Source organism: Alosa pseudoharengus, unplaced genomic scaffold (genome assembly GCF_046254945.1).
Source record: "Alosa pseudoharengus isolate Yale_2024_CS ecotype anadromous, Long Island Sound unplaced genomic scaffold, YU_APseudo_1.1 YU_APseudo_1.1_scf_2, whole genome shotgun sequence".
NCBI classification, from domain to species: domain Eukaryota; kingdom Metazoa; phylum Chordata; class Actinopteri; order Clupeiformes; family Clupeidae; genus Alosa; species Alosa pseudoharengus.
The window spans coordinates 48,098,816-48,212,694 of record NW_027468663.1 but is presented as its reverse complement, the minus strand read 5'-3'; the positions used below and the strand labels follow the sequence as shown (position 1 = coordinate 48,212,694).

Sequence of the window (113,879 nt, the reverse complement as noted above, 5' to 3'; positions counted from 1 at the left end):
GTTAACAAATAGTTTATTTAGTTCTAACGTTATTGTGAACGTCAGTAGGTTAGCGTTAACGACGTTACAATGATTAACGAACGCTAAGTTAGTCTTTTAATGACTCTCAGAGCACACTATTAACCAAATAACTTATGTTAACTAATAGGATTAACTTTTGGGTAATGTTAAATTAACGTTTAGCTGTGAGCTGCTTTCATAAATTGTTTTAACCTAGCAAAGAGTTGGTTAAAGTTAGCAGTCATTTGAAAGAGCAAAACGTACTTACACGTTCCTAAGAGCATCTTTCATTTTGAGCTGAAATGTCGACGTTCATTATTTCACAGCAAGGTACAATTTAAATGGTGAACATGGCCTAGCAGACATTCAAACAAAGTTTTCCGTTGTTTCCTGCAAGTTCTTGTGCTGGTGCAGCCCAGTGCAGTCACATTATCGTCCCTCTAACATGGTAACTAAGCAACAAGCTGTGCAGTGTACAATGACAAGATATTTTGTAACTCTTCTTCAGAATGTTAACGTTTCCCTTTTTTGGAGAAGATTAGAATATAGGCTAATCTATAACAATAACTTGCCGTTGGCATACACAGTTTTCTGAAACCCTGTTATAATCAGCATAGCCTATAATCGGAGGTGCATGAGCAAAGAAGTGGCTCAGCGCTACTTCTTTGGCTACACAAAATCTTTCCCAGTAACCTATGTGATATGGATGTATTGTGTTTTGCGGTGCTTTGTGTCATAGGTGAAATGCAGTTGTGTGATGGGTGAAATTATCTCAAAGCAATGACATCTGCATTCTCACACTCGCAGCGTGAGTTGAGGCAACTAGCGCAGGAGATCCGCATTACGTCATTGATGGAGGCCACACATTCGAGGCAAATGAGAGACTCGCGCTAGCTGAATTACCTTCCAACGACACAGCCACCAACACACATGCATTGTATCTCTGGAAAATGACATGGAACAGTTGAATTGTAGAACTAATGCTTAATGGCATACATGGATGCTGACACCACGATTTCTGGGTGTAAACAAATTTCCCTGACATGCTTCGAAAGCTTGGTGAGTAACGCACAAGTGCACTGCATCCTTTGTGGTGGCGCGACCTTAGAATCATTACATTACGCGTCTCTAGTTTGTAAATAAAAGCAAAGTCCAAACGGATATCCTACCGATTAAGGGGAATATAGTTTACGTCCACTGCAGATACAATTTTGTGTGATCAGTCAAGACGTGAAGAACTCGTAAGGTAGGTGGCAAAAGCTATTACATTGTCATTTCTTAGCTATCATCGTTAGAAGATTCTCTGTCGTGACAGAAGATGGACATTGCGGTCGAGCGATTAAATAGCCATCGTAGGCTTAGCCTATGTTTTATGTTTTTGAACACATGTAATTAGCCTACGTTATTTGTGATGTGAACCTAAAAGTCAAGTCAAGAATCTCGCAGCCTTATGTAGGCTATAATGTGATTGTTAATTAGTCTTACAGCGTAGCTTAACTCGGTAGCCTACCTCAAAGGGGGGCGATCTAAGGCGGTAATAACGTTATGCTTCACGTTGAGACTATTTGATTATCACAAGTTGATCTTTCCTCGGGAATATATCACCTTGGTTGTTTTTTGTCTAGATACATACGTTCGCAGAAATGAGCTCGACATATCAGGTCAACTTTTAGAGGATGGTGCCAGTCATGTTTTGCTAACAGTCAGCTGGCACAATCATTTGTTTGGACTGGTTCAGAATTCTACCAGGAGTTTGTCACTTTGGACAACTTACTCGGAAAATGTTAATGAGATAATTAACTACAACTTCACAGAACGTCTTAGATGGCTCAGTATCTGTCTTTGTTGTAGCCTAGGCTATTCCATTTCGAACTGTTCCACCTTGTCTGAACTTGTCTTCGAGGGAAACCAGTCAGCAGCCAACACTGATGTTGTATTGACTGTGCTTGCATATCATTATAATAATTGAGCTTTTCTCGCTATTATGACCTTGTATTTAGGCTAGGCTATATAGATATAATTACAAGGTAAAATGTTTACTCTGAAAGCATAGTTAATTTGAATTACGGAATGGGAGTATGCATCTGGGTGAAATTAATTTACACTGTTCTCAGACTTTTTGCACTTCAGGCAGTTGCAACCTACTAAGCATTGGAAGAATTACAAGGCCTTGCCTAGAAACCATAAAGATGCCAAAATAAATGGTTCTCTGCATGCCTGTGAAGGTCTTGTTTATAGTAGTAAAAGTAAGAGAGAGATGGTCAAGAAGTAAGAGATCAGTTTGCAAAACAGAAAAAAACTATATGTAAAAGGTGAATCTCCTTTCTCTCTCTCTTATGATGTCTTTAGTCATGCATCCTTGTTTATCTCATATTTTTGTAGATGGTTAATAAATGTTGATGTTCAGACTGAATCTGACAGTTCAAACCATTCATAAAAGCAAGACAACACAGCTTAGTCTCTTGTTGTTTGAATTATTGCATTGTACTACAATATTTAGGCTGTAAATATGCCCAGCAGCTGCAATACTTGCTGCATTAGTCTGCCAGGTCATGTCATACATAACTCTTGCAACTGTTCCTGCCTGTAAATACTGCCTGACAGCCTGCTCCACATACTTTGGCCATATCAATCAAAAAAGTGTAATTTTAAAGCAGTCAACAGAAAAGATTCATAATGTAAACACGACAAGGGAGTCATGGATCAGCATTGTCTGTCATTGTGTGGCCCAGGGGATATTTATTGCAGCAAATATGTTTTTCTTATGCCCAGAGCATCATTCAACATCCTGGGACATTACATGAGATAAGGCATGTTGTTTTTGACAACAAGGAGAAGAGTGGAGGCATCTGCATGGGCCCACTGAATGTCCCAAACAGGGCAGTAATTTCTTCTTGAGGGGCGCCTATGCATGTAGGGGGGCAAGGCGCCAACTGAAAGGTATGAGGGGCTGCAACTGGAGCTTGGGGGTGCCAGTAAAGTGGAGAAGAATGCAGCCCCTGTGTTCATTTCAGTCGGGCTAAAGATAGAGGCTGAGCAAGTGTCATCTTGACGCTTTCCATTTCTAGACAGTGACAGGCTTTTGCAAAACTGGCATTTGTTGTTATAATCACACTGATTGGAGGGTTTTATGTAGTCAGCGTTTGTCACGTTAAGAGTGAGACTTTTGGCAGAGACTTACACTGTAACTGGCTTCAGATCAGTTGAAAAGGAAGACCATGGTGTTGTCTGAAGGGTATGTTTGCCATCCTGTTATGATTGTGTTCTTTCTGGTCTCCACTTAGAGTCATTATGCACTTAGAGTCATTATGTCACTCATATTGTGCTGTCATTGCACGTATGATGAATGTGTGCTCACAAAAATATGTTCCTCACTGCGAGCAAAATGTGTGTGCACTTAAAAATAATTTATTTTATGATTTGTAATATGTAATATTGTAAGTGGGATACTACATATATTAATCACCCGTCAAAGACTAGCTTGGCACTAAAGTAATCTTGCAATCGGACACATATTATTCATGATAAAAAAGACACATGCAATACATGGTAGTGCATTTGTTCCTTCCGTTAACCAAATGTGGGGCAAAGATCGAAAGGATATTTCCATGCTAACCGGATCCCTGATATTTATATTGATTTTGAATCATTTCATGTGACTGTTTAAGACCTGCCACCAATGGGGTTTTCTGTGCGTTTAGGATGGATGACTTTCTACTGATAGCATGAAAATACATATTTTTACATTTGTACATCTTTTTACAGAAGATACACAGAGTTCTGTTTGGAGTTCAAAAGGTCACAGAGTAAATGTCTGTGTTCACAATGTCTGTGAATCCACTTGCAAGTGCCCCTGACATGTGTACAGTGAATTGTCTTTGGCCATATTTCTGTACGGTACTGACTGTAAAAATGGGGTCTGCTAAGGCTGGCAAAATCAACCAAACACAGAATTTACACTACATAAACAAAATAGTAATAACACTGCAGTGAATTCCACCATTATTTAATAAAACACCTTGTAGTTATGCATTACTACATTGAGGTCCTTCTCAGTTAAACTGTCTTTGTATGCTGTTGATGTATTTTGCATTTGGTCGCTCCCCCAACTGGAGGGCTTAATCTTGTATAATGATAGGGAACAGTGTCAGTAGTTTGTTCTTCTCCCAGCATCTGAAGCTGCTAAAGTAGTATCAATTAGTGGAGATGTCAGTGGAGGCCTCTGATGTCAGAAAGACTGTGTAATACCTTGCTAACTAATGAATTGATTACAGAGGTAAATAGCAAAAGTTCAACTCTACTCACTAATAACAAACTCCAGTGTAGAAGCTCCTGAACTCCCATGCCCAATACTGCAAAAATGTTAGTTAATGTTAGTATCTTTTGAAAGTCAGTCCTTTACTACCAAATGAAAATGGCCACTGCTCACATTCATTTGGTCACCAGTTCACAATTTACAAAAAAAGCAGTAAGTCAGTGGAAACAAAAAGCATTGTCAACTTATTGAAAGAAAGACCAAAGAAACGTGCACCCTCTAGTTGGGAATGGAGCGGCTGGGTTCTCTGCTGCCATGGTAACACACCACATGATGAGGTGTATTAGATTGCCTTGGACAGAATGCAGTGAGGCATAGTTGGCCATTCTGCCATGTGAAAACTCAGCTCCACTCTCACTCCAGTGTTTCAGTCACCTAACAGGGGAAAGTCCTTTTGACTTCTGTTTGTGTGTCCCACACTGTCAGGCTCTTTTCAGGTAAGGCAGGATGCCATGTGGTGTCGTCACTATGAATGTGAGAGACACAAACTCTGGAGTCATGTGCCAGAGCCCCTCGGTGCACTTAGCCTGCTTGGTTTACACTCATCCAATTGCAGTTTTGTAGGGTTGATTTCTAAATGACAGTACAATGACAGGCCATGTTTGTTAGGTCTGTGAGCTTTGACTGACATCAGTGTGAATGACAATTAGCAAAGACACTGTCTGGAACACAATAGTTTAGTAGTGAACATAGAATATTTTAAGTCTGTGGTTAGGGACAATGAACCATTGTGTCCCCAGTACTCAGAAATTACTTTGTTGATATTTCTTTGAGGCTCAAAGTTTTAACACTGAAGCCGTTTTCATTTGCACTCTCTCTTTGTATATACCCAATCCTTTGCAAGCCTTTTCCAGCTTCAAGTCTGTTTTATCACCGTCATGCCTGTATTATTACTTGTATTATATTATATGGTAGGATTTAATCAATTTTTAATGCCATCTAATTTGATACAACTATGACTGCAAATGCTTTTGTTGTGTGTGCAGAATGACTGAGGAGTGTGGAGTGAGGAGTGAGACCATGGCAGACAGAAGACACCTGTTTGCAGAGATGCGTAAGTAACAACAACAGATTAGTACTTGAAAAGGGCAGACCCTGTACAACTGAGTAAGCACATAGTTGGACCACTCCAGTCTTTTATGGGAAGGGCCATGCTGGAGTTAAATGAGAATGCATACAGGCACTGAAGGTGCATTTCAACTTATTGGTTGTACCTAATTGTGTTATGTGCCATGGCTAATTGAAGTAACCCTTGCCCTCACCTTAATGTGTGGCATTTTTTGACATCAAGAAGAGTGATGATGATCAGTGGGTGTGTAACCTTTTGCTCCTGTGTTGCATTCTGTTAGTTCTTGACATTAATTATGACATTATGACAAGTATGTGCCTTTATCATTGCAACATTGTGTCATTTTGAATGCTGTCATTTTTGCAGAACAATAGGCTTAAAAAGGTGGAAATGACCTTGTTTGCATTGTGCAGACAAGGTAGAACACTCAATTGTATAGGTTTTGATTATCTTCTACATATATCCCAAGCTCATACTAATTACCTGAAGTGTTCCTTGTCTTATTCTGTTGTTTTGTGCTGTACTTAATTTAAAGTATTACAATGGAAAGAATGAGCTGAATCATATGCTACATTGTTTTAATCCTGGATTTTTCTTTTCTCAGGTGCACAAGAGTTCGACTCCATTAGGTTATCAACCTACAGAACAGCTTGTAAACTCAGATTCATCCAGAAAAAATGCAATCGTAAGCAGTTCTCCATCCCTAAAGAAGAACATTTCCTTTGAACCTAATGAATGCTATAACATCTTAAATAGCAGTTTGTGAACTTGATAAATACTTAAAGGGACACCAGGCAACGTTTTCGTGTTAATTAATCATCTTCGTAAGTCGGTATATGGTTAAATGACTTATTACGGGGCGAATGAAGGCTCTCTCGCCCGTCCCTACTGCCTGTAGGAAGAATATCCCACTTGCAAGTTCGGTGTATCCTACCCGCCGACCGAAGCAGGAACAGTTTACAGCACAGAGGCAGGCTAACGAAACGCTAGAGATTGTTGCAAACGTGTGTATAATGGCAGAGCCGGCGAAGAAGCAGCGAAAACCCTTGACGGAAGACGCAAAGAAAAGGAAAAGAGCTTCAGACCGAGCGAGGGGGAGTTTCGTAGAGAAAAAGCATCAGGCTTGCCTGGTGTCCCTTTAATATGTAGCTATATTTAGGCAACATATGTATAAACATCTCATATTCATCATGCAAATTGAGTTGTTGAGTTGGCTCACTGCACTCTTGTTTTGTCTCCCTCTATGTAGTACACTTGGTTGACATATGGAATGTCATTGAGGCTTTCAGGGAGAACAGTCTCAACACCATGGACCTCAACACAGAGTTCACTGTGGCTCGTTTAGAAGCAATACTCTCCACCATCTTCTACCAGCTGAACAAGCGAATGCCCTCCACCCACCAGATCAATGTGGAACAGTCCATTAACCTGCTGCTTAACTTCCTGTTGGCTGCTTATGACCCGTAAGTTAGTGTGGTGTGATCACCATCACTACTGCTTGCAGAAGCAGTGTAATCTAGTGTTTAAGTCCCAGGTGTGATGCGTAAGTAAATAAAGTCACTTGAGACTCAGAATTTTCATTGCAAAGTGTTACGAAATTATAAAATGAAGCTAGACCTGTCCAGTTTTTCTACCACTCTGGACCTGTCCTATTAGCCACATATCACATGTCAAGGATATACAGTATGAGCCTTTACAGGGTTATTTAAATATGACCCCATGCTCAAAACATGTATTCCTGATATGAGTCAACTCTTGCTGAATACTGAAAAATTATTATGTTGGAGGAAGGTTTGTAATATGCCTTGGCTTACATTAATGTTCTCTTTCAGGGAAGGCCTTGGAAAGATCTCTGTCTTTGTTGTGAAGATGGCTCTTTCAACAATTTGTGGGGGAAAGATTATGGACAAATTGAGATGTAAGTGTTGGGCCTTTCCTCTGTTGTTGAAACTATTTAAGAGAGGCAGCCTATATTTCCCCTTAATACTACCCGATGTCACGGTTAAGACAAGCTATTTATGCTAATACTTTTGAAGTTGCTTGCTACTCAAGGACACATTATGAAAATATAATACACTATATACCAAAAATGCATATACTTGCCTTAGAATTCATTTTGTATGTAACTTTGTAAGTAATTCACTGACTTGTAGTCAAGTCACTGCATTATTACACAGTGTATTGCAATACAGAGATGTTCAGCCCAAACATGGTTTTGAATCAGCTGGCCTCCCATCCCTATACTATCTCATCAATCAGTTTTATTTTCATTTGAACTGTCAAGTTGGTACGCAAATGGGAATTAGCTATCGCAACACCAGGATTAACAAGTCTCCTTTTCTTGTGTAGATATTTTTTCACAGATCTCGGACTCTGCTGGGATAATGGTCTACTCCCAGTTCGACCAGTTCTTGAGGGAGGTGCTCAAATTACCCGTCACTGTTTTCGAAGGACCCTCCTTTGGCTACACAGAGCAAACCACACGAACCTGCTTTCCACAACAGGTGTTGTCAGCAGCACGCTTTGCATGCCAAAGTATCACCTCTACTTGATATAAGAGCAGGAACCTGTAACTACTGCGTGACAGCATGATGGGAAATATACAATTATCACAGTAGTCTCAGGAGTTGCGCACTCTCGCTGCCTCAAACAATGTGTCTTGTGTGTTCAACACAAATAGAGAAACATGGCATCAATTTAGCAATTTCCTGGAAGTCATGAAGTTATCCAGAGGTTGTTTAGACTCTGATCAAGCCTGTCACAGAACTTGTGTTGCAGGATCAATCACAGATGAGACAAGACAAGAAAGTAAATATGTGGCTTAGCGGCACATCCAGTTTAAGAGAAAGACATGTAATGCAAAGATGCTTATTCTGCTTATTCTGCCGTTAAACTAAGATAACAAAGCCTCATTCTTCTTTCCCACATTGGTGGTCTACAGAAGCAGGTGTCTCTGAACACATTCCTGGACACGCTCATGTCAGACCCACCTCCTCAGTGTCTAGTGTGGCTGCCACTAATGCATCGCCTGGCAAATGTGGAAAATGGTGAGTCACTTAAGATGCTAAATATTTTATTTTGAATATTTGGTTCAAGTGGGTAGTACAGTTTTGGGTATTACATAAATAGTTTGCACTGACTCATTCTATATTGGGAAACTAGACACAAACACAAACTAGACACAATGTCATCAGAGAACACCATCAACTAACAAATATGCTGGTGTCATTACGTATTAAGCATATTAATGGAATGGAAAACCACCGTCACGAGGATCTAGTCCTCATCTTCCCTGCATGTGTTTCAACCCTCTTGCCCCAGGAAGATAAAATCACTGGCATTGTACTGTGTCGCTCATTATTAACTGTATGAGACGTAATAGAACACAAACAAAGCCAGAGTGCTGTGCATCACCAAAGCCAGCAGACAAGCCCAATGATTTCCTCAGCAAGGAGCAGGCAGCAGGGTAGCAGCGAGTGAATGGCCATCTGCCTTTCCACACACTACACTCAATGATTGGGAATGGTGGAGGGAAATGCAGGAGAGCCCACTTCCAGATTTCCTCTTTCCTTCTCTTGGCATCTTTAAAGCAGTGTGTTGTTATCTGTTCCCTGTGCACCCTGCCCCCTCCCTCTCTCTCTCTCTCTCTCTCTCTCTCTCTCTCTCTCTCTCTCTCTCTGCAGTCTTTCACCCGGTCGAGTGCTCCTACTGCCACAGCGAGAGCATGATGGGCTTTCGCTATCGCTGCCAGCGATGTCATAATTACCAGCTCTGTCAGGACTGCTTCTGGAGGGGGCATGCTAGTGGTTCCCATAGCAACCAGCACCAAATGAAGGAATACACGTCATGGGTGAGAGGGGGGTGGTGGCCTTGTGCATGTGTTGCACATGCATGTATGCGTGTCACATTTCAGGAAATGCTCTTATACTTTTTTTTAAATGACAAATAGTCAATTAAAATTTGATTAATCATGTCTGCTCATACCTTTTAGCGGTGTTGCCTTGACCTCTAGACAGAGTAATGTGATCATGATTATCTGCTCGTATTGTAGTGTCATGATGAGCTCAAATTACACAAATGTGTTAGACTTTGTGATAGTTTGAATTATTTATAATCTTTGATGATTATAAATATGTGTTATAAAGTGTTTGAGTAAAATGGGTAATGGGAAGACTTGTGCAAATCGTTTTTGACATAAGAGTAGAAGACCCTATTATTTTTCATGTTTGATTGAATAATATATGTGCTCCCTTACAGAAATCTCCTGCCAAGAAGTTTTCAAGTGCTCTCAGTAAGTCTCTGAGCTGCGCCTCTACCCGTGAGCCACTGCATCCCATGTTCCCGGACATGCCTGAGAAACCGCTCGGCCTCGCCCGTATCGTGTGAGTGAAGCCTACTCGGGCCCAGTCCATCTCTTCCAGTGGGCACCTGACCAATTTCAGAGTGTTTACAGTTTCAGTGATTATTGAATGACTTTGGGAGGGCTGATTGTATTAGTTTGCAATGCCATGGAAATTCGAAGTATGTGGTGAAATGTGAACTTTTAAGAAATTTTATGTGAAATTAGAGAGTATTGTTAGTTGTATGTCTGCAGCGGTACAGAATCTGATAGCAGTGAGGTGAGTTAGATTGTATTCCTGTGCTCCTGATGAAGGCCATGTGACTGCAGACATCGCAAAATAGCAGTCACTCAAAATGCTCTGTTAAAAAAAACAAGCTGAATATTCAGTCAAGTGCCAAATTGATGAATGCAAATATTACCAGCTGTAGTTTCTTTTCAGCTGTACTGTCTTTTCTTGTCAGTGTCTATCAGCTGTAGACACTTCACAATTCTGTGTGCATTTAATATCCATATCATTGTTTTTTTCTGCTGCCAATAGTGACACCTGGTAAGTGAATTATTGATTATTTGACCCTGACGCATAGGCTAATGCCATGACACAGTGTACAGTATCCCTTGCACATAGCAGTTTGACTGAGATGAGTCATTAGAGATGTGTCAAAGCTGTGTTGTGTTTTGGTTCATATGTTCTCCATGGCCTCTCCACAGGCCTCCGAGACCAATGAACAGCATGACAGACATTATGTTGTCTCATTCGATGCCCTCTACAGGACTACCTTTCTCCAATAAAATGTGAGTATTCACAAATAAGGATGATTTTATTGCCAGACTATGTAAAATAAGTGTATTACTCAACTGAAATTTACATAAATCTACCATGTAAAGGGCATTTATTTGATTCTTTCTTTTTTTGGGGGGTGGGGGGGTGGGGTTGCTCTATGTTAGTTTTCATGTTCTTTGTTGTATTATTATTTCTATGTGATATAAATAGAGATTCTTATTCCAAGAATGATGGCGTTGAACATGTTAACATTCTGGCTCCAAATATTTTGCATGAGAAAGGGTGAGTGATCTAGGCCAAGAATCATTTGGTGATTTGTTGGAAGTAGTTGAATTGCATGATTCAGCATTGATTATGGTCATTCATTTGAGCATGTTTGAGATGAGTAATAGGCATGGCAGCGCTGGTCATCATATTATTAACAAGAAATATGCACATTGAAAATGATCAAGTTACAAAGTATGTCTGGAGGCAATATGTTACTGATAGAGTCATGTTTTAAAGGGATTACAAAATTAAGGCTAATTAATGTATTTGTTTTTTCCCCACTTTCATTAAATGAAGCACAACATGCAATACAATGCAGCATATAGGTCTTTCTTTGCAGTAAGTGCACGTCTTGCCAACATGTCACATGACATTTTGTAAATGTTTGTTTTATCTAAACTATGTTAAGGTATAGATTAAAGGTGGTCAAGACCAGCCAATGTATGATTTACAGGAGATAAAGGAATGTTTCAGGGAACACGTCAAAACCTTAAGGAAGAGCTAAAGTGTAACTTACAAACGTAGCATTAAGAAGGTATTGGGAAATGAGGCCTTGTTTATTTCCTCATGATTTCACTCACATGTGTCATCTCTATCTCTCTGAAACCTACGCTGTTTCAGGTTAAACTACAGCCCTGATTTTGCAGATAAACTTACAGATGAGCACATACACATTGGGCTGTATGTCAGTCTACTGAAAAACAACCCAGCATGGTTAGTGGCGTTCAGTAGTGACAGTTCTTCATTCAGCTTATCCTCTTATCCCCTGCTTTTTAACTTGGCATAAAACACCAAAAACATATAAGGCGTGCATTTTTGAGGAGCAAATGCAACGGTTGTGTAATCAATCAGTCCAATCAGTCTTTGGACTCTTACTTACACTCTGGCCATAAGTGGTCTGTAGTTTCTGAACTACTTTAACTAATTTCTCAGTTCTATGAACTTGTAGATTACATTGGTGTTTACCGGCATTGATAGTGCATCCTGCTTTTGCACCAAACCAACCAGTACTGTAACAGTCAATACACATGACGCGTCTAAGCCAGGCATCTGAGATCTGAAATGACTCACTGCAGCTTTGTTTTGACAATCTTAACAATCTGCAGGGATTGTCATATTAGTCTCAGCTGTCATATGAGTATGTGAGACTACTAATGTGATATCAGCCACTTATTTTGGCTATACCATGAGAGACCACTCTGCATGCATTAGTTCTTCATGTAATCATTCTTGTATGACATTCATTAGCCATATTGTCTAAAGCTCTCATTTTCAAACATCTCTCTGCAGTGGTAGCAAAAGTAACTGCTTTTCCAATTTCTCTGTTTTACATAACTGTATGTGTGAGTGTGTGTATGTGTGTGTGAGAGAGAGAGAAAGAGAGAAGCAAAGGGAGAGAGAGAGAGAGAGAGAGAGATAGAAGCTATTAGAAACATGTTAATGTTGCAGAAATGTGGTATGAGACATGCGGCATCCGTAGTGTCTGGAATGGCTAAGCACTAATATGTTCATGTCTCCATCCAGTCTTTAATTTGCAGGACTTGTATTCATCCCCGATATCAGCAACCAAGGCTCCAAATACCCCTATTTATTCCACTGTCTGCCCAGGCGCTCTATGCATCTGCAATGAGGACAGCTTTTGGATTTGCGGTGCGAGTTGCACTGCGAGTCACTTCCTGTTGTGTGGTGTGGCCTGAGAAGGGGTATTTAGAGCGCTGTTGTGTGGTGTGGCCTGAGAAGGGGTATTTAGAGCGTTGGCTGGCAGCTCTCTCCCATCTCTGATTTCTAGAAGCCTTGTAATTGCATTATGAGATTGTGTCTGTCACAGAGCTTCCTCATGTGATTGTGTTTGTGCTGATGGTCTTTCTCTCTCTCTCTCTCTCTCTCTCTCATCTTCTCTTTCATGCGCACACACACTATCTCTGCCGCCCTGTGCTGACTCGCAGTCTACTGGAGAACAGCAGCAATAATCAGGATGACGAGCACAGTCTCATTGCACGCTATGCATCCCGACTGGCCACCGACGGAACGCCAGTGGTATGGACATCACCCCCTATGTAGCCACAGAAACATGTCCACCATCAAGTGCTTATCTTACACACACATGATAGAAAGATACTGTATATGTATGACCCTGATTTAAATGACGGGCAGAGCTGGGAAATAAGGGAAGCGTGTCTTGTGCAGGACTTTATATGTGGTGTGTGGAAGCGTTGTGCAGACCCACCCTTGTTTGCACGTATGATCTTTCCCATGGTATTAAATCAGGAAATTGATTTCGTCAAGTTATTAAATTAGCTTTAGTGGATTTTTGCTCGTTGCCTGACTTTGCATTTTGCTGGTCATTTAAATAGGACCCATGATGTAATAACACTGATATGAACAGAGTGAGAACAAATTAAACACAAAGATATTTTCAAAGAAGTTGTAAACATTAGGAGTAGTTGTGTTGGAGATAATTGTTTTTATTTTCACTTGGAAACTTGTTTATGACAACACAACACAAACAACAAAGCAAAATGCTGAACTTTCCTTGAAATGACCAGTGCAAACCTCCCCTGAACACTTGATTGTTTTCATATGGAAATCAGCCACAGTCTAGGATTCCCTCAGACATCTCCTTCTCTTTGGATGCCGCTAAGCAGCAGAGGCAGCTCATTGCTGAGCTGGAGATCAAAAACAGGTGAGCGTGCCGCTTGGCTCATCACACTGTCACCCCACTAACACAGATTTAGGGCAGGCACACTGACGCCTGTGCCATGCTTGAGTGTGTCTGTATATGTGCATGTGAGTATGTAGGCATGCCTTCATGTCTGTCTATGTGTGTGTGTGTGTGTGTGTGTGCGTGCGTGCGCATGTGTGTGTGTGTGTGTGTGTGTGTGTATGCATACAGTAAAGAAGGCGTCTGTGTAGTTAAAAGTCATGGCTAGTGTGACTTGAGGTGTGGTCAAATTTGACAAACAGAGGCGAACGTTCATGGCGAACATGTTTTCTCTGAACAGTTACATTTGAACGATTTGGTGTAAACATTTCATTGTAACGGTAACACTTTGTCCAGCTCACGTCCCAAAACCAACCAACAACCTTTGGTGTGATGTGTGCATGCTCATCATATCCATCCATCCATCTATGCCCCTGTCCCCACAGGGAGATCCTCCAGGAGATCCAGAGGCTCAGGCAGCAGCATGAGCAGGCCTCCATGCTGCCCCCAGATAAAGCCCAGCAGAACCCCACACTCCTGGCTGAGCTGCGGCTGCTCAGGTACAGACTGTCAATATACAATGCAATATAGGGGAGCCTTGGCTTCTGAGATTGTGGATGAGTACGAGTCCTACTACGGTGACAAAACCATGCAAGTGTTTCGCCACTCCTGACGCCACTACAGGATGTCTGGATACCACATGAATATGCTACTAATGGCATGATATAATATCTAATAACGCACATGCTTACAGATTTAGGAACAGACTGCTGATCCTAGTAGTCCATAGCTGACTTGACTTGCAGGAGGCCATGAAAGTGCTTTGTATTTGAATGAAATAATACAAATGAAATACATGAAACTGTAAGACACATATCATTAAAGGTCAAGTCAGCAATTCTGATGTAATGCACTTTTCAGTGAATTGCTCCTCTAGCTGTCTGTTTGGGCTTAAAAACCTCTGGTGTTTGTACAGTCCTTGCACTGTAAGAATAAAACAAACATTCTATCTTATACCCAGCCATAAATACATTTGTTAGTTAGAAATGCATTGTATACAGTAGGATAGCTAGATGCATTTTTTTGTGCACTTAACACAGGTATTTTCACTACTTAGCTCTTCTATGTGTCTTCTAATCAGCTAGTTTAGAGAATGGTTGTGAATGGTTGTGACAGTTGAGATGGGCGTGGCTTCAGCTTAGTTCAGCACGGTGGACCTGTCCACAGCATTTGAGAGCAAAGTATACCGGTCATTTTTTCACGATTTTGAAGCCTAATTTGATATACTCAACAATGTTTTTATTATATACTCAGATTTGTCTGGGTGGTTAATTACACCTTAATCTGTGGTGCGACAAAGTCTGAACATTTTTTATGAATTTACAGGCCTAGAATCCTGTTTACCCCTATCCCTCCGCAACACCTTATCTCTATTTGTTTGGACACTGTCTCTGATAATAACACCGTCACCTGTAAGATGGAGCTGAAAGCAGTGCGACATCTGTATTGTGTGACCTCTCACTATGCCTGAGGCTCCATTGATTGATTCACATGGGTTCTTGCCTGGATCTGACTCTCTCTGTCTCTCTCTCTCTCTCTCTCCCTCTAACTCTCTCTCGACTGATCTCCCTTGCTAGGCAGCGGAAAGACGAGCTGGAGCAGAGGATGTCCGCCCTGCAGGAGAGTCGCAGGGAGCTCATGGTGCAGCTGGAACAGCTCATGATGCTGCTGAAGGTGACAACACACACAGAGAAAGAGAGAGACAGAGAAAGAGAGAGAGACAGAGAGAGAGAGAGAGAGAGATGGACAGACTGACACACACATTATCCTTTGACACATAATCCTGCTCACATTATATGTGCAGAATTGGCTGTTAATAGCTGTGAGCTGGTTGGTCTGAACTGGCTAAGCTGATTGCAGTGTGTCTTCCTATCCTTTCCCTTTGTTTAAGAATGGCAGGACTCCTGTACTAACTGCTCTGACGTTGTCAGCACACCTTTGTGTAGTATATCATAGCAGAATATTAGTGATTAGTGAGATACCTTACATGACTTTTCACTGGGGGTGATGCTTATACTGCCTTTCATTATTTCATGTTTTTAAAGCCTTTAAAGGCCTCTCTGCCTGTACAATTATATAAGAATCATCAGGGGAAAACACAAGTTGTACGTAATTACATATTAGTATAGTATAGTATATATACTGTTTTGATCCCGTGAGGAAAATTTGGTCTCTGCATTTAACCCAATCCGTGAATTAGTGAAACACACACAGCGAACACACAGTGAGGTGAAGCACACACTAATCCCGGCGCAGTGAGCTGCCTGCCAGCGGCGCTCGGGGAGCAGTGAGGGGTTAGGTGCCTTGCTCAAGGGCACTTCAGCCGTGGCCCACTGGTCGGGGCTCGAACCAGTGGGCCACGGCTGCCCCATGCTGCATATTAGATGTGAGCTTCATCTAATCTCATACCAAACTGCAGCACTCTGCACATTAAAGTCCTATTATCCAATAACTAAAATCAGAGCCGACAGTACCCGTCCTTTTCCAATGCACCTGCAGAATCTGTGACTGAGTAGACATCTGTTGTATCCACTTATCTTAATATGAATGATTCCAGGTTATTTTTGGATACAGGTGTCAGGCTGTTTTCCTGTCACCAGTGTTTGTGCCACAGCCCATTTTGCATCTGGGTTTTTCAAAGTACCCCCCCCCCCCCCTCCCCAGGAGAATCCAGACTCTTTTTTTATAATCTTGGGATTTTCTAGCATTTCTTGGACAAGTCAATGAAAATGTGACATGAAATGAGAGAGATGGGGAGTGAAACCAGGAATACCTCTCTAGCGAGAGCTTGAGGCTGAGAACATGAGCACTCAAGATTCACGCTCTAGAATCTTTGATCAGCACTACTGCTGCCCTGCTACTCCAGCAGATTCTCTTATTGATACTGATACTAATGCTGCTGTTAGAATATTACTATTTTGAAAATAATCATGAGTGAATGAATCACGAGTTTGTGTGGCTATGCATTATACAACATCAGCAATAGCATGTTATCAGCTATTGGCTGAGCATGTAGTTTGTTAGCTGATGAAGTAACATTTGTTTCCATTAGTTTGTTGCTATTTGTTTCATTGAAGTCTCGTGAGAGCTAAAGATGCATTCAACTATGAAACTAACTGCATGTTAAAGTGTTTTGCTGGAGAATTTTTTTTATATAATGACGCCAAAAATGAATTTAGGCTTATGTGGAATTTCCCAATGCATGACACTATTGGATAAACAATATCTGAAATTACCTTCCAATTTTGTCATGGTGTTCTCATTATAATGTATTGTAAGAATAATGTTATTGTTTCACAATATCCATTGAAAATCCCAATACAGTGACAATGTTGTGAATGAGGCAATAACTGGCAAATTCATAACGATAGAACACAGGCACTGAAGGAAGGACTGAATGTCTGAACTATCACACTCTGTTTTAGTGCAGTATCATAACACTTGGTCACACAACAGACTAACTGCCTTGAATACTCAACCTGGTTGACAACTGGACCTTCCCCAAACCTCACTCATTCAGCAGGCGTGTTATTATTAGTTTGTTTCTCTTTTCTTTCTTTCTTTGGACAGCATGACAGTATCACAGTTGGACAGTATCACGTCTTCCCACACAGCTCAGTCTTTTGTTGTCAGGAGGATTTTGACAGTATTATGATTCCTGATAAACCACAGAGACTTCATAATAAGCATCCCAGACCCTTATGATCTTTTATCTCCATTAACAGAGCTTGCCTACATCTATTTTGTATTATTGCATGTTACACATATAGGCCCAATTTCCTGTACATGGATTAAGCCTGATGCTAGACTTAAATTCTAAATGGAGATCTCCATCAAAATTGCCTTTTTGTCCAGGACTAGGCTTAATCCATGTACGGGAAACTGGCTTGCATAAAGCTTAATAGATTGCTCTTGTTATGGGCTCTCGACACAAACAAAACAAGACTGAGGCACAGATTTCCTCTTTGTTTGTCTGCAAATCATTAAGCTAGCAGGCACCAGGACCCTGGGGATCAAGCATCCTCACTCTGAAAGCGTTCCCCCTCAGTGGTCTGTGAAGCTGTGGTGGCGGTCTGTGAGTCGCCCAGGCGTTACCCTCTAACCTCAAACACACACACACACACACACACACACTCACCCCCTCCGTCTTAATCCTTTGTTTCAGACACAGGGCCCGGGCCCCTCCCCTCGCTCCTCCCCCAGTCACACGGCGAGCCGGCCCATCCCCATGCCAACGCAGGCCAGCTCGGCAGGCACCACACCCACCCAGACCCCTCAGGACTCGCTGATGGGGGTGGGAGGGGATGTGCAGGAGGCCTTTGCTCAGGGTAAGCTTGCCATTTGTCCTGTGGTTAGATCTGTGCAGGCCGGAGCAGTGTTCTGGATGGAGAGAGAGAGAGAGAGAGAAAGGGAAAGAGAGAGAGAGAGAGAAAGGGAAAGAGAGAGAGAGAGAGAGAAAGGGAAAAGGCCCAGAAACAAAAGGGCCGCTTTCACTTTCATGTCACATGCAGCAGATGTCCCCAGAATGCCACACCAAGTGTTGTCAGTAGACAGCGTTCCACTGGAATGGAATGGAGCGGAATGGAATTTAATTGATTTGGAAAACAAAAGAGCAAACAGAGGGGGATGGGGTTGGGGGGTCTGTGCCAGGCTGGTTAGGACGTGAATCACACCCATGATTCATGTAATTATCCACAGCCGTTCATTATCAATATGGAAATGATGGCACGGGGTGAGGAAGAATTCCAAAGTGTTTTGTTGACAGGTGCCTCACTCAGAGAATTGGGATCTGTTAAACCACATTGTTCATGATAATTGATGTTTATTCAAACCACCAGGAGGCCGTTGTGACTAACAATAGAGGCTGAGGCAGAATACTTCACTTGCAGATACAGTAGATAATACTTAATGACTATGACATTCACATGGACCATGTGACATATAACATACTCATGACAGATATACAGGCACTGGTAATAACAGATACAGTTGATATCTGATATATGTAGTTTTAAATATCCCTAGAAATGAATAAGTGTAAGTCTTCTCTTTGTTTGGTATAATGAAATGTGGTTTTGTATTCTGTATACTCAGTTTACACATTTAACTTCAGTGACCACTGCATTTTGGGCACACAGTATTGCATGGAGTGGAATGTGAGAAAATTAGTGTACCAGTACTGCTGGTTGGCCAATCAATGTATGAAATTGATTATATTACAACAGAAGCTATGTGTCAGCTTTAGTCTAGAGAATAAGACAGTAATCTGAGTAAGCCTGCCTGCAGTGGGAATGTGTTATTAACATGTTTGCTTTGTTTTTTACCACTTTTCGGTCCCTAGGCTCTAGAAGGAATTTGAGAAATGATCTCCTCATTGCTGCTGATTCCATCACCAATACCATGTCATCACTGGTCAAAGAACTGAACTCAGGTTTGCACTTTGGATATGTTGGATAGAGGCATAACCACAGATACTGATTTATAGAGAATGAGAAGCAGTAGTTGTATCAGGAGCCTGGTCATCTTTTGTATTTACTCTGTATTTTTCTTAGAAAATGTTATCTTGCAAGCTGCAGCTATGGGGATTAAATGTCATATGCGCTACATTGTTGTTGTAGAGCATGGCCTTCGTGAGTGACCTTGAATGAGAAAGGTTACTATTAGGCCAAAATATTGGTTGTGTCACATTTAGTATTTTGTCTGTTTGGGTAGGAGAGATTATAGTGGATGGTCTCAAAGGATTGTAGTGTATTCATTCTGATTATTACTGTTTTAGAATATTGCACAAGTTAAGCATGTATGCTGTTGTAGGTAATATTTAGAAGTTTAACAAAAAGTTATTGTGTGCACATTCCACCTTCTGGCAGGTGCAGGACAAAAAAAAACTAGTGAAAAGTGAAAAAAGATAAAATCCGCAACACTGCTTTAGACTCCCATGTATTTAATGTACAAAAGGCAACGTTTCGACCCTGCTGGGTCTTCTTCAGGCAAATGGTGGACACATTTTATGAAGGGATATATGTAGCCTTACAATCAGCTGACCTACCATGTGATGTAAACTGGTATGATTAGGTCTAAGAGCCTAGCTCAGCTAGTTTAAAATGAGCAGCAACAGGACTGCGCTCATCCCCTGTTCTAATAGTGCTCCTGTGCTCACTGATCCTGGTCTGAAGCGCTCGCGTTGTTTTGCCCACATATGCTAGGCCACATAGGCAGCGAACCAAATAAATAACATGTGTGGTGCATCATGTAATGACACCGCGAATGGATAGTGCAAGTGTGCAAGTGTGTGGATGATTAAAAGTTTTACATTTATGTGTGTACGAGCATTGGGCGCAACTGCCACATTTAAAGTTATCATCAGGCATACTCAGAAAGGAGGTCGTGGGTTGCAGACGTATGTCATTTTTGACTAGGCGGTCTCTTAAGTTAGGAGCACGCTTAAAAACCAGCTTAGGTTTTTCTGGAACAACTCTCATAAATTTAGCGTCCGAATCAATAATGTGCCAATGTTTGTAGACAGTTTTTCTGAATTCTGAAACAAGCGGAAAATATTTTATGCAACGTAAAGGGGACTTGCTTGGATCTTTAGTGCGCTTTTTAATATTTAAAAGTTTAGAAGGTGTGACCACTTTTTATTCCAAAATGCAATTGCGGTGATCAATATTCATATTGTAGACACTTGTTTCATCTGATAATGAACATACAGAGAGGTACTTAGACCTTTGTACAGTTCAGTAGAATTGAATGTTTAACACAATCTGTACACTGTCTTTCTATTGTCTGAGCTACAATTACATATTAGCATATTATTAAATGTGAATGGACTGTATTTATGATCTTATGATCCTTGATGATACTTAATGTATGGTGCTGCCACAGTAGGGTGGACTAACTGTTTGTCTTTATGTCCACAGAGGCTGGGAGTGAAACAGAGAGTAACATAGACTCAGAGGGGCGCCTACAGTTTGAGGACCCTGTCACCTCTCCATCGTCAGAGGTCTACCTCGCACATCTCAGCACCAGAAAACCAGGGTATCCTCTTACACTGACATTCTGTGAATGTGCACTAAGTGTTGCGTCTATCTAGACCAGGGGTGTCCAAACTTTTTGACTCAAGGGCCACATTGGGTTTTGAAAATTGGCCGGCGGGCCACACAACAAAAAAATAATATATATATATATATATATATATATATGTGTGTGTTTTGTATAATTTAAATGACAAAGTAATTCTGTTGTAGAAAATTAATTTCTTAAGAAATACTGTTCATTTGATGTTGTTTAATTCATTTATAAATGGTGCACTGTCACTTTAAGCCAGCTCCACTAGCCTATGGCTAGTGCTGTGCCTATGGCTCACAGTTTATAAATGGTCAGTAGTGGAAACTACTGTTGCCATCGCGATTTCCTTTTAAAATTTTCTTATAAAAAGGAGATATCAATTAACAATAACAAGCCAGCTGGAACCTGTCGCAGTATCTCCCTCTTGTGCACGCTCAAATGCGTTCCCAATTAAATGGAGTAGCATAACGTAGTTAGATCTGCTGCAATGGAGATACTATGTATCTCGATGTAACAAGCTGTTTTGACATTGACATGGTAAACGCTCTCTAAGAAGAGTGTAAAGCAGTTTGCAGTAGCCTAAAGTTAATCACAACGTTGTCTATGCTGGAATAGCGAGCGGCCTATGATAACCTAATTAATTAAATGCACGGCAGGCCTGATTAAAGTGCGTGGCGGGCCGGATCAATGATAAACTAATAAATGCTCGGCGGGCCGGATTAAAGTGCGTGGCGGGCCGCAGTTGGCCCGCGGGCCGTACTTTGGACACCCCTGATCTAGACAGAGACTGAATGAGTTAAGAAGAAAAACATTCTGAAATTCTGCACTTGTTGTAGTAATGTGTGGCTAACCTGCAAACATTGATGAGAGCAAAGAAAGAGAATATTATATACTGGCTAGCACAGGTTCTTGTGCAGATCAGCAAATTCTGAGCTGCACTTGATAGCTGCATGTGGTACAGTGTGAGGGACCAGGCAGTAAGGCAATATATAGCACATGAGCAAATCCTCACCATCACCATGTCACAAGTATAAGGCCCACTCTATGGAAACAGTCACAAGTATAAGGCCCACTCTATGGAAACAGTCACAAGTATAAAGCCCACTCTATGGAAACAGTCGCCCCAATAGACAGGAGGGCATGATTAGAACGCTCCTGGAAAAAGGTCAATTGTCAGTTTAGGCAAACCGTTTATGTTAGGCTACTTAGGAACGAGATAAAACGTATTATGGTCTGAGCGTTGCGTTACACATGCCCCTGGCCAATGTGATCCCCACCTTACAATCACTACCACTCTCTACCCTCTTGGACGTAGTATCCATTCTTTGTTTTTAATGGATCATGTAAGGATTTCTGGATTCAGTCATGAAACTCAATATCAGAACAAATACTAGGTTCACTCTGTTCAGGTTTTTTGACACTGCTATTGCCAGTCTGTTTTCTCTCTTTTCACATTGTTTTCTCATTGTAACAGAACCTGTCTACTGCCTGATGACATGAATGATCCAATATGAAATACTGTATAATGATGAACATATTTGTATTGTGCTGAAGTTACATAGAAAGAATGAGTCTGTATGCAGTCCATGTTGACGGTAACTGTTCCAAAAAAGTGACAACAGCGACTTCTTTGTTGGTGTAGACACATGAATGCTGAGACATATGAGAATGATTTGGTCCAGGAGCTGGAGACCGAGTTAAAGATGGAGGAGTACCTGAAACAGAGGCCCGATCCAGAGAAGGCCTACATGGTAAATTGTGTCTGTAAAATGCATGACAAGTACAAGTCAAAAAGTTCATCCACGTTGTTAAATGATGACCAAACTGCGCCCCCTACTGACCAAAAAAAGAAAGAAGATATTATGGTGATGTCCAGCATTAGTTGTTTATAGCAGTTAACAAGCATACTACAAATCCGGTGATTTTTAAAAGGTAGAATGTGATATTTTATACCATATCTTCGCTCAGTTTCGTGCTATGGGCTCTGTAATCTGAGTCTACAGTTGATATCAACATAGTCCAATATAGGCATATCATATGTCCATATTTATTTTATGCTGGTCTCTAAGTAGTATAAGTATAAGAATATATACTCTTTTGATCCCGTGAGGGAAATTTGGTCTCTAGCCTGGGTGTTCCCATGCTGCCTTGCGCGCGATTTGATTCACGCTGCTAAGGCAGCCTGGAGACCATGGAGCAAATTTTCGCCTGAGATAGGAGACCAATCACAGAACAAGGGGGAAAGCAAGACGATGATGAGCTATGCACAGACACATTTGATAGACATCCGTGGCACCCAATAAACGGATCTGGGCATTTTTTTAAAATACGAGAAAATGAGAAGTGGTGGCGCTAGCCAGGCTATTTGGTCTCTGTATTTATCCCAATCCGTGAATTAGTGAAACACACACAGCACACAGTGTACACACAGTGAGGTGAAGCACACTTCAGCCGTGCCTACTGGTCGGGGTTCGAACCGGCAACCCTCCGGTTACAGGTCCGAAGTGCTAACCAGTAGGCTACGGCTGCCCGCTAGACTTTATTCTTGCACTGTTGCACTGTTGCACTTATTTATTTGCACTATCACCATGACACTCACTCTCGTAGAGCACCGTGCATACAGAATCACAGGCTCAGTCCCTGCCCTGTCACTGCAAGAGCCTCATGCTTGATCATCCTTAAGCACACTATGTGGATATTTGATTTTGTTTTATTTAGTATATTTAGTATTTTTTTTATCTTCTACTGTCTTTACTGTTCAGTGGTGTTGTTTTTATATTTATATACTTATATTACTTTCTCTGCTGTAAGTGCATGTTGTGTGTGATGTCTGTATGCTACTGAGACCTTGAATTTCCCCTTGGGGATCAATAAAGTATCTATCTATCTAGTTGGATGAACAAATCTTCAAAAAAGATGCGTCCTTCTGATCAGTGTTTTGTATACTGCATACTACATGTAACAAGAGGTGGGCTTCTACAGTAGCCCTGTGTCTGGTGGGAGATATACCACTGTCATTTACATCACAGTTTAAAATGTGTTCTCTAAATGCCTGTGGTTATACAGCATTTATAATGGGTAATGTTTTATTGTTCCAGGTTACATCACAGGAGTGAACACGCTGGACCAACAGTGAGTTAGGCTGCTTTACTCACACTGCTTATTTATAATCAACAACACAGGGTCAATGTTCACTGCATATGTTGTCAGTGTATTTCTACATAGTTAAGTATGTATAAGTATATATACTCTTTTGATCCTGTGAGGGTCAATTTGGTCTCTGCATTTATCCCAATCCATGAATTAGTGAAACACACTCAGCACACAGTGACGACACAGTGAAGTGAAGCACACACTAATCCCGGCGCACTGAGCTGCCTGCAACAACAGCGGCGCTCGGGGAGCAGTGAGGGGTTAGGTGCCTTGCTCAAGGGCACTTCAGCCGCGGCCCACTGGTCGGGGCTCGAACCGGTTACCCTCTGGTTACAAGTCCGAAGCGCTAACCAGTAGGCCACGGCTGCCCCAAGTTTATTGTGTTGTCATAGATTAAAAAAAAAAAATGTTATACATTATATGTGCTGTTTTTTGTCCTTGTAGGCACAACTGGTAGAAAAGACACATGAAGATGACCAGGGTTGCTACCAAGGAGGAGTGGCACAGAGAAGGGAGTTCTAACACTACTGAGTACAACCATAGAGTCATAAATAGATATCTGTGTGTGAGAATATATATGTATCTGATATATCAATATATATTTTTAAAAAACAGACTAAATATTTAAGTATACTGAACTGAACAGGAGATTTTAATAATGGAGCTGACTACAACACCGCTGGTGCCATACAATCAAATGACATGGAGATTATTTGTTGTTGATGTTCTTGTCACTGTTTCTGTATGTTTCTGTATGACTGCTATGTTTTTTCCCACACTTCAGAGATGTTGTAAGAAGAATTGAACTGTGGGCAAACAGAGTTCAGATCATTGGGTGTAGCTGCTCCCTGTCTGTAATCATGTTTTAGTCAAATTATCAACAACCCAATGATCTGGTATATGTTTGCTCCCCAGTTAGTACTTCTGACACAAGGAATTCATTTCATCGCTCATTTTTTTCCTCAATAGGAAAATGAGATGTTGCTTTGTTTGATACATATCTTTGAACCGAGTGCACTGCCTTAGCCAGTCAGGCAATCTCTCAAAGCCTGGCATAGATACTGAAATATACAAAAGAGCACTGGATGAAAATGAATTTACATTAAATCTGATGCTGGAAGATCAAACTGTCCAGTGGAAGGATGTTTACTGTGTGTTGTGTGACACAATTTAAAGAGTGGAACTGTGGAATTTTTTTATGATTGGGTGTAAGAGATGATAATTAAGAGCATGCGTTAATTCAATATTTCAATAATTCAATATTTGTTCACTGAGATTGTCTACTTCTAAACAGCTATAAACATTGTCAGTGTTTGTCATTTGATGGTATGACCAAATGGGTTTGTCTGCTTTAGTTTTTCACTCACTCACTCATCCTTACTCTGTCTTATTTCTGTCTTACTGTCTTCATAGCTGAGTCACTGTTCAGACAACATCTTCAGACAAAGCTGCTTCTTTTCTTCTTCCATAAACTATCTCACTGCACAATTCACTGAATAATGTTATTGATATCCACTGGCATTACAAAACGTTATCCATACAGTCATTTTGTGACCTTTACATAGCCTAGGCTTAAATGTTTTTTTGTTTATTTCAGAGATTTTTGCATGTTGGTAAAACAATAATAAAAGTGAAGATCTGGGCTATATTTGCACATCTATTTTTTTCCAACTGAAACAAAAAGGCCTATTAGTTAATTTACAGCCTTGAATTGACAAAAAAAAGAATCAAAATGTATAGTCAATAAGTGGCATATGGTCTAATTCCCTTTTTAACAACATGCATCTTTGAGATGCCATTTCGGTTAGAGATAGGCCTATCAGGCTACTTGCCACCTGTTATCATGGTAGCCTGTGCACGTAGGCAACTGAAATTAATTACTTTATGCCTGTAGTTGATTTCTTCAGAAATAACCTATGAAATGTAGCCAAAGCATTTAGTTTTACATGAGTATCCTGAAAGACAAATGTTTGCATCGTCTTTGCAGCACCCACCTCTGATCCGTGTCAAATCACGTTTGCAGCTTAGGTCAAGGCATTAAGGGAGGCTTGATGTGATGAATGACCATGCCTGGGGAAGAAACAACGACATAAAAGAAGGCTAAGCCTAGGTCTTAGGCCTATTTCAATTGAAGTTTAATTACTAAAGTCTCAAATGGCATAGTATAGCATAGGCCTAAGGCTAGTAAAGATATGCTGGCTAGTAATCAATAAAGATATGCAGATAGCTAAAACATCCAACAGCTTCGCCATCGAGATATCTGCCCTCCCTGCCGACGCTCAGCCAACACAGAGAAACAATAAGTAATTTTACTGTGTGGGCCATGAGAAACTATAAGTTATACTTACTGTGTGTGGGCCACACCTGGGCCAAGAGAAACAAAATAAGAGTCATTTTACTGTGTGTGGGCCACACCTCGGCCAGAGCAAATTTTTTGTGTCAGTTATCAGTGACTGGGACATTTTTGGGCCGGGGGCCAAGCCAGAAGTGGGCCAACTCTGAGGCAAGGTAGTGGCCGTTGTGGGCCAGATAAAATTTGCTATGTGGGCTGTGCTGTAAAAATCAAAACACACTGACTGACATACCACGTGCCTTCAAACTGCACACAATACAAAGTAGGCCAAGTGTAAAAAGTCAAGATTCATATCATCTGTAACCCAAGACACTGCGGTTACGTTAACAGTAGAGGGCTGAAGCATGAATGCATAAGAAGCAGTAGAATAAAGAGAATATCAATATCAAAACCGTAACAAAATAGATCCATCATCCAACAGCCATCGAAAAAACCTTATAGCTGCATAATGTAGTAGGCCTAGGCTAACGTTATATTGGTCTCTTGTCAATGAATTAGAATGCGAGTGAAATGATCAGAACCGCTGGAATTCGTTGAAAAGCGCTCTCATCTCTAATTGGCGGGATAAAACATACGGTGCATATGGACCAATTGGCTTACACAATGTTGACTACTTGTCAAATAAGAAACGTGTGTTTTTTGCCGTCACCAGCTCCTACAATGAGCAGAAGAGGGTGGGGTGACTAACCGAACAAATTGGCAGAGATCATCTGGATGCAGTCAGAGTTCAACGGTGAGTTGCAGGCTTTCACAACACCGTGTGTGTAAGAATGTACTATGTTTGATAGATCTATTTTGTAAACGTCATCGTGTTTCAGTTCAGCATATTTGTTTCGTAGCTTGCAATATCAGTCACTTTGTTGTGACAGTTGAGCTATTACTAGCTTGCTAGCTTAGCTAGCAACCATAACCAGCTGTTTGTCAACTCGACTTCTTTGCTCTGATTAGCAAACCAGTTAGCCTTGGTAATTCTAACGTCAGTAAATGTCAACTTTGTTGTTTTGGCTAAACGCACTGTGGAGCTTAACGTTAATTAAAATATTACAACACTACTCTATGCTGTCTGTACTTCATTGCAGTGATATAAATAGAAGTTTACCAATTCTAGAGGCAGCTAACATGAGTAGCTCTAGCTAATAAGCTCTATCCAATTGTACATTTATTTGACGGAGATTTAGGTTACTGGGTCGGCTCAAAGTTCACTGCAGATCTAATGCCAATGAAAAGCATGCATTCAATGGAATGCCTCACGTTCATGTTGAGTGTAACCTTATGTTTGGAATTAGCCTATTGGCACACATAGTGCATAGTAATCCTTGCAGAAAAAAAAATATTCAGGGAAGGATGATCCTCTTTTCCGTTATGCATTGTGGCCGTGTTATTATACTAACATGATACTTGATGTTGCTCATAATCAAACAGAGGGAAGGGCTGCCCAGAATGAAGGACGTAATGACATTAAATGGCATTTGTTAAAGAGTAAAATCTGCCCCATTTGCCAGTTGTAAAATGATTTTTTCAGCGGCTTAATTCGTGCACATATCGAAGCCTTTGCGGAAACATTGTCTTTGACATCAATCAAACGTGAAGAAAATAAAGTGGTCTTATGAGCAATTAAGTTTTAATTATATCACTGACACTGGACAAAAGGCCTATCAACGGCATTCATCCTCCGTGGGGTGTGTCTGGAAGTAGCGGTGTCGCGGTCCTGGCTTCAAAGCAAATTTTATAGCTTTGACACAATAAGGTATTCAGAGTGAGAGTTGTGACAATTGTTTTGTCGTAATCACCATACTTACATATTATTGTCACTCATCTCATTTCTGAAATGCATCATGTAGGCTATATAAAAGCATTACAACAGCTGAGAATAGACTTTTAAATCATGTTTTGAATGGTTAAAACTGTTATAGCATGGTAGTGAGTGAGTCATAACTGCTATTTTTTTGGTCAAAACTTTAACACGTAGGCCACTATGTAGAAAGCTACATGCTATAATACATTACACTGACATTGTTAAATTGAACTCTGTGTGGAAGTAGTTATAACGTTACTGATTACGTAACATATGGTTTGATTTTACTATAGCTTATTTTTAAGGACTCCAAGCAGAAGTTAAGAACGTTTAAACATCTTAGTGGTAAATTGAACAAGTCAGCCAGTCAAAATGGACTTGCATTATGCATTCAAATGCATTTATTTTGCAAAATGAATTTCAGTAGGCTATTTCTGGAAGACTGGCTAGCTAGACATTCAAATTGGAGAGGATAGTCCACGAAGGGGTCCCTGAGCAATACTTGTACGACTTGTATATCTACATTAGTTTGCAACTGTATTATAATACCTGCTATAGATTATGGGCTCAATATTGCACCGGTTTATGAAGCACCCTGATGCTGTCTGTTCAAGAGGCTCGGTAACCCCTTTGTATGTTTTGACGTGTCAATTCGAGGGGGGCAATAATACCTTATATGTTGCCATAAGGGAAAATTGGATGGTCCCTGTGGTGGAACCCTCCCATGGTCACATGACCCTGCTGTTTCAGACAGCTTTTCAGTGACGTCGCTGTAGAGCCAGAGATTTGCTGAGAATAATCGGGGCGAGCTGAGGTGCGGCAGTTGGAGTTATACACACCGTCTATTCCTTCTCCACCGCGAACAGAAAACTGTTCAATATTTTAGTGACCTAATGCCAGGTCCCACCCAAGCACTGTCCCCAAATGGAGAAAATAATAACGACATCATTCCGGACAACGGAACGCACATCATTCCTTACAGAAAAAATACTGTTCGAGGAGAGCGCGCCTACAGGTAAACTAGTGCAATGCCTCGTTTTGCGTGGCTATTCGGGTAACTTGGCTAACATTACACAGCTAGCTAGGTCTGCAGAGGGGATGATACTAACGCAGTCTACGTTTATCTAATGTTGAAAAGCAAACTAGCCCAGACATTCTGTCTCTTTCAGCATGTGACAGTCTTCATTATGGCAACGTTAGTTCACTGCTGCAGGGAGACTGAAATTAAATGCTTTGCTGCTCTTAGTTCTGTGTTAACCTGATGTGGCTTGCAAATTGTAAAATTCCGTTATCTTTCAGTGAATTGGTAAGGTAACGGGTTAATCAGTGGTATATGATTGTCTTCGTAAACAGTAACCAGCTGGTTATCCTGCGACCAAAGGCATTAGGCTAACTTAGCGGGTAAGAATGTTCGTCGTTTTCTCTGACAGAGCAGACATCAGATAGCGTTAGCTACTGGCTAACATCCATTAGCAATCACAAATAAGATCAAGGGGTATTAGCCTACGCAGTGAAACCTTGTCTGTCAGACAGAGTAGAACTGATGGGTCTGATGAAAATCTACATGAGTTGTACATATTCATGGATATTTTTTTTACTGAACATACACACCCAGTTTGTTTGCTACAGATCATGTTAATGTTACCGTTAACAAATTGTCATGGTCTACAGCTGCCTGTTGGAGATATGGAACATCCGCTTTTGTTGACACGAAAATGGCAATCCCGGGTTTTCTGAATCCTGAACTATTATCGTTAACGTTATTGTAATAGTTGTTTGTTTGACACCCAGTATTCGCGATTGAGATGAATGTGTCTTTTCTCAGGGCAAGGTAATTAATTGGTAACCCAATTTCATTCTCTGTCATCCTCGCCTTCAAAGTAGCATTGTACATAGACTGATATTTTCTAGAGATTCTGACGCTAATCGAATATATTTTTGGCGTCGGGAAATTGGGAGATATACCGTATTTGTCTCCTATAGTTTGAGGGAGTTTTAAGAATCTTTCTTAAGCCATGTTATTGGTAGAGACTCCCTGACAATAGAAATATGTCCTGTCTCTCTATGCCATCTCTCCCAGCTGATTAACAACTGGTTTATTTGTGTACATTCCTTGAATTAACCTGGGGCCTGTCAACTGTCGTGACCTCGTCCTGAGGAGGACATAAGGCCCATTAGACAAGAGGGCACTAAGGAAACCGTGTGTGTCAGAGGGACCCCCGAATTGTGAAGTTAATGGAATATGTCTCTCCAGATACCAGACACTCATCTGATATGTTCTCAGAAAGTTTATACCGTAGGGATTCACACAGTGACAGGACATAGTCCTACTAGTGTTGAATTTGACCTAGTTATAATGGACTTAATGTCCATGCATTGTCTATCTTAGACATGCCAAAGGCAGCCACAGTAGTCAGAGGTTCATAACCTGGTGGTCAGGACCATCATAGGGGTTGCAAGATTGTGTTAAACAAATAACATTATTTATTTATACATTATATACCATCACTTTTTGTCTGTTTTGTTTAATTTCCTTTACTATTTCCTCACACATGTATACAAACAGTGTTGTTATTCACACCAGAGTCATTGCGTTGGCAGTATGGCCTTAGCTAGCCTAAAAGTGGCAGTAAATTGGCAATTGTTAAATTGTAGAGTAATAATGTTTATGTAATGATTATGTAGTCCTCTGTGGCTTTGTTGTTCCATTTGCTGTGCATTGTTGTTTATGTATAAACTTGTCATAACACTGTCCTTCATGTTCGTAACCCCTGTGATGCATTCACAGCCACATTATGACAACTCAAGACTCCAATCTAAATCTAAGAGCACATCAGTAAAGCTGAATTGGAATTTATTTTTCTGTCTGTGGGTAAGAAAGTTCAGGGTGTATGCAAGTGGAGGTTAGGTGGGGTAGGTCGCAAACACCATCCCGAGTTGGGTCGTGACTCAAAAAAAGGATAAGAACCACTCCACTACGAATATGACCTCTAATTAAGCAGAAACAAAGAACTTTAATATACACCCCTAGCCTAAGTGATTTGTACCAAAATCCTGTCCATGAACTGGAATGTACATCATTTCCTGAAGTAGAAATTGAGTGGTATTTCCTTTGAAACTCATACAGTACTGTGGATGCAGTTTACCCTCTGAATGGGGCTTTCCTACCCTGAAACACTTTTTTGTATGAAAAAGAGTAGGCCTATAGTAAGAAGTAGGTGGTGTCTATTTTTACACCGTATCCACATTGAGGACAGATGGTTACACTGGGCAGTGATTTTCATGCAAGAGAAATATGGAATATAAAATTAAAGTTACCCTCACATCTAGGCCTATTTTCCACATTAATTATACATTTGTTTTCATGTGATTTTGATGTACCATTGTCTTTTGTCTCAATGTCAAAGTGACTATATCCTGATGTGTCACATGGAATTTATCAGTGTTACAAGCACCAAACAACCACAACATCCTTCACTACTGAAACCACTGTAGAGAGGCTCAGTATATTGTAGAAGAGGAAGAGTGGAAGACTAATGGTTGTGTTTTTTTATGTTATCTTTACAGTTGGGGGATGGCGGTCAATGTGTATTCTACCTCAATAACCCAGGAGACGATGAGCAGGCATGACATCACTGCCTGGGTTAACGATCTTCTGTCTCTAAACTATTCTAAAGTTGAGCAGCTGTCCTCAGGTAAGTTCAGACATGACCTCTAAAACATGACCGCTTAAACCTGTCCTTCCCAATCCCAAAGTGATGGAGGAAGATGGTTGGCCTGCTGCCCTAATTAGAGATTAATGGAATGAGAATGAGATAACAAGGATGCTACACGTCTAAGATTCATCCACATTTGTTAACTATGAATAGTACTTAATTTTTATAGTGGCATTATGCTGTTTTTTTTTTATTGTTAGAACCAGTTACATTTGATCTCAGAGAGAGTGAATTGTTTAACTCTGATAGTACCCTGTCATCGGTTCATATTATATAGGCCTATTTCATAACCTTGGATCAATTTAACCTTGGAACATTAAAATAATGAGGCTCTTGCTGTACTACTGTCCTCAAGGAGTATAGGGTAACTGAACAGTTTGAAGATTTACATCATGCTGGGCATTGTATTGTGTGTGTGTACCGTGTTTGTTTCTGAAAGATGTTTTGATTATTGGTTTATATAGCGTTTCATAACAGGGCATGTGGTAACAGTTGGCCTAATGGAGGGTATTCTGAGTTCAATAAAAGATAGGGCTCTATCTTTGTGAGGCCTAATGGCATGCAACTATATGGAAAGCTCATCTGTACCCCCCACCCCACCCCACGCACACATTCAGTAGCTTTTGCTTTGTCTTTGTAGGGGCAGCCTACTGCCAGTTTATGGATCTGCTGTTTCCCGGCTGCATCAGTCTTAAGAAGGTCAAGTTCCAAGCTAAGTTGGAGCATGAGTACATTCACAACTTCAAGCTGCTGCAGGCCTCTTTCAAAAGGATGAATGTGGACAAGGTGAGTGGATGAAGGCCATATATTTTTCAGCTCCGTGCCAGTCTGTCTCAGCATCTGCTTAAATTAACTTAGCAGATGAGCATGAAGTGAAGTGAAGAGCTCTGACTGTGATCAGAATCACCCTGAAGAAGTGAAAATGAAAATGATGGGGTTGGCAGCATTAAGCTGAAGGCCTTGGAAGAGTTTCATAACAGATGAAATGTGGAAGTGTTTTGTTTTTGAAAGTTTGTGAATTTAAGAAACAATTAGTCAAGGCTTTTGAACAAGGATGCAAACTCCTCACCTTAGGTGAGACTCACCTTTTTCATATCAAAATAGGTCACCTACAAGATTTCTGTTGGTCCTTGGAGAAATTATTAAATTATTATTAATGGGGTGGGGGCTGATTGGATCTGACCCCGACATTCTAACCCTAACCATCTTGCTCCAGACCAACCATCCAGCAAAAGCAATGAGAAGGCCGATTAGCCAGTCAGAGGTAGAATAGAACAGCTGTGGAGAAAACCTCAGAAAAAAGAGTTGGCCAAAGAAGCAGGTGAAGAGACCAGAGACTTAACACCATAGAACTGACATGGGGATATATTTTTGAGGCGAAAATGATGCTGCAAATATACTTGTAATAACTAGGAATGAGTATGCCCCTACGTTTGGCAGTTTTTTTTTTATCTTTCCACGCAGTGTTCTCACCTTTAGCTCTCACTGTAGCTCTGTGTTGTAACAGTAATTGATCTTGATTTGTGTCAACTTTGCCCTCGCATTTGAGTGAATAGTGCTCTAGAAGGTCCCTAATGGTCTCAAATTCAAACTTTCTGAAGAGCGGGGTAATGTATTCTGGGAATACATGCAAGTTATTTATGTTGGTGAGGTGTTCAGTCAGACAGTTTTTTTTTTCGTTTTTTCTCAAAGATCATTCCTGTTGAGAAGCTTGTGAAAGGACGGTTTCAGGACAATCTCGACTTCATCCAGTGGTTCAAGAAGTTTTTTGATGCCAACTATGATGGCAAGGATTATGATCCTGTTGAGGCCAGACAGGGGCAAGATGCTCTTCCCCCACCCGACCCTGGCGAGCAGATCTTCAACCTGCCAAAGAAGTCTCTCCACGCAGCGAGCTCTCCCACTGCAGGTAAAGCTCCTGTTCTATCTGGACATGTGGTGTAAAGCATTGATGTCTACATACATGAAGTCCACACATCTGTCCATAACACTTAAGTAGAGCATTAATACCTCTTACCAACTCTACTGACACCTTAGTCCTTAAATCATGTTGTGTTAAAGTAACCCCTCCCCCCCTCCCCCCATAACCAACTTGTCATTCATTTGTGTCCAGGGGCTACCAGGTCAACTAGTTCAACCCCCAAATCGTCAACACCAACATCTCGGCCATCCTCAGCTAAAAGAGCTCCTGCAACCTCAGCAACTCCCGCAAAGGGAGAGAAGGAACTAGAGGCCCAGGTGGCACAGCTCAGTGACCAGGTCTGCAGTACCTGCTGCTACTACTAAATGCACCTCTAACTTTAGCTTAATACAACCTTATTCAAATGCAAACCTTTTGCACTAATGTACGGTATACTAAATAGCACATGTATTACATTGTCATACACTTGTATGCCTTGTGATCATGTATAACCCTACGGTGATGACTAAATTACTGACAATGTTTGTAACCTTCCTTTTATTTGTGCTATACTCAGCAAGTGATAATTGTGAACATATCCAACATATTACTGCTTTTGAATAATGAGACCTGCCAGTTTGACCAGGATCTTTGACAAAGGGTTTGCTGTGATATTTGTGGACAGAAGTGTGGAATTGTGGAATATGCTGCATGGATTAGCAAACATTGTGCTCAAAATTACAAATATAATAATAAGAGGAAATGTAAGCTGCATTTGCAGGAAATACTTGGTTGTGAAGTTGTATAATCTCAAGATCACAAAACCCTGTAGGAACTAACCAGCTCTACCAGTTTTGGCATGTCAAGAAAGAGTTGACCAAGTAGGTGAAGGATTCGGCTCCATGTTAAAGAAGTAACATTCAACCATATGTTCCCATGCTCTGTGATTTGCAGTTAAATACAATGAAGCTGGCACTGGAGGGCGTTGAGAAGGAAAGGGACTTCTATTTCGGGAAGCTGCGGGAGGTAGAGCTCCTCTGTCAGGACCAGGGTCCAGAGAACACACCTTTCATTGAGCGACTTATGGAAGTCCTGTATTCAGCAGATGAAGTAAGTACCAATTATGTCTCTGTTTCACAGATAAGGTCAGGTGTAGATGATACATATTGGGCTCTATTTTGACAATCAATGCGGCACAAAGCTTATTCTTATCCCGACGCAAAGCCTTATTCCTATCTTACACTTGATTTTTTCACCATGCACTTCACTTTTATTAAGCCTTGTGCCCAGGGGTGTGGCAGAAGGTGTGATCTGGCGCATGATCCAAAAATCGCTATCTTACACCCTCTAAAAATCATTACGCCACTGACCAAGAAAAACCTGGTCTATAGCATAGGTAAAAAGCTACCATATCTAAAGCATAGCTGAAGACGCACTGTCATGAGATGTAAGCAGCCCTTAGCAAGCAGTCCCAAACAACTTCTCTACAGGATAAATAGATTTTTATTGGGGAAAGTGTTGCTTTTTTCAGGCTAGGTTTTCAATGGTAACCCCTTGTCAGTCAACAGTGAAAGTAATTAACTGTGTAGAACTGTTTTGTCGTTGACTATGAGACCACAGTGAAGTTAGTTTCACTTTGCCAATGAGTTCAAATAATAGACGAGTGCAGATGTGTGTAGGCTATACTCTGCTAGGTTTTAGTAAAGCATGGTTTAGTGGAATACCTGTTCCATAGGGTCTCGCGTGCAAGCAGATTCCTTCAAATGCGCTGCTGACTATCAAAATACCGATGCGCTGTTTGAAGTTGCGCTGCTTGCTGTTAAAGGGAATGACAGATATCATTTTCATTGGTTTAAAGGATGTTACGCCCAGAACACACCCATGAAACATAAGAACCCTCTTTTTGCACCAAGTGCCCGACGATTGATAACAAAACCACCCCGATGTGGACTGGAAACACCCCTAAATGCACTTTAGATCGCCAAGATAGAGCCCCTAATATGTAAACTAGATCCCAGTTGGATATGACTTCAATGAATTGGCCTACTAACTTAATTGGAAGTTCTAAATGTAAGGTTTTGGGCTAGTATCACAGAAAATTCTGTTATTTATCTTTCTAGTAGGTTTTATTGCATGTACTATATTTGAGATGCTCTTGAGACCTTGCAGTATTTTAATAGGTGTTTTCTTTTATTTTCAAATAGATCATGATTGCATTTTGTTTGGCTAGTAGAACTTTCTGCATTGATTAATGTGTTGTTGCGCAACATGTCTCCCTTGGCAGTTGAACTTGGTGTGCGTGTGGGGCAGGTCCGGGTGAAATCCCAGATAAAAAGAATGCAGGCCCGTGTTGAGTTTGTCCTCATGTTCTCCCTGCAGGAGGCGGCGGCCGAGCTCGCGGAGGAGGCAGAGGCCCACGGCAGAGAGGAGTTAGCTCAAGAGCCAGAGGAGGAGCAAGATGAGTACTGAGCGCTAAGAGGAGCTCTCTGAAGGAGCGCTCCCTTTTGTTTCATGAGAACTGTTTTTAAAATCCCAGTTTTTTTCGGTTCATTTTTTCATCACTTTTGTTTGTTGTTGTCCTGAGGATTGAGCACATAAATCATCCCAGAAGCACCCCAGTCCCTCCTTTTTTATCCACTCCGTCGAAGCATACTGTTCTTTTTTCCCTTTTGGTGACTATCATTGGTTTGAGACGCTGCATCTTGTCTGTGTCATGTCCCTCCTGTCCTGAAGGGTCCACATGCTCCGACCATCCTGATTGTCTTTTTTTAAATCAAGGACTGTTTGCCTGAAGCAGGAAGTTGCCCTAACTTCTTTTGTGAGGCAGTGTTTGTGAAGGATGGATAGCTTTTATCCGTTGGCAGTATCCTCTTCATGCATTTTTTAATTTGTCTTTTCCATGTTTTTACATATCAAGTGTAGTAATCAGGACATAAAAACAATGCAATAAGCATAGTCCGGAAAGGCTTGTAGATGGGCCTATGGAACTCCCTAATGCTCTGAATTTTGCTTCTCTGTTAGAAATATGCTTCTAGAACACTCTGCTCGCTCCTGGATCCGAGACTATATCCTTGTCCATAAGCTAGGTTTATAAAGCCAGTTTGTGAGCATGACCCATTTTCTGATAGTCACGGCAGATACCTTGTCATACTGCAGTCAGTGCATTCATGAGCAAAGAAAAGCTAGACTCGCACCAAACATGGTGCTGCAATTTGAAATGAAATATATGTATTGTAATGTCTTAAATGGGCAGCATTGCAATTTGTTGTCTTGATGCGCATTCAATCATGTTAAGCGTGTCATTGCAGTGTCCACTCAAAACACTAAAGCATACCCCGCACCGTCCAGCTCTTTGAAACAAACCATGTATATTAAAGATGTTTTAATATAATTTTGAACCACAGGTCTTAGGAAAATTACCAGTCGGAACACCAAGTTATATATGGCATAAGAGTATCCCAGTGCATAGTATACTTTTTCATGATATTGCATTTATTTCCATGACAACTAAACTCTGCAGCGCACCGCTTTAGTCATATATTGTGTACAATGAAAAGGAATGTAAACATGTATTGTTAATAATTATAGACAATGTTTTTTTTTCTTCTCAATAGCCTACTCATTATGCATTCCCCAAAATGTGTTGCATGTTTGCATTTTATTTGTGAATAACTTGACCTGCTTTTTACATATTTAATAAAAAAAAAAAAAATGTTAAGTGAGCTGTGTTTTTGTATGTTTTCCCTGCTGTTGGAGATCTGTCGATTTGGATGGATTTGCTGTAATAAACCCTCCACTTTCAAGGACAATATTGTATTTGTATTGCATTCCTTTATTAAATTAATTTAACATTGTATTTATTTGAACTTGGAAAAGATGTTTGTTTGTTACATTTACATTGTATCCTGCTGGTTTTGGTTTGAAGAGCAATTCTGATAAGCAAGTGGACTTTGCTAGGGAGTCTGTTCTAGATATAAAAAATAATGTAAGAAGTGAAATATTGATCAACACTGATATAGATGATCAACACTGATATAGATATGAGAGAAGCCTACTATTTTGAAATGCACCATCATGAGAAGTATATTGATCAGTTGTTACTCTTGCTTTGTTCATTCCTCGCCACACATTGCTGTATAATGAAGAGTGCTGAGCAAAAAATAAATCACTAAAAAGATTTTATGTTCTGCATGGACCACAGCTATTAATGTAAAACAGTCTGACAGTAAGATTATAATAAAGTGATTACATTTTGTGATCAACGTAAATTACATCGAAGTACCTAATACATTCCCAAGATTCATCAGTGTTTCAAAGCATAAATTTGACCATAGGCTACACATCAGGGACATCTAAAGTTGGTTACTGGTGCTAACACTGAGTTTGAGGGAACACATACACTGATTAAAATATCAGTGTAAAAGGCGTTTACAATAAAAATGTATGTTCTTTCCTTAACTAGAGAAATTCAATTTTCAAACCCAATTTTCACTTTCAATTCATCACTGCCATCCCCAAGCCAAAGAGGCCTACCCCAAAGTTCTTAATTGACTGGCCACTTGCCTGTTATGGGCGCGAGGTGGCAATAGCGCGCCAAATTTTCGAGAGGGTAGTCCTGAGGAGAAGAAGTAGAGAACCAGGCGCGCTAAACAAAAAAAACATTTGCTAACTTACAGTACAGCGGTCCAGCCTGCCTTCCATTCATTCCATATAGTCATGACAAGTACTGTATATCGTCAGCAAACTTCTCAAATGACCACGTAGAGTGAACTACTGAAATACATTTATGTTAATTTCATTATGTCAGTGAGGGTAAGTTCAAGCATTGTGCAATGCAATGAGCACTCGCGGGGCAGTCAGCTTTACTGAAGTTATAGCTAACGTTAGTTAGCTCGCTACGTTGTTGATTTCTGTAATGTTAGCTTTAGTTAACGTTGTATTATACATAGTGTTTGGTTTCACGTGATACTGATGTGATAAATGTAGTCTAATTTATTTAACAGTGCTGTCACAATAACAAATTATAAAGATAATATTTCACATTGTGAAATTGGGAAATAACAAGCAAGTTACATTAGATAACGTTAGCGTTTACTTACTACTGATCTCTTCCATCAGCGAAAAAGAAATTCAAGAGACTTGAGATGTGTCCTGTTCTCAGAGGATGTAAAGGACACGCTCAGAAATGCCTCCGCTGTAACAAAAAATCCGAACTCTTCATCACTTAAGTCGTGGGAACGATGTGGAGACGGTTTCCTCGACACGCCAACCCAGAAGGTAAGTCACTAATATAAACGTTATATAACGTTAGATGTTTATCCTTGTCAGCAATTACTAGCCTATTGTGGAATCTATCTGATCCGGAGATACTTCCCCAACTCCACATAAACTGACCTGTGTAACATCACCTTCCATTATTGTGACAGAAACCCAGGTCAGTGTGTCCAAAACATGCAACTGCGAGACAGTATCTCACTACAGGTAACTAACTAAGTTGGTGATAGGTAATGTTTCTGACTGCTTCTATTTAATAAAAGAAAAACAGATTTGCTATTGGATGCTGTTGTTATCACCCTGTTAGAAAAGTACAGGGTGGAGATGGAGGAGCCTGTCCACATCGCTTGGAGCTCAAGTGAAAGTGAACTGTCAGACTGTGAGGAAAGCAGTCCTCCATCCAAGAGAGTGGCAACTCCAAAACCAAGCCAATCTCGGCTGAAACCCAAGCTCAATGTCAGCAGTTATCTGCAGCTATTAAACCGTGAAGCAGGTAGGCATAGTTGGTTGTACCCTTTAGATAGAGATAGATAGATACTTTATTGATCCCCAGGGGAAATTCAAGGATTTACTCATAATTTAACAGAATTGACTTTTTGAAGAGAATCTTTTGTTGAAGATACCATGAGAACAGACCTAAAAATCTGCAGAATTCTGAAATCTCCTTGTACTGTATCTTTGCATGGTAGTATGGATGTATTGTCAAGTCAAGTCAACTTTATTTATATAGCACATTTCATACACAGAGGTCATTCAATGCGCGTTACATAAACAAAAGCAAACAAGAATAGCTAATAAAAGCATAGAAGGGCAATAGTAAAAGAATAGTTTAAAAGTAAAGAACCAAAAAAATAATAATAAGAGAACATAAAACACACAAGGTATAAAAGCATAAAAGGGCAATAGTTTGAAAGTGTTTAAAAAGTAATAATTAACACATAAAAAACAACATGGAATGATTATACTAGTCAATCACCAATGTACAGCAGCACTCTATGAAGATTCTTGAAGTAGTTCCAAACTGCACGCACACATATATTTCCTTTCAGGGCCAAAATGGCCGACCACAGGGCTCGATAGTCCCTTTCATGGAGTATTAACACCCAAATAGTTAACACTCAGTTTTGAGACTTTAAAGCAACACCAAAGAACTTTTCCTGCACACACTATTTGTTTATCCAGCACTGGCTTTGGAAATAATGATGTCCACAGACAAGGTAGAATATGTTGCATGATTTTATGAAAGTACGATGTATTGCGACATCAGATGCAAGTCAAATTTGTAGTTTCTTATGTGTCATTCCATCGAACTACAGATCCGCTACCCGATCTGGCAAACTTACATAGTGCGGTTATAGCCGATAGAGGGCCGCGAAGCGAATGCAGAAGTGCCGTTCAACCTGTTACGAGTTGATGAACCACTGAAACGATTTTGGAAACATTATTTTAAGGTACAAAAAACTCTTTGGTGTTGCTTTAAAGGTGCTCTAAGCGATGCTGGGTAACGTCACTTCTGTTGACTTTCAAACAAAACAGAGAGCTAGCTCGCTACTTCCTCCCCCTCCCTCCCGTGCTGCTCCTGTGCAATTGAAACTCCTAAACGCGCATCTCGTCTGTGATTTGCTGGAACAGTTTGTTATGTTTTTATGGGCCCAGGTTGCAGTTTTTGGAGCCTGGGCTGTCCACAGAGATCGTGTTTTTTTTAAAAGTATTCAGGACACAGACAGCTAGCGGTTAGTTAGGTGACATAAAATGTTTTAGCCTAAAAAATGTGTGGCATTGCTTAGAGCAACTTTAAGATAGGCACAGAAAGAGCAAAGGTTTTGGTCTTTAAAAAAACAATAATGCATACATTTCTGGTCAAATAATAGTATTCATAATTTTGGTTAGATTTACCCATCACCTGCCAAGTAGCCACACAATTATAGGCTCTTGTGGCAGCATGACATTTCAAAACGTTTAATCTCAAATCTGCAGCTCTCAGCTTTAACCAGTTAGTATATGTATATACACGGGGGAAAATAAATATTGAACACGTCAAAATTTTTTTCAGTAAGGATGAATCCAATGAGGCTATTTGCATGAAATTTTCATCAGACATTAGTATTAACTCAGATAATCCACCCATATAAAAAAATCCAAACATTAAAGTCCATAAATTGAGTTATGTGTAATAAAGTGGAATGACACAGGAAAAAAGTATTGAACATGCTTGCTGAAATTTCTTAAATACTTTGGGGAAGAGCCTTTATTTGAAATGACAGCTTCAAGGCATTTCCTGTATGACGAAACTAATCAGTCGCAGTATTCCGGTGTGATTTTGGCCCATTTTTTTAAACAGATAGTCTTTTAATATTGAAGATTCTAGGGGTCCCTCTAGTGAATCCTGATCTTTAGTTAACTTCCTAAACTATTTAATTGGATTGAAGTCAGGGCCTTGATTTCCTTTCTCTGAGTTTCCTTTGCTGAATGCTTTGGATCATTGTCTTGCTGGAAGGTCTAGCCATGTCTCATCCTCATCATCCTGGTGAATGGCAAGATTCTCCCGGAATAAAAGGGCTCCATTCATCATTCCTTAAACTGTAAGAAGTCCGCCAGTACCATGAGATGAAAAACAGCCCCACACCATGATACCACCACCTCCAAACCTCACTGTTGGTATGGTATTTTTAGGGTGATGCACAGTGCCATTTCTCCTCCAAATATGGTGTGTAGTATGACATCCAAAAAGTTCAATTTTGCTCTCGCCTGACCAGAATACATTCTATCAGTATTTCATAGGCTTGTCCAAATGTTGTGTAGCAAACTTTCAACGAGCTTCGACATGTTTTTCTTCAGTAATAGAGTCATGCGGGGTGAGCGTGCATAGAGGCCATGGTGGTGGAGTGCATTACCTATGATTTTCTCTGTAATAATTGTACCTGCTGCATCCAAGTCTTTCTGGAGCTTTCTCCAATTGGTCCTTAGCTCTTGGCCTACTCTTCTGACAATCCTTCTGACTTCCTGGTTCGAAATCTTGCAAGGAGATCCTGTGCATGGCCGGTTAATGATGCAGTGATGTTCCTTCCACTTGCAGATAATGGCTCCAATACTGCTTATTGAATGATTCTGAAGTTTTGAAATGCATCTGTAACTAGTTCCATTGATATGTTTTGCAACAATAAGGTTGCAAAGGTCTTCCGAGAGCTCTTTGCTTTAACCCATCATGAAATGTTTCTTGTGTGACACCTTGGTAACGAAAAACCTTTTTATAGCCCATCAGTATGTACTAAGCCAGCTTATGTTAATTTGCACAGATAGGAGGGATAATTACTCTCTAACTACTTATAGATTCCAGCTTGTTCCTTGCCATTCCTTGCCTTTGTGTACTGCTTTTTCTTAGCGTGTTCAATACTTTTTTCCTGTGCCATTCCACTTTTTTACTCATAACTCTACTTATGGATATTAATGTTTGGATTTTTTAATATGTGTGGATTACCTAAGTTAATACTAATGTCTGGTGAAAATTTCATGCGAATAGCCTCACTGGAAGTATACTTACTGAAAAAAATGTTGACGTGTTCAATACTTATTTTCCCCGCTGTATACTCTTTTGATCCCGTGAGGGAAATTTGGTCTCTGCATTTATCCCAATCCGTGAATTAGTGAAACACACACAGCACACAGTAAACACACAGTGAGGTGAAGCACACACTAATACCGGCGCAGTGAGCTGCCCTCTTCAACAGCGGCGCTCGGGGAGCAGTGAGGGGTTAGGTGCCTTGCTCAAGGGCACTTCAGCCGTGGGGGCTCGAACCGGCAACCCTCCGGTTACAAGTCCAGAGTGCTAACCAGTGGGCCACGGCTGCCCCTTGCATCACAGGTGAGCTGAACCGACTCTTGATGGTGACTGGCAGAAAAACTGACACAAGCCCAAAATAGGCCTGTGACTGACCAACCAACTCTTTTACTTCCTCTGGGCCAGTGGGCGATTGCTTATGTTGAACCCTGTATGGGTTTTGTAAACATAACCAAAATGGAACAAGTTGCTAAAAAATGTCCACCCCTTTTAACAGATGAGCTCCCTGCTATTGAGTCCGACAGTGATTTGAGTGATGATGAGGATGATAAAGTCATGACCCACAAGGAGACGGAACCTGACAAAACTGCAGCAATTTCAGATTGCGTCTCAACAGAGAAGGACAAATGGGAGGAAAAACAACCCCAAGAGGTACAAAAGGTCAGTTTCCAGAGTACTGTTTGTGACCGCTCTACTTGAACAGTCATGCACACATACTTCTGAACTCTTATGGTATGTTGCTATCAGTATACAGTAGGTGGCAGTATATTTCTTTTATAGAGAACTGCACCAGTTGAGAGGCCAAAAACTCAACTGTCTATTAGCTGTGAGTCTTAATACTTTAATACCAAAGTTATTTGGCTATCACACTGGTATTTCAATGGAGTGCTTGGAGGTAACCCAAATATCTGTTTAGAAAACTCCCTAACTCCCTATTGACTGACATTTTTTTTGTTAGCTGTTTAAAAAAAAAAAAGCTGTGGCAGAAAACTTCACCAGTTACTAATCTAAGCATTAATACACAGAAGATTATTTTTGGCACGATTTCTGACATGTGTGATCATCTCTTTTTTTCTTTTTGCTGGCTGCCCTCTTCACCCCTTGTTGTAAAAATGCCTGAGAGGTGAACAACTTCTCTCTCCTGATTGCAATTATTGAAGAGATTTCTCTCTCCTGTAGTGAATAGTGATATGAATCTTGACCTCAATGTCACAGTGGCAAAGCCTGGAAGATGTACATGCTTTCATTGTAGTATTTGTAAGACCTCTTTGACGTGCATGAAGTTCACTGTTCAGATGCACACTGTGAGCTGCATGTAGCTGAAGTAATTTTCTGGAATTACTTTTTGACACACAGGGTACTCAGTATCCATTATGTAGAAAATTCAACATATGCTGCGTGTATTGTGCCACATTTATTTGTCAAAGTACCAAAGCTTTTCTCGATGAAGGACAATAAACATGATGGACATCCATCTGGTTCCATGTTGTCCGTTGGCAGACTGGAGATTTCAGGGACTACTGAATCAGGTTCGGGCAAAACCATGCAATTATTTATTTCCCAACAAGATGCTGAGTGAAAATGTGATGTGATGTCAAGCTTTAAATTGTTGTGACTTTGTTGATCCAGTAATCAAGAAGTATTTTGAGTTTGAATCACAGAATTCTAAGAAACCCAGCCAAGCATGGAAGGTTATCTTAGCAAATACATGTTGTATTTTATCCAGTAAAGATATAGGTTCAACTTCAAAACAAGATTTTACAGATAGTCTGACTTTGGATAGTTTAACTAAGTTTGACTGTTATGTTATAGGCATTACCATCCAGTACTCATTCCTTTGATCACTACATTTAGAGCCTGTCGATTAACAAGCTTTGGTCCTGCAGTGCATGATCAAAGACCTAATCAAGTTGTTTGGCCAGAACAATGCAATTGTCCCTAATGGACCTTGCCAAAGATAAACAACTGCCATAATATATTACCAGTAAAGTCTGTTTGGTGCTTTATATTTGGACAATTGTTCCTGAGTGAAATGAAGTGGTTAACCAGAAGATGAAAGATTGTACACACATTGTAGTTTCTACTCCCAAGAACATATTCATTAGAGCGAGCAGACCTTCAACCCTTTTACCAATTCACCTTTGCCCTGTGGCTAGCACTGGGTTCAAACTTGGGATGTCAATGCAGACATATTGTAGTTTTCCAAATCAAGTGGACATTCTTCAGTCACAAGGGTGCTGGTCTGCAGTGTGACGCATCAGTCTTCCCATCAGTCCATGCTTTTGCGGATGTGAAAGTCCGCTTTCCTATTTAGAATCGCTGACAGGGTCAGAACGTTGAACAGCTTCAGAGGCACCTTCTCTTTTTCTCCAGGCTTTTGGGGAATGTGTCCAAAAATTGAACTACCATACCACCGTTTGAAGTCTCAAGTGCCTTCATGAAGTTATTGTCTCCCTTTGTTGTTGATTTGACGTCATAGGTTACCACTGACCATGTCCAAGATGCTTATTGAGCTGTTATGGTTGATGACATAGGCCTTCAGGTCTCCTATATGAACCCATCATTTCCTGGGGAAACCCAGCACAGAAAAGATAGTTCACTATGCCACATTATTGGCCGAGTGTGATAAAGTTTTGGGGAAAGTATTGCCTTTCTGAATGCTCAGAGCTGGTTTCGGGTGGATACAATAAAATATATATTTTATTTTTTGATCAAGTCTGAGGTGGTTATTCACAGCTCTTTACATTTTCAGTTCTACGCCCGTTTATAGTTTGATATCATATTTTAGCCATGGAGTAATTTCTGCTAGTGTTCATTAGAGGTGTTTTTCATTTTGAATAGTCAGCAGAGCACAGTTAACCTTTGAGAGCATGTGCACACCCTCCTGCACTCGCTAGAAGTAGAAACTCTCTTGTGCGTGGTTGCTACTCTGTGAGTTTACAGCATAGTTCTATTCGTGCAGGTGTGATTTTTTGCCAGTCCCTAAGTTTTGTCTCTTGTGCACAGCTGCTTGTTCTATTCTCGGTCGTTGAATTTTCTTGTACAAGTGTCAACTAATATCTCTATGTGTGAAGTAAGTACTGGTAAGCATGTTTTATCATGCTTGTGACATCTGACATGATACTGATGCCATATCTCATTATACCAGGCATGACTGATCTAGCCTCGGCTGAAATACTGCATGCCTCAAAGACTTTCATCTTTTGATTAGTGAATGGCATGATTACGGCTGCAATTAATCAATTGAAATTATGACTTAAAACGATTATGAGAACAACATATTCAATACATAACGCTTTTTCTGCATTCAGTTTTGCAACAATGCTGTCATTTTATCTTGAGTTATGAATCAAGAGCTCCCCTTTGCTTTATAGTGGATACAGTTTTAGGAATTATTTTTTTTGCATGTGTATTTCTTCTGTGTTTTTCAATGGATGATGTTTCCAAAATCATTAGGCAGGATAATGGCATATTTAATTAGCCAGAGGGACATCTCCAGTAATCTACTTTTTTGGTCTGGTTTTACAGGCCTTGTTTTATTTTAAAGGGCTTTTTTGGTAGATACAGTCCAAAGAGGCTATTATGACATTATCTCCAGATCACCAAATACCACTATAGTCTAACTGAGAATCAATTCAGGAAATAGTTTGTATAGAATATGATGATTGTTTTTATGTTTTGCCATTTTTTTTTTTTTCCGCCCATTTACAAATATTTTTGATAAATTGAAATTGTCAGCATGGAAGAAAACAGCACACTTGAAAGAGGAAGCTGTCAGCTGACTGAAGCGGAAGGTGAGCAGCTGCAGGCCCCTGAGTGCTGAGCCGTTCACCTCCGCAGACCTCGTGCCAGACTGAAAGCCTTTCCTCCGTAGGACTCGTTACTTGCAGAGAGGCGAGGCAAACAGACTCGCCAGAAACTGTTTCAGCTGTGTGCTATTACTCTCTGATTTCTATACTGCAAGATTTGTTATTGCATCAAGTTTTTGGCTCCACCTTTCGAGTTTCAAGCTGAAAAAAAAAAAAATAGAAGATCCAACATGTACTCTATCCTTGCAGGGAAAATTGCTGAAGTAAGCAAAGATGAAAAACAGCAAGCTGCTGATGTATGTGAGTTTAGAGGCACTGCATAGCTCCAATGACTGTAGACAAACAGCATAGTGCACAAAGGTTTTCCACAACACTTTGGGCAGACTTAGGATAGTCAAATATCATTATGTCTAAATAATGATATTTTAATCCATTTACCAGTACATAGCACTTTACTGCTCCTCTGAGCTATAGAGCTGAGGCTGGCTTGCAAGGTGCCAACCTTCACATTGGGAGCATACTGGGGTTCAGTTTGAGTCTGGAGGAGCTGGCCCGAACCAGCAACCTTCTGGTTTCCAAATGACAGACGGGAATAAAAATACTATAGCTGAACTGCGTAGGTACAAACTTTTGTGGTTACGAGTATCACTAAAAACCTTAATTGTAGGCTGAAATGATGCCTCCAGTGTATACATTTTGAAGGATAACTGCTGCCGAAGTGATTGCATATAATTATGTATGACATAAAAACTTTGCTCAACAGCAACAACATACATCACTCCATAACTAACACTGTGTTAACACTTGGCTGTGGCAATGTCATCACGATGGAGAGAAAGAGAGAGAGAGCAATTGCGATATGAACTAGACATGACCGATGCATTTGTAGGTCATTTGGAATGGAATGACCTAAGGATAGAAGCAGGATGCAAATTGTGGTTATACTACTAGTTTAAGAAATGTTTTCCCTTGTAATGAAAAATTTGCAAAGTAAAATCAGATTATTTTTGCAACTGAAGATATCAACCAAAGAACCAAAGGTGATTACTGCACTTTAGTCTTCCTGAGTGGGTTATACTTAACTCCAACAGCTCATGTGAAGTGCTCCTCGTTTGAGCCTCCATCCTAAGGGAGTATAAACCTCTTCTCTGGTAATCAGATACCCCCTCGGGCATCACACACAACCCAATCACCATTAGACAGTTTCCTTGAAGCAGTGTCAAGCGATCCTCACAGCAACACTTTCTAAGAATCTGTTGTAAAAGGATATTGTCACTGTTTACACTGACCAATCTTTCAGGTGTTCAAAATAGAAACATGCCCTTTTTAAAATGGTCTGTCACAAAACATTGCTGTGTGACCATCTTGGTTAAACCAAAAAGATATGACACTTGTGTTTTTAGCACCCACATTTGTTTGTGGTAGAATTATATGTCATTGTATCACTGATTTATGTGATTTTCTGTGTATTTGTCTTTCTGTCCTATGAGTAAATGATTATTTGCCAGATACAGTGACATAAATGGCTAAAGCAATGAAATATCTGATGAAACATGAAAAGAAATTAAATTCAAAACAAATCCATCATTTGTATTTCTCTCAGTAACAAGGAATGTTCTCTGCTACAAAACATCAGTGATAGGAAACTAATAGCATTAAGGCCAGATGACTGCCTCTGGTTCTTGGCCTCAGCGAGCAAACCCAGGGTGAGCGATTATTACCACCACATCTGCAGCGGCCTGTGCCAGCGAGATTGTAAACCCATGTTTACTACCCACTTTTCTGCCCAAAACATGGCAGAGATGGATTTGACAGAGGTTTAAGTCTGTGTGTGCTTCCAGTTCCTCTGCACTCTTTGCAGGGCGAGCACATTTTTGAACTGGAGCCAGGAACATAGTGTTCCACAGAGCTAGTTAGAAGAGTGTGACGTTTGCTGGAAGCCATCCTAGCAGGGTCAAGTTGATTCAAATAAAAAGAGCGCGTAGGCCGACAAGCAATTGGAATGTTGGAACTTGCCTGCACACGACTAGAAGGTTCTGCCAGTGGCTTTTTCCATGGGAACTGGTTCTACAGTCAGGTGTGTTGGTTCATTGGTTGTTTAGTTGATGATGCAGCACCATTGTGTGTGACTGTGTATATGCACAGGTACTCTGTCCCCTCTACCTTCCAGGCAGCTTGTGTCACTTCCGCTGTGACTCATCCTGACTTGATTTATCTTTGTCATCAAGCACTCGTTGCATTTATCTGCCTCGTATGTCAGTTTTTATGGCTGCTGTTATCTTTACCATCTCTACTTTTTGCTCAAAGGAGATCTTCTCTTGCTTATCATTTTTTTACTGCAGTGTGTAGAGCAGTGTTTCCCAAACTTTTTTTCTGGGGGACCCACTTTTTAAAAATGACAGACCATCGCAACCCATTCACTTCAGAGCAAACAATCATCCACCAATATTGTTTTATTGTTTTAGGCCACAGGTTCTCAAACTTTTCTATGCCCCCCCCCCCCCCCCTTACTAGGCGTCTACTAGGTTTGGCCTACTACCACTACTATTACAGGGATTGGTGATATGCACTGCAAAGTAGGAAATAACATTAGGAATCCCTGAACAAAGATGCTAGAGTTGGAAACATTTCCCAATGGCAAGTAGCCTACACAGACAATGAAATGAAGTGAGTGAGTCTGGTGAAACCAGGCTACCCAGCAGGGGGATGAGGGCATTGTAACTGGCTCTGTCTGTCTGTCTGTGGGTCTGCCTGTCCACTAACAACTTAAAGCGTGCCGGTTGGATATACTTCATATTTTATACAAAGCAGAGTACAGAGCACTAGGCCTACTGTATACCTCATAATCTGAATCAGGTTCTTAATGTTGATGCCGAAATTTGGATTCACTTTGTTTCATATTGCGTGACAGGCAAGGGTCTACAGTCGCATGACTGGTCTTGTTCAATATGTAACACAAAGGGATCATTTTCAGCTTAAATTCAGAACCTACCGCTACTAATACAAACAAGATACTGGATTTTCCATTTGTTATTAGATTATTCACAGTGTGAACATCCTAAGTGTGTATTTCATTGTTGTTGGCTTTAGATGTCATTTTTGATCTCATTGTCAGTGTGCACCTGTTACCTGTTGTTGAATAGAATATTCTCTATGTCAGCCCCCATAGGCCTCACCTCACATATTATATGGGATGGTGCGGTCAGCTGCTTCATTTTGTCTTGCATTTAATGATGTTGACATAGCTTAGAGGGATTTGTGGTTGAGTTTGGAAGGAACTGGATTGCATAGAACTGGTCTCATTGGGTCAGATAATAAAATACATTACCAGCAAGTACAGGGAAGGCAACTGACCCATCTTACCTTTAATGGCTAATAGAATACTTGGTAGTCTTTGGTAGTCTATGGGTGTGATTGACAGCAGCTGCATTTCTTCCAGGTGCCTGATGTGGACATCTCTGACTCCCCTTCAGATGGAGAGGGTGGTCCTGCAGGTGAGACAGCCTCCTCGACCGATGCGGGACCCTGCCCTGTGGACCCATCCGAAGGTGGCCGCCGCTCACTGAGGGACTGGGTACGCTCTGCTCAGGCATTGTTGCAGACGCCTCAGAAGCAAGCCAACGCCCATTTCAAGACCCCAGATGACTCTAATAAAAAGAGAAGGAAATTTGAAAGGTACAAATCAGAGCCATCCGAAAAAGCTGATGGGTTTGTTACGGGGTGTTGAATTGTTGATTTATTAAGAAATGATGATAAGATCAAGTGGGATGTCACTGGGCTGGAAACCGCGTGTTATTCTTGGACGGGCTGAAGGAGAGAGCTCTGCAAGGCTAGGGGGTGCAGCTGCATAAACACCGGTAACCTTGGAGCTTGAGCCGATATCTGCGGGACGCTGGTCCGTCGGGAGTCTATCACACTTCAGCCAGTTAGCCGTGGTTGCACAAAACAGCTGGTCAGCACATCTGTAGGATTGCACAGGAGGGGACGCTGGACGTCCTGGCCCACTTGCTCAGATGACCTAACTTAGCTCCACCACAAGCACTGCCCCACTACGATCTCTTGCCCTTTCTGAGGACACCTTGGTTATGTGATAAGAAAGCTACCATGAATACTGACAGAACTATATCTGCTTCCTAACTGTCTTAGAGTTGGAGATTCTAGATCCAAAGGCAGTTTTTAACACTTTGCACGTTATCATACATAGACAGGCTCATGCAGACAAGAAAGATCTGTAATTTATAGTAATGGCCAGTTTTTTATACTATATAATATATATATATTTAGCACTGTGGCTCAGGTGCTTCTATTAACAGTGCTTAAGTTGCACTCCGACAGGAAAAAAATTGGAGTGCTGCTTGTGCTGCTTGGGTTTATTTTGAAATGTCTTTATTTACTTAGTATCTGTGCTTCGCTGACAACAGAATTATTGTAAGAGCCCTTTAAAAGTGGCCTCTATTTCTGAGAGTATTTACTGAATGAGTGTGGTCAAAAGCGGTATATATATAACCCCGACTGACTTCCAGTATCTCCAAAGTCATCCAAGGACGCGTCTCAGCCTTGAACTGCCTGCCCCTGACGCCAGTGCAGACTATCTGATATCTATTGCTTTCATAAGATGATTTGTGACATGTGTGCCAGCTCCAGTAAGCACACGCTCAAACACCCATGACGGTTAGGAGCATGCATCAAACCCAAGTATTTACCCAAGGTGAGACTTCTCAAGCAACCCGCAGCAGCACAGCCTACAACGCTAGGAACAAGGATTCCACCTGTTTCAGTTATGTGATTTGTTATGATGTCTGTTGGGAATGCAAATGTAGGGAACAACACCCATAAACAGATGCACACTTAAATAGTTTGACAGGCATTTATACCCATTGCAACAATCTGCATGCTTGGCCAAGACATTCTCTTTGAATTTGAGAGATTTCTGTACAGTAAATACACGTTAGTTCCAGTATTGGATTGGTTTGTGGATGGTCATTTAGCATGTTGTCCCACTCCCTTCAAAAAAGGCAGTCCTTGGCCAAGTGAACTTGGAGTGCACTTCAGGGGGGAGCCGTCACCCTGGGTTTGGTCCGTGTTTCGGAAAGCAAACTGTTCCTTGTGTGATCCTTGACAGGCTCACGACAGAGCTATGAACGCTGTCCAACTATGCAGCTGGCTGTGACTGGCTGATCGCTTATCTGGCGGCCTTCTCGGCCAATCGGGTGGTGTCACATGCTCAGAGGCCTTTTGTGTGTGTCTCTTTATTTACCACTTGACTGGCTGATACTACAACTAATCCAGACTCAGTCTTTAGTCCTCACCACTCTCCCATTCCTTTGCTTAACCCATTCGCGCTGGATGCTGCATGATGCAACATTGACCCTCCCGCTGGATGCTGCGTAGCGCAACATTGACCCTCCCGCTGGATGCTGCGTAGCGCAGCATGCTTTTTATTTCATGTTTCTAGGTGCTACAGAGGCTTAGATATTACATTTTGGTAGACGTTGACAATTTTTAGTATGTTTTCAGAAAACCCTCAGGAAATAAGGTTATTTAGTCTAGAATGCCATAGAATTCTATAGGCGTTTTTAGCAGGCATTTTAGGAGTAAAAGGGTTACTTGAGTTTACTTGTCTCCTTTCTGTCAATACGTTAGTAATGCCAGTAGAGAGTTGGTCAGAGTTTGCCTTTTGTGTGTGCTCTTATCTTGAGTAAATAATTTTGTTTGAGGCATGCTCTTTACAGTCATGGGTGTGTGCGTTTATGAGACTGATTTACTAGCACTGGTGATAGCTACTACCTTTTTGGGTGTCTCATTCAGTGTACTCACAAAGAAAAACCCTTGTGCCACTGAACTACGGCAATTATATTAATTTGCTAAAAGCAGAAGGAATATAAGAATTTGAGTTTGCAAGAGGTTTCTCTGTTCCGATTTTGCGAAAGGCCTTTAGTATTACTATTAAACGCAGTAGTGTCTCATACCATAGACTCCATGGCAGAGAATGTTGTGATGTCTTTAGATGTTTCCCACAGTGTCCTGTACAGTGAAAGCTGAACACAATGGTTTTGTTAATGGTGAAATATCTGCTTTTTTGTTATCCATTAATAAATTGTATTGCTTCATTTGACAACAATTGAATCTCTGAATGACTCTCAGATCTACCTTCATGTGTAAGGGCACATGCTCTTCAGCTGAACCTCTGAAAGACCGAACCGCTGGTCCTCTCAGACAAACCAACTATACACCATGACATTAAAGGAGAATTCCGGTGTGATATTGACCTAAAGTGTGTTGAAAAATGAAACCGAGTGTGAACGTATGTCTCATAGCTCATCTCGGCTTGTCCCCTGCACTCCGAAATCTGGCGATAGTTAGCCGATGTTACCAACAGCTTTTTCAATGGGGGTGTCTCGGGCATCGGCCTAGCCATGCAAATAAATCACTGTTTTACACCATTTACGAGGCTCAAAGTATCTCCACACTTCATTGGTAGACTTCCGAGTCCCCTGACATTTAAAACGAGACATTGAGAACTTTGAAAAACCACTGGTAGTTTATTTACAAGACGATTTATACAGACAGTACCTTCAGGAAGTTTACCGTTCGCAGCCATCTTGAATTAGTCACGATAAGTCGAGCGACAAGTACAAATGAACAGGTATGATAAGAAATCAGATTCCAAAAATAATTCAGTGGAAATGCATGGATTCCAGTTGCTTCCAGTAGCAGCAACTAACTAGCAGCAAGTAACTAGCGCCAGATTTCGGAGTGCAGGGGACAAGCTGAGATGAGCTATGAGACATACGTTCACACTCGGTATCATGTTTCAACACACTTTAGGTCAATATCACACCGGAATTCTCCTTTAACATCAAAATTGACTCTAATATCTCTGGCCTCTACCAGGGTAGCGAGAAACTTAGAGGAGTCATGATTGGCTGATACTACTGATACCTTATCAGTTGATCAAGCCTTTATAGCAGGGGTGGGCAAACTGCAGCCCGCGGGCTGGATTCGGCCCGCCAAGCACTTTCATCCGGTCCGCCGAGCATTTCATTTGGTTATCAGGCTGCTCGCTATTTTTTTTCCTGCGATAGTTGGTTAGCTTTACTGCAAACTGCTTTTCAATCTCCTTAGAGAACGTTTACAATGTCAATGTCAAAACATCATGTTAAATAGAGATAACATCATGTTAAACTAAGTTAACTCTTAGTTATCTCCTTTGCAGCAGATCTAACGTGAACATTATGCGATACATTTAATTGGGAACGCATCTGCACTCACGAGAGGGAGAGAGAGCCGCAGGTTCTGGCTTGTCATTGTTGATAAGTGATATGTCCTTCTTATAAGAAACTTTTAAAAGGAAATCATGAAGGCAACAGTAGTTCCCACTACTGACCATTTAAAAACTGTGAGAGGGCCCAGCCGTAGGTACAGCACTAGCCATAGCGGAGCAGGCAGAAAATCATTGAGAAATAAACGTGAATTAAAGCGACTGTCTTAAAGCGACAGTGCACAATTTATACATTTGACAGCATAAAATTAGCAGTATTTTTAAGCAATTCACATTTTAAAACAAATACTTTTCATACTAAATTATAGGCTATAAAAATGTATTTTTTTATGTGTGTGTCGTGGGGGGGGGGGGGGGGGTTTGGGTTGTTGTGCGGCCCGCCGGGCAATTTTCAAAACCCAATGTGGCCCTTGAGCCAAAAAGTTTGCCCGCCCCTGCTTTATAGTGAGTATGCAAGGTTTGATGAAGATCCTTTTCCCTGCTTTGAAGATGTCTTACACACTTCTGTGTAATAGCAACTGCAGCATGTCTTATCTAAAAAATAAGACTATTTTTCTCAGCCATTAAATTAAATTATTATTAAATTAAGTTTGATAAATCTCAAAGTAGTTGTTTCATTCAAAATTATGTGTTTTTAGATGGACACTCACATACATATGTAGCCGGCGAAAAGCATCAAATATTTGTCATGTGATTTTATCTAAGTGCATTCTGTCGTCGCCTTAAGTAAAACTTTCAGCAGTCATGTTATACTTCCAAAAATGATTTGCTAGTGCTGAGGACTCTATTGATGACTAGAATCTAGAATCCACCGTTTGCAAATACACTGTTTGAGGGTGTTGTTGTTTGTTGTTTATGTAGCTAACTGTATTTACACTGATCCACATCCCTGGCCCTAAGAGTGTGTGTCTGTGTTGCAGTGGAGGGCTGGCAGACAGGTTGAACCGACTCCAGAGCAGACAGAAATCAGCCATCAGCTTCTGGAGGCACCAGTCCACAGTGGGCATCACCACTGCTGCAGGTAACCTGTGAACTGGGGCCTGTACTACGAAGGGAGCTTAACCTACCCAGATGTAACCCAGGGTTACTTTGTTAAACCGGGGTTGACAAAACCTGGTTATCTTTAGTGGTGTTAATCGGTACTACGACACTGATTATGAAGTTGATTTGTTGAGCCGGGGTTAACCTCATTGGAGTTTGTGCGCGTTCACATAAAAGGGGCGGGTTGCAGCGCAAATCACCACTTTCAGTGATGACGCGTTCACCTTATTTTACGGATGAGGAATGCACAATTTTTATGTTATGTGGAATTAAAACCCACTCAACGACAAAAATCAAATACGTCGGCAGCGAACAAAGCAAGGCAAGGCTGTTGGCAACGTATTGCAGATCGGGTAGCCTAAAAGTAAAGTTTTATGTCCACATGTTCTTCAAATACATGTGTTCAAATACATGTTATAGATTAATAGCTTGCGGAATGTATTTAATGAGTTTAAAAAATTAAATTGCTTATTTATTTTGAGTTCATAGAAATGCCTACAGATGCAACACAATTTAGAAGTGGGCATATAGATTACAGTAATAAGGCTAATTGAATGTTTAAGTAGCCCCATTGACTGATTTAGTGTATGCCTAATCCTATGAACATTTCAGATGCAACACCATTGCCAAACGCACATGGCAGCAGGTGAAAATGAAACACAAACACATTATTCAGAATAGTTTATATAGTCATAGCTTGCATTAATATTTCTTAATTATGAAAACATGTAGGCCTATGCTTATAGCCTTCACTTGGTCTCTGTTTTACAGCTAACAAGAAAAAGGTGTCTTTGAACACTACTGTAAGGCACCAGAGTGTTTTACAGTAGCAGAGGAGTTGGCCATCGCAAATAAAAGTGGAAGGCCGATTATGAAGGGGGTTGAGGGAGGCATTCGGTCGGATTCTGGTGCGTGGAAATGTGTAGCCTTTATGTGCAGGGTACAGTAATATGACATTCAATTCAATACGTTTGTTAAAATGGTGATTTTAATTTATTAGGCCTACTATATGTCCGATTTATTCTTGCTCAGATGTTCAGCATACTGTAGGCCTATGTCCGATTTATTTTCGGACATAGAGTAGGCTATTCTTGCTCAGATGTTCAGCATCACCAATGGAATACATGAATGTCCACGTACGGGAATTGCTATGAGACGTCTTCCTAGATCATCTGACAAAGATAACGAATTCCCTCGGCTGACAATCTATATCTTCATAGAGAATATCGTCCGGGTAGGCTATATATATTTTCTGGCGGTCTCTAAAACCCCTCGCCCTGCGAAGAGAGTCCCTCACGATTTGCGCTCCAATGTCGTATGGATCATCCAGGTACGCCGACATGTCTCGGGAGAAATTGTTAGTGGAGGGGTGGTACTTATAAAGGGTGTGGTTAACGGAAACCTCGGGTTAACCAAGAACATAACCTGCTCGGAGCAGGTTTGAGATGCAGCGTAAATTGCCATGGCAGCATACCTCGGTTAAAACCTATCCACCTTTCGTAGTACGTGTTAATCGGGAAGTTACGCCACACGTGATCAAGTTACTCTCGAAGTTACCCAGATAAGCCAGTAACCCCGCTTCGTAGTACAGGCCCCTGGTCAGTTGACTGTGATGTGGGTATTAAGAATGCTATTTTGTAACCATCCATGGCCTCCTACCTTTCATCCTCCTTCCTTCCTTTCTCTATTCATACACCGTTCCTAAGAGCCTACACTGTTTTGGTCACACATTTGACTTCCCCTCACCTATTTTTACATTTGTCAGGCCAAGGCCAATCCGGCACAGCTTCATGTTAGTGTTACACTTTTTCAAGCTTTCGAGCCTTACTTGAACCTTACTTATTGGCTAAAGTAATGCCATGCCATGCAAAGCAATGCCTCTGTCTATGAGGAGAAAAACATTTACAGGGCCCATTTACACTTTCAAAGCTTTTTTAACTTCTTTGTGAGGCTTCAATCAGCTCAGCCTTTATGATAACGGCTTTCTATAAGCCTTAATCTCAGTGCCTCCACAGCCATAGTAAGCAGCTTCTTGTTCCCTGTCTTGTATTAGTTCTGAATCTGTTGCTACTGCAGGTCCCATAAAGTCTCAGAAGAAGGACTGCTATTCAGTTAACCCATTTACTCCTAAAATTCCTGCTAAAAACGGCAATAGAATCCTATGGCATTCTAGACTAAATAACCTTATTTCCTGAGGGTTTTCTGAAAACATACTAAAAATTGTCAACGTCTACCAAAATGTAATATCTAAGCCTCTGTAGCACCTAGAAACATGAAATAAAAAGCATGCTGCGCTACGCAGCATCCAGCGGGAGGGTCAATGTTGCGCTATACGCAGCATCCAGCGGGAGGGTCAATGTTGCGTCATGCAGCATCCAGCGCGAATGGGTTAATATGAAAAAGTGGTTTAAAATGTTTTTATGTACTGGTATATAATGTATAATACATGTTTTTAATGTATAATTTTTTATGGGTGAACCTACCAATTGTGTGGAACTAGTGAGAAACAGCAAGCTTCATTACCTTACAGTTTGACTCCATTCAAATAATAATAATATAATAATAATAATAATCTTTATTTATATAGCACTTTTCAAAACAAAGTTACAAAGTGCTGTACAATAAGAACATTGTCATTGACACAGACTAACAAAGACAATAGATGCCGGACGGAGCGGTGTAGTCGCCAGCGTACCCGTGACACCAAGACATACATTTAAGAAATAACAAACACAAAAGATGCCGGACGGAGCGGCGTAGTCGCCAGCGTACCCGTGACACCAAGACATACAACAAACAAATTAATAATAGGGCTGTCAATCGATTAAAAAAATTAATCGAATTAATTACATACTCTGTAATTAATTAATCTAAATCAGCGGTTCCCAAACTTTCCCCCCCGCGTACCACCACCTACATTCCGACTCGGCTCGCGTACCCCCACCATCCGACACATAAACACATAAAACGCATTCTATAAACCCCCCCCCGTTGACAATATTTGTCCGTTTCCCGGTTTTAGGTGCGTGCATTTGGTCAGTTAATAAGTTATGAAAAGTAGCCTGCATAGTAGCCTAACTACATCCACATACAATATATAAGATATATATAATAATAGGCCTACAACAACGCCTGACAAGGATGTATTCGTTTGGACAACATTAGGCTATACAGCCTAGAAAGGCTAAAGTTAGGCTACCTTTGTTTGTTAAATGTAAAGCCTAGCTTAATGTTACCTTTCTTGCCCATCTGAAATAACTCCTTTGCTCCTTCCCTCCTTTCTGTTTTTGTTGTTTTCAAAAACCTGTTATATCCGCGGACCACGGACTATCCAACGCATTCAAAAGTAACGCATTCTATTAGCTATTCCAGGCGTCATAAGCTGCCCTTTTTTTGATGAACACATACAGAGTTTATAAATGATATCCTTTAATTTCATGTTTCCATATCATTATGACCTGATTCGAAATTATGTATTTATTCATGAATTAATTACAAAAGATTTAAAATTTTCATTATACACCTGTCCGCCATAGCCCTTTGCATCTCGCGTACCCCCTAGAAGCAGCTCGCGTACCACCGGGGGTACGCGTACCACAGTTTGGGAATCCCTGATCTAAATTAATCGCATATATAATTTTTGCTGTGAAAGTATTTTAAATATTTAAATTCAAATGAATCATTAAATAATCAGCATTAGTGACATTAAAGTTCACCGTTCAAATAATGGCCATAATAATCTATGATATGACCTAATATGCTGAGGAAATCAATTCAAAAGTGCTTCGGGAAGACGCATTTCAGGCCACAGATATAACCTAGGGGACACAATGAAAATAAATTAACACTCCCCTGAATGTCAACACTACTTCTTTGCATTGACGTCTAACTTTAGAGTTGACAAACTCTGGTGACATTGCAGAGCTCTTTATTTTAATCAGCACTTTATTTTTTATCAACATCAGGCTGTTTTTTAAAAGTAAATGTTCCAATCAATGATCTAGGCAGCACATTTTCTTCTCTCTCCTTCATTTTACAGTCTAATGGTTACTGGGGTCAAAGGTCATACAGAATCGATTAATCTGCGTTATTTTTTTTAATCAGTTATTTTTTCTCAAATTAATTAATCGAAATTATTCAGTTATTTTGACAGCCCTAATTAATAAATAAAATAGATACAAATTAAAAATAAAATTAGTCCAATTTCCAACCGGCTGAAAATGTCCAAGGTCAAAGATGACCCGCGTGAAAACTGCGCACAGCTGTGTCTTCACGATGCAACACCAACAAAGTTCTTTATAACTGACCAACCCGGAGAATTCACTGGCAGTCTGGAGAGCACTGGAAGGACACAGTCCAAATTTGTGATGGGCGACCCTGCTGATTATCAGCTCGGTGGTCCTTCATGGTTGACGCTGTCATCAGTTTCTTAGCACTCAATCCAGACTCCAGGCACCGGTAGATGCTAGCATGTAAACAAGGCATTTATTCTATAGGCTCGGTAAGTTACTTAGAATAAAGCCACCTGTTGAGCGAATAAATGTAAGTCTTTTAAAAAAACAAAACCATGTATTTGTCAGTGGGTCAGTCACAGGGTGACACTGTAAGCACATAATCTTTAATTATGCCAAGGCTTATGTATAAGTATATATACTCTTTTGATCCCGTGAGGGAAATTTGGTCTCTGCATTTATCCCAATCCGTGAATTAGTGAAACTCACACAGCACACAGTGTACACACAGTGAGGTGAAGCACACACTGATCCCGGCGCAGTGAGCTGCCTGCATCAACAGCGGCCCTCGGGGAGCAGTGAGGGGTTAGGTGCCTTGCTCAAGGGCACTTCAGCCGTGCCTACTGGTCGGGGTTCGAACCGGCAACCCTCCGGTTACAGGTCCGAAGTGCTAACCAGTAGGCCACGGCTGCCATGCTTTGCACTCCAAAGAAGACGGGTCAGGTAGACTGCCAAACCAGCATCTGTGAGTCATCATTTGATGCAATTATCCAGTAGCAAGACAAAATGGTGACTTGTGATGATTGAACTCTCAATTGCCTTTCTAGAGTGACATTTCCTTATTGTAAGCAAACACACAGACAAACAAACCGTATGCTGCACACCTGTATGAGCACATCTGAGTAGAGCTACATCGTACTTACTCCTAGAGTGCAAGCGCCTGAATGCTAAATCGCTGACTTCCAGTCTACAACTGTCAGGGGCTCTTGAAGCCCACTGAGGTGTTGGTTTCTCAGATATGCGGTTTGCCACGTGGGTGTGTCCTTGCAGGAAGTATGATGACACTGGCATGTGTGAAATGACTCCAAGCCATACAAAAGAAAAGGGCTACACTGGGGTTGACAGAAAACTTTCAGCACAGTAGGCATACTATGTTTCTTCTTTCCATGGCACAACGACCTGTGAGACGTCTTGTCTATCTTGACTCAAGGTGTGTTATCTGACATTGCATTCATATACAGACGCCCCCTCCTCTTTTTCTCTCTCCCTCTCTCTCTCTTTTTCTTTCTGTGTCTGCCTCTGAGTGGAGGGGAATAACGGTTGCTGGTGGAAAGTGCAGTGGAGGAGGGTTGAAAGGTGGGGGTGGAAAAGTCTAGTTCAACGAGGTGAGGTGGGCAAGGTGACACAGTTATCAGATCATCGAATGAGGGTATGAGAAACGTGCTGTGGCCTTTCTACCTATAGAGATGTGTGGTTTGGAAACATGTACACGTACAGAACAAAGGCAAACAAGGTTCACGAGATGTACACTGAAGGTAGTTTTCATTTCAACGCAACGTTCGTTCAGCGTTCATTTCATCCCAAGCCTACGTACAATTCTCTCCCTGTGTATAGTGAACATGGAGTGTAAGGTGTAAACAACTCTGTAATACTGTAAATAGGCCTTGGCTACAAACTAATCAAGTTATTTTCTTACATTCAAACTAGGTCTCTTCACCCACCGATTTTCCTGTGGAGTGTTGGAATATTAGGCCTTGAATGCTTTCCAACAGCAGTATCCATAACAAGCGTCAATCAATAATATTACATGTCAATAATAATATAATGTAATATTAAGCGTCTTGGCATGTATTTTACTCCACTCAGCTGGCATACAGAACAACTATAGAACAGCTGTGACTCACATGATACATAGGCCAACTACCCAGTGTGGAGTTTCAGTCTGTAACATGTAGTCTGGCCTGAGGGACACCAGTCATTGTCGCTTTAGTCATCCATAGTTAGTGGCAAGTATCATAGGTAAGGTCTTTTTTGTTTGAAGTATATTGAAGCTGTAAGACCCAAATGATGATTAAAGTGGCACTATACAACTTTTGATCTAGTTAAACTAGTGAGCTACCTACCTACATGGCATGCAAAACCTTGCAAATACCTACAAAGAGCCTTATTAGCACTGCAAGAAATGTGCTAACTGGCTATAGAGTCCGGAGTGTGCTGTGGAAGGTTTTCACTCTTGCTGTGGGTTTCAGCCCGGAACACAGAACCAGGGCTTGAAAACGAAATTATTTTTCAATAAAAAAATGGTTCAGGTAGGCCTATGTTTAACGTTTTCGTTCTTGCATGCGTTCCGCCACCAACATATCGGTCCTGAACCGGTTCGGAACGCAAAATATCGTTCGTTCTTAAAGTTCCGGCAGTGTTTGGCGGGCCTATCAAGTCTATTTTTGTGGACTTTACCTTAGAATAGACGTAACTCATTATTTCCCCTTGATTTAGCCTATACCGTAGCTATGCCCAAAAATAATAAATCACAGGCGGCATCCAAAAACATTCAGATGGGCTATCCATCCCATAGCCTACAGACTTACTGTAGGCCTAACCTATGCCTATAAATAATTTCTTATCAAAAATATTTCTGGATACGTGCTAAACTCCTTACCTGGTTGTATGCTAAGTTTTATCCATATGGAGATCTTCAAATGCTTGCGCTATAATTCCAACCCTGTTTATAAACGAACCTGTCTGTTGCTGACAAGGCCTATCTCAAATTTCCCGTTTAACTCTTCTACATAGAATAGGCTATAATTGCGCAAACATTTCAAATCCCGATTTTAAAACGACAAGGCGTGGACAGGCAAAATAGGCATCAAGAACACTTAGGATATGATTTTGTGAAATTTTATAAAATATATAGAGAACGAAAAAAAAACGTTATTAACCGGTTTTGTGGATTTCAGAATAACGTTTCTGTTCCGGAACAGTTGAAGACCATTTTGTTTTCGTTTCTGTTTCCGCTCCTCGTAAAATTCCGTAAAATTCCGTTCGTTTTCGGTTTTCGTTTTCGTTCCTTAAACCGGTTCGGAGCCCTGCACAGAACTGTAATAAACAAAATAATGTTTATCTGTTCTTGACGTGACCATATACCATCAAAATGAATTTGATGACTATGCCAAAACTAGTTAATGAAAGCATATCTACAAAAAATGGCAAATTGTTGCTTTTATATGCTTATATGTGGGACTGTCTGCGGTGCTTAAATTAAATAAGCGCACTCATCATGCTTCTGTGGTTGTTATTGCCACCTCATGGATCACTGTTGTCATTAATTGGCGCTGATACTTTTTTTCTCCAGACTGAATCATTGCTGTACTTTCCTAACATTTAACTAGTCAGCCTAGAGAAAAAAAGATCCATGTCCTCACGCTTCAGGGGAGAGAGAGAGAGAGAGAGAGAGAGAGAGAGTGTGTGCGTGTGTGCGCGCGCGCACGCGTGCGTGCACCCATGATGAGCCTCTTACGGGTGCTGTGGCAAGTTGGTTCCTGCCCCACAGTTTTGGCGCATGGAACAGAATTTATAGGCGGTGCATTATAGCAATTCTTGTGGCCATGAGAAAGATTGTCAGCTCTTCAAACAGTAACTCTCTCACAGACCACTCAGGACAGTTGTGATGGGAGGAGAGATGAGTCACACGCTAGTTTTTCTTCTTGCCTGTCTGTTGTTTTCCACCCCCTTGCTATTTCTCACGTTGTTCTGCTTAAGTAGAAAATGCTCATGTTATTGTTGTGGGGAACTTTGATGTATTAATTTAGTCCTTGTTAGGCTTGTGAAGCTATTCCATTGCCTGTATATCATCTTAAACATCCATATGATTGATAGATAGATAGATACATACATACATACATACATACATACATACATACATACATTCATAACTTACTTACTTACTTACTTACTTACTTACTTACTTACTTACTTACTTACTTTATTGATTGATTGATTGATTGATTGATCCCCAGGGGAAATTCAAGGTCTCAGTAGTATACAGACAACACATTCACTAACAGCAGAAAAAGTAATTAAAAGTATATAATATAAAAACACAACTAAGCAATAAGGACAGTAGAAGATAAAGAATAAATAAATATATAAATATACTAAAATACAAATTATACTATCTAACACTTAATCTAAATCAATTCTAAAAACAGTATCCACATAGTGGTGATTAATCAATCAAGAGGCGCTTGCAATGACTGAGGCAGGGACTGAGCCTGTGATTCTCTGTGCATAGTAAGGTAAGGTAAGGTGCTGTGTGTGAGTGAGTGTCACGGTGATGAGTAAGTGCAACAGTGCAAAAATAAGTCTATATATCTATATATATAACTATTTAAGAAAAGGTATAAGTGTGGCCACAGTTCGGCATGGAGGGAGGGGTTATGCTAATGTACTAATATAGCACGCAAACAGTGAGGCAGAAAGACAGTGGTAAAAAGTGGCTAGTGGACAGACAGTATCCAAACATGGAGGGGGTGAAGAGGCAGCCAGACTATGCAGAGAAGTCTATCTCTCCTCTTCCCTCAAGTGAAGCATTGAACAGTTCAATGGCCCTGGGGACAAATGACTTCCTCAGTCAGTCTATTGTGCAAGGCAGTGAGCGAAGTCTCCAGCTGATCAGGCTCTTCTGCTTAACAATAGTGCTGTGTAGTGGGTGACACTCATTGTCCAAGATGTTGATCAGTTTGTTCAGGGTCCTTTTGTCAGATATTGAAGTGGTCTCACCTTGCAAAGATTTTACTGGACCTTTTCATAGTTATGTTTGTTGTGGGTCTTATTAGTTACAGAAACACAGTATAAGTACAGTACAGTATTTTGACAACAATGCGTCAAGAAACTTTATTTCTCTTGCATTTTCCCATTCCATGACTGTTATATAGCCTAGCATGCTAGCTTAAAGGAACACGCCACCCAATGTCAGTAGTAATATATGTTCCTTACCTTAACTTTCACGAGTTGAGTCATACCTCTCCCGTGTCGGTACGTGCACTCAAACGCTCTGGCGGGCGGTGCGAATGTGTTAGCATGTTGCTATGCTAGCGGGCTCAGACGTAGCCATAGAGGGAGGAAGATAGCAGTAATCAAAAACACCCACGTTTTCCCTACTTAAATACAGTTGCACGAGTAGTTGATAAAAATGTATAAGGTCACACAACATGAAACGTGGCGATTTTCCAAGCGAATAAACAGGAGAACTACAATGTGTGGCGCAATAGCACTTGGGAGTACTTCGACCTAGCGTAGTAATATACCTAATAGTAGCGTAGTAACACCTAATTGTAGATCCCAGCCATGCTTTCCGCCGTTTGCAGCGAAGCGGAATTCTATGAAACATGAAATCACTATAATACTTCTGCTTGTTATCAGAACCCTTCACAATGCATGTTATAACCATGATTGTTCACAATCTACTTTACCACTACCTGCTACTTTGCTAAGTCAGCTCAAACTAACGCCAGCAGGGCAGGTTGTCTCTATTTACGGAAATGACTGTGTGTGTGCCTCGGAGGGGGAGGGGGAGGCTGAGGGGGAGGCTGAACTCTGTGGTGGATAGGATCTACAATAAGGTGTTAATTAATATTACTACGCTAGGTCGAAGTACTCCCAAGTGCTATTGCGCCACACATTGTAGTTCTCCTGTTTATTCGCTTAGAAAATTGCCACGTTTCATGTTGTGTGACCTTACACATTTTTATCAACTACTCGTGCAACTGTATTTAAGTAGGGAAAACGTTGGTGTTTTTGATTACTGCTATCTTCCTCCCTCTACGGCTATGTCTGAGCCCGCTAGCATAGCAACATGCAAACACATTCGCGCCACACGCCAGAGCGTTTGAGTGCACGTACCGACACGGGAGAGGTATGACTCAACTTGTGAAAGTTAAGGTAAGAACATATATTACTTCTGACATTGGGTGGCGTGTTCCTTTAATACATTTCCCATTCCATGACTGTTATTTAGCCTAGCATGTTAGCTTAATAACTTTTAGTCTGTCCCACTTCAACTGTCTACCTCTGTCTGTCTGTTTGTTTGTACAGAGAAGAATGCCCAGTCCTCGTCTGATCCTCTGTTTACAGCCAGTGATATTTGTCCTAGGAACTACAGCTCTGTGATCAATGAATCTTTATATGTAGCCCTGCTTTGTTTTGTACTCCTTCAGGGCCACTAAGTCTGTGTGTGTGTGTGTGTCTGTGTGTGTCTCCATCTGACAGGTAAGCCCGGTGTGCTAGCTGTTCAGGTCCTCAGTATGCAAGAGGACTGTGGCTTGAGCGTTGCCCTGTGCCAGCGACTCGAGGAAGTGCCCCCTGAGGGGCATCAGAACTCAGTGCAGGGTCAACAGGATGTGGCCGAAGGGCAGGAGGACGCGGGAGAGAGTAACCACTGCCTGGTGCTGTTCAGCCGGGAGACCGTGGCCCAGCTGGCCCCGAGCCCAGGTGACCTTATCCACGTGCATCCGCCCTGGTGAGTGAAAACACTAGCCACGCACCCCTCTCCATCGCAAGCAGGCGGTCCTTTACTGAAAATAGGTTATCCTTATCTTTATGTGGTCAGAACAAATGTGTCATCGTGGGGTTGAGGACAGGAGTACTATTTCTTGATGACTAGATGCATTTGAATGCCAGTGAGAACATTTTTATGGTATGTAATTGTTTTTTTTTGTTTTTTATCACCATCCCTTTCATCCAAGTATATACACACATACACACACACACACCAAGTGTTAGTATCTATACAAATATGAACAGTATTACATCAGTATAGTGCTCCAGATTTTTGCATGGAGCATTATTTGCAAAACAGTAATCGAAAACATGGAGCAAGACTGGTTCATGCATCAGTTTATTACTGCCGTTATAAAACAGCTCTTAGTCTCGGGGTGCTCTGTTCCTGTTTGTGTGTGTGTATGTGTGTGTGTGTTTGTGAGAGTGTGTGAGAGGAACCGCAGTAGTGGTGTTGCAGTGGTGTGTGTGTGTATTTGTGTGTGTGTGGGTGTGTGTGTGTGTGTTTAGTGATAGCGTGAGTGAATGGAGCCGAGAGGAGTCTGTGTCCAGCTGCTGGGAGTTGGGGCTCAGCCCACGCTGGAGCTGCCAGTCAGGCGGACACCACGGCCGGAAGCCAGGGGGCCTCCTCTCGTCTCCGCTCCCACGTCATCAGCAGCTCCAGGGAACGGCTCACATTCCTCTTCCTGGCAGTGCTTACCTCATTTCCAGCAAGCTGGGAGAGGGGGGAAAAAAGTGCAGTAGTTTTTCTCTCTCCCCCCCCCCCCCCAGTCTTGGAGCGCTGGCGAAGTAGTGGATCACAATGGCCCTGGAGAAAGCCTGGGGTGGGAATTGAAAACACATGCTGCTCAGTGAGTTCTTGGCAGCTCAGGGTCTCCCTTTCGCTCTCTCTCTCTCAGTTCCCACTCTCTCTCCCTCTTCTACCCACCCGCAGTGTTTTACCAGGAATAGATTCTGTTGACAGTGGAAAGTCCAACTGATACAGACCTGCAATACTTTGTGATTTCTATATTAAATTGATAGCACGCAGAATGTTAACAGTTTCCTGTCTCCTACATTCAACATGTTCTATTAGACTTCTATTTTCTTCTACATTTCATTGATTTAATGGCGGGTGCAGTATTATTTTACCTTCACATGTTGTGAACTTTTGTTAGGATGTGATAGATTTACATTTACATTTGCATTTATTTATTTAGCAGACACTTCTGTCCAAAGCGACTTTCAGCAAAAGAATTTAAGGAACATTTAAGCTACAGTGCAGAGGAGACCTTAGCTGGGCATTACTACTGCATCTGTCAATACAGATTTGAGATCTTCTGATATTTAGTAAGGAACGTATTCTATTTTCTCTAGAATCTTATCAGTATCAGGAAGAGGTAGGCAGGTCATCACAGTTTGGTCAGTCGAGACACCCGTAGCCAGCCAAGTTCAATGACATTTCCCGTATGTAGTAGTGCGCTTAGGACTTCCCATGTGCATGGCTGTGCCAAATGTGGAAAACTCCGGAATTTCACATGTTTGGAGTTCCAGTAGTATTCCACTCCTTGTGCGCTTCCTTTGTGGTGTGCAGAGGCACTTCCTCCTCCGTCCCAGCCCCCATACTGTGTGTAGGATGGCCACTCCTCCACCCACGCGGGCCCGTGGGGGCGGAAGCTGCCGGAAATGCCTGTCAGGACTCGCTGTTCTGCACATCACTGACAACACCTGGGCCACTCCTTACCTGTTTGTGACGTGAGCACTCACCTTACTCACTCACCCTCTCATTCATCTGTCAGTTTACTTTTCTTTCTGTTTGTGTGTGAGGGCATGTGTCATGCTTCCTGGTTGATTGTTACCTACTCGGAAAGGCTTGTATGCACCGTTTTGGAACACTTCAGCTGATGAGGCTTTGTATTTAGGTCTGTTTAGGCGTCTCTGATATTTGTCAGTCCTCCAGTTGTAGTCCCTCCTTCCTCTTTTTCAGTCCCTTATTTATGCAGATGTGTATTTGGTTACAAATCTACGTCCAGTATTATGATTTATTGTGTTATTTTGTTGATTATAGTTTGAATTATGTAAACTTCTCCACAATGTAATATGAAAAGAATTTAGCGGGGGAGAAAAACAATTCTTGTTCAGGTTGTCTAGCAGTTCATCGGAGTCTCATCTTTGTATTCATGTTATGGTTTTATGACGTCCAAATTTCACTGAGGTCCCTCATTACTGAGCCACATAAGCCACTGACTGATGACTAAGGCTTCACCCCAGCGTGACTCTTGAAGGTAGTCAGTTAAATGTACTACCCCAAATCAGAAAAAGTTGGGACATTGTGTGAAATGGAAATAAAAACAGAATGTGACAATCTGCAAATCTTGTAAACCCATATTTAGCTGCAAAAAAAAAAACATATCAAATGTTAAAAATTAAAAGGTTACTATTTTATGAAAAATAGCGACACCTTTTAAAAGTTCAAAAGTTGGGATAGGGGCAACAAAATGCTGGAAAAGTTGTGTGATGATAAAGACAACAATTATGAAGAATATTTAACATCTTGTTGGTAACTTTTTGGTAACTGGCACCATGGTTGAGTATAAAAAAGAGCATCACAGAGAGGTAGAGTCTCTTAACTTATTGAATGCCAAGCTGATTTCGGGAGCTTTGTCCTAGAGTGCCAGCAATCTAGACCATTGTTGATGATTTTTGTACAGCCACAGCATATTCTGTGTTATAGCTATGAACACGTAGAATAGCTCGATTAAAAGGTGAGACTTTAAGCGCTTGGTGGGTGCAAACCGTGTATTTCTACATGCCTCTGTTCCTGAGAAATCCCTAGCTAAACAGTGGCTAGTTTTCATCAAAATCGCTGAGATATAACGTCTTTCATGAAATATGAAGTGTTGCCTGTTACTTACTTGTGTAAACATTCCGGGAAGTGATCAGCGAGACCTGGCGAGACTGCCACCTAGTGATAGACCCACGAAAATGGCCTGGTTTTGACCTGATGTGCATGCGTCACTGATTCGACCCAAAGCAGCAACCTAGTGATAAAATGTCCAGATAAAATGTCCAGATTGTGCGTTTTCATGAGTTTCATGATCGTCATATATTTCATTTCCATTCATCACAGAGTTCACAAAATCACATATAAGGTGTATTAGAGTGTCTAGTTTCGTAATTTAAAAAAAAAGCTAAAAACGTAATATTACGTTTTTGGCACTCAACGCATGGGAAGGAAAAACTTAATATTACGTTTTTGGCACTCAATGAGTTAAAAGTAAAGATGTAGAGGTATTCATCACTCTGTGTAAGGTTATAATTGTAATGCTTCTTAACATGAAATTGCAAGGTATTTAGGGGATTCATCATCTACAGTACATAATATCATTAAAATATTTAGAGAATCCAGAGACATCTGAGACATTATGTATCTCCAATTCTAGGGAGTTTTTCCTCGCCCCTGTTAGTCATGGGCTCTCTCTGAATGTTTAACACTCTGAAAAGCGCCATGAGACGTGTGATGTTTTGGCGCTCTATAAGTAAAATTAAATTGAAATTGAAAATCTTTGGAATCAAGGGACAGATCTGAAAAACAATATTGGATGGCCGTGGTATTTTGGACCTCAGATGGCACTGCATTAAAACCAGACCTGTTTCTGTAAAGAAAATCATTGTATGGGCTCAGGAAAGCGTCCCAATAGCCATTGTCTATGAGCACAGTTTGATACTCTGTTCACAAAATCTAGTGTAAACTTTCAGAAGTATTTACACATGATACAGAAATGCCACTGTCTTATCTTGGCCTGAGGTCATTTAAAATGGACTAAGGTAAAATGGAAAAATGTCCTGTGGTTAGACCAACCAAAATGTGTGATTATTTTTAGAAATCATGGACTCCTCTGGGCTAAAGAGGAGAGGGACTATCCAACTATTATTATTTTTGGTCCACTCAGCTCTGTTGCTAAGCTAAAAAATGCACTTGGGCCACTGGCTGTAAAATGCCACAGTGAGGTCAGAAATCTAGGTGTTTACTTAGATTCATCATTGAATTTCAATAAGCAAGTCAATATTGTGGTTAAGGGAAGCTTTTTTCAATTAATAGTCAGGGGGCCTATGTGGTTTCTGTGGGTTTGAAATGTTAATTTTTGGAGAGTGGTTGGACTGTCTTTAGAGGTCATTGAACATGGAGAAAAATGAACGAGCTTGTGTGAGTGGTTAGTGGATGGAGCTGCGGGCAGCGCTTCCACGTTTCGCGCCTCTAACGTGCAAGCAGGCACTTTTTTCATCAATCATGAACTCAAAATACAATTTTATTTCTCTTATTTTATACATTTTGAGAAAACCATGGCCAAAATATAATTTATTTGGCAATCATATCAATATTTTAGAGCTCCCCCACAATTTCACATACCATGTTTCCAGGGGAGCTCAGGTGGCCACTAGGGGAGCCATGGCTCCCCCTGCTCCCCCCTAACTCGCACCATGCATCAAAGACTCCGCTCTCGCTTGGTTTAGATCATACCTTCCTAACCGTCAACAATTTGTACAGGTCCATAATAAACCATCTACCCAGATTATGGTAAAATATGGAGTGCCTCAAGGCTCAGTACTGGGGCCCCTGTAGTTTAGCAGATGATACACAACTATACCTCTCCATAAAACCTGATGAATTAACCCCGTTAGCCAAACTTGACACATGTATAAGAGATATAAAGACATGGATGACGAATAATTTCCTGCTTTTGAACTCAGATTAAACAGAAGTCATGGTTTTAGGTTCTAAAAAGATGAGGGATATCCTATCCACATCACAGGCTACATATAGTGATCTTCCACTGACCTCATCCACAAGTGTTAGTTATAATTGACCAGGACCTAGCACTAAATAATCACATAAAACAGATCACAAAACTTCATTTTACCATTTAAGGAACATTTCAAAGATAAGGAAGTCCTTATCCTTAGCAGATGCCGAGAAATTAATCCATGCTTTTGTCACCTCAAAGATAGACTATTGCAATGCTATTACGCTGGCTGTAATAATACAGTACCTGTCTAAAGAGCTTACAGCTTATACAAAATGCAGTTGCTCACACACACAAAAAATATGAACATATTTCCCCCATCCTAGCATCTTTACACTGGCTACCTGTTAAAAGTTATTGACTTCCAAATATTACTTATATCTCTTGGTTGGTTGCCTGTATTGAAAGAGGACACCTCATGAAGACACTCTTTTGTCTGCTTCTAACAGAAGAAGCACTCATCTATACTGGCAGCTGCTGCTGCTGAACAAGTGTACAAAGTCCCTCTAGATGGACTTGATGCAGTTGCAGGTGTTGCTGCAGGTTCAGAAGATGGTCTACCACGTCTTTTCTGAAGACACTGAGTCCTGCCTGCTTCACATGATTTCTAGTAGCGAATCTTAGCATGCTGCAGATGCTCACTGTTGCAGGTGGATTTGTAGCAGTTCCTGTGCCAAACTGCTTTGTTCTGTGAACTGAATTCATGAACTGTGAAAATGTGCTTGCTCAAATGTAGAAGGCTAGAAGGTCACTACCATCACCAACCATGAAGAACAGAGCATTATGTGCTTCAGGTTATTCCATATTCTAAACTGCCAGCTATCAACAGCTAACTGTCACTGCTAGTGTCTCTCACACACTCACCTGTCTGTTTGTCTATCTGATCCTTTACCCTTTCTTTTCTTCTTTCTTTTCTTACATAGGCTACGGAAGGCCTTACAGACTTCAGCTGGTACTAGCTATGTAAAAGTCTATTAAACTTGATTTAACAGAGATCTCTGCACTTCATGCTCTGAATGGGTGTAGACAAGAACTGGCAGAGCAGGCTAGGCCTACACTCAAGCATGAATCAAGCATGAATTGATAGTATTGATATTGAAGTATTATTTTTTAAGCGGACAATTTCAAGAATTTTAGGCACAATTTCTTGTTAAAGAGATCAGTCATCAGCCTAAAAATGTTTTATAATGTTGTATTATTTATGTGGTCCACTTTTGCACACTACCTTGTAGAAAATATTTGCTTTTTGGCACCAACCCTTTGCTATAATACCAACAATGTGAGGTTTATGGACAAAACACCAAATGTGACCGTTTCTGAATTTCACCTTTGATTTGGGTCCTTCAAAAAAATGTTTTTTTTTTTTTACTCTTAAAGGAATTATCCGGAGTAAAATGCACTTTAGATCGATTTACGGATGATTGGGGGTACATACGTTGAGTTGACATCAAAATCATGTCATTCGGATGTGTTTTGAGAAAGTTCGATTGTACCGTTTTCAGTCACACAACTCGTAGCCTGGAAGTGAGCAGGGCATTTCAATTTTGCCGCTACAAAACGCTATTTTTATACCTCTTTTACAGTTCCAAACAACATAACACTTACGTGGTAGTGAGTAGAGTGTCCCTAAAGCCAAACCGAAGTATCCCGAGGTCTTTATGTGGTCGAATAGAGAGTCCAGAATGAATTTCATCAAGCCAGTACCTTTCCGGAAATGTTGCCATCTTTCCTGTAGGAGTCTTATTGCTGGGTGTGTTGTAACACGCTCTGGAAATTCACAATTTCGTCGCCGTTTAAAAAAAAAACAAAAACATAGTCCAGTATTTCTTTCGAAATTGAAATGAAGTTGTATGGACTGGACTATGTTTTTTTTTTTTTGGTTTAAACAAATCACAGATAGTGAAGGGCGGGACCTCCCCTCTGATTGGCCGTGGCCCAGTGCCTGTGTGTAAATTTGAAAATGCGTGTGCTGCAGAGAGAGAGAGAGAGAGAGGTCAGAGACCCGTCAGATAAACAGAGTGGATGTAGTTGCATTACAGTGTGGTCACATAGGCCGAGATAAATGTCCCCTCTTCCCACTGCCTTTCGGCGGCTGGCAGCAGCAAACCGATCAGACGAGCCCGAGATGATGATCAAGTTTATCGTTGCCTACGATAGGCCTATAGTGAAACTTCCCTTCACCAAGTTCAGTCCGAAATAATTATTTACCAGAAAAATAGTTTGAACGTAAACCCGACGTACAGGAATGCCACTTGCGCCAAATTTATAGGAGTCATTGCAGATGAAAAGACGTCTTAAAATTGCGAACAATGCATACAAGGCCTTCCCGAACGACAGAGATACAGATATCGCCGAAAAGGAGTGCGTCATTGACCGCAGTTACCGAATATCGCTGCTACATTTAAAGCCCGAATATTCCCTGCATCTATAACTGTGGTCATTGTGTACTTGACTCAATTGTGAATTGAATGGACTCATTTAGATCGAGCATGGCAAGTCATTGCAATAGCCTATAATAATAGGCCTACCATTTTGTTACTGCATTAACCATAGTGAAAATTTAAAAATACTAAAATTAAAAAGTAAATTGCATTGTGGGGCTGTCAAATGATTATTGCAATCATCATTGCAAAATCACATAAAAATCCCCCAGGCTACTTGGAACATCTCTTTAAATTGTGCTCAAATACATTTCTATGGAAGATGCTAGCATGGCGAGCTGGTTTAGCCAAGGCCTAACGATCATGAAGGATAGACATTGAGCCATGAGATGTGCAGTTTGAAGCCCTTAAAAGACGTGCACTGTTAATTTACTCACTGTTAGGCCTATTTTTATTTAATTCATCTTGAGATGTTTTAAGTTTAAATTTCAACTCAGTGAAGCACTTAAAGCACCAACACTTCATTAAGTTACTTTTCTTGTAGAATTGTAAATCATAAGTCATAGGACAACCTATAGACAGTAATTAAGGAAAAAAAGTGAACCTGCGATGTGGTTGAACACACCTAACTTTTGTGCTGGTGCACCTAAGAAAAAAAGTTAGGCACACCAGTGCAACCAGTGCAAAAAGTTAGTCTGGAGCCCTGCCTTTAATTTCGTTCCGCCTAGCTCCACTCATCCATCTGGGACCAATCCATTGGAGTGTTGCTTTAGAAGGCTGGGCCTAATCAAAAAATGCATGCATATGATTGAATAAGCCACTTGTCCGTCATCTATTGACGTGCTACTTCAACAACTCACATCGAAGCCAACCCGTGACGCTGATAACAGTCTCACAGTCGCTTCTACGCTATGTCACATCTATGAAACTCCCGCCCTGCGTCCTGATTGGCTCTACCATACAATCTCGTGCTGAAATCACTCTCAATGGAAGAGGTCCCAGATGGATGTGAGTGAAGCTAGGCAGAGCTAAGCGGAACAAAATTCATCTGGCGAGAATCAGGTTACATTAATTCTCCCCTTGTTTAGGGATTTCTATTTCTTTTCAGCATTATATTAAATGCCATCTTTAACTTTACTGTACATTTTGCTCTAGGCCTATAGTAGTAGTTTTAGTAACCATATCTTCTTTATCTACAATCATATTCAGTTTTATCATTACTATTATTCTTTGTACTTTTATTTATTTTTTGTCATTTATATTTTGTTTTATTACTGTTTTTATTTTATTTTTCGTGAGCACCTTGGGTCAATTGCATTGCGTTTTAAGTGTTAAGTTATATATGACTTGACTTGACTAACTATCCAACTTATCCAACTTGTTATAGTGCTCAGTTAAAAACCAAGCTTCTATGATGGTGTGGAGGTGCATTAGCAATTCTAAATGATGTACAGAGGTTTTGAGCAACATATACTGTCATCTAGACAATGTCTCTTTCAGGGAAGACCTTGAATATTTCAAGAAAACAAATGCCGAAATTAATTCTGCCCATATTTAGACAGTATTTCTCCACAGAGGAAGAGTACAGGTGCTAAAATGGCCTGCCTGCAGTCCAGACCTGTCAAAGAGTGCACCATGGAATTAGAAACATGATTAAGAAGACCCCAGACTGTTGAGCAGTGAAATCCTATATTGGGCAGGAGTGGGCAACATTCTAGCAACTGGTCTCCTCAGTTCCTAAGCATTTACAGAATGTTCTTAAATGAAGAGATGAAGCAACACAGTGGTAAATATGCCTGTCACAACTTTTTTTTTTGGGACCAAATTCAAAACATACATATACATACAATTTCCATGAAATAATCAAATTTGTCATTTTCAACATTTGATATGTTGTTTATGTCCTTTTTGCAGTTAAATATGGGTTTATGAGATTTGTAGATTATCACATTCTGTTTTTATTCGCATTTTACACAACGTCCCAACTTTGTGTTAGTGTTGTAGCATCGTCACCCAGCAGCATTCATATGAAGCATGTTGTCAACACAGCCACAGTCTCAAGTTGAGGGGTTGCTCTCAGGACAAGTCTCAGGTTGGCCTACACGGAAGTTTCCTTCACTCGATTCCTTTACCCATTCCCCCAATCTCCTCCGTCCAAACTAGCCCGGGCTGGCTTCCTCGATCACCCACTGAGGCCAAACAGCGACGCACTGAGGTTCGCTGAGTTCATTCCATGGAACACTTTGGTTCTGGTTTTATCCCTCACTGGCAAACCTCCAAATCCACCACGGGGCCCAGCTTGTTTCGCTGATGACGTATCTAAATACATTTTCCCAGCTAAATGGCCATATGACGCTCTCGGGGCAAGCAGAGACGGGTCTGAGCAGAGTCCTGCCCTGGCACCCACCCAACTCATCGCCCCGAGGTGCTCTCACAGCTCCTGACTCAAAGTAGGACCTGTTAAAAGCACCCTGCCAGCTTAACCTTTGGAACAGTTTGACAGTGCCCTGTTTAATTAAGATGAACCTCACTGAGGTTATATAGGGGATTATTGGATAGTTTGTGCCTGTCCCAGGTCTGCTGTGTGTGTGTGTGTGTATGTGTTTTGTTTTGTTTTGTTTTGTTTTTTCTGTTTTTTGGACATTATACAATGTGGAAATGAATTACACATATTACACAATATATTGAAATAAGTGGAATTGTATGAAAATCATATTCTTTCAAGCCACGTCCAGGTTTAATTTTTTGTGTTGTTCCATGAGCAGAAAATCGTTTGTCAACAGACTCACCTCAGACTGCACCAGCTTTGACTGAATGACAGTGATTGTGTGTTCCGCTGGGTACTGAGTGTGGGAAGGATGTGTGTACGTGAGTGATGTGCTTGTTGATACAAAGTTAGACATGTGAAGGAGGATCGTTATCTGTGCGCCTGCGAGTTGTGGCGTCTTGACTTGCATATAATTTTAATCCTAGGGGCTCACCAAGAATCTCTTTTGTGTGCTTTTATCAGTTATTGTTTTGTTTTCCAGCAGCCGACTCAAAAAAGCCCAACAGTGGTATTAGTGAGTTGGAAAACTACATTGAGTGTGTCTGTGCTGGAGTCGGGCTCTTTAACAGTTGTGTGGTCTACACTACACAACACATGCAGTCTAGACAATACAGAGAGGTAGCCTGCACAGTAGCAAAGGTCAAATACTGACCGCAACGAAGAATAGATGTGAATGAATGTTTTGTTTGTTTTCTTTTTTGTATGCATAATTCAAGCAGATAGATCAAATCACAGAGTATTTCCGTGTTGACACAGTGTTGTTTGAATATATGTGCATGTAAAAAACCTAAAAGGTGTGTGGGAGTTTAAAGCAATTTTAGTGTTTTGCCCCTGGGGTTTTAAAAGAAAACATCTCCATGTCAACCGTCTTGCAACCGATGGTTACACCAAATGCAGTGCCACTTGAAGACAGACAAATAGTGCCAAAATCAATCTTTCTTTGTCACACAACACAATTTGCCCGTCTCATCTCTCTCCTCACCATCAGGCAAACACTAATCATGGAAGGCGAGAGATGCCCGGTCATTCTCAACGCCCACTTCAGCCAGAAGGTGCTGCCCCTGGAGAGGCAGAGCCACGTAGCGCCCAGCCCAAAGTACACTCCCCAGGCCCACAGGTGCCGTCCCTACCCACTAAACTGCTGCTTGGGGTTGTGGTTGGAGCAGAGTCAGGCCCATGCATCAACTGAGGGAGACGATGGCGGCAGCAGTAGACAGGTGTGTAGACTTGGTGCTGTTTGTGGTTTCGTCATGCTCTATAATTTGAATAAGCAGGCCCCCCCCCTCCCCAAGGATCTGTCTCCACTTGAGACCTGCGGTACAGGTTCTGAGTCAGGTGTTGTTTATGAAAAACCTTCCCAGGTTTTGTAGACTGGCTTAAGGAGCTTAATTCACAATTAGTGTGAGCACCAGAGTCGTTTCTTGAAGCATTTTGTTCTTCACCAAATAATGCATTCATCTAATCACCATGTAATAATATATCTATGCTAGAAGAACCTGTGTGTGTGTGTGTGTGTGTGTGTGTGTGTGTGTGTGTGTGTGTGTGTGTCCACGCAGGCGGGTGTATGTGAGTGGGGGCGGCCTGAACCTGGAGGTGTTAGCGACTCCCTGCTGGAGGCGCTGGAGAGCCTGGGGCCGGCTGGGGCTCTCAGTCAGCGCCTGGAGGTTGTGCTGCAACGCGTCTACTGCATCCACATCCCACAATCCTCTCCTCTCAGACTCCACGGCCTCTGCAGGTCCCCTCATGCAATCTCCCCCCGCAATAGCAGCAGCAGCACCTGCAGGTATCAGCATGACTGTTTTTATTGCATTCTTTTTCGTCTTTGTGCTTTTCTTCTTCTTGTGAAGCCAGAGTTATTTTATGACATTACAAGTATCATCTTGATTAATCATACCAGTGGTTTATTAGTCAGATATGAAGACTTTATGGTCAATGAAGCTAAATTCACCATAATTCATAGGATTTTCTAAAATTAAATTAACAAATAAATACTGAATAACAATATAAACATGTCGGTTTTCGCTTCATTAAAACCTTCATATCAAAGTTGTATAGAGAAGTGCAAGATTGCGTTAAATGTGAACGAATGAAATGCAAATGACTGTCACCATCACATCCATCAAGACTGATAAATCCTTATCTGTGAAATCATATCAACTTGGATTTAGCAGTATACTAACTAACTAACTAGGCCTAGTTATCTGTGCAGAACCAGCTTCTGTCCTCAGCAGTGCTTCACTTTTATTTAGAGTTTCTTTAGAAAGCTTGGTTGTGCAGGCATGCACAGCAGCACCTGCTGGCCTGCTGTGAGCTCGTTTACTCATGGTTTACGTTTGTGTTCTTGAAGAAAGCAGTGCGTCAGTGCACGCACTCCTCCAGTTCTGAGGACATTGTCCTCTCCTTGGCAGCAGAGGGCGGCGAGTGGGGAATAGAGGGGGAGAGAGCGAGAGAGGGACAAAGAGAGGAGGAGGCAGAGAGGGAGGGAGAGAAAGAGAGTGCTCTAGATTCTGTCAATTACCAACTAGCTATTGAGCCCCAACCTAGGACACAGCGTGCTCCTTGGCTCTCAGGCCCATATGGCACAGCGTAACAAACATGCCTAATGAGATACAGGACTGTCAGTGATCCACAGCCCCATGGACAGGAAGGGAGGAGGCGTGGACAATGAAGAGAGAGAACAGTCCTAAAAGCGGTAATAGGTGTTCATTCGGCAAACAATGTGATCATTCAAATGAATTATTTTGAGTGTTAAAGTTACGGGCGAGTCTTCCTGTATCTGTCATTAAGTTTGAGTCGTAGAGTCGCTGTTCAGAAACAGGATCAAATGGGATCAGATTTGAACTTTGACCCGCAGCCTATCTTGGCCGTTCCACATGAAGGCGAGATTACACACAGGCTAGTGGAACACACTGGCCCTGTTCACCGCTTGCTTTGCTCTAACCTCCAACCCTCTTTTGGAAAAGAAGGGTGGGAGCAGCGTGGGGGTGGGGGGTGGGATTTGTTGTTTTGTTCCTCTGCTGAGTAATAACAGCATGGAGGTGTTTGTTGTCAGGGGACTATGTGTGCGAGGCTAAGACTGGCGCACACACACACACACTCCCACAAACATAAACACGCGCAGTCGCGCACGCACACACACACACACACACACACACACACACACACACACAGGGTTCACGTGGTGGGGTGCTATGGAAAGAGACTGTTCCAGAGTCACTTGACTGGTAACTGGACACCAGCCGAAGCAAAGCATGCTTTACCGCGTGGCCTTGTAAACAGAGATTCAACTGACCAAGTTCCCCTCCGACCCCTATACCCTCCTCGTCGCTGCCCCTTCCAACAGGGAAGGCAGTGGACTCATGGGTCAGGGAGTAGAAGGGGGGGGGCGTTGCTACAGTTTAGCAGGAAGGTGGCAACACTGACGTCACAGAAGTAGTCCTTTCTTAACCTGACGTATATGTGGCACCAGAGAGAGTAGAGCAGCACTCCTTTCAGCTGGAACAGAAGAAACAAAATAAAGACTATAACTGCAAGCGGTGATTGTCAGGGGTCCAAGCCAAATGGCAAGAAGTGCCGCACAGCAGGATGAAAGTGGGTGCTGTAGCTCACCAAATGGACAGAATCTCACGAAATTTGGTGTGCGTCGAAAAGAATGTCATATTGATTGTGGGTACCAAGGTTGAATAGGATCGGACCTTTACAAGATACGATATAGGCAGTAGAGTCATTATAGGCCACGCCTCAAAAGTGGATTGATGCGTATCTTTGGAATGGAGCGACAAATCAAAAATCGGAAAAAGCCAGCCTGTCACGCTACCCTGTTACGAAGGTGATGTGTACCGGATTGCGTAGGAATCGGATTATCGGTCTAGGAAGAGATAGATTCAAAGCTTCACTTTTGAGGTTTTTGAAAATGGCGGGAAAATGTGCATTATGGAAATTGGTGTGACTGGGTTCATTGGATATAGTTTTGAAGGAACAACAGGGAAGAAGAATTTGTCAAAATGTTCATACGGTTACGGAGATATGAGCAAAATCGTAAATTTGCTTATAATCATTTTTGTGTCAGATCATGCATTGATTTGGGACCTATGGTGAAAATGAAGTGTCTGTACCTACAGTATTACGGTTATGGCTGCAGACACAAATTTAGCGCCCCCTCCGGATGGAAATTCAGTGTGCCTCCAAAGAATGTTGTATTGATTGTATGTACCAAGTTTGGATAAGATTGGGCGTTTCTGACATTGGCAGTACCCCCTACAGACAGAACTTTAAAATCAGGCGACATATAAAAAAACGGAAAAGCCAATCTGTTAGGCTTGGTCTATAGATGATTTGTACTGAAATTCGTGGGAATTGGATCAACAGTCTAGGAGGAGATAGATTAGCTTCACTTTTGAGTTTTTTGAAAATGCCGGGAAAAATTTGCCATGGTCAAATGTGAGTGGTTGACTTCATTTGATGCAGGAGTTCTGGAGGAACAATGTGAATTTTTGAAAAAGTCAACACGGTTCTGGAGATATGAGCAAAAAATTTAAATGTGCCTATTGTAGTGCCCCCTATTGACAGAAATAAAGAATAAAGACAGAAATTTGTGAGATCATGCACTGATTTAGGACTAATGGTGAAAATTTGGTGTCTGTACCTATTACAGTTTTGGCTGCAGATACGATTTTGCTGCGGAAAAATAATATAATGAAGGTTAATAATCAGAACAAAAACAATAGGAGTCTCACAGCTTCGCTGCTTGGACCCCTGAAAATAAGACACCCTATGTTATGTTGTTCTCCCCTTTCTATGTATGTTTGCACTGCACATACCTGTTGGGGCTAGACAAACTTTAGAGGCCTAGAGAAGGGTCCCTGGCAAGCGGCTGACCAGAGGTCAATATGTTGCCATGCGTGTTTCTCTTGCGTGCATGTATCTGAAGGTCACAATGACTCAATTGTGATGAACTTCACAGGATTTCTATGTAGAATATTATTGAACAGAATCTTTTTTGACATCTGTAGTTCAGTATGTAGGAAATAATGGAAAATAAACTGTAACCATTCCAAAAATGATCACCATATGTTGTCAGAGAGGAAGGAAACACGATGAATTTAAATAATGGCTTATTTGACAACACTACTCTAACCCGTAAAACCCCTAAAACCCATGAAAAAAAATGAGTTACGGGGCGGAATCTCTTGGAATTTTCGTTTATGTTTTGAACGATTAATTCTAGAATAGTGTATTAATAATGGGCTAGCGCGTCCTCCTATTTGGGTTGCCAAATTAGCAAAGGCCAACTGTCAACAGCTGTCAGTTGTAGTTATGAACGCCTACGAGAGGCAGGTACATTTCCAAAATTAAAACAAGAAACAAATTAAGTGGACATCGGAGGAGCTTCCTGAGATGGTGACGTCTTCGTCAAATGAAGAATATCAAGTCTGACGCAGAGCTGGCCATATTTCTCCACAACAGGTAGCCTAGGCTAAACTTCATCTAAACTTCAAACTTCAGCTAAATGTTCAGCTATGTTACGTTGGTTAGAGGTATTTTTTGTTTTCACTGTTTCCGTAATGTGTAGCTGGGTCATGGTTGGAGAAACGTTTAAGCAGCTGCAGGTCAACTAACGTTAGCTAAGTCTTCATTACATCTGGCAACCCAGAAGAGGCTCGCGTCTGGTAGTCTTGAGAACGTTCACCAGTGTTTTGATTTTGGCCTACAGAACGTTCGGTAACAATCCTACAAATCGCACCTTTAAGATAGCACTTTAACACTTCTATCCCACTAAGCCCCACCACTTAGCCTCCTCTTTTCACTTGAAGACCATCACAAGTGGTGCTGTCACCTTCATTTCCCCTGGCTTGAGGGATGGGTAAAGTACTGACATTTACCTAGGGGAAACCAGACACTGTCCATACAGAGCTTTGGATGGGTCGTCTCTAATTGTTACTCACAGTAGTCACACTCTACCTGAGTAACATTAGATCATGTTGGCTTCCACTGGTTTTTCCTCATCTGCCCTGACATCAGTTAAAAATTATGACCTATTTTTATGATTCCATGCTTAAATAGGACAGATGTTGTCTGCACACACAGATGCTACCTCTTTAAACAAGACCGGGCAACAACATTTCTTAAGCCATGTTTATATCTCCCAAAAGCCTTGATTCTTCATTTGGACCAAATGGATGTAACAGTTGGTTGTTGTAGATAAACAAGGGATAGCAGTGGATATGAGCCTGCTCGACAGCTGTATACAGATGGACGTGTTTTCTAAACTTACAACGTGCTTTAACAAAGTGGCTCATGTGATTATAATTCTGATAGTCTTGGTCCTCAATGAGAAATCTCCACTGGTATCACCAAGAGGCTTGCTTGTTCTCATCTTTTTTGTAAACTTTTGTTAATTTTGTGTGTGTGTGTGGGGGGGGAGGGATCCAACATCCTCAGTTCCAGTAAGAGCTCAAACTGAATAAACAAGCTGAAAAAGAAGTGTGTGCTGGGCCTGAGGAGGGGCTCCTTGGATGTTTTCATGCTGAAGTGGGAACACAATGTGCTTGGGAGATCTGGTTACATTGGCAGCTCCCCTGCCATTGGTTCACAGCGCGGCGGAAGGAAGCCCGCCTCCTTCAGACCTGCCAATGAGACACCTCTGAAGAGCTCTCTGTGCGTGGGGTGCTTGCTCTCAGTGGGGCCGTGTGTGTGAGAGAGAGAGAGCGAGAGAGGGAAAGATCGAGTAAGAAAGAGAGAGTGTGTGTGTTTGTGTATGAAGGGAGAAAGTGAATGTGACTGCGACTGCGCACTCCTATTTGGACAAGCTCAATGGATCTGCACTTCCAGGAAGAGCTCCTTAACTGCTGAGAATTCCTGCCGTTGCTCACAATAACAAATTCCAAAAACCAGTCAGTGACCAGGCAGCCCTGACCAATGACAAGAGACACTCAGAGAAGTGAAGATGCTTTCAGGATTGAGGAAGTGGCGTGGGGGTGAAAGCACGGTGGGTGGGTGGGGGTGGAAATAGGATGGGGGTAAGTGGGCAACTGAGGGGACATAGAGAGAAGAGGTTGTTTATATGGACTGGAGTATGCACCACAAGGCCTCCTCACTCTCTTTACAGCCTTGTATCACTTTCCCGCCTAGTTTCCCTCACAGGCCCTCACAAGCCTGCTCTGTCACAGATAGGCAGAGCGTCTTGTTTTCATTTTTTAATTGGCTGGCCAATGTGATTTGCAATGTACCAAGTAATGTGCCGAGTGTCAATAGAATTTACGGTATGTCTTCTCTGCACTGGCATGACCGATTTGTCAGGTGCCCAGACTTGAGCTTTTCATCTTCATTCCAAGTTTCATTATCTGTTTTTTGTTCCCATATTGATGCCTGATAGACTTCTTTCCACATGACTGCATGAACTGCTGTTCTCAAAGTATAACTCAACGTGTAGAGCTGTCCTTGACCATGCCAGCACAAGTGATGTCTGAGTAACTGGATATATACTATAAACACTCCTATATTTAGGTTCATGGTAAACAATTTAATATTAGCCTGTCTGTCTCAGAAGTAGGGATGTTTTTTTTGTTGTGTTTTTTTATTCTTAAATACCCAGTGTGCTGATTAATGACCCAAGCTTATAGTGTCTCAACATTAATGCAAAAATGCATGGATGTGTTGACGTAACATTGGTGTCAGTATGTTTGTATCAGTATTTTTTGTGGTTGTGTTCCACATTGTGATTTATTGCTGTGTGCAGTTGGATGCCCCAGAATAACCCTGTACCTCTCTCTCTTCATCTGTTATAAAACTGGGGTGATGGGGTGTCTGCTTGTTATTTTCCTATACAGCACTTAGCATGTTAATAAATGTTTTGATACTGATATGGTATTCCATACGAGAGTCAAATATCATCTTTTCTCTTTATGTGATCCCCATGTTAGGACTGGCAACAAAGCCAAATGCTTCGGTTTGATATACAAATGATAATAGTACTAGTTATTTTTGATCAACTCTTAAAGTAAATCGTTTTAGATATGTGTCTCATTTAATATAATTTTGAGATACCCCCAAAGCAGTAGTGTTGGACCACAGTGATTAATGGTCAGTTCAGATGAAGCATAGTTTTGGTTTCCCTGAAACACAATTTGAATTCTTCATCATGGTACATGCTCTGAAATGTCAAAATTATTTAAAACAAAAATATATGATTAAAGGGCCATATTAAAACATAAAAACTCTACATCTACCCATCTCCTTTCCTTACCATGTTCCCTATTTAGACATCAAGCATAAAAGGGATAAGCAAATAAGGTGGCAAAAAGTCAACAGTTAACCTGTGCTGTGTACTCTGGGCTGTGAACCACAGTGTTTACTTTTTATCTTGCCCGAGCACAGGTGCCTTGTCTGGACTTGAAAGCATTCAGCAGCACACTCCCTCAGCACGCTCCCTCAGCACGCTCCCTCAGCACACTCCCTCTCTCAGTCCTCCCTCCAGCACCCTGGCAGGAACACTGCCTGCGCTGAAGGCAGAGCCTCTCACTCGGCTCAAGTTCTTCACCACCACTACCTCCAGTCTGATCTGTCCTGGCCTCCCTGTCATCAGCAGAAAAGCATGCATTGGACATACTGAATGTAGTAAGGGGAGCAGGCGGTCTCTGTCATGTTGTTCACTGATTGGAATGGGGAAATTGCTCACCACCCCAGCCCCCTTCCCCCTTTGTGGTAGCATTCATTCCTCGAAAACTTTAAACAGATTATGTGGTTATGAGATGACAACTGCAAATTTGCGGTCATCAAATGTTGGATAGCCACTGAATGTCACTACTGATTAAATTAAAAGTCTGATTGAACTGTATTGCTGGTTCACTCATGGACACAAGCAGAAATCAAGTTGTCACTCCAAGAATGCATTAATTACAATCATGACATTGTTTTAATACTTGTAAATGTTAAGAGAACCATTCATCCTCCTGATGTACTGCAGATTATTCTTGGAGACTGTTGCACTTTGGAATGGCTTAATGTACTTTACCAGGTGTGTCATTCTTGACTCAGGGAGAGCTCCCTTGATAGGGTGCTCTCTGAAAGCTGCGGCCTAAAACCCAGCAGTCTGGTCAAGAGATGTCGAACTCCATGTTCTTGTGTTTTCATAATTATTTGAGAACATTCTCTGGTCCTTTTTGGTTTGCTCCCATGGGGTTCTGCTGGTTGGGTGTAATGAGCTGATGCAGTGCAGAGCTCGGTGCCGGAGGGCTAATTCTCGCATAATGATGCACAAGGTGCTGGGCGAACAGTTCATAAAGCCATCCGCAAAGCCCCTTCATACCTTTTGTCTTGCTGACATTTCTGTTTCCAAGGTTCAGGGTTTGGAATGCAGCTCACTAGGCCAAGGGTTACCCACTCCCCTCCTCCAGGGGCTCCAGGGTGACTCTGAACGACGTCTCCAGCCTGGCTGCACGCATGGCGGCCCAGTGCTCCACGCCTGCAGGGCTCCGGCTGGAGCCATGTCCACAAGATAATATTTCATTCAGTTACTAATTACTCTTCGGCGGCCCAGCGGATTCTTCAGTAGTCAGCCAGCCAGGCAGGCAGAATGGATAGGTGCCTCTTGTCTAAACCCAGGGCCAGGGTTTTCACATTGTTAACTTACGGTCAAAAAGCTTAGTGGGAAACTCCACTGCTATGATTCACAGATCTCAGTGTCTTGACAAGCTAACACAAATCACCAGCAAGGTGCCTCCATATAAACAAAAGATATTTGACGTCAGAATGTTGTTTTTACAACACGAATGTGAATGGAGATACACTTCAAAATATATTTTTTACCAGATCCTAAGGCATTGTATACAAATTGACTCATGTTAACCCACACATGCGGTGAAGTTGATTACAATTGCCTCTTTGTGTGTGTGTGTGTGTGTGTGTGTGTAGGCTGTGTGTGCTGGTGCAGGATGCCTGGGGCATGTTCAGTGAGGTGCAGCTCCGGGCCCTGACCTCAGAGGAGGAGCTCCAGCTCCTCACCCAGCAGTGGGAAGGTCGGAGCTGCCAGCTACAGGGGCTCAAGGTGCTGCAGCGCGTCACCAGGGACAGGTGAGAGAATGGAGGTGTCTATTGATAACACATGTACCACATACACATACTCAGACCAGGTAAGTTTATGTATAGCAGCGGTTCCCAAACTTTTCCCCCCGCGTACCACCGCCTACATTCCGACTCGGCTCGCGTACCCCCACCATCCAACACATAAAAACGTAACGCATTCAACCCCCCCCCCCCCCCCCCCCCCGCGTTGACAATATTTGTCCATTTCCCGGTTTTAGGTGCATTTGGTCATAGTAGCCTAACTACATCCACATATAATATCTTATAATAGGCCTACAGCAACACCTGACAAGGATGTATTCGTTTGGACAACATTAGGCTATACAGCCTAGAAAGGCTACCTTTAGTTTGTTAAATGTAAAGCCTAGCTTAATGTTACCTTTCTTGCCCATCTGAAATAACTCCTAGCTTTGCTCCTTCCCCCCTATCATTATGACCTGATTCGAAATTATGTATTTATTCATTAATTAATTACAAAAGATTTAAAATTTTCATTTTACACCTGTCCGCCATAGCCCTTTTCATCTCGCGTACCCCCTAGAAGCACCTCGCGTACCACCGGGGGTACGCGTACCACAGTTTGGGAATCCCTGATATATAGCATAGTCCCTTTCATAAAACATATATATACTATAAACAAGAAAAAATTAAGGAAAACAAGTGACTATACAGTATGCTGTATATGCGCACACACACACACACACACACATACACACATTGTACGCTCTGTACACATGCTGGAAAATAATGGTGGCCACACAAAATATTGTCACTTTGGGCACAATTTGGAAATTTTCACTTAGGGGTGTACTCACTTTTGTTACCAGCGGTTTAGACATTAATGGCTGTGTGTTGAGTTATTTTAAGGGGACAGTAAATGTACACTGTTATACAAGCTGTACACTGACTACTTTACATTGTAGCAAAGTGTCATTTGTTCAGTGGTGTCCCATGAAAAGATATAATAACATATTTACAAAAATGTGAGGGGTGTACTCACTTTTGTGAGATACTTTATACATATGGTGATATAGACAAAGACAGTAGGGAAATGAGGGAGCAATCGAAGCATAGAATAGGAACCGTTTCTCTTAATAGCTGAAAAGGGAATCCATGGCATGTGGACTCTCCTGGTCCTCGGAAAGGGCCTTTGACACGCAGTGTATCAGTATCGTCTGGAATGCATGTCTCTCCTCCTCAGAGGCTGTCTGTGCCTGTCACACAACACAACACAACACAGTGCAACATTTATGTTTATGTCACTTGTTTTTTTTTTATATATATATAAATGAATCTTGTACAGTATGTTAGGATACCTGAACTTATCGCCACCATTATCAGTAGTAAGAGTTCAACAGTGCGTCATTAATCAATGGGTCATTGACCTGAAAGACATAAAACAAGTATTCCCAAAGGAAAGTCCAAAGTTCATTGATAGATTGTAAATGGGTGTCACACATAAATGTGTGATAGTACTGTCCTCTCTGTGATTGATAGGATCTATCATTGTTTTAACTAGCACTGGTAAGAACTGGTGGCCAGGGGATAAAAGAACAAAGAGAGGATCTCAGTGGAGACCAGAGGATGACCTTTCATGCTGCATTTGCTCTCCTTTGCCATCATGCAGACAATCTCGTGCTAGAAAATGTTTATTTTAACTAGAGTGCAAGTTATGTAGAATATGTTTGAGAGGAAAGGTTAGAAAAAAGTGAAATCTAAGTCCAGATTATGGATCTTAACCATTAGAGCATCATTGTAAGGGCATTCATTTTGTTCTACTGGTGTGCATGCTTGCACACACACACACACACACACACACACACACACACACACACACACACACACACACACACACCATTAATTGTGTTTGTGTGTGATGATAAAAAAACAACACATTTCACAGATCTTACTGGTAAGACAGTAAGTGCAATTGAAGTTCTTTTTAAAAGAGAATAGGTCAGTGAGTTCTTTTTGCTGCCGAACCAGCCAAGGTTGTAGAGCAGGTTCTATGGTTTTGGTGTCGGAGAGGAGAGAAGGAGAGTACTTGTGAGCTGTGGAACTGGTTTTGAACAATAGCTCCATCATATCGCTGATCAACAACGAGTCTGCCCATGTTAAGGACTCAGTTTTCAGCAAACATCCCCAGACAAGTTGCTGTATTTTGACTAAAAGAATGGAGAGTTTAACGCCAGGATTTGATAGATTTATCTTCAGTTTCTCTTTTTTCTCTCTGTTGCTGGGTTTACTGTGTTTAATCCCTGGTACCTTTGTTCCCTTTTACGTCTTGTGACATCTGGCAGTTGCCATGTTCCACTTTATGTTTTACTTTCTTGAAAGATGAAGCACGTGTGTATGGACTTCACATCCATAAGCAAATTCTGAAGCTATTCATTCTCATTTAAGGGCCTGGCATTTAAAGGTATTAAGAATACAGTCTAGATAGATATAGGATAGTTACTATCTTATATAGTCACAGGTGAATACTAAATTATAAATGCAGTAAATTTGCTGACATTTTGAATCTCCAGAACATCAATAAAGTCAGTGCCAAAAAAACAACATTTATAGGGCGTAGATAAGGAGCGTGTCACACTGCATTTTATGAATCTTGTGATTTATAGGTTCCATAGTGCAGTTAATGAGCTATTGTACTGTGTTTCATGCTAAAACATGGCAAACATAACAGAGCCAAGCTTTCCATCCTATTATCCTATCCATTTAGTAAGTTAGCAAGTATTGTTACTGTCCACTTCTCCTTGATCCAAATCGAGTGTAATGCCACTATCCTCTCCTCTCTTACCTGGACATGCACATGCAAGCAAGCAAACATATCAGTTCCTAATAAGTGTGTTTTTCTCTTTTCTTGTGTCATCAGATGTGCTCCTCTCTTCAGTCTGATTGACAGCCTGTGGCCTCCCACTCTGCCCCTCAGAGTGCATGGAGACTCTCTCAGCTGTGAGGAGGTATACTCATCTACACCCTTACTGCAAACACAGTCAGAGAGAGAGAGAGAGAGAGAGAGAGAGAGGAAAGAACGAAAGAAAGAAGTATGACATTCAAAAGCAGGAATGGAGGAATAGATAGCAAACAGTCATAATTCACATTGAGTTGTTGGATCAGCATTGTTTCTTTGCACAGGTGTGTACAGGTGTCCATGAGGGTATTTAGTAGTCATCTTAGTTAGGGGGTTCAATAATTCCACAAATTCTTCTCCTGTCTGTCCTCTATCTCACTTCCTGTTGAAGCTGCCAACGTCTGTGGTCATCTGGTGTGTCATATTAATGATGCATGTCACCTGCCTGAGTCAGCCAGTCCTTCACGGAGGACAAAAGAGCATGGTAGTTCATGCTCATGGTGTTTTATGATACACTGGATATGGAAAATATCTGTGTGTAGGCTATTCAATAACAGCTCTTAAATTGTGAAATGGGGTGTATTCACCAGATGAAGAGTGAGTTCATTGCCAGGTAAACACAGAAGAGCTATGGTAAAACAACAGAGTTTAGGCCCTTTGATATGTGAGTCATATGTTGTAATTTTAAAATGATTGGTGCTGAGGGCTTTAATAAGTAGGTATTTAGCCTTTCTTGTTCTTGGCTCTTTCTCATCTCCTTAACAAGTGACACCTGTATGGAGAGACCTAAAGGCATTGAAAATGACACACTTTTTTCACCTCAAGTATTCCAAATAGTGAGTGTTTATAGCAAGGTGGAAATTGAGATTGAGTACATGGTGTTGCTAATATTATATTATACTTAACTAAATAGCTAGCTTAGCAGAGACTCCCTGACTAAGACAGGCAGCTAAGCAGCTACCCACTGGTGGAAAAAAAAGTGACCTAAAAGGTTTGACTATTTTTAACTTTGAGCGCCTTGCGTTTGTAGGAGCGGCACATAAATACGCAAGGTGCGTTGCAACGGTCAATATTCATCATTCCACAGAGAATTTGAGGTGTTCGCCTGAGGGTGAAGAGCATGTGTCAGAGTGAATGCCTCCTTTAGGATCCATAGCCCCTCTCTGCTCAAACGGTTTGGTACTCTAAAGAGGACATCCCAAAAGGGCTCCTCGCTGTGGCTTCAGCATGTGGTGTTTTGCTGTGTGTCACAGAACAGAACTGCAGCAGCGGCTCCCAGCTTCTGTTACCGGCTGTCAGGCAATGAGGCGTCAGTGGTGCTGAGTCAAGAGATGCCGCGGTCCCTCCTTTATCGGCCGCCTGTGATGCTCAGCCTCCAGAAGATACTACAGGTAGATCATTTGCTCTCAAGCAACAGGGCCCAACACACACACACAAACACCACACACACACACACACATCACACACTCGTTTCTTCATGCCAAGCACTTTAATCCGTCCTGCCCAGCATTTAATTAGGTTATCAGGCTGCTCGCTATTCGTTTCCTGCGTTAGACAACGTTGTGGTTAGCTTTATTGCAAACTGCTTTTCACTCTTCTTAGAGAATGTTTACAATGTCAATGTCAAAACATCATGTTATATAGAGATGATACTCTTTGTAATCTCCATTGCAGATCTAACTTGAATGTTATGCTACTCCATTTAATTGGGAACGTTTCTGAGTGTGCACGAGAGGGAGAGAGAGAACGGCAAGTTCCAGCTGGCTTGTCATGATGATAATAGAGTACCGAAGCCATGACGTAGTGTTGCCAAGGCAGCAATTTCACTGGATCTAAACAAATCAATGGGTTTTTTTTACACTGTAGGAATCACATACTACAACATATATTCATACCAACACGATCAAATTCGTGACTACAGAGTTTTATTTTAGCATGGGTTTCCTCCGTAAAAGAGACTTGCATGTAACTTCACAGCATGAGGTTAAATTCCTTAAATTCACAGACGTGTTTTGGCTTTATTTTTTTGGCAAAAAACGTCGCTCTTAACAGCCGCCAGTCTTTGAGAAGATGTGAAATATCCACTGGAATTTAGTTTCTTTCTATTACACCTGCCAGGGAATCCGTGTTATGTGGCTAAGCTGCTGCCTAGCAGGTAAAACACGTTTAAATGGATATATTTATTTTTATTAGCTAGAAATGATGCCACATGTCTACATTCAATGCTATTTATGCCACTTCGAAAGTTTGTTTAGATCCAGTGATTCTGCCGTCATGGAAACGCTACGTAACACTTCGGGACTCTATTGATATCTCCTTCTTATAAGAAACTTTTAAAAGGAAGTCATGGAGGCAACAGTAGTTTCCACTACTTACCACTACACTACTTTGTCATTGTAATAATTTAAATGATATAAAACAATGATATAAATCGGCTTACCGACCAATTTTCAAAACCCAATGTGGCCCTTGAGCCAAAAAGTTTGCCCACCCCCACTCTATTGTCACATATTATTCCAGTTTAGTTTCATACTTTTTAAAAATCATTTTAATAGTATATATACTGTATGTTTTCTCAAAGCTTTTCCTGATAAGTCTAAAAAAGCCTTCTTTTTTGCATTATATAATGCTCATGTGAAACTACAACCTACTTTATAAAGAATGTCATCTTTTCTTATCAGGGTGGAAAAGAAGGTGGTCGCTATAGCTTCACAGCAAATGTTGTGTTCAGACGTTTACAGGTAAGGCCACCAAAATGAACATTTTGTGCACGTGTATGGCTGCAAGTGTTGCAGAGTGTCAGTTTCATGATAACCCATCTGTGGTTTTATATCTGGATGTAGGTTCTTTAACGAGACCAAATCATGGTCAGAGGAAACTGTGCTCCACATGTACTTTTCACATCATGAAGGGAGGAGTTGTGAATAGCTGTGGGTTGTCAGGGCAACTTTAATGGAAACATGTAATATTGAGGCTTACAGATGTGATTTGACTAAAGCTGATTCCATCAACCTAGGTCGTATTAAACCCTGTGCGAGGTAATCCAACTCCCTCTAGTGAATTCGTTATTTGACTTTAAGATTTTATGCCAATTTCAAGCGGTTATATTTAGGACTTCCCATTGGAATGGTCAAAATGAGCTTGAAACCGTGGGTCGAAATCCAGCTATGGATTGTCAGACTGTCATCGAGATTGCATATTGAATTGACGGCATGTTCGAAGATTCAAAACTTCTACTTGTGAAGTGTGTTTTTTCACTTATCAGTGTTTTTTACTTTCTGAATGCCGGATGCACGCTTACACCACCTGAGACGTTTTCTGTAACAAAACATAAACTCAATCAAGTGACTTGTGAAGGAGACCTGAAAAGACACTGACCCTTTCTTGCTCTAGATTTATGACATTTCCCAAAGCAGCGGCAAGTAAAAGAGATAGGCGTGTACAGCTAAATTACATCTCTCTCACTCTCTAGAGACAGAGATTAAAAAATGCAGATTCTCTACCTTGGAGTCCCCTGATATGAATATGATATTAATTCCACTGAAGCTTGTCTCAGCATCAGGCCATATGTCCTCACAACTCTGTGTAGCTGTGAGATGCTATCTCCTTTTTCTAAAAGACTAAATCATAAGTAGAGTTCTAGAATATTTTTTCTTGTATTTTTTTTTGTCACATTTAGTGTTTATATAAAATCCGTTTTGTGAGGTGGAGGCAAAAAGAATGCATGCGTGTGGAATGTTGAACACTACTGTACAAATGCCAAGATATTTCTTCTTTTTTTCTTTTTTTCTCCTTTGTTTTATTCTCTGGTAGGTTAAAGAAAAAAAGTCCTGAGTCCACTGTTGGGTGGCGTTAGATTGTTCTAGCATTTGACTCTGGAACAGACTGGCTGTTATCTTTGCCATTGATTCCAAACATGTTTACCTTTGAACTCTTAAAGATAACTAGAGCAGTGGCTCTAACACGTAATGCACACACACCTTTTATCATTAACCATTTCATGTTTGTCTTGAATGGATTGGTATTGTTCTGAAAAGAGTGGGATGGTGAATTGTGCATTATTTACAGAGGTATTATTTAATTTAAATCAGGATTCCTTTGCAATGACCAGATTTGAACTGGAAATTCCACTATGAAAAATTACAGGTATTTCTCAAGTTACTTTCTTTCTCAGGTTACGTTCTTCCTCCTCCGACTTAATATCCCTTCCTATTTTCTAAATGCCAGAGAATCCATTTATTATCAGATAGAGACAACATTTGAATGCAGCTCTGTAATTTAAATACTTAATACTGGTCCGTGTACTGTATTTGATCCATCTTCCTGTCACACAAAACAATAGCTATTCTTGGAATGACCTCTGAAACTGAAAAAAAGGCCTAGTTGGGTATCCATTATCATATGATTTGCATGTGATGCCAGTCCAACCTTGACAGGGAGGAATCAGTATTATCACTGTTGCAATGATAACCCAAATTGACCTATGGGACCTAGATTGTATTGTTACCATCTCAGTGAGAATGGTCACTTTCCCATGTTATTTACTTGGTCACATGTGTAGGTCCATGAACAGGCTGATAATGTGCACCACTACCAAAACAGTGACTGGGAAGGTGACTGTACTACTAACCTTTGAAAACACACTAGCATGATAGCCTGATTAAGGGTTGAGGTGCTTTGAAAGCCAAACATCAATGTAGCGCTATAGACAAGTTAGATTTGTATTGATTATAACCAAATGATTGTGCATTGTATTCATAACCAAAGTGTAACAAGAGCTACTTGTAAGATCTCACAGCGCAGACTCAGGCAAGACAACAGTGTACTCAGTGAAGTGGGTTTATTCACAGGCTGCTCACACCACAGAAAACCCGTGCACAGCAGAACACTCCCGCAGACCAGAGCACTCTTACAATATTTCTATCAACAGAAATTTCTTAATTTTAACTAAAGTGTCTTTCTCTCGTCTCTTTAACCAAAACTCTTCTCTCAAACAAACGTTCTCTTTTGTTAGCGTGGTATCCATCTGTCTGTGGCAGCTTCCCTGGATCCAGCACACTACTAACAATGAAAGGGAGAGCTTTATTATCTAACTCATCACAGCTGTTTTAATTAACCCACTCCAGGCCTGCTCCCTGAACCAATTACCCCCGACTCCCTCCTGCAACCACACCCCACCACCACACAACTGTTGTAACATCATCTGAGAGCAATATACTGTATTTTACACATCACACCACTTTTGGATAGCAGTATGTTTAAGTAAAGATGTTTATATTAGTCAGTGTTTCTTTATAAGCATGTCTGGAAGAACACAGGCACTAAATATTGCTTCGCTTTGTTACCAATTGCAACTTGCTTACAGTGTAAAATTAACCTTATGACACCAACAGGACTAGACATTATATTTCAGATGTTAAATTGATAACCCAAAGTGAAATAGATAACAAGGAATGCTAGCTATTTCCCAACAGATCAACATCCACCTTGGTTCATAATTGATGGTCGACTCAATTTCCCTGAGTATTGTAACCTCAGACACAAAGTCATGTCCATTTACTGTAGAATATTCAGAGGATCAGACCTGATCTCGTGCAGTATGCCACACTACCTGCTTGAGAAGGCCAAACTGGACTACTACCTGCTTGAGAAGGCCAAACTGGACTATTAACTGCTTGAGAAGGCCAAACTGGACTACTACCTGCTTGAGAAGGCCAAACTGGACTACTACCTGCTTGAGAAGGCCAAACTGGACTACTACCTGCTTGAGAAGGCCAAACTGGACTATTAACTGCTTGTGTAGTGAGACCTTCATAGATGATTCAAAATGTAGCCGTGTGTTTGGTCTTTAATCAACCTTATCAGAACTTATGTTTAGACCAACTGTAAGAACTTCTAGCTTTTGAATAAGGCAACTTATAAGTATATCTTCAGTATATTCATTAACTACTGGAGTACACTTCTGCAAAGTTTTTTTTTTAAATGGCAAGTGCTCTGCATTCAAAATGACTTGAAGAAAAATAAGCATTTTTCCAATGACTAGAAGATGATAAATTTGAGTATGTTTCGATGATTAGGGCATCAGTTGTGACACAGGCAGGGATTCAATGAGATACTAAAAATCTACAAGTGATCCTATCTGAATGTGCCATTTCCAGCAAAAAAGCTTTTGTGAAGACATTAGAGATAGTGATGAAAAACGCTGTTTTTTTGGCTCCAATTTTCCTTTTGCATTTGAAAAGGCATATCAAATTCTATATGATAGTTATAATACATGGTAGACACTTTGGACCAAAATATTGTTAAGAAGTATAAACATAACAAAAACGCATGCTTGGCTAAACTCTGAATACTCTTTATCAGTCTTCTTTGATTTCACCCCCAAATGTATACGTTGTATGGAACTATTCTCTTCTCTTCCTTTGTGAAGTGCTCTTGGTTTTGTTCCAGGATTGTGGAATGCTGCCATAGTAATCACATATGACTTTCACAAGGGATGCATAGCTATGCTATTGGCCATGCCTGGCACCAAAGCCTTTTTACCATCCATGTCAGTTTGCTCAGACTCTGTCCATTGTATAGAAATAAACATACGCCAGTTTAGCTGTACACACACACACACACACACACACACATTCTCTTATATGTTATGTGCTGTTGTCAGGACTCTGGTTCAGGTGCTGGTGATGCAGAGAACTGGTTGCTCTTTGTGACAGACGCCAGCCTGCAGGATGAGGAAGCGCCAAGGCCAGGCTGCCCCCGCCGGGCGCTGACTGTGTGCTTTAGGCCACCCCACACACTCCAGCACTCTGTCAGACAGGCCATCACTACGCCATCTTCATCTTCCACCTCCCGCTGCCTCCTCACCTTCAGAGATGCATTATTACAGCGGGGTAACGTTTGACAAAAAAGTGTATTGGATTAGAATCTAAAGCCTTAAATGTAATATATCAGCCTAAATTACTTTGTTTTGTGTCTTTAATGCTTAATTCTAATTTGGCTGTGGTCTGTTTGCAAGCACTGCTGGACAGTTCACATGAAGTTGAATTTACACAGGCCCATGAACCCAACACTATTTTGTTAATTACACTCCATATAGATGTGCAAATCTGATTCTTTTAATCACTGAATAGCACACTGGAGTCGATTGCTGTTCCAAGTAGATCAATATGTCTTCTTGTATTGAGTGTAACAGGACACTGCTCTCCCTGCTTAGGTTGTATTGTTTGCTTGGAGCAGACCACTGTCAGACTGGCTGGGGCACCAGAAGACATCCTGCACCCAGACCCTCTCCCACAGCCCCTTCGACTGGACCAGCTGGGCCCAGAGACGCCGCCCAATACTCTATGCACACTCACGGGTTAGTGCATTCCACTCAACTCCCTCCCGGATCGATTTACACAAGGAACAGCTTATTCTGCTAAAGGGAACCAGTTGTTTGTGGCAGTTTCTGTCATTCTTGTGCTTTTGTCTGGGACCTTGTTGTGGTTAAAAGCAAAGCTTTCGTCCTTTGCCATAGTCAGTTATTTCTCTTCTTACAGCTCGGCTCTCACAAGGCTGCTCAAATGGTTTCAGTTACCAAATAATGGAGAAGAAGAAAAGACTGATTTATCCTTGTTTCATTGTTGGCCATCGTATTAAGTCTCCTTGTGTTGCTTCTCAGGGGAAAAAAACTTATTTTGATTCCTTTAAGAAAAGGAATTCTTAAAAATGTGTATGTAAGTGTCAAAGACTAAGAAGTGCTGTCATCCTTTGCCACTGTTTATCTTGTCACCTCCTGACTGAGCTGCCCAGTAAAGGCCCATCCCCACTGCCAATGATAACTGCACAGATAAATGTAGCTCTGTTAGTGATATGCGCATAAGTAAAAGCCTCTCAAAAGTACCCTTCATGTCTGAACGTGACTCCTCTGAAATGCGATGGGTTCTGATTGACCCTGGTTGACCGCTATCATTCACACTACTGCTCTGACAAATGACACCCAGTGATGCGTTGGCTTTATAGTGTGTGGTGTGGACGTTGAGCTGAAGTTGAAAGCATTTTTCATAGTTATCTTACAGTCTTGTGAGCAGACCACAGTACATCCTTTTTTATCATTCTGTACTTGGAACGAAACTACAGGTTGAGGTCGTGTTAGTTTCAGTTAGGGCGATGTGTACTCTAGGTTCGGGTGAACGAGGGAGAGGTTGTTGCCCTTGTGGCTTCGATATGCTTTGCTGATATGGTCTGATCACCGGGGCTGAGAATTTGTATCAAGCGCATATTATCTCCTGCCAGGTCAGCAAGTTTGCCTGTGCCTTGGCTGCATGCCTTGTTCAGAGCTTTTCTGTATTCCAGCCCAGTGTCATTCCTTATCTGTAGGAAATGCTGTACGTTACATAATGTGTGTGTGTGTGTGTATGTGTGTGCTTTACGATGATATTTGTCAGATGGTGTCAGCTCAGCTCCTTGGAACGAACTAAAACTTTATAAGTGGTCGGGGTTAGAGCCCTGAGCGTGACCTCTTGGGGAGAAAAAACGGCATTCTGGGAGTAAAACTCTCCAAAACACATTGGCTCCTCTTCCCACTCTCACGTCGGCCTCCTAGTGTTCCATGAAAATGCACATGAAAAAAGCTGTCTTACATCAAATGAGTCTTGACTGCTTAAACAGACCTTTAGACACCAAGAATGAAATTTCATTTCAGATCCAAATCACTTTACAGTTCAGCATCGGAACAGAAAGGCTTGACGGTACTATAAGCCTTAATTTTACATGTTTGTATAATGAGTCACATGTCAGTTCTTTGTGGTGACCAGGTGAAAAAAGCAGGTAAAGCCACTGCATTGTCCTTTGTGTAGACCAATGCATTATTGTAATTATTGAGTACAGTACAGTGGGACTGTTGGCTTAAGTAATCTCTCAGATGTTGTTATGAATACATCCATTTGGCTTATATCTAGTCTAAGAGGTGTGTGGTGCATAACTGTAGCTATTTTCTTAAAGTGAGATTCACCTCTCTGTGTCACTCTTGTCAGGTGTGATTGTAGGTGTGGATGAAGAGACGGCTTACTCCTGGCCTGTGTGCAGCCTGTGTGAGAGTGAGCGTCTGGAGAAAGCTCTGGCCATGCAGTGAGTACTCACACACTCATCACTCCCCACCCACTGAACTGCAGTGCAAGGCACACTCTCCCAGCAGCGCTGAGGGTTAATGCTAATCTGTGTCAGATTACTGTTAGCAAGACTTTCAGTTAGAGAGATCATCCTTGCTTCTTAACCTCTGTCATACTGGCTCACCAGCCTTTTGCAGTCTTGTAGTTAATCTCCTTGAGGGTAATCTGCAGGCTTATACAGTGAATGGTAACTGGCTTCAATATATGGACGGATGTTTCCTCTGGTAATAGTGTTGTAGGGGAGTTAACTCTTACAGTCCTGCATGAACCTGCAGTATGGTTTGTGCATCTTCTGCAGATAGGAGCCATCAGTCATGTACCAGTCCTTGCTCAATATTTGTAATATTCTAAAATATTTTTATATATTGTGGTCTCTTACCAGGGAAGGTTTTCTTTGTACTGCTTGTGGTGCAGAAGTAGTCAAACCCATTGTCAAGATGCAGCTTGAAGTGTTTCTAAATTCTCTATCTCTAAGTGACTGCACCATCAAAATGAAGGTAAGGCTTGTTACTTAATTAACTCTGCAAATTCCTTTTTTATATGTGTAATATAGTTGTTGTTTGGCTTTGTAAATGCAACACCATGCAAAGCAGGAAGACTAGGCAGCATCATTTCAGAGACTAGAGACTTTTCTGACAAGATCATTATCACTTTTTAAAAAATAAATTCTACGACTTCTTCCCCCTGTCTGTGATAAGACACAGTGAAGTTGATTATCCACCCTGGGCCTGAGTAAAGCCAGTTCCCCAATTTAGTCAGAAATCAAAAGTAAAGCAGAATTGTAATGTTACTATCTGTGATATGCAAATGCAAATTCACAAAACTCAACATTTTCATAAGGCAGTTAAAACTCCAGAGGAGTGAACCGATTTGATTAATTACAGTGCACTCCCTGGGGGGAAAAAATGGATTTCAGACATTCCTCATAGAGCCTTTGATTACATTTCTCTGGATGTAATGATAACATCTCTAAATGCTCTCCATCATTTCTGTTCTCCAGCTGCAACAGAAAACGATTGATTCCATTCTGAGCTCATTGGGGGGTGATCCAGAGGTAGGCCTCGTGACTTGACACTTGACACCTGTTTCATGTATGAGTGACTGTGCATGTGTAACATTGGATTAGGCCAACAAATTCCCTCAACTCCCACATCTTTAATTCCTAACAATTGATTAGTGAGAAAGAGACAAGATATGATTTTGTGTTTCTGGTGAAATGACAGTAATTATATGTACTCGCTTACTCTCACTGGCTCGTCTGTTTGGCTGACAGTTCTATGAGGTGGAGAGCGTTCTGGGAAAGGAGGTGGGCCCTGTCAGTGCGTATGTGCGAGTGATCACCAGGACCCCAGGACTGTGGGTGGGCCTGGAGGAAGTCTGCCTTTGACAAGACGTGGTGGGCAGCGGCATGGACACGCATCACACCACAGGCCCGAGCCCCAAGCCCCAAGCATGGACACGCATCACACCACAGGCCCGAGCCCCAAGCCCTAAGCATGGACACGCATCACACCACAGGCCCGAGCCCCAAGCATGGACACCCATCACACCACAGGCCCGAGCCCCCAAGCCCCAAGCATGGACACCCATCACACCACAGGCCCAAGCCCTGTGTTCACAGGTGCCCTAAGGAGTATGTGTTGCCACTGCATTATTCTGGTGGTGTTGTGTGTTTGAAGGGTCATGTTGCCAACAATTGGCATGTGCAACATGAGCATGGTGAACAGGGTTAGTAGAACACTACGAGTATGCCTGAAATGACATGGTTGGCCCAAGTAGCATGCACAAGTGTGTGCACAAAAATGTGTCTTGGTAATTAAGAAGTACCAGGGTTGTGGAACGCTGATGTCGATTCCATTTGACTTGGAGCCATGAAATCAAATGACCCTCTAACACACTGTGGAATAACGAGGTGCTGCAAAGTCAGCTGCAAAGCCATTCGACGGACCATTTTAGCAACCATGTGATGGGTTCCACTTCCGTCAACACAATGACGGTGCATTTGTGTTTGTTATGGAGTCCTCTGGATGGCACTAAAGCAATGTGAGACCTTGGAATATTTTACATTCTGTACCTACCTCGTTGTGTATATAGTATTAAATTGGTCCTTAGTGTATACAGATTTGCTTGGAGACTTTCTGCATTTCATTTTCTAGTTTCTGTTCAATAAAGAACATGAACTTCTAAACTGACATGGTTGGTTTATTGGTCTTTTGTGTGTGTGTGTCTGTGTGTGTGTGTGTTTGTGTGTGTGTGTGTGTGTGTGTGTGTGTTCACATCCACTGAATATTTCACAGCTGTCCTGAGGTTTGCATTTTTTTTAAAGAACGTATCAGTTTTATTTAACCATGACTTTGGAGGTTGTTTATCTTTTCACACAAACTTGGCATGAATCACTAGAGGTGTGGGCAAATGAGTCCTGCTGATCACTTCTGTGTCAGTATACCAGCAGACTGTCAACTACACTGCAAGACCACCAGCTTCTTAATGTGTTGGTCAGATGCCTTATAATCCAGTTACTACTAATCCAGTCATTTTTTATAATCCAGTAACTATTAATTTTTAGAAAAACTGGGGAAATGTTAATGAAACTTGACTCTTTAAGGATGACTCTTGGACATATTTTGGTATGTACTATTCCATATAATTCCGTTTTGCACTGCCTGCTGGCTCTAGCTCCTTTCAGAAATGTCCAACATGTCACAAGCAGGCACTGCTACATACTTTACATTTTACCTTGAGAAAGCTGTGCCCCTGAACACTCCCCTCCCCCTTCAGACTCTGAACTCACATTAACCAGCCCATGCTTCAAGATTTCAAGTCATTTTATTACAGATTTCACAGATTTCCCAACTTTTATACAAACCATATAAAAATTTTAAACATGCTCTGGCATTTGTAAGAAGTTTGGAATAAAAAAAACATGTACCATGACAAATATATGAAGTTTGAGAATAATTTAAAAATAGAAAAATTCAAAAAAATATATATATATATGTGGCAGCATAGACTGTGATAGCCATATTTTCAGTGTCAAATCATCTGGTGTAACTTATGTACAATTGCTACAGAGAATATGTCCATTGAGGTATATTTTCAGAGTTCAGGGTCTCTGGAGATGTCACCGACTGTCCACGGACAGAGTCGCCCCGAAAGAAGAGCTGGGGAGCTGCTTGAAGAAGTTCCTCAAGCTTGAAAGTTCGCGAGTTAGCTGCTCGATTGTTTTGTGCAGACGCTCATTCTCCGAACTCAGTTCAATCATCTTTTGCTGCATGTCCAGGTTGCGCATCTTCGCCTTGTCCCTGCTTTTACGCACAGCGATGTTATTCCTCTCCCGTCTCTGACGATACTCTGGACTGTATCGATCAAGGCTCTTTTTACCCTTGTCTTTTCCCGATTTTCGGGGGCTGCCTCCGATGGAAAGGGGCTCTGGCGTAGTTGGTGGGGTGGGCTGTCCTGTGTGCAGGGTCATCGATGTCTGCGCACAAGTCTCTATCTGCGAAGGGAGCGATGAAGACATGTCACTGTCACTCCAGTCTGGCTCCTGTTTGATGGGCGCGCTGAACACACCTTTCTCGAAGCTATCCGGCATCCTCTCCACGTCCTTTTGGATGCCGACGCAAAATGAGCTGGTTGTCAGCAGCGGGTGACTGGACGGTGCATTGGGCAAGCAGAAGTCGGCTTTCTCTTGCTTCACAGTGTTGTTGAACAGATCTGCAAACAGCTCGTCGTTGCAGAGTTCCAGGTTGGGCACCGACGACATCGAGTCAATGTACGAGCTGAAGTCAATAGCGCTCTCGTCGTCGTAGATGGCTGGCGCTGTGCTCAGCTCGACCATACTCGTGTCCTCCCCCATCCCATCACCTCGCATGGTTTTGCAGTCTCCGGGGACACTGCTCAGTTTATTGTCGTAGAAATTTGTAGGCTCCATCGCCCAACTCATATTGCATGGTGAAGACACGCACTGCGAATCCAGGTTGTATATGTCACACATGAACGCAGCTGGCCTATCGAAGATGTTTGGATTACTTGTCAGGTAAAAACAAAAAAAAGGCCGGATTTATGCTGTCAGTTGCTAAAATGTCTTTCAACGGCTAGGCTAAACACTCGGCGTCAAATCACTGGTGTTCCCTTGGCCTAGGTAAATCCTGATTCCAGTTTTTGAGCTTGTCAAGCTTGTTTAGGTCAAGTGTCACTGAGATCGCGCTTCTCTGAAACAACCTGTGGCTTGCTCAGTGAATATGTATGCCCTCCTTTGCCTACGTCAGATGCTCACCACCCCTTCTTTGACAAGCCAGTGAGGTCCAGAACGGTCACATGGTGCTTCTCCACTCCTATTTGAGGAGAATAGGGTGTGCACACACCTCCCACTACTACGACTAGAATGTTGATGGGACAAGTTAGAACTACTCTGCTTTTATAAACAACCGTATGTGCTTTCTTCTGTCCAAGACAACCCACACACCTTTCAGGAACAAGCAAAATACCAAAACTAGTCAACAAGAACAGAGCCGATGTTGATTGGCCCAATCAAACTGAATAAAAACATTTTACATCTAGATGCATCATAGCATGGCATAGCATGAGTTTTTCCTTCATAATATTTTCTATTTCTTATCTATTGGATAAAAATAATAATAATATTTATTTATAGCACTTTTCAAGCAGTGAGCACAAAGTGCTTACAGACAAACATGGTGAGCATTTTTTTTTATGCACAAAGTGCAACAAATAAGGACATATAACTGTATTTCACCTAATATTATACAATTGGCGGTTGAAAATCATATTGATTTTTGAAAAAATGGCTTAATGTGTTTTTACGACATGAATGTATAGGCTATTCGATTTAATTCCAAAGCCATAAATCATAAGACGATTTAGGCCTATGTGTTACCGTGCCTTCCACACGTGGAGAACATCGTCTTGTGTTTTTCCAGTCGGAATTTCCCGGAATGCCTACTAAATCGGATCATGTACGCCATCCAGCGGTTGTACCAATAATAATTTAGCTGCGCACTCTAGTTCCAGCATGCGGGCTCTGCCGACACCCTGTGGGACTGTCTATACCAGAGACTTCATTAACGATTATATTTATACGGTTACACGCTACTTAAAGGTACCAATAGCAATATAAAGTGTACGCATTTAATCCCGTGTAGACCACACGTAAACCTCCACCAAAAATGTCCAAGTTGCGCTCAGGCTGTATTTTGCCCTATCGCCATCTAGCGGACATTATTATGTGTCGAGGGATTTTAGAAATTTGCCGCGAGTTTATTCGGTGATACCAATTGGTGTGGGGGGTTCAGTTTCAAGATATCTACAAATAATTCAAGATTACGCAGTTGATACCACATATACCGCATATTGTGTTATTATATGTGGTATTTTACTATATCTAATCAAATATCAAAAATAATTATGTACGATTTATCCCTATTTTGTTAGAGTGCACTGCGCTGGATCTCCATTGCAGAAAAATAATAACGTCCGAGTGTCATGATTGGTGTAATTCTTCGCGGGAAATTTGCGTCACTGGTGCAATTTCGCGCCAACTTCATTGTCGGAGAGGAACATTGGAGCAGGTGGGTTGTTGATATGTTTTGGTAAATTGCAGACGCTTTAATGTTACATACAATTATCGCTGTGTGATGCCTTTGTTTGTTATATTAAAGTTCTCTGAACTTGTACAGAAAATAAGCTTATCATGTTTTGGAGCATTAGATATTACTGTTTGATGGCGTTAACGTCGAGAGGTTAGCATGGTTAAGGCAGCCATGATCTGACTTCAATTTTAACGTTAAGTTAACTTGCTGGAAAAGACTATGCTTGTGCTTCCTAGATATCTCTCTTGTGATGAAAGTGCCAAGACTGTGCGTTTTGTATTTGTGTTGGTCGGAAATTTCGCGTTGTTGGACGTTCAGTGATGCTATTAAAATTAGATGCTTCCAGTAACTTAACCGTCTTATTAACGTTAGCTGCCTTTGTTGGTAACCGTGTCCTCTTGTAGTCTGCCAAGTATTTGACGATTTCAACATTCACTTCAACTTCAATGATGTAGAGAAACATTTAATCGACGGTGCTTTGTTGTCAGACAATGATATATTGCCCTTGATTGTAAGAGTTAATGTAACTATTCGGATTCTAACATTGACTCTCTAAGGTCACACACTAATTAACGTTACGGTCATTGTGCCATCTTCAGGAACATTGATTGTATGTGATTTAAAATGTTAGCATTGTTTCATGGTTTGCATCAGTGTATCATTTTGTTAATGCAATTAACTCAACATCAAACTGTGCTTTTCATTAGAAAAAATAATTTGTGCCCAAGATGTCTTCGCCAACTTCAACACCAAGTCGCAAGCGTGGAAGGACCAGCAATCCTCCAACACGTACGGCCTTATCAAACACCACTCAACTCAATTTCAATCTTGCTAGTAGAGAAAAAAATGTTAATTTTTTTAAGCGTTGTGCACTAGCAGTGGAATGTCCATACAAGTTTTAATTGTGTGCAGAACACAAGTTATCATAATCGACGTCCTTTTTGCCTTCCACGCAGCTGGCAGTGAGGACCCGCTGTCCCCTCCTTCCCAGCGGCCCAGGTCCCAGGACACGTCTATCGGGGACCTGCAGCCCATGCCCACCTCCCCAGCCACAGACATGTGTAGTCCCAATCCTCAGGACACATCTCTCTTCTCCAGCCCTAGGCGCTCAGGTAAACATTTAGCCCTGTTAGAACACCAGCCGTGTGTCCCTGTTTAGTGCATAGATACAGAGGGATAGATGCATATAGACGAAGATGGATAGATTAATGCAAATTTGAGGTGTTGCATGCTCAAAGCATCTCACCATGTCGGAATGTTATTGCACTGCATGAAGTGCATAAAGTGTTTGACATGGGCATCAAATTCAGATGACATCAGATCTTAAATGTAATCTCTCGCGCAGTGCTCCCCAGCGAAGTGGACGTGAGTTCCCCACTACTGTATGGGACGCCCAGCTCCCGTGTGGAGGGGACGCCCCGTAGCGGGATCCGTGGAACTCCGGCTCGCCAGCGAGCCGATCTTGGGTCGGTCAGGAAGGCCCCTCAGGTGGACCTCCTCTCAGAACCTGTGAGTGCTTATGTGTAGTACTTCAACCATACCTGAGTGTGGCCTAAACTGTGAGGAGTTTGGAACACGTGTTCTGTACAATTTAAGAACTTGTACTGAGATATTTCAATATATTTATCAATGAAGATGTATGTTGTGCATGCAAATTCTACCAAGAAATGCACAGATGAATGAATGAGTAAGTTTACAGTTCTGTTGAAATTAGACTTCTGCATGGAAAATTTTGAAGTTGAGCATGCTCATTAGTTTGATGCAACTCAAATCATTGTCAGTATTGTAACTGAAGTTATTCCCAGAACTGGTGTTCAGTTTGTCATTGGCAAAGACAGTAGTGCAATCCCAGTGCGATGCAGACTCATTGATGTGTTTGTGTGTGTCTCTCCTGTCAGCCCTCTGGAGACAATGCAGTGGCTAGTGATCAGGCTGCAGGGCAGAGGCTAGTCATCTGGGGAACTGACGTCAACGTAGGCACCTGCAAGGAAAAGTTTCAGGTATGACCTGTCAATCCTGTGCCCGTGAGCGGTCATGTGCATTTGAAGACAGCTTAGGGCTCTCTGTATTTGTTTGTTTGTCATACTCTGTAGTCAGTATTGGCTGACTTTGAGTAAGGTGTAAAGATGTTATGCTTTAAAGTAAATTACATTTTCTAATATAACTGATGTAAAGGAGCTCTGGGTCATCAAAGCAGTATCACATTGTTCTACATGAAGCAGATGTGTGAACGGGGTGCAATTGTTTCTCCAGCGATTCCTGCAGCGCTTCATCGATCTCACCTCCAGAGAGGACGAGAATGCTGGGCTGGATCTCAACGAGCCCTTGTACATGCAGAAACTAGACGAGGTGAGACAAGACTACATGAAAGTAAACACAAAGCAGTCAACAAGTGCTCAAAATGTTTGGAAACTGTTGGAAAACCATTCCCAGTGTTTAACATAAGGTGGTTAAGCGTATACTAAAGAGTGTGAAATGCTGTCGTCTAGGGCTTAAACAATTACTCGAATAATTTGATTACAAAAAATGATCGAGGCAGGCTTTGTTTAATTCCTGTCACTTACATTATTTGACCTTATTAAGTTGGCGCGATGACTTGAGAGCCAATAAAACCGTCTGTGAAAGGCAGAGAATGTCCAATGTTTTGGGATCATTTCAAACTTAGAATAGAAGACAAGGTGCAATGTGTCCACCGCAAAGCAGAACTGCCGTACCACAACAGCACGTCAACGATGATTCAGCATCTGAGCTGAAAGCATCCAGTTGTTAACACCAGCTCACCAAGCGTAGCTGACGCAAGGCAACGTAAGCATTATTAGCTGAATTAATGTATTAGCTAGTTAGAAGTTAAGGTATTTGTAGCAGCTGTAGCCTAATGTTGTGAGTCGATATAATTGATGTTAAGTTGTGGGAACTTTTAAGTAGTGAACTAATTCATGTAAAATTGCAAGTGAGCATTACACCTAAAAACTCATCACACACTCATCTCGTCTTTCTCTCTCTCACACATACACACACACACACACACACACTCTTCTGGTGTTAGGTTAGGCTACCTCACCAAATAGGCCTACCTCAGAAATAATCATTATTGCCTTTACAACATTAATAAACTGCACTTAATGATAATTGCTAGAAAACTCAATTATTTACTTGAATTTCCCCTGGGGATTAATAAAGTATCTATCTATCTCTATCTCTATCTCTCTCTATCTATCTCTCTATCTATCTCTCTATCTATCTCTCTCTCTCTCTATCCATCTCTCTATATCTCTCTCTATCTCTATCTCTCTCTATCTATCTCTCTATCTATCTATCTCTCTATCTATCTCTCTCTCTGTCCATCTCTCTATATCTCTATCTATCTCTCTCTATCTCTCTATATCTAAAATGGGCTGCTTAAGGGCCTACTGGTTGCTTTGTTTACTTTTTTTTGTTTATTACTACATAACCCCTCATGTTAAATTCATAACTTTGTGTCTTAAAACATTACAATGTGTCCTATACTTGGGAAATTACGGTATATGCCATAACTTAAGGACCTATGTGGTCATATTGTTGATCTAACATGTCTGTGTTCTCCACAGATCAGCGTTGTTGGGGAGCCCGTGCTGAATGTGAACTGTGGCCATGTGCAGTCTTTTGATGCCGATCTGTACAGACAGCTCATCTGCTATCCCCAGGTAAGACGCCCCATTCGTGTCAGTTTGCACAGTTGAGCAGAACACTGCATGTGACAATTAGTAGCTCTGGTCAGTTAAATCTGGAAGGCCTCTCATGGTTTGCCCTTGTCTGTTTACAGGAAGTCATTCCTACATTTGATATGGCAGTCAATGAGCTCTTCTTCGAGCGTTACCCAGATTCCATGCTAGACCATCAGATCCAAGTGCGGCCGTACAACGCCCTCAAAACCAGAAACATGCGCAGCCTCAACCCTGAAGGTAAACATGCCAGGTGGAACGGGAGGCTGGAAGTGTTATTTTGACACGTGATCTGATAACACATATCTGCTAATTTGACCGGAGTGAGGAGGTGTGGTCACCTTTACTCTTAAACCCTGTTCTAACTCTGGGTAGCCTGTCATAACAAAGTTATGTGACATCTGTTCAGAAGCAGGCATCATTCCATTGCAGACACATTTTGAATATGAAACAGCTGTGAATTTGAAACACATGAGTTTGCCAGTGTATATGTATACACCTGTTATGCATTTTACTGTTTTTATGATGTTTCTATTGCCACCTCTCATAAAACTGATATATTTAGCATGTAGTTATGCTTACCTAGCCAAGATGTGTCTGAAACTAGAGCAACAGCAGTGTCCAGCACCATCAGGTTCAGGCCTCAAGATCTCGCTCACACTCTCTCTCTCTGTCTGTCTGTCTCCCCCTTCTGTCTTTCTTATGGACCCTCCCTATTATAGACATTGACCAGCTCATCACAATCAGTGGCATGGTGATCCGCACGTCCCAGCTGATCCCAGAGATGCAGGAGGCCTTCTTCCGCTGCCAGGTGTGTGCGTTCAGCACGCGCGTGGAAGTGGACCGTGGCCGCATCGCTGAGCCCGCCGTCTGCCGCAACTGCAACACCACCCACAGCCTGGCCCTGATGCACAACCGTTCCGCCTTCTCCGACAAACAGATGGTGCGTGTGGCACTGGGGCCCTGTGCTTTCAAGTGCCCCTGTCAACAGATGCTATGTCAGAGGATCAAAGCACTGATTTCAGTTACCAAGGGAACATGTGCTGTGATATTTGGGATAGATGTTTTGGGTGATCTTTGTGTCGCCCCAGGTAAAAAAAAGAAAAAAAGTAAAAGTTTGTCAGTAACCCTTGAGCTAGATCTTAAAAGCAAACTGTTTTCAGCCTCTAAATATGCATTACTTTCAGAGTATAACCTTCACATATTCTATCAAGGGTAATTTTGTGATTGAGATTAAGAATATGATCTGGATGAAGTGTGTATGTATGTATGTGTGTACCCCATTTGTTTGTAGTTGGGCACTAACAGTTTAGCACCATGTTTCTATGAGGCTGATCACGTTCTCACGACGCCATGAATGCTGTTTTCCAGATTAAGCTGCAGGAATCTCCGGAGGACATGCCTGCTGGTCAGACCCCTCACACCACTGTGGTCTACGCTCACAATGACCTCGTGGACAAAGTCCAGCCTGGAGACAGGATCAATATCACAGGTACAGGAGGAAGGGTTGAAGCTGTATGAAACGGCCTTCTGGCCTTCTTGAACTTTTCTTTACTTTTTTACTCAGGAAGTGTTTCGCTGAGAGGACTGTTAACCACTTGGGTCTATTATTGGCTGTGTACTGAGTGAAAATGACACTGTACTTGCATGGTGTATTGTAATCCATTGGGTTTGTAAATGTTAAGTCATTTAGAGTCAAGTCATGTAGCACATTTCATACAGAGGTGATGGATGGAGATCAGGTTCATCTCATTCCTCTTTTTCTAAAGCAAAACTTCCCTCCTCTCCTCTGCCGCAGGCATCTACAGGGCCGCCCCGATGCGTGTGAACCCCAGGCAGAGCCAGGTGAAGGCTGTGTACAAGACTCACATCGACGCCATCCACTTCCGCAAGACGGACGAGCGGCGCCTGCACGGGGTGGACGAGGACGGCGACCAGAAGCTCTTCACCGAGGAGCGCGTGCAGACCCTCCGCGAACTGGCCGGCAAGCCCGACGTCTACGAGCGACTCTCTTCCGCCCTGGCGCCCAGCATCTACGAGCACGAGGACATCAAGAAGGTCAGTAGGGCCTCTCGCAAGTCCCACTGCTGTCAGCGTAGGGCTCAGGTTGAGTGCCTGAGTTAAGATAGAAGGAATGTCATTGGAGACGTGTGTGTGCGCCTTGAGCGCCATGCAAAAATCAGAGTTGAATATTTAGCATTTTAATTTTTTACTCAAGGCATTGCTGCAGATTTAAGATTATATGATGGATGGATCATATGATTTTGATTAAGTATAATTAATAAATTCTGAGGATGGTTGAAACATCATCTTTCTGTCTGCCATAGGGAATCCTTTTGCAGCTCTTTGGCGGCACACGGAAGGACTTTAGCCAGACGGGCCGTGGCAACTTCCGTGCCGAAGTCAACATCCTGCTCTGTGGCGACCCTGGCACCAGCAAGTCTCAACTGCTGCAGTACGTCTTCAACCTGGTGCCGCGTGGCCAGTACACCTCGGGCAAGGGCTCCAGCGCCGTGGGTCTGACGGCCTACGTCATGAAGGACCCTGAGACGCGACAGCTGGTCCTGCAGACCGGCGCGCTGGTGCTTAGCGACAACGGCATCTGCTGCATTGACGAGTTTGACAAGATGAGCGACAGCACACGCTCAGTGCTGCACGAGGTCATGGAGCAACAGACACTCTCCATCGCCAAGGTAGCGTAAAGAGCACTGTGTTTGTGTGTGGCTTCTCTGACAAGATGAAATATAGCATATTGTTTAACATGACTGCTAAGCTATTTGCAAAAAGAGTTTTGAGTAGGTGTCCATTTTAGACTGCTACCATTTTTTGTTTCGTACAGTCATTAGCATTTGCCCCGATGTGTCGTAAAAATGCCAGGACGCACCTGACCCACCACACACTCTGCTTTTCTCAAAGTCAAGGATTCGTGCTTGGTAGAGTCCCGCCGAGTCGAATCCTTCACAGACGAGGCAAGGCTTCTTCTTAGCATACGGAAAACACACAATGGAACAGACTAGCGAGTGTGCAGGAAGCTGCAGGTGCATTATTAAAAATCAAGTGTGCGCACAGGATTGTGGGTATTCCAATACACACATGCATCCTTGAAAATCTCAGAACAAAGGACTCGGTACTTGATAGAATTTTAAAGCACCCTTGACATTGGAACAGTGCTTGGCGAGATTTGATGATCTAACATCCTTGAAAGAGTGGCTTTGAAGGACCCATCCTTGACTTAGAGAAACGATCTCTGATTTAGAATTGCTCTCCTTTGGCCATAGGCTGGAATCATCTGTCAGCTGAATGCTCGCACTTCCGTCTTGGCTGCCGCCAATCCAGTGGAGTCTCAGTGGAACCCAAAGAAGACCACTATCGAAAACATTCAGCTGCCACACACACTCCTGTCCAGGTCAGGATCTCTGCCGAGATGACTAGAAATATTTAGCTTCATATATAGTTGCACGTCACAATTCAACATTAATGTCTTATTTCACTATCATTGTGTATGTATGCATCATTCATGTATGAAAGTATGTAGTTTGATATGAATATGTTCTGAAACATATTGTAGTGTTTATTCATTGTTAATTGATTGTATTACCAATGTTCCAAAGAGTCTGCACTGAGATAGTAAAGCATTTGTCAACTATTTACCCCCCCCCCCCCCTCCCAAATCATCCTCTTCAATGTAGATTTGACCTCATCTTCCTGATGCTGGACCCTCAGGATGAGGCTTATGACAGACGGCTAGCCCACCACTTGGTGGCGCTCTATTACCAAAGCGAGGAGCAGATCGAGGAGGAGTACTTGGACATGGCTGTGCTGAAGGACTACATTGCCTACGCCCGCACTTACATAGTCCCCAGGCTGAGTGAAGAAGCCAGCCAGGCGCTTATCGAGGTACTGCAGTGGTCTATTGAGATGCACACAGGAATATAGATGTTGTGTAGACAGGAATAAACTAACAACCCACATCTCTTGAGGGAGACTGGGTTGTTGGCTGTCTGTAATAAAGCTTTCTAGGATACATACCACTGAGGACTATTGCAATGATTGCAAGCATTGATTTTGCCTGATGCATTAGACCATGACCTAAGAGAGCATGACCTAAGTTCTTTAAAACTCAGTCTCCATCTCAATTCCTAAGGCATATGTGGACATGAGGAAGATCGGCAGTGGCCGGGGTATGGTGTCCGCCTACCCACGTCAGCTGGAGTCCCTAATCCGCCTGGCGGAGGCCCATGCCAAGGTGCGCTTCTCTGAAAAGGTGGAGACCATTGACGTGGAAGAAGCCAAGAGACTTCACAGGGAGGCCCTCAAGCAGTCGGCAACTGACCCAAGAACAGGATTTGTGGACATCTCTATCCTCACAACAGGTAACACTGACTTATTCAAGAGGACAAAATTGCTTATGAAAGGCATTGTGCTAGAAATTGCTGTTAAATTTACCGTCTTTGTGATATTGTGCATATGTCTGGTTTCATAAGAGTATTGTAACTGTCTGGGTATTCCATTATTTAAAATACCTCAAATACTACATGTTCTGTTAAATGAGTGGGATTTCTGTTTGATTTTGAACAGGAATGAGTGCTACTGCCAGAAAGAGGAAGGAGGAAATTGCTCAGGCCCTCAAGAAAATGATTCAGGCAAAGGGGAAGACACCTGCCATGAAGTATCAGCAGCTATTTGATGACCTTCGGGGGCAGTCTGAGGCTGTAAGTTGATTAATATTCTCCAACACAATAGTTTAATATGGCCAGTGACAAAACACAAGTCTTAAGCTACCATGAGGAGGGATGGTGATAAATGTTTATAGAAATAACTCCCTGACTGGTTTTGGTTTTTCTCGTTGTTCTTGTTCTAGGCCATCACCAAGGACCTGTTCGACGAGGCTCTCAGAGCTTTGGCAGATGAAGACTATTTAACGGTCACAGGGAAAACTGTCCGCCTGTTGTAAAATAATGCTTTTGTGCCTGGAGGGAGTGACACTTTTCTTTCTGAAAACGTAGTCGCATGCCCTTGCTTTCCCTGGTTATCTGTCAGGATCTATCTGTTCCATGTTGAAAATAATGAATTAATAAATACTAGTGTTTCCTTTTGTAATGCAATAAAATATGTTTGCCATTAACTTGGGTTTCGTTTGTACTTTTGTCACTTGGCATTGGCCCTACAGAACCCAGAAGCTCTTGAACCTTCTAGAACTAGGGAACTTTCAGCTAAAGAAAACACATCTCATGTAGTTTTCCAATTTAATCTGTAAGACTGACTTGCACATTGGTGGTGATGGAACAGTAGTGCCTGATCTGGTCGGTCATCTGCCCTCACGGACATCTCAACCTCAGTAGACAACGTCAAATATCAGGATCCCCATCACTATTCTGCAGTACAGATGAAATATTGAGGCACCCCACAGCAGCCTCATGCAACCTGTCCTTAATCTTGAGCTGTCACAATCATTCATTTATTACAGATTCAATTAATTAAATTGAATCCGTTTCTGAGGGAGTTTCTCCACTATATAAAATCATTACACAGCTGCTACATCTCAGTGCAGGTCGAGAAATAGCAGTCTGACTTTCAACAAACCCTTGTGTTTGGGGCGCTTGGGTGGAGCATGGTTGAAAGTATTTTGAGGACATGTCTGACTAAATACAGTGTGTGAAGGATATCCCACCTGCCTCCTGCCTTTTTTCCTTTCCGAAGAAGTCATGGTTTAGTGGTTCATCAAAAGTGTGATAACACAAGTAGTATATGTGCATCGCCTAAATCATTTGGATGTAAAGTTTTAAAAGGTTTTTTGTTTGGTTACCCATCTCATACGCCCCTGTCAGACTTGCCTCGACCGCTCCATGCCAGTGCAGTGGTGGTGACGTTTTAGTCAAGTGACTCGTATGTCACTGTTTCGTGTGCTTCTGGATTTGGCTGAAGAAGATGGCGGCCTCCTCAGGTTTGTCTCACAATCTGTGAAATATTAAAAACCCCTCTTGTAAGCTGGAGTTCCTAGCTCAATCGTAAAGAGTGTATCGACTGACTTCTCAATTGAATGGGCGTGCAGTTTTGTGTGTAATCGGACTTTGTATTTTAAGTACTTTGCACATTAACACGCTAGCCCTAGTGCCTCGAGTCAACGTTAGTTATAACAAGGATTCATAACATTAACGTTATCTGCCTTGTTATATAGTTCCCTAGTCAGCAGCCAGTGTTAAATAAAGACATTGTTATGATGCCTTGTAGTTTGTATGTGCAGTAGTATGTGCATTCTTTTGGTGGTGGTCTGAAACTGGAGGTAATATGGACTTTCTGAAGAGAAATTTCCTTGTTCATTGTGTGGCAAGCTAGACCATGAATGGCTAACATTTCTGAAGCTCGCTAGCTAAGCTACATTTGGAATGGCAAGATTGAATCCATCTAAGTGAGCACATCGGTTAGCTTCCTGATTATTGCATATGCGAGGCTGAAAAATCTAGTTATACTATATAAATAGTATTATCAACTTATTTGAGGTTACATGGCTGAAATATCCACTAACTTCCGGTAAAATAAATGTTGCACACGCGTTTTCATGGGGTTGATAGCAAGCTAAGTTTGTTTATCAGAGTGCGGTTGTCTCGCTATCCTTTTTGGGGGTGTTGAAGTATGTGGTGGTGATCATATAGCCTTGTTGTTAATGGTTGAGTGACTTATTTTTGTGAAATCAGCGTCCACATTTTTGGGGCGCTGGAATGTATAGGCCCTTGTTATTCAGAGCAACTTACATCTAGCTACATGATTTAAGGAAGTGACTAATGACTCAAAACTCCTAACAGTGTGGTGTATGATTGCACAATGCTGCATAACTCGCTGCACTCTGTGTACTGTACAGAATCTCATAATCTAACGTGACAAGTCGGGCATGCTAAATTGTGTGATACCTGCAAGCATTAAGCGTTTTAGAAGGTCCCGCATTTGAACAGTTCTCTACTTTCTCTCCCTACATTATGCGGTAGAATGTAGTCTACCAAAGAGATGTGGATTGCTCATTTGTGCATCTCCAGAAATGTAATTGCAGAAAGGTATGACCTTGCCGCTTCAACAAATTATCTGGGTATTAGTTTTATGTATGCTGTAGAACTGTATTTTGAACAGCGTAAACATACGGTGTACTACATTTGAGCAACTTTGATTTATGTCAATAATTGTGACTGATGATTGATGTAGATTTACTTGACTGTTGGCCCTTATGGCCTTAATACCTTCTTTTCCACCCCTCATGTGATGATTAAAGTTTTTGACAGATGTTTCATTCAGTGGATGATAAGTCTGTGAATGTCCTGTTCATTTGATCCTAATTTCTCCAATGCTGTACATCTGCTGCAGGAGTTAAAGTTCCACGCAATTTTCGTTTGTTGGAAGAGCTAGAGGAAGGACAGAAAGGTGTGGGCGATGGCACAGTCAGCTGGGGTCTGGAGGACGACGAGGACATGACACTGACACGGTGGACGGGCATGATCATCGGCCCTGC

General features: G+C 41.6%; 6 protein-coding genes across 8 annotated transcripts in view; 5 read left to right on the top strand and 1 right to left on the bottom strand.

The window, feature by feature from the left end:
* The first annotated feature begins 5,302 nt into the window (after positions 1 to 5,302).
* Positions 5,303 to 25,406, top strand: dtna (dystrobrevin, alpha). The gene is made up of 20 exons (XM_076295282.1): positions 5,303 to 5,369; positions 5,989 to 6,069; positions 6,634 to 6,847; positions 7,217 to 7,302; positions 7,734 to 7,888; positions 8,326 to 8,431; positions 9,068 to 9,234; positions 9,642 to 9,766; positions 10,265 to 10,273; positions 10,435 to 10,518; positions 12,721 to 12,811; positions 13,366 to 13,457; positions 13,922 to 14,035; positions 15,113 to 15,209; positions 17,701 to 17,863; positions 18,877 to 18,966; positions 20,453 to 20,610; positions 22,259 to 22,351; positions 23,699 to 23,732; positions 24,198 to 25,406. The coding sequence occupies exons 1-19, from the start codon at positions 5,303 to 5,305 to the stop codon at positions 23,714 to 23,716; spliced, it is 2,010 nt and encodes a 669-aa protein (XP_076151397.1). The 3' UTR covers positions 23,717 to 23,732; positions 24,198 to 25,406.
* Positions 25,407 to 26,719: 1,313 nt separating this feature from the next.
* Positions 26,720 to 37,322, top strand: mapre2 (microtubule-associated protein, RP/EB family, member 2). 2 transcript variants are annotated; one of them, XM_076295281.1, is made up of 7 exons: positions 26,720 to 26,839; positions 31,469 to 31,596; positions 32,258 to 32,403; positions 33,310 to 33,526; positions 33,731 to 33,876; positions 34,472 to 34,627; positions 35,897 to 37,322. In XM_076295281.1, exons 2-7 carry the CDS (start codon positions 31,476 to 31,478, stop codon positions 35,984 to 35,986), a joined length of 876 nt encoding a protein of 291 aa, XP_076151396.1. In that variant the 5' UTR covers positions 26,720 to 26,839; positions 31,469 to 31,475; the 3' UTR covers positions 35,987 to 37,322. The 2 variants fall into 2 exon arrangements, with proteins under 2 accessions (XP_076151396.1, XP_076151395.1); XM_076295280.1 differs by lacking the exon at positions 26,720 to 26,839 and adding an exon at positions 28,543 to 28,916.
* Positions 37,323 to 38,171: 849 nt separating this feature from the next.
* spidr (scaffold protein involved in DNA repair) lies at positions 38,172 to 99,253 on the top strand. 2 transcript variants are annotated; one of them, XM_076295279.1, is made up of 20 exons: positions 38,172 to 38,329; positions 38,636 to 38,794; positions 38,944 to 38,998; positions 39,099 to 39,284; positions 42,847 to 43,001; positions 49,599 to 49,834; positions 54,362 to 54,462; positions 64,982 to 65,231; positions 75,971 to 76,199; positions 76,539 to 76,765; positions 84,895 to 85,053; positions 87,941 to 88,028; positions 89,173 to 89,310; positions 90,601 to 90,660; positions 94,584 to 94,812; positions 95,136 to 95,279; positions 96,937 to 97,030; positions 97,454 to 97,568; positions 98,072 to 98,125; positions 98,345 to 99,253. In XM_076295279.1, exons 1-20 carry the CDS (start codon positions 38,318 to 38,320, stop codon positions 98,456 to 98,458), a joined length of 2,805 nt encoding a protein of 934 aa, XP_076151394.1. In that variant the 5' UTR covers positions 38,172 to 38,317; the 3' UTR covers positions 98,459 to 99,253. The 2 variants fall into 2 exon arrangements, with proteins under 2 accessions (XP_076151394.1, XP_076151393.1); XM_076295278.1 differs by having other exon boundaries at positions 42,847 to 43,010.
* Positions 99,254 to 99,878: 625 nt separating this feature from the next.
* cebpd (CCAAT enhancer binding protein delta) lies at positions 99,879 to 101,300 on the bottom strand. Its single transcript, XM_076295277.1, has one exon. It carries the CDS (start codon positions 101,063 to 101,065, stop codon positions 100,193 to 100,195), a length of 873 nt encoding a protein of 290 aa, XP_076151392.1. The 5' UTR covers positions 101,066 to 101,300; the 3' UTR covers positions 99,879 to 100,192.
* A 1,297-nt stretch (positions 101,301 to 102,597) lies between these two features.
* Positions 102,598 to 111,506, top strand: mcm4 (minichromosome maintenance complex component 4). The gene is made up of 17 exons (XM_076295275.1): positions 102,598 to 102,659; positions 103,388 to 103,469; positions 103,637 to 103,792; positions 104,026 to 104,189; positions 104,579 to 104,680; positions 104,934 to 105,029; positions 106,268 to 106,363; positions 106,483 to 106,621; positions 107,104 to 107,324; positions 107,753 to 107,873; positions 108,180 to 108,439; positions 108,709 to 109,074; positions 109,660 to 109,787; positions 110,071 to 110,278; positions 110,526 to 110,754; positions 110,960 to 111,093; positions 111,243 to 111,506. Exons 2-17 carry the CDS (start codon positions 103,409 to 103,411, stop codon positions 111,333 to 111,335), a joined length of 2,574 nt encoding a protein of 857 aa, XP_076151390.1. The 5' UTR covers positions 102,598 to 102,659; positions 103,388 to 103,408; the 3' UTR covers positions 111,336 to 111,506.
* Positions 111,507 to 112,246: 740 nt separating this feature from the next.
* ube2v2 (ubiquitin-conjugating enzyme E2 variant 2) overlaps positions 112,247 to 113,879 on the top strand; it is an 8,259-nt gene continuing 6,626 nt past the window's right edge. Inside the window, exons 1-2 of the mRNA XM_076295274.1 lie at positions 112,247 to 112,325; positions 113,735 to 113,879. The exon at positions 113,735 to 113,879 is cut by the window's right edge and continues 4 nt beyond it. Of these exons, the coding sequence (XP_076151389.1) occupies positions 112,310 to 112,325; positions 113,735 to 113,879 (161 nt within the window). The 5' untranslated portion in view covers positions 112,247 to 112,309. The remainder of the gene's footprint in view (positions 112,326 to 113,734) is intronic.

What these genes read in the sequence shown, in the direction of transcription:
- cebpd (XM_076295277.1), bottom strand. Translation starts at nt 101,065, where the DNA reads ATGTGTGACATATACAACCTGGATTCGCAGTGCGTGTCTTCACCATGC.
- mapre2 (XM_076295280.1), top strand. Translation starts at nt 28,795, where the DNA reads ATGCCAGGTCCCACCCAAGCACTGTCCCCAAATGGAGAAAATAATAAC. An exon ending in AGCGAGCTCTCCCACTGCAG is followed by an intron (nt 33,527 to 33,730) that starts GTAAAGCTCCTG and finishes ATTTGTGTCCAG; the next exon opens with GGGCTACCAGGTCAACTAGT. An exon ending in TGGCACAGCTCAGTGACCAG is followed by an intron (nt 33,877 to 34,471) that starts GTCTGCAGTACC and finishes TGTGATTTGCAG; the next exon opens with TTAAATACAATGAAGCTGGC.
- mcm4 (XM_076295275.1), top strand. Translation starts at nt 103,409, where the DNA reads ATGTCTTCGCCAACTTCAACACCAAGTCGCAAGCGTGGAAGGACCAGC. An exon ending in CTCCAGCCCTAGGCGCTCAG is followed by an intron (nt 103,793 to 104,025) that starts GTAAACATTTAG and finishes TCTCTCGCGCAG; the next exon opens with TGCTCCCCAGCGAAGTGGAC. An exon ending in AGCTCATCTGCTATCCCCAG is followed by an intron (nt 106,364 to 106,482) that starts GTAAGACGCCCC and finishes GTCTGTTTACAG; the next exon opens with GAAGTCATTCCTACATTTGA.
- spidr (XM_076295278.1), top strand. An exon ending in TTGTGTTCAGACGTTTACAG is followed by an intron (nt 90,661 to 94,583) that starts GTAAGGCCACCA and finishes TGCTGTTGTCAG; the next exon opens with GACTCTGGTTCAGGTGCTGG. An exon ending in TACTCTATGCACACTCACGG is followed by an intron (nt 95,280 to 96,936) that starts GTTAGTGCATTC and finishes CACTCTTGTCAG; the next exon opens with GTGTGATTGTAGGTGTGGAT.
- dtna (XM_076295282.1), top strand. Translation starts at nt 5,303, where the DNA reads ATGACTGAGGAGTGTGGAGTGAGGAGTGAGACCATGGCAGACAGAAGA. An exon ending in GAACCTGCTTTCCACAACAG is followed by an intron (nt 7,889 to 8,325) that starts GTGTTGTCAGCA and finishes GGTGGTCTACAG; the next exon opens with AAGCAGGTGTCTCTGAACAC. An exon ending in GCTGAGCTGCGGCTGCTCAG is followed by an intron (nt 14,036 to 15,112) that starts GTACAGACTGTC and finishes CTCCCTTGCTAG; the next exon opens with GCAGCGGAAAGACGAGCTGG.